Source organism: Nannobrachium achirus, assembly GCF_963921795.1.
Source record: "Nannobrachium achirus genome assembly, chromosome: 17".
Lineage (NCBI taxonomy): Eukaryota > Metazoa > Chordata > Actinopteri > Myctophiformes > Myctophidae > Nannobrachium > Nannobrachium achirus.
In genome coordinates this window covers 31,617,090-31,742,254 of record NC_137824.1, presented here as the reverse complement: position 1 = coordinate 31,742,254, position 125,165 = coordinate 31,617,090, and the positions used below count along the sequence as shown (strand labels likewise).

Genomic DNA, 125,165 nt, shown 5'->3' with positions numbered 1-125,165 from the left:
AATTGTGCAAAAAGAAAACCATTGCAAAAGTAATTGTAGAGTATTCAAATGAAAAGTTTTCAATATTGTAAAATGTCAGTATGTCTTTTTGCTCGCTACCAGTCCAGGTTTAACAGCCCAAAATACAGTATACCTCCCTGCCAAACTATACCCCTCTGGCCTCTAGCCCAGAGGCCATATCATCACTCTAGTCCAGTTTATACCTTGAGTTTTTCATCTCTCTGAACTTCTCCGTAGAGGTCCACGTTTCTGGTCTGGTTCCGCCCGAGTGTCCATTCGTAGTATTCTACGGCATCCATGGACCTATAGAATATTTTAGAGTCGAGGATAATTACAATACTCACTGTGTTGTCGGTTAATTCCCATTCAGTCTCATTTGTCTGAAAAGTTTCGCTAATGTGTAAATGTAAATCCATCCATGTTCTCATGCATTTATTCTTTATTGTAGACAGCCTAGCACACCCTGCTGGTTTTATTTGGTATCCTATAGATATTTCATCATTGAATATAGCCATAATTACATCATATTCACAGATGTGGTGAACACACTCCAGAGGTCTTACTGGCTGGTAGTTACAATACAGGTGTCTCTGTATATTACAATACAGGTGTCTCTTTTTGTGAACACACAACACGGTTAACAGTCCTGATTAAACCACCTGATTAAACTCATTGCTGGCCTAGCGGTCTGGGCACCTACTGTATAGGCTCCAACATAGCCTAGTATAGACGGTTCAAGTCCCATTCCCTACGATCTTTACTGCATCCATCTCCACTATACATATAAATACAGTCAGAAAATCCCTAAAAATATACATAAAAAAAACATACTAACATGTACACAACTCATTGTATACAGTAAGTGCTTGTAAACACCTATAAAAAGTATGTTAAGAGTATGAACACAAGCACTTCCTGTGAAACAAAAATAACATACTGTACATTTGAAGGTTTCAAAACCAGAGGAACTTATTTACAGTACTAGTCTCCCCCCTAAACCCTCAAACTTCCCCCATCAAAGTCAAACATTAAACTGGATAACTTCATCCCATTAGGTGGTTTTAACAGGATGTTGCATACCTTAAAAACTGATGATTGCAGCTATTTAACCAGACATTTTACAATGTGTAATTAGTTTGTTTATTGTTTTGAGTGTATTGTGGGTACTGCTTTAATGTGTACAGTAACTGAGTCTCCTGGCCAGAGGTCGGTACTATGAAGCAAGTTCAATAATATCTCTGCCTCATTAGTGCACTGGTACAATTACATTTATGTATTCCATTAAATTATGTATTCTTATGGCGTCTATGATCATTTTCGCCTTATTATTTAGGCTGCAAAACAGGCAGATGGAAAAATAAATATGAAAACATAATTCAAAGTGGTAAGTAGGTTTCATATCTTAAGTAGGAGGCTTCCCTGTTGTCGGATCATTATGGGTAGAGAATCACTATGAAATGTTTTGATATTCCTTAGCCAACATCTCATTTCAAGAAGCTGATACAGATAACTAACTCGCTCTGATGACAATCTATACCTCTCATATTAAGGTTTACTGTATCGAGAATACAGTAACTGTTGCATGGGAAGCCAATGGGTAACAGGAAAACTCACCCTCGAACAAACTCACCCTCATTGAGTGGAAATATCACCCTCCAGTCGTGGAAATCTCACCCTCGAAATTAAGTGAGGACTGAAATGAATAAAGTGTTGGTGTGTTATATGTCAAATGTAAACACTTTATTGCCAAGTCATGTTGAATGGCATGATGAGTTTGTTCGAGGGTGAGTTTTCTGGTATTCAGCCAAAGACTTTTGCAAAGCTCCAATTTTCAAAGAGAATGATGGTGGCCAGTAAGACGGCCAGACCGATATGTCGGTCAGGCCTAAATCTGCCTTTTTTTATAAATGGTAATTATGCAGCCGATGTGTCACGATTTGACGACTACTTTAAACCTGCATCCCTAATTGGGGAATGTCATAATAGGCAAAGCGTCTGAAACCAAGCTTGTAGATCAGCTATTTTTTTTACATCTTTGAATAGGACTTACTTGTGCAAAACAATTGGACTCCAATCAGCATCCAACCCCAAAGTGTGGCATTGGTCGGCTAGTGTTGAGCCATGTGTCCTATAGGTCAGGAACTCCTTATCTCCTGTTTCCATAGCTTGAGGCAGCTCGATGTACACGTACACCCCCTGGACACAGTGCTAGTATGTCACATGTAGAAGTACACCCCCTGGACAAGACACATATAGCATGTCACATGGCATACAAGTTACACACCGTAGACATGGTGCTACAGTATATGTCACATGATGGTACAAGCACACCCCCTGAACATCATGCTAGAATGCCACAGCTAGCATGTCATCCCGACACTTTGCAAATCACCAAAATAATTCAAACAAACTTAAATCTTAAAAGATAACATCATTCATTCATAAACCGATTGGTCCTGACATATTTCCCCAGGCAGGCCCCCTGTGGTGTTGGGTTTTAAATCTTTGTAAGCCATGTAACCAATATCAAATAAGCTAAGGTAACTACTGCCCTCTCATCAGAGGGACAAGATGGAGAACAGACAAACTTTTAGAATACAGTAATCATTTACTATAGATGCAGAACAAGATGGAGAACGGACAAACGTTAACAATATAAAATAATGTACTACTCTCCCCTCAGACGCAGGACAAGGTGGAGGCTGGATTCTTTCTAGATGTTGTAGTCAGAAAGGGTGCGGTGAAGATGAGCCTCTACTGGTCAGGGGGGAAATGAATGCCTTACTACTGCTGGAGTTTGGCCATGGATGACATTCCCAATGTTAACACCAGAGATGGACAGAGTACTCAACCCCAGTGAGCACAGATACTCCCGGTCCAGATTTACTCCACTACAGTGAAAATAGCTCAGTCAAAATGTTACTCAAGTAACAGTAAAAAGGTACATGCTTTTAAAAATCCTTAAAGTACGAATAAAAGTAAAAGTCAGAATAAGAAAACAAGGGGGTCAAGTGCCATGCCATAGATTCTAATTCGATAACCTCTTGTCATCGGAAATAGATCGAGAGCCCTGCTGCCGCTGGTGAGCGGAGGGGGAAGTCACAGACACGGTTAGTGTGAGAGCAGATGTAATGTGTGGCCAATTTTACAGCCATTTTAAGGAAGAAAAAAGAACACAGCCAACCTAAAAGTACTCAGTACTTTTCAGCCTTCCTAGATTTGTACTGGAGTAAAAGTAAAATATTTGGGCTTCGAAATAGTAAGAGTAATAAGTGAATAAGTAAGAAATGTAAAAATACAAATCCTTTGAATCTGTACTTAATTACTCAGTTACTGTCCACCACTGGTTATCACTTGGCCCAACCAACAGGGTGATGGCCTTGCAATTAAGTGTCTGCTCTACACAAAACCTGCATGTTTGAAGAATGTGAATACATTGAGTTGCTATATACTGTGAACAGCTCTAAGATATAAATGATATGTAATCAGCAGCACTCCTCAAACTGCAAGGCATTAACTCTTTATCTCTCTTATATATTGGCGGTGACGTCTTGTGACTGCATGGATAAAACTAAAGACAATGTCAATAACTCATCTCATCAGTTCTACAGCATACTGTATATGGCATTGGTTCTCAAAGTGGGGTCTGGGGACCCCAAGGGGTCCTTGAGGGAGTTGCAGGGGGTCCCCAGCTAAATCATAGTTAGGAACCAAATGGACAATTGGACATTTATGGGTATGTAACTCAGAGAGTGTACAAATGGAACCTGTACACTCAGAGTTAAATTAACATTGATTTTACAATATAAATTGGGTCCATAGCCTAATGCCACTGGGGGGTCCTTGAAAGGTTTGAGAAGCACTGCAGTACAGTAGGCTATAGAGCAAACCAAAGCTGCACCCATTTTTAGATTTAGAACTTTAGCAATGCATTCTTTATTTGTGATCCCATCATGTAGAGTAGAGTCTACTCTACCTATAGTCTACTCAGTAGACTATAGGAGATGGAGAGGAAAACAAGTAAAAGTATCAAATGGGGAGGATCCATGGCGTAAACAGGACAGGGGTCCTTGAATGAAATGAAAAGGGTTGAAAATCACTAAATAGTAAACGCACCCATAGCCTACTGTACACCTTGGGTCAGTCAGTCCTCTTTTTTTGGTCACCTGCATATGCATGGCTCACACAGTCTTTGGCAGAACGCAGCAGCAGGTGCAGGTGCAGCGCGCGTGGTGGTGGGGATGGAGAAATGCAACAATAAACCCAGTTTAATATAACAACACCACCTCGGCACCTCCATGAAGAGCAGACCACCATCATCACATCACCATCATCATCTCCTCCTCTGGATGGATGGGTGAAGAAGAAGTGCTGCTAATCGCTCTCCGATCGGGAGGATGCGCGGATGGATCATAACGATAAACCCCAGCAGGGACGCTAGTCGAGCGCAGATGTCGGCCGGGGCTAGATGGACCAACATGTCTCTGTCCAGAGGGCTGCGTTGCTGCCAGAGGGTCTTCTCCTGGATTCCCGTCATCATCATCAGTTCCGTGGTTCTTTGGTCCTACTACGCTTATGTCTTTGAGCTGTGCTTGTGTAAGTATATGATCCGATCCGCCTTTGTGTTGTGATTTTTTAACTCGACACACAGACAACAGCAGCAGCAGTGTAGACCAAAATATTACCACACACACACACACACTGGGTGGAAGTGGTTTTGCGCTGCGATCTTTCATATATCCAATCGATTGTTATTGTTACGATTGCGATTTTCGACAACATACATTTGCTGTCATGTTGTGTTATTGTTGACAGCCTAGCTACAGGGAGCTATAAGTTCACCAACTGGATTCTAGTTCCTCGTTTGACTGTCTAGCTTTAGCTAGCCTAACTGTAGCTTATTGTGCAATATGTGAGCACTCCCATAATAATGATGATGATGATGGTAACAACAACAACAACAACAAGATAATAATACTAATAATATTATATTATAAGCTTACGTTGTGTTTGGTGTTTTTCAGTCACACTCACCAACTCACTGGAAAAAGGTGAGTTGATCTCTTATCATGTCTTATGTATGAAACTGCAGCTGATTAATCACTCGACTCACTTAACCCCAATATGCATTGATGACGGGGGTCCCCCAGGGGTCTCTAGGCCTACTAGGTCTGCTAGTATTTCCAAAATCTCTTGGAAATAGCCGAGATGCTATATTTCATACATACTGACATTTTATTGATGCTATGTCTCATTGTCTACAGTATGCTATCTACTGGTATTCCATGTTTGCTTTGCAATGTTCTCATGGACTTACTGGAAGTCCATCTTCACTCCGCCTGCATCTCCTTGCAAAAAGGTTAGTGTCATGTTATGTATGTTCCACATTTATGTGGTTCTTAAAAGCAATCTGCCGGCCAGATTGGACCCTTTTGTGGGCCACATCTGGCCCGCTGAACGTCAGTTTCACACTCCAGGTGTAAACCTACCCCCCAACATAAAGTCCTTATAGTAATTATACCTGGTGAATGACCTAATTCTATCTAAAAGTCAGCGTGTTGTGTACAGTTCCAGCTGTCATATTCAGACAAAGAGCGATACGAGATGGAGGAGAGGCCAGATGCTCAGAAACAAATCCTGGTTGAGATTGCAAAGAAACTGCCCATCTTCACTCGAGCGCAATCTGGAGGTAAGGCTCTGGTTTCTCTAAAACGACTTCCCCGTGGTGTCCGTGACAAGGCTCTGCTGCCTGGCTGTGTGGCTGATCACCTGTATGCCAGTGCTGAGAGATCCTGTGAGCCTTGAAAAGGGCACAGCATCATATCTGTTCCAACCCCTGTTGTTAAACTGTTAAGAGAGATTCTGTAATTCAGCATTTAAGAGTATGTGCACAAATTACAGCTCTCAACCCCTGGCCTTTCAAGCACTGTTCCGCATCTTCTAATCCTCTTTGTGTTGAAAATATCCCAGGGTAATTAGCTGTGTCACTAGAGCGTGTGTCTGAGAATGTGTGTGGCTCTGCAGCATGCATGGACCTCCGCCACTGTAATTAGCCAATGTGTCTCTTTTCATTAGTGCTGATAGCGCTCATAGCTCAGACTAAGGTTCTAGGTTTGCAGGAAGTGAATTTGAAGGGCAAGCTCGGCTCAAGTGTCCACGCTTTCGACTGACCGTCCCTCTTGTCTTCCAGCGATCAGGTTCTGTGACCGCTGCCAGGTACTGAAGCCTGACCGATGTCATCACTGCTCTGTTTGTGAAACGTAAGCACCCCTTTCCTCCTCCAGGACACTCAACATTAGAGAGATTGCCCCCAGGCAAGAGGATATTTGTTCGCCCCGGGGAGTGTGTTGATAATTAGGAGGTGTTGCTCTCACAGGCACCCAATCTGTTTGAAAGAGAATCACCCAAAACATGTTCAATGAGAGCAATGGTTGGTGTCACCTGAACTAAGAGGGGAGGACGCAAAGGAAGACTCCATTTTCAGATCACTTTCTATTTGTAGAAAAGGACAAATCAATACCTGGAAGTTTGTCATTCACATGTAAAGTGTAAAAGTGAGCTCAGAGGCTTAGGATTTTGTGTGTAAAAAAAAAAGTATTTGTATTTGTTAATTGACCACATGAAGGTGCTTTAAAGTACTTTTTTTATTTATATAAAATCATTGTTAAATAGCACTACCTGTATATTGCCATAGTAATAATTGCTATAGAGTTTTTGTTTAGTACAGGGGTATCTCATTCTCTCCAGCTCATTAGTAAATGGAAAATACAGTTCGGGATACTATTTCATCCATTCAGGAGAAAGAACTCATACTCATCATTGGATAAACAAGTGAAATTGGAAGTGATGAAACTAATAAATGATCAGACAAAATTATCTCTGTGGGGTTCTCTCTCCTGATTGGATGACATTTGTAACCCAACTAAAATTATTATTTTTGTTTAATGAAGAGCTTTGTTTGAACTAAACTGTATCACATTTCCGCACCTTTAACATTTGGTGTGAAATTTGGACAATTGTGAGTTTGAGTGCAAAATGAAACGGCATTAAATAATTTCTATGTAAATCATTGTTGTATCTACCGTACTGGACCATAGTGTCACACCTGCATGATATATATGGAATTTAGAAAGAGCAACATTGTGCTGCACTGCAGAATTTTGAATAAGAGAAACAGTGGTTTTACCTTTAGGCCAAGGCAATAATGAATGTGCCTTATTTCAGATGTGTGTTGAAGATGGACCATCATTGCCCATGGTAAGCTCAGACCAACTTTTATGTTTTATTTTGTTTAAAAATATGTTTGTATTTTATGTTAAATGCAAGTATAAACCTATGAAAACCTATGAAAAAGAGTATCATTACATAACATAATTCAGAATTCACTCACTGCGATTATCGATGTGTGAACCACTTTCAACCTGACTTCCCTGGTTTGCACAGTTTGTCATGATGCAACGTGTTGTGAGCTTGTTGTAGATCTATTTTCACTACTTGTATGACAAAGGCTTGAGTGGATACTGGATAATCATAACCGAATATTGAACAATTATTACGTTGTAATTTCCGTGTACCAGATGCTATGCTGACTGGTGTATTTTTTTGTCTTTCAGGGTGAACAACTGCGTGGGCTTTTCCAACTACAAGTTCTTCCTGCTGTTCCTGGCGTACTCCATGTTGTACTGTGTGTACATCTCAGCCACTGTGCTGCAGTACTTCCTCAGGTTCTGGGTGGTGAGTGGCACATTATAGTTCTGGGTCTGACATCATAGCTCTACCGACTTAAAACCAAATAATCAAGAAGAAAGTTTATGTGTTTATATATACAGTATTATACACACACACACACACACACACACACACACACACACACACACACAGACACACACACACACACACACACACACACACACACACACACACACACACACACACACACACACACACACACACACACACACACACACACAGTGGAATAACTTGGTGATACATTGCAGCAGGCAAGTTCTACCAATTTCTTGCCATCATAAACAGAACAGTGTACAACAAAACAAAAGCTGATTTAGGTTACTCTGTATTAAGGTGAACGAGATGTAAAGCTCACAACAGTCACAGAAGTAGTTCACTGATCTTTGCTGCGTGTCACTCCTCAGCTCTCTCTCCCCATTTCCTGACTATCAATGAGGGCAGAAAAAGCAAAAAAAAAAAAAAGTGTGTGTGTGTGTGTGTGTGCACACGCGTGTGCGTGTGTGATCGAACCTGTGGGAGATCCCGCTTTGCAAGTCCCCCCCCCCCCCCCCCCCCCCGGTTGTCCAGAGAACAGAACATTTTATTGTGGAGCCCACCGGAGTGTCTCAGGTTTCTGCCTCTCTTGTTTCTCTCTCTCTCCCAGGGGGACCTGCCAAACGGCCCTGCGAAGTTCCACGTCCTCTTCCTGATGTTTGTGGCGCTCATGTTCTTTGTCAGTCTCATGTTCCTGTTCGGCTACCACTGCTGGTTGGTGGCCAAGAATCGCTCCACGTTAGGTAACGATTTACATATTTATCAGAATACGGAGTCTCAGACATAAGATTCCCTGCGTTGAGTTTCATTCTGTGTCCCTCTAGCGATTATCTTCTTAACGATTTATTCTGTCAATTACGCTTTCTATTAATCAAATAACCGAGAAGCATGTTTTTGGGGGATACATATGTATTTTTATATATCTACAAAATGATACACAAAATATGAATTCAATTTTATTGATAGAAATAGATAGTAGGCTTACAGGAAATGGGGGGGGGGGGGGGGGGGGGGGGGGGGAGAGATGGGGAGTGACATGCAGAAAAGGCTGTGGGGATTGGGACTTGAACCTGTGACACGCTGTCAGGCTACACTGAGCCTAGGTGCCTGGACCGCTACGCCAGCGGCCCATATTTTGTACTTCATTGTACAGTGTCTCGCAAAAATAAGCATTAGATCTGTTATTTTCTGTATTTTTAGAAAATGGGTTATCTTATTCGATTCATGTTTTGCACCTGTTGTGTTGGTGCTGTTCCAGAGGCCTTCTCAGCTCCGGTGTTTGTCGGTGGTCCAGACAGAAACGGCTTCAACGTGGGCCTTCGCAGAAACCTGCAGCAGGTGTTTGGGGAGGACAGGAGGCTGTGGTTCATCCCTGTTTTCACAAGGTCAGTTTGACATTCACATTCACACACTTAAACTTGCATCCATATCGTCAAGGTCGGGCAGAAAGCTTGTGTCTCCATATTTTATACAACGTCCACCTCATGTCCGTCACCCTAATGCACAACATTTCGTTACCTATCGACTTCACTTCCTCCCTCCCATTCCAAACATGAAGGCAGGTCACAAAAGGTTGTAAGTAACACATTTTGGTGTAACTCACTCAGTCACATGTCGCTGATTGCCTTTCACACGGGTCTCACTCACATGACTCTGTGGCGCGTCACTGATTGGCTCTCACATGAAATGCAACGTCTGTTTGTGTGTCTCTCTGTGCGGTGCCAGAAGCTCTGTTGTTTCAGCCCGACCTGACGGTCGCTTCTCGGCCTTAGGGTGTCTTAATTGAATGCCCTACTTCATCATACAAGAGTGTTGCACATAAGTAGTGAAAATAGCAGATAGAGGTGTTGGTTATTTTCACTTATATATCTGTAATGATATGATATAGTACGTTATTGTCAGCTCACACTGAAAATTGTCTTGCGACCCAGGAGCCCTGTATGCAAAACGCATATACACACATTTGACATAAATCAGAACAAAAACAAGAATACTTACCGGTACATAAAAACAAGGGCAATGTCCACTGCTTAGCCTACCCCTGGTCAAACTCCAGATTAAGCCTCAAAGTCGACTGATGGACAAAGGACCTCTTCAGTCTGACCTTATTGTATGCTGGAACACTGCATCTCCTTTTTTAATTCAGCAACCTATATTCTCCATACAACACACATTCTCCACCCGACAGCGATGATTGGGAAGGCAGGTGCCCTAATGTAAAAACTTGCTAGTCATGTCCTAAAAGCAGACTTTTAAATCAAAAGAGAGGAAAAGTGTGGGCCCACACCAACAAAAAAAACCACATCACTTTTATATTTATTGAGAGCAGGGCAGAGAGCAAAGGTATGGTTCTGTTCCACAAAGAGAAATTATGTAGGCATAAAAAAGGGCAATTTCAAGACCTGATGAAGACCATTATGGGTTGAAACGTAGTCCTCTAACTCTAGCCTGATACTTCAGTCCGCACATCACCACCCCCTGTTGGTGGGAGGTTTGTAGTGTGGACTGAAGCTGCACATATTTTATTCTATTTCGATTGCGCCTGAAGAGCGGGCGCATTGAATGGGCCAATCAGGGTTGTATGCTTGGGGCACGTGGTTTGGCTGCTCCGGTCCCAGCCCCCTCCAAACAGAGCTCTTGAGCTCACGTGAGACACGCTCGTGGACTCTGATAGGTGTCCTCTGCCCACGTGAGAGTCTAGTGGACTCTGATTGGTCCGTGAAAACTGTCATGGCGGAGTCAGACTCGACTCGTATTATTTTAATAAACGATGCAATAGTGCCGTTTCTTCACGTTTTAATACCATTTTGCATTAACGTAAACATGCAGACATATAATATGTTATGAGAAATAACGTATTTTTGCAATGTCACGCCACGTCGCCGTCGCGTGTATGTGTGTGTGTGTGTGACGTCAATAGGCTTTAGCCCGCCCACGCCGAAGTAGAATCTCCGTCCGTAATCTCAGACTCTCATCCCGAAGTGAAACGTAGTGTGAGATGTCTGGCGCTCGCAGTCAGGCAACTCTAACTCTGTCTTTATTAACTCATTTGCTGCCATTTAACAATACCTTCGTACTCTCATATGCCCGTGTCTCCATAGACTTCCATGTAATTCATAGTGCACGGATCATGCACACCCATGCCTAGATAATGCACCACGTGTGTCCACATTGCTCACAGCTTTCAAACAAAAAAATCCGAATGGAAATCCGTTCAGGCATTCATGAGATAGCAGCCATTATGTTTTCCTAAAATATAAACAAAGATGGCTGCCATGTTTGAAAGATGGGGTTGCTATGGGGGTTAAACATGCAATTTCGCGATTGCTATCATGCCTACTACATTTTTTGGGGTCAATTTTTTATTTTTTATTATTATTTATTTATTTTTTTAACGGGAAATTCTCTGGTTCCTCGGGCATGGCAGGGCCGTACATCGGGATTTTTTCGGGCTCCTCGGCCATAGCAGCAAATGAGTTAAAGATCTTTTCTGGGAGCTACAGTACAGTGACATTTCTTCTCTACCATTGTACATATGTTTGTCCAGCACCTATTCAATAGAATTTGGATGTGCGTGCTCCACCTTGGACTTGGCTCCTACATGTTCACATGATCACAAAAGCATTGTTGCTTCGGAATCCGGGTCAATCTTCTTATGGAATTTTAATCCTTCCAATCCCTTTTTGAAACATTTGGGTGAATTGCATGTGAGCCTGTGCATGTGAATGCAGCTGTAGGCAAGAGGCATACAACGCCCACGCATTACAGACGTGATGCATGAATTGAGGATAATTCGTTTGACTCTGACCGTATCGAGTCTGAATACGTTATTTTCTGGCTCTAGAAACCCAACCCTACAATGACCAGAATGTCACCAGCATCATCCTTATGATCATCATCAGCATCACATTTGGCACACACCAGGGACAGGGATGTTAATCATGTGACAGAATTATGTTGTAATATTGGAGTGAAAGATTGTTGCTTCACGTTGTTCCCTTTTAACTTGTGTTTGGTTTAACAGTCAAGGGAATGGACACTACTTCCCCTTAAAGAGTCTGAACGAATCCCAGAATCCTTTACTGGCCAATGAAGAGATGTGGGAGGAGTCTGATGAGGGGTCTGATGACGGGAGCATTGGTGAGTTCCTTTAGATCTGTAGACGCTGGGACACTGACTCTCTTCATTTCAAAACTACTGCAAAGTCAGTCAAACAAAGCTATTGGAAAATTAACGGGAATAGGAAACGGGTGTGCCACCTTCTGAAAACCAAGGCTATAATTCAGCCAGGCGGACGCCATGGGAGCCAAAACTGGAAACAGAAGTTTGGTGAAATGGCTGGACCAGCTTGTGAACAAATCATTTCTGAACAATTGGGTCCTTGGGAATTACATGATAGAAAATGACTTAGAGGACCCTACCTTCTTTTTATTTATGTTGCTGTAAACCAGGGAATATGATGCACTGAGTTCTCCTGGTCCAGTCAATGCTCTATACTGCCATCTTGTGGTCAGATGAAGCAAAACACTCATACTAAAAACAATCATACTAGCCTACTATAAAATGAACAAAACTCTCTCCGTTCATTTTTGTCCTCAGTGGTTTGACCATTCGATCTGAACTTACAAATGGAAATTAGCATTTGCAAGGAATGAGGAAGTCGAGTTTTAACTTATCCCAAAGCATTTTCACCACAGGCTATAGGATCTGTCCCATAGCCTGGACGGATGAACAGTGGGTGGAAATGCGTGTTTGGATTAGTTTGTACAAAAAGGCATTGATCCATGTTGAATGTGCTATGATCATTGTTTGTTGTTTTTTGTTGTTCATTCTAGCTGATGACCAAGACCCTTCTGTTACCATAGAGATGGAGGAGTAAGGCAGGTGTCAGCTTGGAACTTTTTAACCCTGGAACAGCGGACGTAAGTTCATTAGTCTCTTTGTACCATGAGGCAAATCGCATTCCGAATGTCCTGGACACGTTCAGACACTGAAGATTTCACACACTACAGAGAAGCCAAAACGTGTGGATGAAATCTGCATTTCTTTATCATTGCCACTTTTTATCCTGGTGTTGTATTTGCATTATTGTGAAGAAACGGAACAGGACGGACATTCATTCGTCATGAACCTTCCTCTCCGCGTCGGCCGGATTCACGGCAGCATCACGTTGATTTGACGACGGGTTGGAAAAAAATAACGTCACTCTTAAGCGTCAACTCACAAAGTCGGGAGACGAGCATTGTTTACTGTGGGACTTCAACTTCTCTCTGTGGTTCTTCATGCTGTGAGCACCAGCTTCTGTGTGGGGACTAGAGATTATTTTTGAACTGGGATAATGTCTGCTTTTCCTAATGTCTCATGTTCTACTGTAGGCCTGTGAGTGTACAGTGCATTTACAGTGTTGCACCTTGAGGTCCTCACACACCTGACCAACCTGAAGGAGTCACTTGTGCGGCGGCACAGATCACCCTCCGCGCCCCGGCTTCCCTCCCACACACACACACACACACACACACAGGGATCGTGTTCATACAGTATATGGACACTCGGCCAAGCCGGCTGCACCGTGGTGGATCTGAAGTTCTGAACCGAGTAGTATCTGCGACGGTGGGCAGGAACCATACCCCTGCATGGAGACCTCATTTTCCTAAAGGACATAACCACTTAAACCCTACTGTGTATACTTTGTTGACTGTAGTCTTCCAGGGGTTATACTGCATACCCCCCTACTTCTGTTTCCGTCTATACCAAATCTCTTTGCCGAAAATGGCAGATCCACAAGCTCACAATGAGTGGCAACACGACGCGTTGTGAGGTCTGTTCCCTTCGTATTTGATCTGCTATTTTTGCCAAAGGGTCGCCTAACAATAGGGACACTAGGGTTCAAGTGGTTAACATAGGCTATTGAGTACACTGTGTTGACTGTTGACCGTGCCCTGTCTGTTTTGTGGACCTACACTTTTAAAGAATGTATCACAGGGTTTGAGGAGTGGGCTAGTGTCTGTATTTGCTGTGATGTATTGAGTTGTAATTTCATTACAAGTGGCAGCACTAAGGCAAACTGGTTTGAAATTGACTAGCCTGCTGCTTAAAACCTGCAGTGCTGATGTTTTTTTAAGCCACGCCCAGAGGGTGCACCGGATGACCTCTGTTTGCGTGCACGATGTGGCGTGGAAATTTCAGTGGAGCGTAAATGGTATAAGGTTGTGCATCAGAAGAGAGCACCTGGGCCATATACACTCCTATAAATTATAAATTGTAGTTAAACTTAAAGCTGCAATCCGTAACTTATTTTAATGAATGAAATGTTATTTTAACCAATCTGTATGGTAGAGTATGTTAATAAAATGTAATTCTACACCTGTATGGTAGAGCATGTTAATCCAGTATAACTAGTACATCTGCAGTGGTCGGAGGTGGTCTCCCTCCTCTTCTATTGAGCCATTTAAGACCCTGGTGTTGGATTGTACACCTACTGGTTGGCAAGTAGTAATGCCTGAAGCGAATAGGTGCAATATCTCCACTGCGGGGATACCCTCTTGGTTTGGATTAGGGATGGGACGATATTGTGACCAAAGAAATTGCGATCTACGATATTATCACGAAAATATCCCCAACATCCATTATCCTGGGCGGAACATTTTGCCAAAAAATAGCAGATCTACAAGCTCACAACGCGTTGTGTTGTGAGCTTGTAAAATAAATAAAAACTCTATCAAGTACGTTATTTCCATGCAAGTCCGTTTCGCTGTTACTACGTGTCATCTTTTCAACACCCAACTCTAACCCTTACCCTAAACCTAACCTCCGTGGCATGAGTCGCTAACCCTCCGGACGCTCCTTTGTCGAAATGATGGGTCGTTCGAAAGAGCGAGATTTCCCTCGTTTTACCAAAGATCGAGTCTTTAAACGGTACCAGATATGCAGCCCGGCAAATAAAAGGTGAATTGATCCCAGTGCATGACGGAGGACAATTTCACGATACATTTAAATTTCCGCGATACGATTATTCACTGTTTTTTATCACGATAAACAATAAGGATTATCGTCCCATCCCTAGTTTGGATGAGTGGTAGAGGTGTGGTCAGTCACCCACATGGGAGACCAGGCTCCGAATCTTTATAGGACATAAAACTTATGGATTGCAGCTTTAAAAAATCTTTGGAAAATCTACCTGAAACCTCTGAGAGAACACTGCTGCCTGCCATCCTCTGTAAATTCCATTAGCATTTGTGGATGTTATTGTTTTTTATCATCACATTCCTTTGTTCTCCATAGTTTAAATTAGGAATACTTTAGTCAAAACTATTAAGGTATTGGTGACCTCATGCAATCTACATAAATTCTTGCACTGTTCGCTTTTTTTGTATCTATTTAAAATGCTCTTATTGAGACTGTTTGGTTATAATGTAGGCTTCTCAACTAATGTACGTAATGATGGTCAACTTCTTTCGTAGTAAATGAGACTATGTATACAGTATAACCTTGAAGTTCTCGTGTATCCAAACCTTGAAATACTGTATGTATTTGAGGAAAAAGACTGTCTTGTTTCATTATAGACTCACAAGTCGGTCTCTAAAAACCTCACTCAACTAGAGACTGAGGACAGTCTTTTTTTTTGTTAAAACGTCCTGGTAACGAGAGATTAAACAACTGGCATTCTAGAACCAAATCATAATCTCTAGGGTGTTCTTCATATAGGGTAAAATGAAAATTGGTAAGAAGTCGGTGTAAACTTGGTAAGCGGCCGTTCTTGCACCTACTGTACCTTGCATTTAATTAGGCTATGTTCACACTGGAAGCCAGTGTCCAGGTTGGAATCACATTGGTTTTTATCAAGGCTAAACCGTTATTCCTGTGCAGTTTGTTAGCAGTGCTAACAAAGTCTGACCCCACACGTATCATTTCTTGTTGTTCAAGCCAAATGAAACATTTAAATATTTTATCCAACTTTCATCAAAATCTTACTTTTATGTTACTCTATCTGTGGAGTTGTATGTGTTGGTATTTGAACGCATGTGTAGAGATGTGAGAGTTGTGGCTGTCGAGTGTCTTATGTGGTGTGTGTTTTTATTTATTGATGAACTCGCTGCAGATTAACTTTACTGTGTGTTGAGTGAAATGCAGCCTTGAAATAACTTGTTGAAATTAACTGGATTTATAAAATGTGGACATTTATTTAACATTAAGGGACAAGTCACACCTGTTCCATTTACAGTTCTGTACACAAGGATGTTGCTGCATTACATTACATAGGACCCCTTTCTAGCGTTCTTTGATGTACAGTAGTACTTAATGGTGGTTGGTGGTCACTGGTCACTCTTTTAAATACACTGTTAAAAACCTGAAAATACTGCTAACCGCTTCTCTTACTGTTCCGTCTGTCGACAAAGTATATCAATCTTTTATTTGATCCATCGGTGGATGTAACATGCAAAATAAAATCAACCTGCTTGAATTCTACACAATGTTTAGCATTGAGTTGTCCCTATAGTGCATAGACACGGCAGAAAAAAAATAAATACAATTCATCAAATCAAACACTTCCTGTCAGTTTAGAGACCGTTTGCGGATTAAAGAAGGCAATGAAATGTTGTGTTCTTCAGGTGGTCCGTAGGTTCAGTCCGTGCCAAAGTATCTCTGTCCAAAATGTGTTGGAGCAACGGGATGCACCTCTGTGGTCAAGATAGTTATGTCTGGGAACTCCTGGATTATGGACTTGGCTCCTAGAAGATGGCATAACAATGAGTTTAGGTTTGTCACCATAATGAAATTAGTTGGCCATTGTCAAATTGCCTATCTACAAGCTCGCGTCGTGTCGTGAGCTTGTAGATTGGATATTTTCAACAACAAAACAAATCTAATCTAATTAATTAAAAGTAACAATACAGTACCATGTGGAGTGGAGAAGAGACTAAGCAGAATGATGTGTTTGGGTTGAACTCCATGTTCTATCAGAACTCTGACAGCCTCGATCACAGTGTTCCCTGTACCTGCACACACACACGCGCGCGCGCGCACACACACAGACACAATGAAGAGATATCTAGAAACTAGAGCTGAGCAATATATCGATATAAATCGATTGTAGCTTGTGTGCTTGCAGATCGGAAAATATATATTATCATCAATATCGGAAGAGGCATTTAGTCAAAAATATTTGAATTTTAAATTGGTCCACATGGCCCAGCCCTACTACGACACTCACAGCGTGCCGTGTTGTGACATTGTAGATTTCTTGCCAAATGTCGGTACCCCCAATAGGGGCGCTAGGGTTCCTTGAACCTTGGTGTGGTATCCCTTTGTTTTTGAGCTTTGAGTTTGTTTAATGTTATAAAATAAGGGATAATGCTCAGCAGACTGCAGAGCATTTCACATCAACATAATTATTTCAATCCACATAGATGTATGCGAGAGTGAAATACAACCCCTGGAATGTTGAATCTATTAGAACAGGGTTCTTAAACATTTTCAGGCCAAGGACCCCTTAGCTGAGAGGGAGATACAGCAGGGACCCCCACTACATATTGTATACAATTGTGTTGCAGATTTTCATTGATTTCATAGATAGATTCATAGACTTGTTTGACATGTTGGATTTGTGTTAATGTGCTTTTTCAGACATTTAACTACTTAAATTGTCGATACTACATAAACTTGGTCTGCTCTTTTTTACTTCTACACCAAACATATTTGCCGAAGATAGCCGATCTACAAGCTCTCAACGCCGTTGAGAGCTTGTAGATCTGCTATTTTTGGCAAAAGTTCTCCTCAGAATAGGGTTCAAGTTGTTAATTTTAAACAATTGTCCTATCACACAAAGATTTGGCGGCCCCCCTGTAGTAACTCTGAGGACCCCCTAGGGGTCCCAGACACATTGTTGAAGACCCCTGCATTAATACTATTTCTGGAGGCTTTCATTACGGTATTGTGCTGCTAGCTGGCCATCACGCAGCAGGCAGTGTGTAATTTGCCCCTAACAGCTACTGTATGATTATCAAGGGGGGCTATTTGGCCTGGAAATGTAGAGCTGGCTGAAAGGGTCAACTGAAAGGTAATTTATAAACCAGAGGAAAACTGATTGTCACGTTTTAATCGAAACATCAGGAAAATGAATCTACAAGCTCGCAACGTTTTGTAAAACATTTTAGTAATCGAATAATCAGCTTAGTAGTGCATTTAAACATTTCTTAAATGACCTATTTACCACTTTACCAAAATATTATTGCTTTTCTTTTGTTCCATATTACATTTGGGTTTGTGAATTCAATTCAATGTCTTCTTAGGTTCAAATGATTTGTGATGAGCCATCATTTTGTACTTACATTATGTTCTGTACCTTATTTTAGGCAATATTTCAAGATGAATCAAAAATAACAAAGATTGATCCATTTTCTTAGTGATTATTCTATCATTTACTTTTCGGTTAATAGCAAAATGGACTAGCATGTTTATGTAAAACGACAGGAAAACAATATTTTTTTAAACCCCTCCCCCAAAATCAATTATTTTGTATTCAAGTTGATTATCAATAATTGTTTATAATCGATCAGTTCGATTAACTGTTGCCCCACAAGTGGGATGCTTGTGACTTACTGAGGATGGGGTACATGAGCAGCACTTTCCTCCTGTACACGTCCGGGGGGAACTTTGCATAGTAGACCTTTGCTTTCTGGGTTTCCTCGTCACTCTGGATGAGGATCTTGCCGATGCGGATGGATCGGCAGCAGTCTCTGAGGCCCTGTTCCATAGCCTCACCTGTCAGCACAATGACACACAGCAGGCTTAGAGAGCAATTCTACCGGGAAGCAACGTTCACGCAGTGGCGGAAGAGGTTCTCCATTTTCTTTACTTAAACTGGTCTATCTAGACTAGAACAGTGGTTCCCAAACCTTTTAGCTCAAGACCCAAAAGAGAAATGAGATATTTGCCCTACAGTACATCAGTGAGGAGCCCCCATCGGGAGGACATAGAGCCTTCGTCCTACTCCTCCCGCCCAACACTCCCTGTTGACGGATGCAGTCTCAGCCCGTAGGATTACGTGCAGTGCCAATTATCACCCTCTAATTGGCTAATGGTGTTCGTGTAGACCACTGGTTCTCAAACTTTATAATGTCAAGGACCCCTAAATTAATGTGCATTTGGCCGCGGACCCCCATCTGAAAAGATTTTGTGCCAAGGAACCCCATACGAGATTTATGGTATCAAAGAATGTCAAGATGTTTTGAAAATATATATAAAAGATGAAGATATATCTAGGGTCCTAAGTGTCCCTGGACCCCAATGTGAGCACATCTGTATTAGACCATGGACCACCATGACTCAGTGTACAAATGGGTACAAATTTGTACACTCTCAGAGTTACAACCACATAAGGATCCATTTGGTTCCTAAACTATCCATCATTTATCTGGGGACCCTCTGGAACATGGGGGGTCCCCGGACCCCACTTTGAGAACCAATGGTGTAGACGCTCAACAAAGTTGTCTGCGCCACGGTGGACTTGAACGCACAACCTACGTGGTGGTGGTGGGCAGCTACTTTTACAGAGCACCTATTTTCATTTATTTGTGGAAAATTAATTTATTAACGACTTTTGTGGAATTGTTTTTAACTGATGAAAAGTTGTGATTAATTTGTTTAAAAATGTTTAATCTTTTGAAATAATATATATTTTTTAAATGTAGGAAACAAAACAAAGGGGATATTTACACACGACCCATACAAACTGTTGATCTAGACCTGTGCTTGTTCTCACCAGTTTGAGAAACAGCGATCTATGCCTATCGCTTTATGTCTGGAGTCAGGACTGATTATATGCAGACTGAATTCATTTACCTTGCAGGAAAGTGAATAAAACTCACCCCAGAGTGCCATTTCCCTTTAATGGAACAACAACCACATGGGGTTTACTTTTCCTCACAGCAATTACACAATAATCACTTCCCAGGGATATAAAATTATAGTGTTGACAGCCATCTGTTTTGCTTAAGTGCCTTTGCCTTATGATACTTATTTCTAGGGATATCATAATCACATCTACTTATCTACGCATTTACGTTTGACTTACCACTCCTCATAATGCTGACTCCACAGTTGCCTCTCTCAAACTTTACTCCTTCATACTTGTACCCTGCAGTGAAACAAAACGAGGATCAATGTTTGTGTTATGAACAAAACTGGTTGCTGCTGCTTTTCTATTCTTCCAACTATCTGTTTGGCACAGTAGCGGCCCTTGCTGGTCGGCATCGGTACTTCCTATGTGCTTTCAATTAGCTTTAAATACATTTCATCATGTGATTATCGTCCGATATTTGTTTTAAAATGCTATATCGGTAAAATTGGTATCTGTAAACTAATCGGATATTTTTAGCCAATGTTTTGTATCTAAAGCCCTGTTTAGACGGAAACAGTTTCTATAGAAAACGGTAAAATAGAATGTCAGATATGCTGCCTGTTTAGACGACAAAAGCATTTTCAGGGGTTGAAAACGCAACAAAGTGAAACCTCCTTCCAGGTAGGGCTGTCACAATTATTACATAATCGTCTAATCGTGATTATTTGACATTATCGCAATTATTTTGTCATAATCGTCATAATCGTGAATGTTGAAAAATGGCCGAAATAGTGGAAATAGCAGATCTACGCTTGTGAGCTTGTAGATCGGCTACTTTTAAGTAGTAAGTTGTCAAATATGTCAGTAATTTCTTTGTAGGTGTCATATCTACCATGTACAACTTCAAAGCCTAAAAGCCAAAAAGAAATGTAATTATCAACGACAAAAACACAATTAAATCGTTAATCGCCAATTATTTGAGTGACAATTAATCGTCATGTAAAATGTCATATCGTGACAGCCCTACTTCCAGGGTGAAAATCTTTGAGAACGCTCTACCTCGCTTCTCCATCTGAACAGCAAAAACGGGGAAACCAGCAAAATGTGTCATGTCATGGATGACGTCGGCTCAGCTGTGCAGCCGAGAATGTAAACAAAGCAAGCGAGACAGCTGTGATAGGAAGTAGAGCGGACATTACGTCACTTACAGTAGCTACCTGGCATGCACACCACAGCCTTTCATTCACTCGTGTGTCTTCGTATAAATGTTAGAAAAAAGGTGACAATGCAACCTCGCCGTTTTCTCTAGAGACCGTTGTCATCTAACAGGGCCTCAATGTGAAGCTGAAAATGCTTTTATGATGGTTCAAGCACTCACCTGTGGGTGTGGTGACAGTGCACTCTGAATAGGGGAGCTGATTCAGTCCCTCTTCAACCACAAGTCTGATCTGAAGATGGAAAAACTCATCATTAACCCTAGCTTACCTATTCAGCATTAACATTAGCAAACCTATTCTGGGCATGTCATAATAGACAAACATACCAAGGTGAACATTCATTGAAAATAGCAGGTGGGTAAATATTATAGTGATCAGTTCTCTGGATTGAGCCAGCAGTGGTTTGCTCAGTGTGAGTGAACTAGGGAGCAGTTGGGCATTTAGTTTAGTGTCTTGCTCAGAGACACACATCACCCATTGTCAACCTTAGCATTAGTGAAGACCAATTAGATGATAAGATTGAAAAGTTCTCCTTAACCAGGCAACACAACACAAACCAGGGAACTTGCAATTCCCAGACAGTCTCTCCCTCCTGAGCCACTGAGAAGTTTGTGCGCCCCAGTCACAAACAGTTTAAGGTGGTGGTGAGCATAGACATAGAAAGGTAGACGCCTCTTCTGGCTTTGGGGCATCTGCATCGCGAGGCGCAAGGGCAAGCTTCCACGTTTGTTAAGCCCAGTGTCATCTAGGAAGGCCAATCAGAGGAAGGTGGGGGTGGGTCTTTTTGTAACCCAGGGTGCGTTTGGATATAGCAACTAAGTGCACTCTGGTCTTTCTGTGACGCGCGCGGAAGCTTGCCCTCCCTCGCCACAATATGGGCGATACAGGTCGCTCCAATGAACTGCAGCGGCGAATGAGGTATCTAGGTTTTTATATCTGTGGTGGTGAGTGGATGATCTTACCAGTCGATCGGCACAAAACACAAAATCTCCTCTGCTGGTTGTCCTGTGAACATGAACAAAATCGCCCATTCATTTATCAAGAATTGAGAAGAAAAACAAGTGTTGGAATTGCATTTGGGAAAGCCTCACTATAAACACAATTAACAACCAATCCAAGTAACGTAAGCCGGCGTAGTTACAATTCTCCGTGTTAACTTAATCTGAGAGCATAAATGAAACCAAATGGACCCTTACACATCTGTACTATGAATAGTGTACAAATCTAACCAAATGGACCCATAAGGTTTAAACTGAGTTAAATTAACACTCAGGATTCCACAGTATATGAAGGCAGTTCAGAAAGAGCACTCACTTGTCTCTGATTATAGTTTGTAATTCTCGTATCTGGTCGTTTAAGGGGAGCAGTTTCAGCTGAGGTCCCAGAGACTCTTGGACTATCTCCGGCTGTATGCTGAGAGTGACGACTGCTGCCTGATCGTCATTGGACACCCCAGTAGCAGCAGCATCAGCAGGCGAATTGTTACTGTTGGCGAATCGAACCTGCTTCATGGTTGGGTGTTGATCCTGGCAGCTGTTGTTGTTGACATTGTTCAGTTGTTGACTGGGACAAGGCATCCTGAGGTAGAGGTAGAGGGACCTTCATTTGATCCCAGGAGTCATCATCACAGCCCGCAGTAAGCAAGAAAGAAATCACAACAGGTACAGGTAAGAGTAGAATACTAAGATGTGAGATATAATTACAGAGATCTAAATCATAATAAAAACTAGAAGAGAAGCGTGGTTGCACTGACACAAGTCGCAAGGAATCCACTGGGAAAATAATTCCGTCTTACTATTTATATTATATATTGTGATGTCAGAAGTGAAGCATGACCAAAAGCTTCACTTTTCTGTTGTGCAAAGGTTAACAAAAAGCAGGTTCACTTTGCTGGCAAAAAAACTCTGACCTAGAATAGTGTGTTGCCTATAGCAGCAACCACAATAAGAGTAGAAATTGTTTTTAATTACTAAGCCAACAATTTAAGGAGAATAATTAGACCCTCATGTATCCGGTAGGAGAGACAAAGAGTCTGCTTTGTGTCTCTATAGGGAACCCAGATTTGAACCTGTCTCCTGCAGAAGTGCTGACATTTTTACCACTGAGCTAATGGAGCCTGCCTGCTAGCTCAGCAGAGAAATGTTCATATCAAACCAGAAACTCTGGTCCATAGCGTTAGAGCACTCCTCTAACGCTATGGACCAGAGCTAACCAGAAACATGATCGTGTCAAAGTTTGTGTCAAATAGACAGGATCTAAAAGAGAAGGGAGCCCAAATACAACCATCCCAATTGTAAAAGTTATATTGTATTAATACATACTTTATACAATAAATCTAATGCAGCTTTAAGGTCTGGTTGTGCCATCTGCACTTGGGTGGACAGTTATTGTAAAGAATATGCTTTTAGTACAATACTAGAAAGACGCCTTCTTGGCCATCTGGCCAGTGATGTATATGTCGGTCTAGTTACCCATATATGGAGACCCCTGCATGATGATAGTCAACAATGTTATGTCAAAACCTGCCCATATATGGGCATTCCCAGATATGTCCTTAATATTGATGACATTGGGACAGGGATCCAGGAAGACTAGCTGTCGCCCAGGCGTCAGCTAATGGGTATTCATTCAATAAACAATCTCCATACAGTATATGGGCATAAAACGTATGTTAATTAGTAAAGCCAAGCAAGTTAGGGCCTGGGTTTGATGCCTGGGGATCTCCATACCATGTGGGCATAAGGGGGTAGGTACCCTAACAGGGTATCATCTGGGAATTCCCATACTGTATATGGACATTTTATTTATTTTATCCTTTATTAATATATATCCATATAAATATAGGGACTTAATATTAACGTTTTCAGGGAAGGTAGGGTGTAAATCAGAGTAAAGGCCCATTCCCACTGGGGCAGATAACAGATATCTCCAGATATTTCTCCAGATATTTTTCCATGCAAAGTGGATGGTAGATACAGATAAAAAAAAAGTCTACCACAGATATTTGCCACAGATACTTTTATCTGTGGCAAATATATTTTTTATCTGTGTCTACCATCCACTTTGCATGGAAAAATATCTGGAGAAATATCTCCAGATATCTGTTATCTGGCCCAGTGGGAATGGGCCTTAAAGCAGGCTCTTCAGATTGATGACATCAGAAATCTCCATATTATATGGGCATAAAACGGATTTTGTTTCTGGGAATGCCCATATATGGAACCCTATTTTATTTTATCCTTTATTAATACTAATATGTATCCATATGCATACAATATATTGTATGCCCATACATGGAGATCCCTATCTGAACCAGCCACACAGATATGGGCCATGGCTTGGCCATCTGGCCAGTGATATATCGATGACATCAGGTATCTTCATATATGGGCATAAAAGAGATTCTCAGGAATACGCATATGGACTTTTACATAGGTGATGTCACCTGTGATGTCACAGTGACAAGGGAACCAACCAATAGATTGTAAAAAAAAAAAGAAAGAAAAAAGAAAAGTGTACTGACTGACTGACACGAAGACAAGCTGCGACATTTCTCATGGTATACTGCGATCTTCGGTCGCAATAATAGTGTATGAATATAATTTACAAACTATCACCAGTAATATGAATGATATATCTTTTTGTCAATTATTAGATTATTATTATGTGTAGAGACTATTGACACTGACAGTGGATTATATGACTCTTATACAGTATAATAATCATAATTATGACTAAGCAACTTGATACCATATTGTGCTCCTTTAAAACAACTTGCTTTGGAATAAAGGAAACATATGAAGAAATTTGGTTTTAGGGAATGTATTGACAAAGTTGTTCATATTATGACAACAGACAACAGTGAATTACACAATAAGAAAGGACTTTTCTATCTCACTGTCAATGGAAAGAATTGCGAATGAGAAGTCATGATACCCTCTGAGTCGCTTATTGCGGCCATGTACAGATGTACAGTTATTCAAACCACACATTAGCAGTAAAACATAGCAGGTGAAATCTAAATGTCAATCAAAGCCCTTGTGCTGTTCCACTGACCTGATGTCTGTGTGTGTGACAAAGAGCAGCTCAGCCCAGACAACGTGTTCTTCTTTAGCTTGGCTTGCTCAACACGACTGTGTTGAAGATTAAAGGCCAACGTACACTCATACAGTTACCTCTTATGATTGACACATTCATAAACTACTCAGAAGTCTATCTCGTCTCGTTGTTAAAGTTCAGTGCGGATCAGAATGGTCCAATAAATGAGGGATCTGCAGCAGATCTTCACCTCCTGGCTAGCTTAACTTGACACAAGTGACAGCTCTGTGTTGTGTGTGTGGGATTCGGAAGTGACTTCTTCTTCTTCTTCTTGTGAGTTTCCGGCAGACTGGATGCCTTGTGGCATATTGCTGCCCTCCACAGGTTGGGAATATATCTAATTTGTGATTCCTCAGTGCAATTTATTTACAGTGCCCACCCACTTTATCCCCTTACTGTAATCTCTTCAGTCCATCTACTACCCAGACTCAGTGGTCTGAGTAGTCGCGAACCCCTCCCTCAGGGTACTGTCAATGTCCTCTCCAGAAATGTCCTCTATGCCCAGGAATATCCTGGCCGCGTTCAGTACCATCTTAATCCTTTCAGATTTCCCTTTCATCTCAATTGCACAGTTTATCACCATCGCGATAAACGCCAGAAACTTTCGCCTGTCCACCCACATATTCTGCCCCTCTCTATTTGTTTTTTCCGCCACCTCACGCTTTGCTGCCTCTGGCATGTCATTGTTCCCCTCCACTCTCCTCACTGCTTCCGCATAAGATATTCCCTCTCTTGCTCGGGTCTTCTTAACATGATCCTCCCTTTTCCTTCTAGGACACTCAGACGCTCCTGCATAATGAGTTCCCTTGCAGTGAATGCACTTTGGTTCTTCTTCTTTAGTGCCACACGTCTCGCTACATTTCTCCTCCCCACATCTCCGACACTTTCTGCTTCCTCGACAAACCGCAGCAACATGACCGTACTCCTGACAGGAGAAACATCTGAGTGGCCCCCTGTCATATGGCCTGACCCTGTACGTGACGTAATCGACATAAATCCTTTCTGGAAGTTCTCCATGGAACGTTACCTTTATTGAGAGACTAGGCTCCTTCTTCCCTTCTTTGAATCTGCTCATTCTTTCCGCCTTTTTCACTCCTGCAACTTCAAGAAATGGATCCATTTCCATTTCTAGTGGAACCCCACTGATCACTCCCACCCTGTTTGGGGTTGCTCCCAGCTCGAAGCAAACCACCCTGTGACCGCTAAATTTCTTGATTTTTGACATAGCGTCCAACATCTGCCTCCCTGTTCGGCACTCAACTACTACAATACCACTTCTACTGATCCTGATCGCTTTGACCTCTCCTACCTTTTCCCCCACAAACTTTGACACTCTATGCTGGTCCTTGAAAATCCCGTCTACCATTAGCTCCGTTTTCATTCCCATTATGTACTTTACTCTCTGACTTTCACCACTTTTAGTTTTCTCATCCACTGATCCATTCGCTTTTCTCCTCTTTCTCTTCTCTGCTCGAGTGTACTCCTCCTCATCGGTTCTCTTGTCCAAGTCCATGTCCGACATTGCCACCGAACCACCACCTGCATCCTCCACTACCGCACTCATTCCTCCTCCTTTTGCACGCATTTCGGCTTCCTCGAGCCTGTCGCACTCAATCTCCCATGCCTCACGCTTTCGGTTCTCGTTAGCCTTCCTCCACAACTCTGCTTCTCTCTCTCCTTGTTCATCTGCTTCAATCATCCACTGCTCCCGCTGGGGTTTCGAACGGCCCGCCATCCGCTAGTAGCTCATCCCCTCTTTTCCAAAAACTAGTCTAAAGGATTTTAGTATCACAGCTGTTTGTTTACATCTACACTTCCGCATGAAGCGACGTGCCTGGGTCACGTGACCAGAGAGCTTCGGAAGTGACGCATCGGCCCGGTTTGTTTTGTTGACGGTTGACGATAAAGTTGGGAAGCCATAGCCCACAGGGTCGCCGGGCTGTCATTGGCTACTAGTTGGTTCCCATGGCACTGATGCAAGGAGGAGACAACTTCTGTAGAAACAAACAGCAACATTCCATTGATTGATTGATTGATTGATTGATTGAAGATGTGGCGCGCGCGCGTGTGTTCTCACATTAATGATGACTGAGCGAAAACTACAGAAGTTATTCGTTAACATTGAAATTAATAGCAATTTCGGAACCTCTCTCTCCTACATTTTTATTGACAATAAAATATACAATGAATACACAACACAACATCAGAGGCAAGGGGAATTAATCGTCTAAGAGAAAAGGAACACAAATATATCTTACAGGTTTATAATTGCAATATAAATAAAATATAATTGAAAAGGGGCCCATATTTAGATGTATGTAAGTTAAATGTAGCTAAACTAATCAATCAAATTATTATTATCATAATCATTATGAATGTAGTTCTTGTCTCTACTGACAACCAACCAGCCAATCACAGCGCAGTGGCGTCCCTCTGGCCTATGGGAACGTCAGACTGTGAACTCCTAGCACCGGGTTCAGAAGGACACGCCTCCTCTCAGCAACAACATGGCGCCGCTCTTGGTCCCGCTGAAATGTGGGTTTCACGTCCAAAGGCGAAAACTGGCGTTTATTCTTCGACAGACGAGTTCGTTTCACGCGTGGAACCACAGGGATGGAGATGAACGCCGCCACAGCCATCAACACAATAAAACATATCACCTGGTAAGGGTTTTAAAGAGCCGCTGAGGGGGGAGAGTTGGAAAGGACACGGCGTTTTTTTTAACGTCGTGCGTCACTTTGGGTCACAAGGACAGTGGCTGGTGTAATGAATTGAATTAATAAACTTCATGTTGTGTCATAAACATTAACATAGAAGTTACGTTATAGCTGTTATACGTCCTGTATTTCCAGTTTCAGTCGCTGCCATGCGTGTATGTACGTTAATGAATGGTTTACCCGCCGGGTTTATGATGATACAACATGTCATCATCATGATGACATGTATCGTCATAAACCCAGAGGTTGTAATAATAATATTAGGGAAATAGCAGATCTACAAGCTCACTTCAATGCCCAAAGTGATGCTACCTGTACCTGAGCTACCTGTAGATTTGCTATTTTCGGACGCGGTTGTCATTTTAATTTAATGTAAACCTTCAGCTCACTTTGTTAGTGACACTTGCCTTCTGGCAGTGGAAACTTTGATCTTGTATTATTTTCTTAATTAAGGGTGCTGAAACTTTTAGTTTTTAATGAAACTTTTAGTTTTTAATTAAGGGTGCTGTAAAAAATGTGTCTGCCCATTCTTTAGTTGCATCACTTCCAATATTACTTGTTTTTTATCCTGTATGCCTTCTCAATCCTGATTGGATTAAACTTGTATCCTGACCGTTTATTTACTGTGTTTACTAAAGAGACGGGGAAACTCCTGTTACTGAACTCTTTGTACACACAAATACCTCCTACACCACATAATAAAGCTTGCTCCCCAGGCCTGGACTGTGAGCAGCACGATGCTGATGCTAGAGTAGACAGTGGCCCCCTGTCTGTTTGTCACGTGTGGAATTGGGGAGAGTAAATAGCGTGTCCTGTGAGATAAGAGCTGTACTGTTACCCACCCTGTGTGTGTGTGTGTGTGTGTGTGTGTGTGTGTGTGTGTGTGTGTGTGTGTGTGTGTGTGTGTGTGTGTGTGTGTGTGTGTGTGTGTGCCTGTCTGTTGATGTCATTCTATGTCCCTATCCTGCTTCTTGAAGCTTTTAATCTCGCTGTGAACTTTGGACTTTAATGTTCCTCAGCTTTCATCTTTACTCTGTTGTGACAGCATGATGACAGCCTGTCATTATTTTCAGCTGACTGTATGTTGTGTTATCCTAATAATGTGCTGCAGTGCAGACTCGGGAGTGTCTGCGTTACACATTAGAGTTTAGACCATGTGAGGTCATGACAACTTGTCATGTCCTCACATGGTCTAATGTGTTCTATGATTCAAGAAGAACTTTTACTTTTCAGGTTATGAGTAACTCTAGCTCTGGTCCATAGCGTTAGAAGGAGTTCTCCTAGTTAACGCTGTTGTAAAAATAACAAATGTTAAAATATTAAATAACAAATACGGTTTCACTACTCGGCGAGTTGAAAATAATCTTATTCTATTTAGTAGACGCACTCTGGGCCCCCCACCACACGCCTAAAATACATTTCTGGGGCGAAATGAAAAATAATCCACCGGATGGAGACACTACTACTTCTAGTTTTTTAGTCGTCGCCTTCTCGGTGCCAACTCACTACTGCCACGCAGGTCAGAGGACCGCATTAACAGAGCATCAGTCTCGTTGGGTGTTATTTGGCTCTGCCTGATCTTCAAGGAAGTGTGTCTCCGTCTGGTTGATTATTTTTCATTTTGCCATAGAAATGTATTTTAGGTGTTTGTTGGGGGGCCCAGAGTGCAGTCCAGAGTCCACTAAGTAGAGTAAGCTTTCAACTCCCCAACAGCCACCTTTGTTTTGGTGAGTAGCTAAACTGTATTTGTTATTTTCACAACAGGCGAGAGGGTGTGCAGCCATTCCTGTGGGCTCACCGATGGTTACTGACATAGCGTTAAGGAGAACTCATTCTAATGCTAGGGACCAGAGCTAGAGTTACTCATGATACTGAGTATTCACACTGACATAGCGTTAAGGAGAACTCATTCTAATGCTAGGGACCAGAGCTAGAGTTACTCATGATACTGAGTATTCACTATTCAGCTTAGTGGCTAGCCAGGAATATCACTTGAATAAACATCTTTAGGACAAATAAGGGTGCTGGGGTGGCACACCATCGTGGAGTCTGTTGGTTCAAATCGGCTGCGGTTCTTCCAACTTTGTCGAGTGTCTATATTGGCCCATGTTAGGGGTAGGAAAGCCAGTGATATTTGTCACTGCTCTTAATCCTACGGGATGGGGCGGCACCTGTCACCAGGTAGTGTTGTTCAAGAGGAGTAGGACAGAGGCTCTATGTCCTGTTGTCCTTCCGGTGGGGGGCCTGGGGGCTCACTGACAGGTGTGCCAAGGAATTCATTGCCATAACAACTAAATTGGGGAGAGAAAGGGCTAATAAGTAACAAAAAAAGAAAGAAAAGAAAACAGGGATAAAGACTTTTCGTGGTATTGAATACTTGTATTTATGCACAGAAGACTGCATAAACAAACTAGTTTCATAAATCTTCTAACTTCCTCTTGTTGTTAACTTGATTACACCATTATCGATTTGTCGTCATATATTGTTAATTCATACCAAAGAAACCATTGGTATTTATTGGTAGTCAGTTAGTATGGAACGTGGAAATCTGTACACTCTACAGTGTATTGTTGCTGTCAGAGGCAGAAACCTTTGTTTTTTCTTTAATTACTGCCCTACTTAACGTCATCATACCAAGTAAGTAACAAAAATAGACGATCTACAATGCAAGCAACTTTTCAGCTTACTGAAAACCTAACTAAGGACTTTGGACCTAGAAGGTTTTGTCTAAAACAAACAATATTATTACATCACAATGCATGTTTCCACAATATCATGAATGAATTTGGCAATTGTGGAGAATTTTGTGTAACTTTAGAACAATTAAATTAAGCAACTCATATATTGCTTAGTTTTAGATTAAGCAGTCATTTCTAACAGCAGTTCTACTGCATGCATTTCATGAATAGCATGGTGGACTTTGGAGGAATAAAATAATTATTCTATTACCAAATCATCAAGACTAATAATGACGCCAATGGAAAATGTTTAGCAAAATAATCTCACCATCAATAACCAAAACAATCTGCATGTCTGTGTTGTTGTTTTTTCTTCATCAGTTGAGGTCCACAGCCAACCTGAGAACGACACCATGGAGTGTCAACAACACCGGAAACTGTCGTCGGATTTTGGAAGCGGCAAATGTAAGTAGAGTAGAAAAGCCTTTTCAAATAGTTGGAACTAAAGTCTTGGATGCCGTGTGCTGGCTTAGTAAGAAACGGATCCAAACCAATAACGTTAGGGTTCGGATCCGAACCCTAACACTAGTCACTATTCTGGGGTGAACATTCAGGTAAAATAACAGATCATCTACAAGTGCGTTGTGGACTTGTAGATCAGCTATTTCCAGCGAAGATATTTTGTTTAGAGCAAAAAGAGGAAGGGGCCTCAGGGGTTGACACCAAGGTCTCAGAGGCACTTGCCTGTCGGGCAAGTACAGGTCATGTTCTACATGCCCAAAGGTCATAATAAAACATGCCCGAAAAGTAAATCTTCCATTATAAAATGATAGGTAAGATTTTAATTACAGCTCAATTTAACACTTATTTCATTACTCTCTGAGGCTGTGCGCTGGCCACGTTCAGGTGTTTAGATAGATACTGTATCTTGTGTTGTGTTTATTTAGACAGTTGCGCAACTTGCGTCCTCTCTCAAATGAGCATCTGCCCGGTCGGGCAACCTGAAAGCAAACTTCACCTGCCTGCAAGTTTTATTCACTTGCTGGGGGAAGTTAGTCAAGTCTTAGTGTCAATGACCCGGGCCTCATATAAACCCCAGGGGGACTCTGGTCAATATAAGGCTTAGGTAGATAACAATGTGCTGAATGAAAATGCATCATGTTACAACAAACTCAATGTTGTAATTGTGTTTGTTTTCACAGTATTTGCAGGTGACGGACAAGCGGACATGTTGGCATGGAAACGCAGGTGGAGGACTGAATGCCGACCCCAAAAATGTGGTGGGTACTGAAATGATCCAATGAAATGACATTTTCACAGCAAACTATTAGTCAGGTTGATGTCAGGTTGATGCTTTTATTCACGGTGAAATGTCAACCTTGTTTAGAAAATAAATCATGTAACATTATTGCTGTGCAATATTGTAATGTGTGTGGATGTTCTCATGACACAAACAGCAGTTATTGCAAATGAATTACACTAAAAACAATTGTGTAATCAATCACGATTCAACAACATGATCAATGCAGTTTACAGAGAAACCTTTACAGAAATGCTTATTACATTGATAATGTCACATTATCAAAACAATGCTTTATATTGTAGGGCTGGGCAATATATTGAAATCATATCTTTATTGTGACATAACAAATACTGTATGTTATATGGGATTTTGGATTTGGTGATATGATATGATGTGTTGTCTTTTCCTGACTGTTCTAGCTGTTAGATTAATTGCATTTACGCAGTTATTATATAGGCATTACTGATGATTATTTATCTAAAATCTATTTATCTAAAGTGTTTTGTGAAAACACCAATGCCCACAATATTGTCTCAATAAATATCGATTTTGAGATTAGATTTTCATCCATTTTATATTCTGAATGTGATCTCAAACTGTCATAAACTAGTGTAAATGGACCGGAGGTGTCCATATGGTCCACTAACCTTCACTACAGTAGCTCATCCAACTGTTAATGTTAATTCTAACTCGACTCACTGGCAACAGTTACTGCCTGATTGCATTTGATTAAAGGCAGGTGTTGGGCACGATTCTCACTTTAATTTGCCAGTGTTGCCACCAAGCAGCAGTAGTGGCATGGCTCTGCCATATTGACTGGATTAAAGAAATTACCGCATAGTCTTCTGCCCGCTGCGTGGAGAGTCCCTGCGGCAGGTGTGTGCTGGAGCATGGGTAAACATCCATGTTGGCACCATGATGGCGGGCTGGGATGACAGGTGTGTCCTGGGACTCGTAGTGTCAGGCAGGATGCTTTGGTCCACCTGGAGAGACTGTTGCTGTTGCTGCTCCCAGACATCCGGCCGCTGGGACTTACCTTGACATTTGATGCTTTGTGTGTGTGCCCACCTTTCCCACCCAGTCCTACCTGGGCTGTCGGGGCAGTCTATTGTAAAGTGCAAAGGTTATCTTTCAATATTGGTTAACCACATGAACCCTAGCATCTGTATTCTGGGGGAGAACATTCAAGCTTGTAGATTGGCTATTTTTAGTGAAGAGTGTGGAGTGAAATACTAGTGTACTTAATATAGAGCCCTTGGTGACCCCAGTCAACTAAGCAGCACATACTGTAGGATTAGAAGTGTTTTAACTGGTATGATGATATACCGTAGTAATAGTAAAAGTGATACAAATGGATTTTCTTGTACATTCTCTGGTTGTATGTACTGTATTTACTTATGTACAACATGTAACATCAGTGAAGATTACAAGCTGGGGACCACCTTGAACCCCCCCCCCCCCTCCAAGGACCCCTAGGCATCATATTCCTTAGTCACCATATTGGGTGCCAGTGATATACAGTAAATGGTATCATTCCTACTAAGTTCAACCTATGAACTTAGTGTGTTCTGGATAACAAATGTAAAAACCTTGTTACGCAGCTTACTGTAGTATAATGTCCAGTATTTACTATAGTAAGTTGGCCTATGCCAGTGATTAGAAGACAACCCTTCACACACTGTACAAGTGCAGCAACAGTCACCAGAAGTTAACCCTTCACACACTGTCCATGTGCAACAACAGTCACCAGAGGTTAACCCTTCACACACCAACCCTAAGCAGACAGAACCTACCTCAACTCAGGTGCCACACTCAACTACACATTACAACATCGAAGATGATTGTGATGACGGTGAACTGAGTTATCATACCTTTAGCAACGTATCAATGGAGGTTAGACCTCTTCAACGACAAACACGCAGTGGGCCCTCCTCTCATCCATTTACAAGAGCAACACAGTCCTTGTATCCAACCACGAGAGCACAACCCAGTAGAGGTGTCAGCTTTCACAGGGCGAACCATGATACACATGCTGCATATAACCAGCAGGGGTACTCCTCTGACCCTCATCGTTCACAGTCTTACAGTACACCAAGTAATAACCCTCAACAAGGGTACTCTAGGCCTCAGCAGTCGCAGCTTTACAGTACACCAAGTTATAACCCTCAACAAGGGTACTCCTCTAGGCCCCAGCAGTCTCAATATTACAGTACGCCAGATCATAGCCGAGTCAGCCGACCGGCTGAAGCAGATGCATCTGACCTAGCAAAATACTTGCTGCGCCGTGAGATGGTCAGCTCTGGCCTTCTACTTTTCGATGACCAGCCAGAGAATTTCTGGTCTTGGAAGGAGTCATACCTAAGTGCAACCAACAAACTAAACCTAACAGCCAGGGAACATCTAGATCTAATGACCAAGTGGCTAGGCCCACTATCTTCGGTGTATGCAAAAAGAATTCGGTCATTGCATGTCCACAATGCTGAAACTGGACTACTCCTTCTGTGGCAAAGGCTTGAAGAATCTTATGGAGCACCGGAGATCGTAGAAAGTGCACTCATTAAGAAGTTGGAAAACATTCCAAAAATCGCAAATAGAGACAATCACAGATTAAGGGAATTGGGAGACTTACTTCTTGAAATTGAAGCAGCAAAATATGGTGGCTACCTTCAAGGCCTCGCCTATCTAGACAACTCAAGAGGCCCGATAGCTGAGAAACTACTGTATAATTTGCAGGAACGGTGGATAATGTATGGCTCTAAATACAAGAGAGATTACCTTGTTACCTACCCAACATTCTCTGAGTTTGTCAGATTTGTCTGTGAACAAGCGAAAATACGAAACGACCCCAGTTTCGCTACTTTAGCTTCAGGCAGTGACATTAGCTGCAAACCAGAGAAACCTGCAAACAAAGGTTACAGACCTGCCGTGGCGGTACGAAAGACAGATGTGGAATCAGAGTCAGAAGTGAATCCTGCTCTACAAGTAGAGTCTCAAGAGAGTCAACCAAAGAACGCAAACGATGATCCAGGTAAAGAGTGTCCTCTTAATCACCTGCCACATCCTCTCAGAAATTGATGAACTTAAGGCGTATCTTAAAGACAAAAACATAGGCTTCAGATGTTGCTCATCGACACAACATTGCACAAAGAACTGTGATTGGACAATAAATTGTCGCGAATGCAAGAGCGAAAGACACCAGTCTGCTTTACATCCTGGACCAGCCACAGTAAAGGTGACAAACGTAGCCCCGCAAGAAGATCAAGGCGGGGAGCAAAGTAATAATTCAGAGGATGAAGTGTCATCCGTCACAAATAAATGTACAGAGGTGTGTGGCGCAGAAACTACAGCGAGATCGTGCTCGAAGATATCTTTGGCAAAAGTGTACCCAGCTGGGCACAGAGAAAAGGCCATCAAAGTATACATAGTATTGGATGAACAAAGTAACAGATCTTTGGCAAGGAAGGAGTTCCTCGACATCTTCAACATTGGAGTCGAGTCTCTTCCATACACCCTAAAGACCTGTTCAGGCATCATTGAGACAGCAGGTAGAAGGGCACGAAATTACATTGTGGAATCACTTGATGCAAGACACATGTTCAGCTGCCAACCCTGATTGAATGTGACAGTATACCTGATGACAGGTCAGAAATCCCGTCCCCAGAAATCACAAGTCACTATACTTACCTCAAACCTCTTGCAAACCAAATTCCCCCCATTGATCCTGATGCAAACATCCTGCTATTGCTTGGAAGAGATGTCCTTGAAGTCCACAAGGTTAGACAGCAGTACAATAATAATAATAATAATAATAAAACTTTATTTGTATAGCACCTTTCATGACATGAAATGCAGCTCAAAGTGCTTTACAGAGCATAAAATGAAGCACACGTGCTTAACAGAGAAAAAGTAAATTAGAAATAAAAAATACATAAAAAAGAGATAAGTAAAATGATTACAATAAAGCAAGAAAAAATAAAGGCATAGAACATTGAAGAACAATTTCAGAGCCGTGCGGACGTCAATAGCAGCACAGGGATTAAAAAATTTAGCTAAAAGCAAGAGTAAAGAAATAGGTCTTGAGCTGTGCTTTAAAGCTATCCACCGAGGCTGCCTGTCTTAGGTGTAGTGGTAGTTTATTCCAAGCTGTCGGTCCATAGAAGCAGAAAGCTGCTTCACCATATTTTTTATATGTCATTGTTGGCACCTCAAGTAGGTCTGCACTAGAGGACCTGAGTGGGCGGGTTGGAACATATCTATGCAGGCAGTTATAGAGGTACGAAGGTGCCAGACCATTTAGAGCTTTATAAACAAGTAAAAGAATTTTAAAATCAATCCTAAAAACAACCGGGAGCCAGTGTAGCGACGCTAAAACTGGAGTAATATGTTCTCTTATCTTAGTTTTTGTTAAAACTCTGGCTGCTGCATTTTGAACAAGTTGTAATCTGTCAGTTGTTTTCTTTGGCAGACCAGAGAGAAGTGCGTTGCAGTAATCAAGCCGAGAGAAAACAAAAGCGTGGATCAGCGTTTTTGCATCGTTCAGCGACAGATAGGCTCTAATTCGCGCAATATTTCTAAGGTGAAAGAAGGCAATCTTCGTGACATGATTAATGTGTGTATTAAAATTTAATTCAGCATCAATGATCACCCCCAGGTTCTTAACAGAGGTGTTATTTTATTTAGCCAGGTTACCAAGTCTATTTATTATTGATTCTCTCTGGGCAGTAGAACCTATTATGAGAACTTCTGTCTTGTCCTCATTTAGCTTGAGAAAGTTCTCACTCATCCAGCATTTTATGCTGGACACGCACGTCAGCAATGGGTCTAGAGCACAGGGGTCGTCCGTAGCCACCGAAAGGTACAACTGGGTGTCATCAGCATAGAAATGGAAATTCACACCGTGAGCGGAAATAAGTTCTCCCAGCGGCAGTATATAGAGGGAGAATAATAAAGGACCAAGAATCGAGCCCTGTGGAATACCAGAGCAGATGTTGTGTTTGTTTGACTCGAAGTCAGCTAGATTAACAGAGTAGCTTCTGCCTGTCAGATAAGAGCAAAACCAGGACAGAGCTGTACCTGACAGTCCTACCCAGTGTTCGAGACGTTGTATTAGAATTGTATGGTCAATTGTGTCAAAAGCCGCCGATTGGTCCAGCAGTAGGAGAACGGACACATCTTTGTTATCAGCAGCCACCCTAAGATCATTAATAACTTTTAAAAGTGCAGTTTCTGTGCTGTGTCCTTTCCTGAAGCCGGATTGGAATTTGTTGTGCACCTTATTGTTCTGCAGAAACACATCCAATTGATGAAAGATAATTTTTTCTAGGACCTTGCCCAGAAAAGGCAAATTAGAGATGGGTCGATAATTATCCAGCACGGACGGGTCAAGGTTGGGTTTTTTGAGTAAGGGTTTAACTACAGCCGTTTTCAGTGAGTCTGGAAAGACACCTGATTGTATAGAGCTGTTTACTATTTTTAGGATATCTTCAATAACACAGTCTACAACCTCTTTAAGAAACGGCGTGGGTATTGCATCCAGCGAGCAAGAAGACGATGTCATTTGCGATATGGTTTTACGAAGTTCCTCTTCATCAATTGCACAAAATGATACTAGGCTCCCCCTAGATTTATCGATGCTTTTACACATGGCACCATTAACCGCATTTGCATTTGTGACAGTATTATTCATAATACCAGCTCGAATGTTAACAATTTTGTTGTCAAAGAAGGATGCAAACTCATTACACTTTGCTTTAGAGGCAGGGAGTGACTGCTTGTAGGACTGGGGGGGGTTTAAAAGGCGTTCAATGGTAGAGAATAAGACCCTAGCATTGTTCTTATTCTCATTAATAATTCCGGAAAAATAGGCCTGCCTAGCCAGACGCATGGTTTTATTATAGGTGGCTGTTGACGCCTTAAATATCTGTAGGTGGATAGTTAATTTATTTTTTCTCCAAGCTCGCTCTGCTCTGCGGCATTGTTTTTTGAGTGAACGTATATGATCGTTTATCCAGGGTGTTACTTTGGAATTATATTTCTTTTTAGTTTTCATAGGAGCCACTATATCCAGAGCTGACTCCAATTTAAGATTAAAACGTTGAACCATATCATTTACTGAGGGAATATCAGGAAGGCGGGGTGCACATGCATGAAGGCTGGCAAACTCTTCTGCTGCCGAGGAACCGAAAAATCTCTTTTTTATAGTATATTCTCTATTGTTTTTTTCTAGATCAGAGACAGTCATATTAAAACACAGTAAATAGTGGTCTGATAAATCAGGCTTAGCGATAATCCTGTCCATAGAAATATTTAGCCCTTTAGAGATCACAAGATCAAGGGTGTGGCCTTGATTGTGGGTTGGCCCGGTAACATGCTGATCAAAATCAAGGGAATGCAGTAACTGTAAGAAACTCATAGCTGTAAGATCAGTAACAGTGTCCACATGCAAGTTAGTATCACCAGCAATAAGGGTTCTCTCATAGTCCGTGGAACAGATAGATAGAAGTTCAGATATTTCTGTAAGAAATAAGGCTTTGCTACATTTTGGTGGGCGATATATCGTAATCATTAGAACAGAGGATTGACTCTCAAATAAGTTAGCTTGATATTCAAAGGATGAAAAACTTCCAAAGGACAGGCACTTGAATTTAAAAATGTCAGAGAAAATGTATGCCAAGCCTCCGCCTCTTTTTCCTTCGCGCACTGATTGAATAAAGTGATAGTTTGGTGGGCAGGCGACGCCAAGTGCAAAAGCTCCATCGTTGCCCAGCCATGTCTCTGTTAAAAAGATTATATCTAATTTCTCTTCACAGATTATATCATTTACAGAGGAGGACTTGTTTAAAAGTGACCTGATGTTAAAAAGTGCCAGGTTTATTTTATGACATTTTACTGTACTATAGCCCCTACAGGGAATGTAAGTTAAGTTAGCTAAATTAGCAGAGCCACTGCTTATCCTGGACTCTCTATTTGAAATTACAGTAGAAATGTTGTGAGCCTGCTTAATAAAAGCGCTTGAAGGAGCATCGGGTCCAGATACGTTAGTTGCTGGGTATAATGGACCCAGCTGACATCAACGGCTAAACGTATTGTCCAGCTGGGAGGCCTGGGTCTTCTGTCGTTGTGGTCGTGGAGGGATGGGTGGGGGCGAAAACACCCAGGCCACAGATTTCTGGGGCACGGCCGGGGCAATTTCAGGCGTTTTCAGGGATGGTGGTTGTGGTGCCGGGCGTTTGTCCTGTGGTGGTTGTGCCGCCGGGCCATTGACCGTGTGTCTGGCCGGGGTCATTTTTAACGCAGTGTTAATGAGTTCATTCATTCCATTCGTGAATTCTAGAAGAGGCATTGGAGATAGGGAGAAAGAGGAGGATTGGGGTGATGGGGCGGTTGTACCCGCCCCCTCCTCTTCCTCTGTCAACTCTCCGTTGTCAGTTGCCAGTTCACTTTGCTCACTGTTCGGGCCAGCCACGGCTGAAGCAGGGAATCCACAAAACTCTTCTTCATTACTGTCCTCTTCGAACATTTCCCTGAGTGACTCCAACTCTGCATTCATTCGTCTACTCCACTCTTCAGCGGAGATGTTGTCCATATTCAGTTCCTCGTCAGGGAGGGCAGGGACAACGGTAGCTCCTCCGTTCACCATAATCAGTTCCTCGTCAGGGAGGGCAGGGACAACGGTAGCTCCTCCGTTCACCAAGGCCGTTCCCCCCTCGGCCGAGGGGGGCAGTTCAGTAACCATACTGTCATGCTCGTCAGGGAGGGCAGGGACAACGGAAGCTCCTCCGTTCACCATAATCAGTTCCTCGTCAGGGAGGGCAGGGACAACGGTAGCTCCTCCGTTCACCAAGGCCGTTCCCCCCTCGGCCGAGGGGGGCAGTTCAGTAACCATAACACTATCTCTTGTTATGGATTCTTCGTGGGTTGCAGATAAGAGTTGTTCATCACAATCTGTTGTTTTGGATTGTTGTGTTCTGGCCAAGGCCAGAGCATGGAAAACATTCTGCAAAAATAGCTTTGCTCCTAGCTTATTTAGTTGCCGTTCATCAGCAAATAGGTGTCTTCTGTCGAAGAAAAAACTGAAGTTGTCAATAAAATGCACATTTTTGTCGGTGCATGCAGCTAAAAGCCATTTGCTCAGAGAGAACAGTCTGCTGAAATTCTCGTCTGTGCCTCTCATAGGCGGTAGGGGACCGCTGATCCATAGCTCTATGTCACTGTTCAGGAAGCTCAATGTGTTGAATAGAGCCCTGAAATTCTCCTTTAAGATTTCTGACTGTTTTTCTTCTGTGTCACATGTGCCAGTATGTAGAATCAGGGTTTTCACCGTTTGGTGTTTGTTGACAAGATCCAGAATTCTGTCTTTCATGTCAGAGACTGTGTCTTTGGGAAAACACATAACTTTTGCCTTCTTCTTTCTTATGCATGGACCTCACAACTTGCCATTCGCACAACGTCTCGACTTAAGGTGTCTCCACACCAAACAGCCTACAGGAGACTCCTTCTGACTGTACACAGACTGCAAAGAACTGCAAAAAACTAAGCACTTATTTATTTTTTCAGACGACGCCGACTGTAGTTACTGTATGGCAGTGGTGCCAGGTCTGCTCGTTATAAGCAACGTTGATCCTGTTTTCCTATAATGTTGCTAGTTGTGGGTTGCTTTTGTTTGGGCTTGTTTCTGAAGTGTAGTTGCTTATTTGGCCTTGCTTTCAACATTATTTTATAAAATAACTAATGTAATAGAGCTCAGAGGTGAAACTGGTCGCTGCTTTTGGGCTTATTTTCATAGACCTGGTCGCTTATTTCACTCACAGAATCTGGCAACCAGACCCGCGGAGGCACTCTGTTCTGTTCTCCGTGCAGAGGAGAGAAAAAACAACAACACGGGCAGCTGCTGCACTACTATCCTACTACTACTAGCTTTGCTTTGGATCAGATTGGAATAGGAACTGAGAGTTGAGATTGAGAATATGGTATTTAGTAAAAATATGTGACGGGAAAATGTCTCTGGCTTATTTTGGCTTGGTTTTGCAGTGGTAGCAAACTATTCTACAACTCCCTCAATCTTACCGACGGCCAGGGACGACTCAACAAAACTGAGCAAGTCCAGTTTTCCAGTTTTCGGTCGATATTGGTCGATAACGTTCCCGACCCGCTGCCGAAAACCTGACGATGAGCTCCCGTTCGGCAACAGACGCTATCCGCCGCCGATTCGCGGCCGAATCGGTTTGGTTAAAAGTGCCCTTTAGGTTGGGTTGTTGTGGGAGAAGTCTGCTTACAAGGAGCTCACAAGACTGCTACAGTCAATGTCCACAAAACAACCATACGCAGTAATGTCTATCCATCTGATCTTGATCCTTCCCCCAGACACCTTCTCATTAAAGAGAACTACAAGAACTCTGACACCTTCAATGAGATGGGCAACCTCAGGAGCGAGGTGTTCAAACAAACTCCAGAAATCCAACAAGCAAACAAAGTTGACACTGACCTTGCCCTGCAAGCAAAAACCACTGTCCTCAAATGTGTACAAGAGCGTTTAAAGGAAGACAAAGAGATCATGAATTTAAGTCCACTAATGAAACTCAACCCCAACCTTGATGAGGACTCTTTGCCCAGAGTTGGGGGCCGTTTGACCCACAAAGTCTTGGTCATGAACCACCAGCCTTTAGTACCTGTCTCAACAGACCCAAGTATGTCAGCAGTACTGACACCTGCAATGATCCTGAATCAAAAGACCGTAAACTTACCTGCACCTTCAGGAGACACCACAGACCTTTACTCAGAACGATGGAGGCAAGTGCCAGGTCTCGCAAATGCCCTTTGGAAGCGCAGAAAGAAATAGCACAGCAATAAACCCAACCTTCAAGTGGGAGATGCAATCCTGCTCAAAGACTCCCTGACGGGGGGAATGAATGGCCACATGGAGTGGTTTCTGAGACCATACCAAGCAAGGACAACGGAGTGCGAAAGGTCAAGGTCAAATGGAAGATCCCAAAGAACTTTTATTGCTTTTCGCAAAAGGAAATGATTAATGGCATAATCATCATTATACCAGGCGGGGAGTGTTCTGCCCCAGGGCCACCTAGCTCCTCTAGAGGGCGATATTCAACTGTCTTATAGCCTACCACCTAGCTCCTCTAGGGGGCGATCTCGTACCCAGGTATAGATACCTTTCTGTGTTTGAAACTGTCAGTCTACTTTGAGCTTCAGAGATGGCAGCAGCAGAAGTGTCCTCTTCTACTCTCCTCACACAGGACCTTGAGAGTTGTGAGACTGTAAGATTATGTTTATTATTTTCATAGAATGTGTGTACTTTGCAAACTAAAGACATGTATGACATGACTGTTCATTTATTATTTCAAGAGATGGAAAATGTGTATGCTTGTGTGAAACAGCAACATTAGAAGTGTTTGTTTGATACTATCCTAAGTTTTACTTACCTGTTTATATATTACCAATTGCTGTAGTGGGAAATATGTTTCTATGATTGTACAACATGCTAAAAGAGAACAATGTATATTTCTGTTTGTTTGGTCATGCTGGCTTCAGTGCAGCTGTTGATCCTATCTAATTAGTCCTTGCCTGCTGGAGATAGCACACCTGTTATGGATCATTCTAATTACTGCAGTAGTGACTGATCTCAATTGTAACCTATTTGACTGCCTTTTGACTGCCTTTGTGTTGAGATGATTATGTGAAAAGATATGTCCAGTGATTGTGACCCACTTATTTCTTTTTGATTGCAGTTTTAAAAATAAGAACACTTTGTGCCAATGAAGAAGGTGGTCTGTCCCTTTTATTGGAGCTGTTCCTGTTAGCTATCTGTCAAGTCACATGAATGGGCGTGTGACAAGGACAGAATAGGCCTTTTTATGCCTTTATTGGATAGGACAGTAGACTGACAGGAAATGGGGGGGGGGGGGGGGGGGATGTGGAGCGACATGCGGCAAAGGTCGTCAGGATCGGGAATCGAACCGGCGACGCCGTCAGGCATCAATGCCTATGTGGCAATGCCTATGTGGTATGCGCCTGGACCAGTAGGCCAGCGGGCACCCCCACAATCTTAATTTTATTGTCTCCGCCAGGCCGAACTTATCTGTGTGTGTGTGTGTGTGTGTGTGTGTGTGTGTGTCCGTCCGTCTGTGACAGCTAATCTCCGGCACATTTGAATACTTGTATTCAAAACACACGTTTGATATTGCTCTCAAAGATTTTGTCCAAACATCACGCAATTCGGTACACATTATCTCTATAGTGATAAAGACGGATCTATCTAACTGTACCTGTACCTGTGGCAGAGTAATGTTGTACCTGTATGTGTGTGTGTAGGGGTGGGCGATATGGTGATAATTATCGTTGAGACGATACAATCTCCACGACTCCTCCCACCCCCTCCATCTAGAGATCACCAGTTACTGGAGTAAGAGAGGAAACGACCGCTTTACCTACCCAGTACGGAGATGTGAGAGATTAGGAAAATCTTTTGTACCGGCTGCCCTTAAGCTGTACAACGAGACACATAACGGACGCTTGAAAAGGTCTCCCTTCCTAACTTAGACTTACGGAACCATTGCTGTATTGACTTTGACCTCTAAGGAACTATTGCTGTATTGACTTTGACCTCTAAGGACCTTCCAGGAAGAGTGCTCATGTGCGCCTTGCGGTGACACGCTTCCTAGTTTCTTCTTTTTTTCGCACTGATTTTTGACATTGCACTATTAGGTTGTTAGTGTTGGTAGTTTCTGAGTATTTTTGCTTTGTTTAACAATGACAGTGAGATACTTGTTTGCACTAACTAGCATTGACTGCTATGGTCTCTTTTGCAAGACACTTTATTGCGACCGTAGGTCGCATTTACTATCAAAACCTGCACAAACTGTGAGTGAGTCCGTCAGTCCGTCAGTCTGTCTGTCACACCTCACACGTCACAATTTTTCCCTGCTTATATCTCCGCAACCGTTGCCCCGATCCATGCCAAATTTTGCACACACGTTCCTTGGCTGCCAAACTACAACCTCGAAGGACCCCCGGAGCTCCAGGGACCCCCAGGTCCCTGGGGGACCCCCAGATGTAAAAAATGACCAAATGCGCAAACATGACCAAATGACCACCCCAACGGGGCTGCTCACGGGGAATTCCCGGGGACCACCGACTCCTGGTGCTCCAGAACGGATGCAAAATTGGTGGCGCCCCCAGTGGAGGACCCCCTACACTGCAGCTCACATAAAATGCCGTAACTCCGGCTAGGAGCGACCGGGACAGCCGGGGCCGGTACCTATTCGTCCGCCTTGCCGGCGCGGAGACCCCACCCCTCATTTCTCACATGGCCCTCTTCTAGCGCCACCATGAGGCCGATTCTTGCAAAACACATTTTTGGACACTGCTCCTACAATTTTCGCCCTAAAATCACGCAAATCGGTACACAGTATGTCTACACTCATCCCATCAACATGAATCTGTCCCATATAGCGCCACCTCCAGGCCGATTTTTAAAAACACATTTTTGGACACTGCTCCTACAGATTTTGCCCTAAAATCACGAAAATCACTACACAGTATGTCTACACTCATGTCATCAACATGGATCAGGAAGATTTTGGCAAAACACATTTTTGCCCTATTTGTGGAGATAAGTGACCTACGGTCGCTTATCTCCCGATTAGGGAGCCTTACTGGTGTATATATACTTATATATTATTCGCCCCCTCTAGTCTATTGATGCACCTTCTCTTTATTGGTACTGTACTGCTCTTGTCTTTGTTTTTGTTTTTTCCCCTCTTATCTATCTTTTCTTACGTCTCTGTAACTTTGTAAATAACTGTATACTGCTGTGCTACTTCTGGACAACTGAATTTCCCCCTTGGGATAATAAAGGTATCTATCTATCTATCTATCTATGCCTTTTCAGAGGTATTTTATATATCGTGATACAATTGAGGAGCCTTGTAAAAAATCCTGTTTAATCGTTAATACAGAGATTCATTGCAGAATTCAATTTAAACCTGCATTTTGGTCTAAATCAGTGCAACTTTAAAATGGCAAGGTCTCCACTTAACTTTACGGGTCCATTTGGTTTCATTTGTATACTGTCAGAGTTACATACAGGTACTTGTAAAGTTCAATTTAGACCTCCCAAAAAGAACCCAGAAAGTCTAGTTTTTGTCAAGTAACTTGAAAAATAACCATAAAAACCAATGTGAAAAAGAATCGTGATGAAATCGTATATCGTGATACAGCTTGGGAAAATATCGTGATATTGAATTTGTCCATATCGCCCACCCCATGTGTGTGTCCCTTTTAAGCCCAATGAATGGAGATTTCTGTATCTCTCTCTCTCTCACTCTCTGTGTCCCTTTTAGAGTTCTCAACGGGCCTGGAAATTAAGGCCCGGCCCTAACTGGGCCCGAGTGGGCCGGCCCGGAGCCCGGCCCGACCCTAACAATTATCATCATTTTCGGCCCGAAGGCCCGAGTGAGGAAAAAAAAAAAAAAAAAACGTCGCCAGTAGGCAGCACCAGTGTCTCAAATTACAACAGTGAGAGAACGGACATAATAGTTGGCGAAATGGCAACTTCACGTGTTAAATTGCTCATGAAACATGCAAGGTTCTGCACAAAATGTGCTAACGTTAAATCCCTGTTGTCAACAGTCAATCTCAATCATACATCTCTCATCCTCTCTTTCCCTTCCGTTATCGCTGCCTGCGTGATTTATGTTTCGTCCTTTCAACGGTCACGCATCAAACACAGGCAGCAGGCTCGGCAGATCTATAAACCCAAAACGTGTTCATCTGGCTTGCATTCTGGGCTTGCAGATCTGTTCTTTAGTGCGCGACACCCCCTGACCACCATGCTTAAACATACACAACTCAGGCACATAATAAGCTGCGCGCTACGGCTGAAAACCCTTTAACTCATTTTGCGCCGATCCCGAGAATACTCGTGAAAAATACTCGAAAAGTACATGGTGCCGATCCCGAGTATACTCGTGAAAAGTAATATATTACTGTAACGGCGGGTATCCTACCGAGTACAATGGTGGAAGGTCCCGAGTCCATCTCCGTCGCTGATTTATCCTCATCACGGCTCCACGGGCACAAAATAGTAATCCCATAACATTGAGGTGGACGGGGGATCTCATCTTTAATGTCCATTATCTCAAAACTACACTTTAGAAGCGAAGATGGAGGCAGATGCTCGCTTATAAAGCACATGTTGGAAAGCACCGATCCGATCCAGCATGGCACCACGTAAACATGATCGCTTCCTGTGAATGACGCGAAGACGTCAGACCGGAAGTGTTTACGCTATGGACTTCTGGCCTTCAAAATAAGACAACGGTAGTGAATGGGGCCGGGGGGAGGCACGCTGGACATTTTAACCCGTTAATGTCAGGAGCACTAAATGGGTTAATATAAATGCACACAGCAGCAGCAAAGGACACTTGATTAACCACAAAGCATAATGGAATTAATAATATCTTACCAGCCGAGATGATCGTCTCTATAAGGTAAGGCTGTCAACGTATGGTGCTTTTAGGTTGATCATGTTGATGTTGTTGTAATACAATCCTTTTAAGTCCTTGTCAATATATCCAGGTTGGTTCTGCTTTGAAAGTAGGCTAGTTTTCTTGGATTTATACTTATTACAAACTTGTGAAACTGCCTGCTGCCTTTTAATTTAACATGCAGCTCGAAACTTTCATCGTAGCCGCTCCACACAGAGCTAACGCTGACTCGCTGCTGTAGCAGAATTTCCGTATATCCAAAGGTTTCGATTGTGACGTCACGTCATCACAACAACCAGACTGCTCTATGAGACTGATAGACTATACTTCCGTATGCGTCACTGATTATCCTTGGATCATTGGTTAGGAACTTAGACAGGCTTCAGAGCTGCGCTAAAGACAGGCAGACAGCGATATGCGCCTGTTATCTGTTGCTTGAGTGACGGAGCCCGGGGCCCGGCCCGGCCCGACTAATTATTATAATTTTTGGGCCCGGCTCGGCCCGATTACGTCGGGTCGGGCTCGGGCCGAATTTGAGAACTCTAGTCCCTTTTATGCCCATAACTCTTTAGAAAAATTACTTTAAACCAACAAATCCACATGAAGATTCTTGATGGCCTCCAAGTACTGTGATAATGGGTACCTCATTATGTACTCTGACAATGGGTACAAGGGATATTACATAACTGAAGGGCACTGTGTTCCGACAGGCATTGCACGGTATTCTTGATACTAGTATACTCGAGATCGAAAACACATTTTTCTCATAACAGTTTATTTTCTATGAACCCAGAGGGAATGGTAAGGTCTTGTGGATAAAACAAGATTATCCAATATTGTCTAAAGTACCTTGCCTTTTGTTGTCCTCTTCTACACAGCTGAAGGAGGTCAATTCTACCCAGATTCTGTCTGCAATGCTTTCGTATGTGTGGCCCAAGGACAGGCCAGATCTACGGATGCGTGTGGCTATCTCTCTGGGGCTGCTGGCTGGTGCTAAGGTATGATGATGATGGAGAGACACCGCACTGAATGTTCTTACTAATGTTCTTCTTTATGTCACTTATGGCTAGTTGTTTCAGAAGGCTGAATATTTCTGTTAGAAACCACTCAAGCCCTACTCCATATGAGGAGAGCAAAAGGTGAATATAACGTCTAGTGATGCCAGGTTCAAAGTAGAGGGTAGCATGGGTCCAAAAAATGGGAGCTGAGCCTAAATAGAACCGAAGAAATTTGGACCGAACCGAATGGCCCCTCATACTAAACAAATCTACAACTACAATCAGATTAATAATGACTGCGTCATTTCTAGTTTTATCACACCAGTTACTGTGGTGCGGTATGAGAGCGCTGGACTGTGACTGTCATGTAATTCTTATTGAGTCCATACTTCCTTCCTACTACTTGTAAACTAGACTTAAAAATAAAATCAGTTCACGTGACTTGAAAGTTGCCTTGATCATATGACAGGGAGCTCTTATTTTGAAGTTAACCGCTTCGAGAGGAAATGCGTCAACGTGTTGTTATTCTACTTGCAGCTAGAGCTGGCCAAGAAGCAGCAGCGCGACGCGCTTTCACTTTCACTGCCGTGGTTGTGTGGTGGTCTCAGGCTGAGGAATAGCGATGGGCGAACTGTTTTCTTTTTATTATCTCGCACCAGATCGGCAACATGGCTCTTTTGATACAGTATTGCTGTGCTCTGAGAAAATACAACTTGTGGAAATAATAAACAACATGCTGTCAAAGAGATGCATTATTCTCTCCATTGTTCTACTCTGCTCCACAATTCACAATTACGCACGGCTGGACGCAATCTTATAGTCATTAATGTCCAGTGTCCACCGCTACCATGTCTCAATATGCACGGTAGTTCATGGATCTAATTCACTTTAAAGGCTTAAAACAATGTTCATATTACTGTTTTATTGTATTATGTTGACATGGTTTAAAAGCTTAAAGCACCACTTCTTTTTTTTACATAAATGATTCGTCGACGCGTCGGATTAACCCCCGCGACTCGAGTCGACTTGATAAATCCTGAGTCGAGGACAGCCCTAGACCCGAGGGACAAGTCAATATTTTAGACCCGAACCGGCTCGGTTCTCGGTTTGGGTCTTGGGTAATAGGGTCGGTCCTGTAAGACCCGCGCTACCCTCTAGTTCAAAGTGGTTAACCACTTAAAGGGATAGTTCACCTTTTGTTTTTGTCGTATTCCTAAGCCAATAGTTTGACCAGCAGTGGTTCCCTATGGAGACACAAAGAGTCTCCTCAAATTATTGGCTTAAGAATGCAGCAAAACCCCAAAAAATATCCATGAATTCAAGTCTGCATGGGGTGATTAATCGATAGAAAAATATTTTGGGGGTGAACTATCCCTTTAAGCCCTATTTTATACTTCATCGCTTGATGGCGTTGTACTGTGAAAATATGCTGTTTTTGCTATTTTTGATAGAAAGTGTTTAATGGGTATTTAAGTTGATGCTAGATACTGACTGTTATATGTTGTATTTTGTGTGTTTGTGAACCAAAATCATATTTATGTATACCTACCGTCTATAGCCTATACTCAGACAGTCAGGTTGAAATCATGGATGCCTCATTCAGGCAATGTGTCTACACAGTTGGAATGCAAACATGGATCCTGTACATGGAACAGGGTGACTGAGGTTTTCGGTGTTGGGTAATGTATCAAACACAGTGTGGACCCAAACCAGTTGCTCAAGCTAAACAAACGGTATCAGCAATCCGTTAGGAACCAGCAGAGAGAAGGATTAAGGTTCATATTGGGCCATGTCAGTGATGATGTTAGTTTTCCATGTAATGGGTATTTTTTATTATTTATTTTTTTATTTCTGTGTTAAACTTGTCTAGTATTATATGGCTATGATGTTCATGTACATTTTATGATTATAATTATTATATTTATGTATGTTGATAATGTATCTGAAAGAAATTTAACAAAATCCTGATTCCTGAATCTGCTCAATTTATTTGCGAAAGAGAACGATATTACTGAACGTAAGTAGGCTAAATAGTAACAAATGATAAAATAAAACACACACACACACACACACACACACACACACACACACACACACACACACACACAGCCTGTTTGTGTGTGTGTCTCTCTCTCACATACACATCCCCACCTCCTTCCATCGAGACAATTGTGCGTTGTCAAGTTGATACCACGGGTGTTTTCTGAGGTAACCAGTTTAATGACGATGTCCCACATATAATTAATGCTACTCTGTTGTATCGTAAGACGGCATAAAAGAACTTGGTCTGTGTTCAACCTTCCGCAGCCGCACACACATATGTGTACTACACACACACACACACACACACACACACACACACACACACACACACACACACACACACACACACACACACACGCACACAGACGAGACATGCATGTCGGATCCACCTGTCTGACCGACAGACTTGTTTTGAATTGGAGGTTAATGGTAGCCTACATGCGTAACAGTATAACAACTATTTCATCGGTTCAGACCACAGATGTGCAGCAGATGCTAATTCTTCTGTAGATTTGTTTTATTGAAGAAAATACTATGAACCAAAAACACATATTAATTCATTATTAATTGATGAAGAAAGACACTGATGCATACGTCAAGACACAACGCGCACGGAAGCATGGAGCGTCTGTGCTCCATTGATTCCTATTCTATGCTGTAACATAAAAATGGCTGTATCTCTGAATAAGGTGCAAATAACGCAGAAAAGGCAGAGAGACGCTCTTTTTCACAGCTACACTCAGTTGTGATGGTCGGCCCCGGTTAGGATTTTAGTTTCACAACCGTTTGTAAACAAAATGATCTCCTTCCTGTATTCGTCAAATTACAAACATGTGCACACACGCGGCGTCCGGGATTCTTAAAAATAAAACAACAGGCTATGGCGGCAGGCAACCAACCAATGCAGATACAGTAGGTCTGAAAATACACATATGTGATCAGATCACTTGCAAATAACAGTGTGGTCAGAATTTGATAAACAAATCATATTTACCCGCAGTCTGAACAAAGCCCTAGTAATGTGTTTCAAATCTGAATAGCAAAAACTGTTTCCATGTGTTTTTCAGCAGTTAAGACTTGATCAAATTAATCTGATTCAATCTGGTTAGGCCAGAAATTGGATTTCTACCTTATTCACAGTTTTCTGATTTCGGTCCTAGAGAGAATGCTAGTATGATTTTCATACTGGATCTGAGCAGAGGCCACGCCCAACGCAGAAGTGCCTCTCTCGCTGTCTTGGCCAATAAAGTATAGTTATTGACCGTGACGGAGGCGCGCCGTCCCAAGCGACCTTGAGCCACGAGAGGCACCACTGAGCGAGCTAAAGAGAATGAGTTGCCGCGTTGAACGTTGTGAAGGTCGCGTGAGCCGGCTCAGCGATGTTCAAGTTACGTCCCGATAGGGACAGAATAGTAAGTAATGTTTAGGCGAGAGCATTTGGCTACTGGCCAATCACAGCGCGATTTGCACAAGCTCCTCCCCCTTCTCTCCTCAGATCCGGTAGGAATAGCGCACTCGCAGATGGAATCGTCAGATAAGGATATACATAGCCTGTGCTCCCAGAAAATAATTCCCTCTTAAAACAGGGCTGTCATACCGGTAGGGCCTACCCATAAACCTCTGAAATCGTATGAATCCAGAATGTTTCTTCCAAGTGTTACTTGGTATACTTATTTGGTACTGTATATCCATATTAGCAACTGCCGATGCTAGGCTACTTGATAAGGTATTCATGCAGGGGGACAATAACATTGCCAACATATCCCAACAAACGGATACCGATATTAGTAGGGCAATTCCTGTCCTAGACCTTCACCGGATCACACTCGTCAGTTTGGAACAAAAACAAGGCTTTCTGCCGTGTGGAAAGCCTGGTGACGCAAGGTTAGCTTGGCCATATCATGAGTGTCACACTTTAAACATACTAGTCTTGATTCCATGTTAGCCTAAAGGCTTTCTGTCCTCCACCACTGAATCTCCATCTCTCCATTACACCAGATGTCACATCTCCAGGTGCAGAGTGACACACGGTGGAGATAAATCCCTCAGTGTGGCTTGTTGTAGTGGATAAAATGCTGCACATTTGTCCTTATCACATACTGTATTGGCGGTAGAATTGAGGACTGGTGATAATAGTCTATTTTTGTGTTGTGTTCTGTTGTCTTGGTTGCAAAGTGGCTGATTTTTGTTTTCTCTATGGGGGGAGTCTGAGCACTGCTTTTGTCTGAGGCACGATGTGGAAGGGTGAGAGTGGGAACCCTGGAGCTGTGGCTTTTACAGCATTACATTGTTGCTGTCGGGCGGAAACCTTGGATGTTCCCTTTTTATTATCATTTTAACAACATTTTAAAATGGTGAAAACAGCAGCATTGTGTGCTCGTAGATTTGCTATTTTCACTACTGCTGTGCGACGCTCTTGTATGAAGTAAGACATTTATTGACGTAAAACCTTAAAATATAATGTGGAGAAGAGATTCGAGGTTTCTGCCCGACAGCAACGAAATGGAGTTCCATTTAGTGGAGTTGGACTTACTCCAATAGCTCCATATTAGGAGCGTTTCTTCTTTTTAATCAAAACTAAAACATCCTTCATGTGACGCAAAAGGAGAAGAACACAAGAGTCACAAGGAACTGAAGAAGCGGCGTGTTCCAGTGCGTTACGGGTTGAAAGGTTCAGCTGAAAAGTGGCTTCCAAATGAAAATGCTTTCCAGCAGCAGCGGTGGCGGCGGCGTGCTGCAGTGTTCTCTGGCTGTCCTAATGTGCAGCACAACCTCCCAGCCCTCGTCACACAGCTGTCCCTGCTCTTTTAATTAGCCCTAATAACCATCTCACTTCCATTAGCAGGATGCATCAGCCACCTCTACACGGCGCCAGCACAGCCCCGGCACGCATGCACACATGCGCACACTGAACACACACACACACACACTTCTGAATATGTCAAACATTCGATTTAATGCGAAGCAACAGCAGAGGGCCACTGATTCCAGCTTTAGAGCATAGATTTTTTTTATTGGGTTTTTGTAGAAGATGGTGTGACATACCGTATATGACACAGGTTTTCAAAGTCGGGGCTGCCAGTAAACTTTAAGAAAATAAATCATTTTACTTACTTTCTTTTTTTAAACATTTCAAAAACAAATCTACAAGCTCACAATGTGTCGCATCACCATTGTGTGAGCTTGTATTTTAATTATTTCTGTCTATATATATATATATATATATATATATATATACTGTATACTGTATACAGTATATATATATATATATATATATATATATATATATATATATATATATTTTTTTATGAGCCATTTTGCAACAGGGGGCTGCAGCCATGAGGGGTCCTTGGCATGGAAAAGTTTGGGAACCCCTGCTATTACAGTATGACACAGAAGACAGGACTGAGCTGAAATAAGCATGCTGAGATCTGGCATTTGAAACGGTTAAACAGTGCTGTGTCTTTATTTCCCTGTTCCCCTCTCTCTCTCTCCCTCCCTAGATGACCAATGTGGTGGTACCCTTCATGTTTAAGTATGCGGTGGACGAGCTCAACCAGATGTCGGGACACATGCTGAACCTGAGTGACGCGCCAAGCACCGTGGCTACCATGGCAACAGCCCTGCTGATTGGCTGTGAGTGTGAGACCGGGCGTTAGGGGCTGGCAGGTGCCGTGCTCATCAGTGGGGAGACCGTGGGACTGCCTATTATCTACAGGCTGACCTTTTTTTTCCAACACATTCATATCGACGCCACTCCTCGAACGGACTGTTCTTCCCTCGTGGTTATTTGCATGACGTCCCCCTCCCCCCTTCCTTCTGCGCCTCCAGATGGTCCCCTGGTGTATCGTGATAACTTGTGACTGGCCTCACCTGTGCGCTCCGGGGCGAGAGCCCGAGCCGCTGGATGCATCTGTTTGGCTGCTGGGCAGACATCTTTAATGTACTTTTAAGTGTCTTCTAGTTGTGAGGGATTCAGTCACACACACACGTGCACGCTCTGGAATTAACCACGTTAGCCAAACACCGTCATACAGCGGAAATAGCTGTGTGAAGCAGCATTGTAAACTTGTAGATTGGCTTTTTTTCGCCCTGCAACACCGGCATACGACTTGCATTATATTAGTATATAGGCAGAGGCTATTTCTTGAGAACCTTTGCCTACAAACGCGGCACGCACCAGGATTAATGAGGGGAATTGGCAGCCATTTTTTTTAAGCTTTGTTTATTTGGTATCTCCTCTCTGGTCCTCGCTCTTCTTGCCCATATCCCTCCTTCCCTCCCGTACTAGAGGACTGTGGGGACACAAGGCTGGTCAGGGGTCAGCTGTAGCACATCCCTGATCAGAGCGTTTCCACCGAGGCGCTGATGAGGGAGAGCAGAAATCATTCAAATAACACGAACGCGACGCTCGATGTGCGAGTCACTCTGGCCTTGAGTGCGATCAGCTTCAGATGCTCTGTACACTTGGCCCTGTAGCCACTTATTTTAATGAGTCCACTTAGGTCCTGCACGCTAATGCTGTCTGTGGTGGAATAATTGGGGCACAGGAATGGAACTGCAGACTGGGTAGAATTTGAATTAGGAGTATAGGAATGAAACGAGGTCTCTTCCCTATTTCTGAGACGCTTGCAACTTTCATAGCGCAGGATCTGTTGTGTCGAATGTAAATCAGCCTAAAAGGTAGTTCAGTGCTCATCCTACCTTGTCAGATGTGGACACGTTGTTTCATTAGACGAACGCTTCTTATTTAACGCCACATTACAGGCCCACGAGGGCCGCCGAGGACGGTGCTATTATTATTACCCCGCCTTTGGCTGAACAGCGGACAGCCGTGCACTCTCTGCAAAGCCGCAGGACAGCTATGTCTCATTCAAACACTCCGCTGTTATTCATTCGTAACAGTCATGCCGGCCATCTGTTTGGATGTCGCTTCATGAGAAGGAGTCTTTTTTAGAACGAGATGATGACTGACTTATGGATCACGTCGAGCTGAAGTTCTCACGGTTGTTGAATTGGCTCATTAAACAGGCACATTTTAAGGAGAAGGTGGGTGATGTAGTGTGTATTGTTTACATCCGCCCTCTTCAAAGCATACCTAATTACATGCACATCGGCAGTGGGTGCTAGGCCAAAAAACTGAACATTTAGAGAGGTAGAGCACGCACTCTTGACTTTTTGGTAACAAATCTCTGTATTTGAAGAATTTACGTTTCCATCCTCACAGGATCTTCTTCATTTCAGTTTGGAAACTATACATCCTCTCTCTTACCATACCAGTCAGGGAAAGTCTAATGCTTGATCGATATCAACAAATGCCGCGGTGAAATGAGGCTGGTTCATTGACAACTGGACTCATTTCTGTCTCCCCAGCACTCTTATTAAAACCCCCTCCTCCCCCTCGTCTTGTATTCAGCTCACACACACATACACACACACAGGTCTGTATTAATATATTTGTGAGGACACATTTTTAGACATTTAGGAATGCCCTAAAAAAACACTTTGTGGGCTTGTAGATCAGCCATTTTTAGGTGCACACACCAGCGTGCAACTAAGTGTAAATCAGCCATAACTCTATCCCTAATCCCTAAACCTAACTTCTAAATGTCTAACCCTAAACCTAACCCCAACCTGAAACCTTTTTCTAATTGTATCCCTAAACACCTTTCCAACCATGAAACTATTAGTATTTCTCTTGTGAGGATGGCCTTCACCATGTCCATTTCTCAAATTCTAGGGGACATTTTGGTCCTCACAAATCTAGTAATACAAACATGCGTTCACACACACACACACGCACGCACGCACGCACGCACGCACACACACACACACACACACACACACACACACACACACACACACACACACACACACACACACACACACACACACACACACACACACACACACACACACACACACACACACACACACACCTCCCCCCACCCGGCCTGCCTGAACAGCGAGGCTTCACACAGCATCCTGCTCTGTAATTAGCGCGGCCTGGGGAACTGCTTGCTGCTCCCGCTCTGCTGCTGCTGCTGCCGCTGCAGGGCTCGGTCGGAGCACACAGAGGGGAGGATGTGAACGATCCGTCCCGCCGCCATCTTTTTACTAGCCTTCAATTAAGAGCGCTTGACTGGCCTCCTCGACCCCTGTTCCGGGTCCTATCTCTCTCCCCGCTCCCTCGATGCTCGATTACATCTTAAAAAACACACGACATGCCACAGGTTGGGCTGTCTTGTCTTCCCTCGTTCCCCGATGTGTCTTTAAAAAAAACAGGCTTGAGATGAAAATAAATAACGGTCCCCTCCTCAGCTTCCAGTCTTGCTCTTTTGAAACCTTATTGCTTTTTGCAGCAGATGTCTTCTTAAACCATCTCTCTCTTTCTCCATGTCTGTCAATCGCTTTCTCTCTCTCAATCTTTCTCTCTCTCTCTGTTTGCCTCTTTCTCTCGGTCTCTATCTCTCTCTCAGATGGTGTGTCACGGTTGGGCGCAGCCCTCTTCAATGAGCTGAGGAACGCTGTGTTCGGCAAGGTGGCACAGAGCTCCATCCGTAGGATCGCCAAGAATGTGTTCCTCCACCTGCACAACCTGGACCTGGGCTTCCACCTGAGCCGGCAGACGGGCGCGCTGTCCAAGGCCATCGACCGCGGGACGCGAGGCATCTCCTTCGTCCTCAGCGCCCTGGTCTTCAACCTGGGGCCCACTATCTTTGAGATGGGCCTTGTCAGTGCCATCCTGGTGAGCAAACCCTAAGAATGATATATACTGTATGTACTGTAGAACAGGAGTCTTCAACGTTTTCAGGCTAAGGACCCCTTAGTTGAGAGAGAGATGAAGCAGGGACCCCCACAACCTTGTCATAGATTCCATATAGTTTCATCGTTTGACAGTGCAATCATCAGTGTATTTTGGATTCATGACAATTTGACCACTTGAGCATTCATTACCTAAAAACTTGACCTTTTACTCTGTACTTAGACTGCTCTTTTTGCCGTCTACACCAAACCACTTTGCCGAAAATAGCCAATCTACAAGCCTACAACGCCTCGCAGCGCGAGGCATTGTGAGCTTGTAGATCTGCTATTTTTGGCTAACAGTTCTCAGAATATGGACACTAGGGTCAAGTTGTTAATGTAAAAAGGATTGGAAGATTTGGAGGACCCCCTGTAGTAACTCTGAGGACCCGCTAGGGGTCCCGGACCCCCCTGTTGAAGACCCCTTTTACCCCCCGTTTAAGGTAATAGAATTATTACCTTAAACATTTAGATTGGTTTGGTAGTTGTGTTTGGTGAATCTCTTATTTAACTTTATTTTGCAAACGTGTACATTCGTAATTTTTTATTTGTTTTTGGAAAATGTTCACCTATGACATGCTCAATATAGGGACTCCAGTGTGAAAGTGTGTAAAGGAATGCTATTGGAATAATTATGATGTCTATCTATGGGAGTCAATTTACGTTGTCACTAAATCATTTCAACGCTTTGTGTTTGCCGTGGCGACCGATTGAACGCACCACACATCAAATACTACAGCCATTCTCTCCTAAGCCACTAGGGGCCAATAGGGTTAATGACCAATGAATTCTGGCTATTGTAGGATCAGACTCCCATGTTCAGATGGTACCGGTATTGCATTACACTGGAACGATTTGCCATCAATCAGCACAGTTCAGTTTCTCAAATTGACTAAAACATTCACAGATTTGCCAGCCGAGTACCAATCCTGTTTGTAGCCCTCCCGTTGGCTCATGTTCCCTCTCCATGATGCGTTTTGTTTTCAGAGCAGATTGTGTGGAAAACGAGTAGTGCGACGTGGTCTCATTTGCATCCTAAATAGAAAGCCAATGCCAGAGAAGTTTTGGTGGCAGCGTGGAACCCATTAGCGTCAGTGATGAATCCCACAGCTTGGTAGCAGCTTAATGTATTCCTGTATACTGGTGGTGGTACTGGTTTGCCCTGAACAGATGCCCTCCTCCTTGGCGGGCACCAGGAGCGTGGATCCTATATGGCTTGCTGCTATTATCCTACTTAGGACCATAATAATGTCAGCTTCCCCGTAATGAGGTCGGAGCCCATTGCCCAAATAGCTAAAGCATTAGCGCGATTAGTTCTTGTATTTTCCCCTCCATTTGTAACACTCAATTTGATAGTGAAATGGGTGAAAGGACAGAATGTGCTGTTGTAATACCGTGTGACGCTGATCTCAGGTGCCTGATCAGATTTTAATGGCTTGACGTTTCTCCTAAAAAAAAAAACGTCCCTAAAGGAGATTTACAGTACCCTTTTCTTTGTTCCATCTCTGCCCTCATTTAGTATTCCATATCCTATGAATTATGCATACGTTTGATCGTCCAGAATTTGAGTATCCACAGAGAACATCCACCAAATGAACCGTGACCAAAACAAACAAGCCAGTCACTTCCTCATTATGGGACCCATGGCAGTGTCAAGGTTTATGGGGTGGTTTGTTTTGTTTCACTCAAAGTCCCTTCACACTTTGTCATTCATTTATTGAGCTCTGAGTGACAGTGACATGACAACACAAAGTATTAAACACTAGTCTGAAGACCAGATTTGAGTTATGAAAGTGTATATTCATTGTTTGAAGAAATGCAGAGCACAAGAAGATATCAGAATTTTCATTGGTAGTGCAAGTCTCAAAAACACTGGCTAAATAGTGTCTCTTTAAGTCTTTTTTTTAAACACTTTGTCAAGCAACAGTGTCATTCACAAGTAGCTTGTACAGTAGATCTGATATTTTTGTAATTTTTAAAATATTTGGAACCATTTAGATTAGTTAATGGCAGACCCAAAATAGGGACACGATGCAGTTTGAAAGTGGTTAAAGCAAGCTGTATACTTATTTTAATCATTGTTTTCTATCTCTCTCTACAGTATTATAAATGTGGTGGACAGTATGCGGCCGTGGCTGTGGGAACGTTATCGGCGTATACAGCCTTCACCATCCTAGTCACTCAATGGAGGTAAGAGAATTGACTCACTTATCGCCTGTTTCCAAGGGTTAGCAGGTTTAGCTTCTAAACCGGCGGGTAGTGGCTACATTGTCATGTGACCGGCCTCCGTCTTACACAGGACCGCTTTCCGGGTGGAGATGAACAAAGCAGACAACGAGGCGGGAAACGCAGCCATCGACTCCCTCCTCAACTACGAGACCGTTAAGGTGAGAACACCCTACCCCACCCCCGCTACCTCTCATCGCTCCTCCCGCACCTCCTCTCACCCTCTGCAACCCCCCACCCCCCCGGCCACAGCAAAGCACGTAGAAGTGTGAGCAAATATTTGTTCTTGTGTGATTATGCCATGTTTCATTAGCATGATTACCTCTGGCACGATTTGTCTTTTAATTAATTTGCTCAGAGAAGGCCTATCTCTCTCTCTCTCTCTCTCTCTCTCTCTCTCTCTCTCTCTCTGTCCCTCTTTTCTCACTCTAAAACAGTCACTGTTGTTCTTGTTATACCTAAATGTCATTGGGTCATGGTCTGGTTTACTTGTGGTCAAATTCACAGTTTTGGACTACAGGTATTCATCAGTGAGAGTTTTTATCTTCGTCTGAAGATCGACGTGGCTGATTTGTGTGAAACCTGTCCTCACATGAGGACAGGAACATAAGCAATGAGGCCTACTCTACCTATTGGACTGTTTTCTTAAATGTTTTAAATATAAATCCAATCCCCAAGGTTACCTGTTGCACACGGCCAGTTAAACCAATAATGCTGCAATCCAGAACTAATTTGAACGTATAAAACATATTTGAATCAATCTGTAATAGAGTATGATAATAATACAATATAACTTGTAAATCTGCAGTGGTTGGAGGTTGTTTCCATACTCTTCCATATTGAAGCGTGATCAATATCACCCCTCCCCATGGGGGTCTTCTGTCTTACACCTCCAGTCCAGATTTGAATCCTGCATAGGCCTTAAATGGATTGCAGCTTTAAGTAGCTTTTTTTCTGCTGTCCCAGATCTATGTTTTGTTACACAAGTGTTGTTTTCTTGCGCCACAGTGTTCAATGGTCCCACGTCTTCCCTTCATGTTTTTGTTATGTGTGTTATTTTGTGTCATCTGTGTCAGGCTCAGCGGTGGCTGGATTTAGCATCACTGTGAGACCGAGTGTGCATATGTAATTAGCCACTCCGCCCACTCAGAAATCCGTTCCACTTTTACAAAGGGCTGGATGAGAAACCTGAACAGTGCTCTGCTCCGTCTGTCTGTCTGTCCTCCTCTCCGCGTGCCACTTCCCTCTGTCTCTTCTTCCCTGCATCTCCCATCCCCGTATGTAAATCAAATCTACAGCTGCAGATGTAGCAGAAACGTTTGCCTTTTGGCTACAGTAGTGAATCGCCCACTTAACCAGAGCGTAGGAATAATTGTAGACAGTACACTAAACAAACAGGGCTATTAGGTAATGCTGCTTGTTTTAGTTTAGGAGGGGTCATGTACGTCCAGGTGATATGGATAACATCTACAGTATTTGTTTTCTTTACCTTTATCGATATTGATTTTGATTGATTATAATTCATGTATTGTGGCAGTTATTTTTAACCCTTCTAGTGCCGATCCCGAACAAGTTCGGCTTTTTTTCAATACAATACAATATTTCTTTTGCTATTTTACTTACCCTGAGCTGCTTGTAGAGACGTGGGTGGTCCTGGCTCGTCCTACGCTTTCCAACGAGCCATTCTACGTGGTCCGACGATTTATTCCATTGAAAATGGCCAGATGCCAAGTTTAGAGCCCCCCAATTTTTACTCAATCTATGCTGTCGGCGGCGCGAAGTATTCCGGAGTGCCGATCCCGAACAATATCGGCTTTTTTAATAAAATGAATTAAATAATCGGAGGCCTCACCGAAGCCTCCGTCTAAATTTTCATCCAGGCCGCCAGACCGTGCTCTGTTTACACGGCCCGCGAGAGGGTAACGCCGCCGAATCGCGCCGCCGAATCCAATACATTCTCACATCTTTAGAGCTCATTTTCTCTGAACTGTGTTCTTATGGAAGCGGAAAAGGTTTATTTACGGCTAAATCGCCGAAAATCAGGCTTCTAAAATGAGTGCTAGCCTATAGCTATCTTGTATCTTGTCTCTTCATCCGGGTCATTTTCATCACACGCACCAACGTGAAAACGCACGTCACTGCTGCGTGGGTCCCCGTATGTTACAGCGGTGGTCTATGGGAGTGAGTCTGGCACTATGGCGCCCTCTTGTGGCCTTGGCACGAAACTAGTTAAAACATCCAAATGTAAAATAAATAAATAACATAAAATATCTATAAGCTCACTCCTTGTAGACTAGAAGAGCTATTTTCGAAAAACTTTGTAAGTGTAAAATAAAGTGATTAAAACCAAGAAAAGACAACACTCACAGACGATGTCAAGTCTCGTATCACGATATCGATATAACACTGAATATATTGCCCCCATGTCCCCATGGGCTGAATTGAAACACGACACATTACATCCAGTGAAGCATCTGTGTCATTTTAGAATTTTGCGTTATTAAAAAAATACCGGATCTACAGGTTCTGCTGCTATTTTTGAAGAATCTTGAAAGAGTGAGAACTACTGATTTAGAAGGCATTAGTAGAATCAGGTCTTAATGGCTTAAACATATATAATCTTTAGAGCTGCTTCCCAACCCCTGATACCCCTGATTGCTATATATTTATCCTAAGAGCAACCACCTGATATCCTTTTAACTCATTCTGTGCCTATCCCGAACATGTTCGGCTTTATTTCAATCCAATACAATTTTTTTTTTTTATTAATTGACTTACCCTGAGCTGCTTGTAGAGTCGTGGGTGGTCCTGGCTCGTCCTACGCTAGCCAGCTAGCCATTTTACATGGTCCGACGATATATTCCATTAAAAATGGTTTAAAATACATTTTTGAGCCCCCCAATGTTCACCAAATGTTCAGCGCCGCTTCCGGAACGTAGTCCAGTGTGCCTATCCCGAACATGTTCGGCTTTTTTAATGAAATGAATAAAATGATCCGAGGCCTTCTGAAGCCTGAGCCTAAATTTAAAATCCAGTGGTCCAAATCCTGGGGAAGCCATGCCGGCCGTTAGCCGCGAACGTAGCCGCGAATCGCCGCCGAATCCAATGAAAAACCACATCTTTGGAGGCCCATATCTCTGGATTGTGTTTTTAGGGATGTGGCGCGAGGTTTATTTACGGCGAAATCGCCGAAAAATGATCTTTAAAATGACAAAATGGGAATAGCTATTCTGTTAGCATTATCATCCGGGACCTTTCCATGACGTGCACGAACGTGAGCACGCGCGTCACTGCAACGTGAGCCCCCGGATGCTAATGCAGTCCCCTATAGGAGAAAGTCTGGCATTCTTTGGTGCCCTCTAGGGGCTGGCACTGGAAGCGTTAATTAAAGCAGTTCTACCTGGGAGAATGGAGAATCAGCACTCTTTCTTTCTCTCCATTTTCTTTTCAATCCTCTCCTACACGTTGGCAACAGATTCTATATTCAGGACATGTCCTGTAGAATTACTGTATATGACACTTGGACTAATTTGTAGATTAAACGCAGGCCCATCTGTGGGCGTTAATGCTAAAAGTACATATTATGATTGTTGCATGATCATTCCTGTGAACTGCCCCATGTTCATTGTGTCACTGTTTGAGCAGACTGCTACAGGCAGAGGAGAGTGCACGTGAGATGCATAACTGCATAACGTGAGCTAGTAAGGTACTGTCCTTGACTGCTGTTGACAGAGGCGTTCCTGTGTTTATACAAGGATACTGTACAAAATGATGTTTTGTATTGACTCCCTTTGCAGAGATAACAATGTGAAAGAAACCCAGACAACATTGATCACTGAGAACAAACTGCACGTTGTCTGGATAGGTCTTGAAGCATAATTAAACTTTTAAAGAGTGAGTTCGGCTTGTGTTGTGTTTCCTGGCCATAATGTAAGATTGGCAAGATATCTTCAGTAGTTGCTCCATTGATTAAAAAAAATCACACAACACAAAATTGACTTTTTAATAGCAAAATCAACTTTATTAATATTACGAAAGTAGATCTGGACCGTAGGTATACTTATTTGTTATTACAAACGTAACAAATTAGTACCTAAATCAATCAAAAATAAAAGGATTACTTTGTTTGCATTCATTGTGTAAGAAAAGTGACTTTGAGACTTGTTTTCAATGCAATGTTAGTCAATTTAATCAACGGAGCAACTAATATTGTAACTCCAATATTTGGAGTCAGGCATCATGGCAAGGTAACTACACAACCAAAATCATTACCAAATTTTAAATGTGCTTCAATAATGGTTTGTTCAGCCTTGACCCTGCTGTCTCTCTGCTTCCCATTTCCCTAATTTGTAATCTTTGCATCTTTCTTTCTCTGTCTCAGTATTTCAACAACGAGAGGTATGAAGCGGAGCGGTACGATGGTTACCTGCAGACGTACGAAAGTGCTTCTCTGAAGACCACAACAACGCTGGCCATGCTGAACTTTGGACAGAACGCCATCTTCTCTGTGGGCCTCGCAACCATCATGGTGATGGCCAGCCAGGGCATCATGGCAGGTACATGACATGACAGCAGGCCGTGAGGCCTCCAACTAACTGAACTAATAGACTACAATGGAAACAAGCCTCTGGGGCTTTTTGTGTTATGCTTTTATTATAACTTTTCTGTAACATTTTTGTTGATAAAGTATTCAATCAGTCAGTCAGTCACTGAGATTGTAATGATAATGGAACATTAATAGAAAAAAAAATCATTGTGATATCGATATCTTAATGTAAGATCCATTGATCAAAGAAAATGATAAATATTTGCAGCGCTAATGGAGACATGGAAGGTGGAACTGTGCGTTGAGAAGGTGTTTACCGTGTGCTGCGTTTAGGCACCATGACGGTAGGAGACCTGGTGATGGTGAACGGCCTGCTGTTTCAGCTCTCGCTTCCCCTCAACTTCCTGGGCACCGTGTACAGGGAGACCAGACAGGCGCTCATCGACATGAACACACTCTTCACCCTGCTCAGTGTGGACACCAAGATCAAGGTAACCTGATGGCCTGAAGGCACTCTGATTCCACAAAACAAGCGTCAATGGTGGCTCACACCTATGTTGGTGTGAGCCACCAACACATGCATTTATTATATTTTTACGGTGCACAGGACACATAGTGAGCTTGTTGATTAGCTATTTTTGGTATTCGTTGTACAATGGCTAAGTGTTTAAGGGTTCAAATCATGGCATAGTTACAGCAGGGGTGCGAGCACAACTCAAACTCATTTCAACATTGTTTAACTTCTTACCGGGTGCACGGTCGTACACATAACTATACAAGACATCTCAAAGAGAACACCAGCACTCACGGACAAGTCCATTTAAAGCACTTTTTATTTTAAGTTTAGTTGGTCAAGGTAAGCTGCAGAGCAGCAGAAACAAACGGACGCGTTTCAGCGTGAAGCCTTCTTCAGCGTTGTATATTGTGGGGAAAGACTGTCACATTTTATAATGTCTGTAGGAGCGACACCTTCCTATGTCCGTGTAGCAACAACTCCTCTTATCAACTACTCTTCAAATCATGGCATGGCACCCAAAAGCTCGCAAGCATGTTATAAACATTAAATAAATTAATTAATGAATTAATTGATTCCAAACCCTGTAATTTCTTCAGCCTTTGGTCAGTTCATTTGTCACTAAAATACGTTTCCTTTTAATGTTGTAATAACTGGGTTGTCATCAGTGAGGCCTCCTGCCAGCGTTTTGTTTTTTTATTCACTTTTTAACGGACGAAGGCCGCCCCTTTTGCGTCACGCAAAGTATGCTTAAGTGCAAACGTCTAACCAGTATGAATTCCATCCCCGTCTCCAACCTGTAATTTCTATAGGAGACATGAATCCACCCGCTTATTTCATCAGTAAAGCCTCGTGTCGTTGTGTTTCCCAGCAGGAAACCATTAACCCATTTAGGCCTAAGATTATTGAATGCTTTAACTATTGAAAAATAGCAGATATACAAGCTCACTGCGAGCTTGTAGATCTGCTATTTTTGAAAAATCGTGAACATCTGAATTTTTACCCGATTCTATAAGTGTCTTTTGAATCCTTCTAATGGGGGTCCTTCACTTTTTCATGTGAAGGTCCCCCAAACTGATATTTATTTGGCCACGGACCCCCATCTCAAAATATCTAGTTCCAGGGACCACCCAGAAGCAAAAATTTGAGAAAAATAGCAGATCTACAAGCTCGCAGCGCGGCACTCGGTGCCGCGCTGTGAGCTTGTATATCTGCTATTTTTCACTGGTTAAAGCATTCAATAATTCTAGGCCTAAATGGGTTAATACCCCCCCCCCCCCCCCCCCCCCCCCCCAATGTCTCTAAACACGTTGGCCTATTATGTGGATCTGAAATCATTCACAGCTCTCCTGTCTTCATTTCTGCTCAGCAAAAATTATAATAAAATGTTATTTTGGCCTCGTGGTCTTCCAACCAACCACCTCCCTGTCCATTTTAGGGGCTTGTAAAATTAGCATCTGTTTATACTAATGGACCATGTGTTCTGGTCTCTATTCAGTGGCCGGGGGAGGGGGGGCGGGATCGTGGGTGATTATGGTGCTATTAGTTAGTCTAGAAGCAAAGCAGGATAGAAGCTTTTACTCTGCTGGCCTTTCTTCTTTGTATTCACAGTTATCGATTTCTTCCACGTCCATGAAAGACAGTATGTCATCACTGGCGGGTGGAAACCTTGTTTGTCCAAAACTGTTTACTTTTCAAGAAATGTGATTTTATGCGTCCAATATATTGGATGTTATTATTTAGTTCGAATCAAATCAGTTCAACAAAATATTGTTGAACTGAAGTCTTCACTGGGTGAGTAATCAATAGAAATAGTCATTTTGGGGGGGGGGGGGGGAACTATTCTTTTAAAGAGAGCAAAAATAGCTGATCTACAAGCTTTTTTAATTTTTGCTTTCGTGTGACAATGTATTATGATGAAGTATAGGTTATTCATTTACAAAAAAAGTTAAAAAATAAAAAAAATAAATATGGAGTGGAGATACAAGGTTTCAGCCCGACAGCAACTGTATGTAGGGCGGCATAGCTCAGGGGAAGAGAAACCGTTATTAGAGCACGAAGGGTTCCCGAAGGGTTCCCAGTTCGAATCCGGGATCCCCCTGAGTTAATGTCGAAGAGTCCTTGAGCAAGACTCTGAACCCCTAATTGCTCCCGGTGAGTAGGCCTTGCTTGGTTTCCTCCACCACCGGTGTATGAATGTGTGCGTGTATGGGTGAATGTAATGCACAATCTATGTAAAGCGCCTTGGATAAAAGCGCTATATAAATGCACCTTTTACCATTTACCATATGTAGGATAGAACACCAGCCTCATTCACAACAATGAATAGCCGTGATATGAGACTAGACATCGTCTGGGAGTTTGGATACCATGACGTGAGACTTGAGACAGTGACAGAGACGGTCGCATAGCACTATAGCTCCTACAAGCTCAAGGCCACTTGTGGTGAAAACTCACTGCAGGGCCAAATCGAACAACTAAAGGACAAAATGACGAAAAAGGATATCGAAGAAATAAAGACCTCACTCAGCCTTCAGACTGAGGAGATGACTAAATTGACGACTACTTTGACGAATTTGATGACCCAACATCAGGCTGACCTGATGAAGGAGGTCTTGGCTTTGAAGGCGACGGTCAAGGAAAGAGATCAAAAGATTGAAGAATTGGAGAAAAGATTGGATGAAATGGAACAATATTCAAGGTTGGATGACATAATTATTTCGGGGCTGAAAGTTAAACCATTCTCCTATACCAGGGCTGCTGCCAATAGCCCCAGCACCAAGCCAGAAGAACAAGCAACCATTGAAAGGCAAGTCATTGATTTCTTTAAATCTAAGGAGATTGTGTTGGACCAGGATCATATCGCTGCTTGCTACACACTCCCAAGCAAGGATCGTAAAGCAAACCCTGTTATACTCTTGAGATTCGCAAACAGAAAACACAAGAATCAACTCCTGATACAAGGAATGAAGCTTAAAGGTTCGGATGTTTATGTCAACGAACATCTAACAAAAAAGAATGCTGAAATTGCCAGGGAGGCACGCATCCTTAAGAAACAGGAAAAAATTCAAGGTGTTTGGAGCAGAAATTGCAAAGTGATGATAAAACCAAATGGAGATACAGCCAAGGTAACAGTGGTACGTGATTTGAAGGAACTGGATGATTACAAATGAAAGATGCTGAAATGGACACAAACACTGCTGTTTGACTACCCTGGCAAAACGTCAAGATAGCTGCTTCTGTACGAGACACTGAAACTCTGACATTTTTATTAGTGAAGCAAAATTACCAAGACAAGAAAGAACGGGACAAATACAAATGAATTGTGCTTAATTCTTCATGTGTGCCCAAGACAGCTGCTTCTGTATAACAGACAGTAAATCCCTTGTCTCAAGGACATGCCGCTTGATAACCCTGTAGCCAAAACACTGCGCCAACTCTACTACAGAAAAATGTCAAACTGACTCAGATAAAAAATGCAAAACACAGGCTGCCTAGCCAAAGTGGATGTGCACGTACTGTAACCAGATTTGAACTGAAGCGTAACAAAAGGGAGGCCACAACTGAATTAACCTGGAAAATATCATGGACAATGCGTAATCATGGACACAAACCTAGAAAAAAAAAAAAAAACTACATTCACTCTATCATGTTTCTCTACCTCCATTTATTATTACACTTATTATTATTATTATGATTATAATTATTACCCATATTATTAGTCTGTTTGTTTCTCTTTTCTTTTTATTAGGCTGATGTATGCTTAAATCCTAAACACTTTAAATTATTATGTAAGTAAAAAAAGAAAAAAGAAAAAAAAAGTACATTCATTCTATCATGTTTCCTTTTCAGTTATTATTATTATTATTATTGTTGCACTTATCCTTTTATCATGTTTACTTTATCTCCATTTATGTAATTACATTTTTTTGAGAAAAAAAGTAGATTATTCATCTATTCATTTATTTCATTATCACCAGAAGGTAAAATCGTATACTCTTATAACATATTCTGATTCCTGAATTGCTAGTGTTGATGTATATGGAAATTCTTCCAACATGTTTTTTCCCTTTTCTTAATTTTCCATTTATTTTTTTAATTTTTTATTTTCCATTCTCTCATATCTGCTATGAGGCCGATGTATCCTTGAATTTCAAACATTCCTATAACTAATCACTGTATTTTACTTATTGAATAAGTAGGATAGGCTTCTACAAGCTTTCAGCTTCAGCCTATTCCTTTTGACCACATGTAACAATGACTAAGTGGATGTATGACTTGTAAAAATGTGAGTGATCAAATAAACTAAACTAAACTAAAAAATGAGTATTGTCTTTGTCTTTTCCTGTTTTGAATCCTTGAACCTTATTTTATATTTTCAAAATATAAATGTGGATATTGTGAAAAAGATTTTTTTCTTACAGTAACGTAATTGAAAAAGTGAAACTTTAATTTATTCTTGATTCATTATATAAAGTGAAATATTTCAAGCCTTTTTTTGCTTTAATCTTGATGATTATGGCATACAGCTCATGAAATGCTTAAATGACCTTCTGTTCTTGGTTGGGGCTCCTTTTACACAAGGAACCCGAAACGTTTCAGATGAAAGTTGAATTGTATTTGGAAATCAAGGTTCAGAGTATTGACTGCATAAATGATGATACTTAAAGGGGAGAACCACCCATTTCAGCATTGACATTGATGTCATTAACACACTGGTGTTGGTTGGTTGCAGGATAAGGATCTGGCTCCAGCACTGAACGTCATGCCGCAGGACGCCACAATCCGCTTCGAGGACGTCTACTTCGAGTACCTGGAGGGCCAGAAGGTCCTGAACGGGGTGTCCTTCGAGGTGCCCGCCGGGAAAAAGGTGGCGATCGTCGGAGGGAGTGGGTCAGGGTAGGTGTCAGACGAGCGCAATGTCGACCCGGCCGTTATAATAATCATGAGAGCTTTCAGGTGTGTGTGGCCGTGTTAGAGCATAAACGATATTTGGGTTTGGCAGATATAGTACATCAGCCATGTTTTACGAGATCAGGATTGTCATTTGTGCTGCCAATTTGTCCCAAATTAATATAGATATCTTACAATAGTATTCATGTAGTTCAAGTTGAATATTCTTTTCATAGTCGTTAAATGTAATGTAATCTCTTAAAAAAGAACTCTATGAAGAATTAATTTTGTTAATTTTCTTTATTTTATTTGTTTGCTTATACCGCAAGTTAGATGTGGTTTTCATTGACTGATGGTCGGTGTTGTGGTGTGGTTGCAGGAAGAGCACCATCGTGCGCATGTTGTTCCGCTTCTATGAACCCCAGCAGGGGAACATCTACATCAATGGTCAGAACATCAAGGATGTCAGCCTGGACAGCCTGAGGAAGTCTGTGGGCGTCATCCCTCAGGTCTGAACACACTTGATTGATTGATTGAAGAATTTATTAGAACCCTATTAGAAAAAAAGTACAGTTTCATGACAGTACAAATCACTGGTACAAGGTCAACTAAAAGGAGATCCTAGAAAGCCGAGGCTTATTTCCACAGGAACCACACTTTAAGTATCTCATATAACATTGAAAGACAGACGGATAGAACATAGTACTTTATCTAGGATAATATCAGTTTCAAAAGCATAACATCAAATACAAAGGCAGAAAAAAGAATAATAAAAAAGGGGGGGGGGGGCATGGGGGCTTGGTCTATTTACAAGTCACGGGTAGCAGCTGTCTGAAGGTGACTTTTCATACCAATTTTGAAGGAGGCTAGGGATTTAACAACATCACACACTGCTGGAGCGGCATTTGGGGGTTCAGGGGATGGGAATTGCCACCCCCTAGCTTTTGCATTTTAACCTCAAAATTCCGGTCTTTATAACTGGTCCGATATACATCACTGGCCAGATAGCCAAGAATTGGCGCGCCCTGAGGCGTCTTACTAGTAAATATTTTTACCACAGATGTCACCTTTAAAACTGGCCTTCCTATTTAGAATAAAATAGGAGATACAAGCTCAGCAGATACAGCAGCTTTTTATCCACAAAGCTAGAACTTACAGTAGCTTTGCATTTGTCATATTTATACACAAATAGTGAAAATAGCACAATGTGGTAACTTGGTGTGCTTGTACAGTAGATCAGCTATTTTCACTATTTGTGGAAACCAAAAGACATTGCCCAAAATTGTGAGGCCAGGTATAATTTGGCAGTAATTGTATACAATGAGGGGGCAGCATAGAACAATGAGAAGGTATAAGAACTAAAGTGAATTCAGCCAAGCTTTGATTACAGTGAGCTTCCAATTTGATCAAAACAGATGGTGAATTATGTTATGGTGGATTTTCCTCCCTGTTCTCCTTGTTTCTGCAGTCCTCTCTATATGCGTATTTGTCAATACGAAACGATATATACTGTATATCAGGTAGAAACCTTGTATCTCCATATTTAAACTTTTCATGTTTTTTTGTGAATTAAGGTTGTTGCACACTGCTGCTTTTTTTCGGCCGAATATAGGAGTGAATTTTAGAGCAAGTTAATAAAGAAATCAACCTCACGTTATGTCAATCACGTTTGCACACTGCCGTTTCGTATTTATTGTCAGACCACTGGGTCCCTTGCTCTCTCTCTCTCTGAAAAACGCATTTCGCAAAAAAAAAAAAACAGCAGTGCAACCAGCTTTATTGACCAACTTCATTGTTCAAGAGTGTCATGCCAGATTAGTGCTATTTTTGCTACTTTCACTTCATAAATTGTCTGATTTTATAAATAATGAACCACTGAAAAGGATTAACAAGAGCTTGTGAATAAATAATAACTACAATGGATCCATTGGAACATAGGTTCTTTTTTCTATTTCTTAAAAAAAGTAATGGTTTTGGACATAAAAGGTTTCCACCTCTCAGGGAAGATGCATAAATATATTGTTATTATATGCAAGTAAGTGTGTGGTTTCCGCAGCTAATCTCTCCACTAGGCTGATCAGCCTCATATTTCTAACGCACACTAACAGCAGGCCAAGACCTCATTTATCTTTTTTTTTTATATATCTATCTGATTCCACTGATTAAATATCTATCTGATTCCACTGATTAAATATCTATCTGATTCCACTGATTAATGTCATGAACTTACGGGGCGAGGCCTCTGAAACAAGAATATTGTTTCAGAGTGTTATAGTTACACGTTTATTTTTAAATGTATCCACATCTGAACATTCTTACGCAGTGATTGGCAGAATGCAGCCGTCTGATAAAAACGTGAGCCCTGTTGTGAGATGATTCCTGCGGTCGGATCTGCGCTGGTTTCTACTTGATTGACCTTAGATGGGTCACTCACTCACTCACTCACTCACACACACACACACACACACACACACACACACACACACACACACACACACACACACACACACATCACTGTTATTTAGAGCCGTGGTTCTCAACCTTTTCAGGCCGCGACCCCCAAATAGGGATGTTACTATACCGATACTGGTATTGGGGAAAGTGCCCGATACGGCCTTATTTGGTCATATCGGAATCAGCGAGTATGCCAGTCTATCCACCGGGCCAATACAGGGGGTAAGGGGTTGACACTGGCAATAAAATGTTGGGCATGTAGTGTTTGCTTTATAGTGGCTCAACCGTACAAGTACATGTTTTTGTGAGCAGTATGGACGCAGCAGTCTTTAGTTAGCTGTATAAACAACACAAGATATCTGTCTAATAAACACCAACAGCAGTGTCGCCGTCTCTCTATCGGTATCGGTTGATAAGCTGATTTTGGTATCGGATATCCTATCGGCAAGGGAAAAATGGTATCGTAACAACCCTACCCTCAAAATAATCATATTTTAACTGGGGACCCCTCTACCCTGACGAGCACTAAGAGTTGAAGCATTACATGTTGTATTACACTGTTCTATTGTGAAAATAGCCGATCTACATGCTCACAACACCTTGGTGTGTTTACTGTTGAGTGAGAAAACAATGTTGCACATTAAGTTAATCATCTGGGGACCCCCCAAAATAATGTGGGGTCCCGACCCACAGGTTGAGAACCACTGATCTAGAGGACATGTGTTCTCTTGTAATGTTGTTGATTGGAGCCCTTATTTATTATTATTTTTTTTTTGTTTGTCCAGCAATTGTGTCCAAGTCTGAATTGAGCAGTGCACACCCATGCAAAGAGCCCCCCCCCCATCCACACACACACAAAGAGAGGAACATAAATACTTTATATGCTCTTTGTTATTATGTGGAGCACATATTTTTGCTTGCTTTTGTTGCCAAATTGGTTTCAGCCAGAGCAGTGAGAGCAGAGAACACGGCATTTAATACACAATTGAACTGAACAGTTGCCTGCCTGCCTGTCTGTCTGACTGACAGCTTTATTGATCACTAAGAGAACACTGACTTGGAATGAAGTTGGTTCAATGTTGGAAATAATGTCTTTGATGTATTATCTACTACTTTTGCCATGTTGTTGTAGCTCAGCTTGCAACATTACTGGTCTGGGGGGGCATTCAGTGTAGATGTTTGAGGTTTGAGCTGGGTCAAGTCAGACGAGTCAAGTTGGAGTCAAAGATGGACAGAGGTATTACTGCCTTACGGCATGTTGCTTCACTGAGTGAGCGCATAATTCTAGTTTATTATATATTTTTCTGAGCTCTCATGTTCCCTGTTAACTGTACTGTTCTATTCACGCCGTTACTTGCCGGACAGTGTGTCGACCACATAATGTGCTCGTCGCCGGATCGATTCCGGACGGATACCTGTGTTGCATCCTTTTTGTTCCCTAATTCACTTCCTACTATACGGAAGCAAATTGTGGTTAGTGTCCTCCTTGAGATCGGGAGGTTTGGGGTCATATCAAAGACTATAAAAATGTGACCCCAAATTGTGCCTCCCTGCTTGACACTCAGCATCAAGGGTTGGATTGGAGTTGAGTCCCTGCCACATGCTAGCATCATGTCCAGGGGTTGTACTTTTACATCAAGCCACCTCTCTCTACAGAACCCATATGGGCCCACATGGCTACTTAATCCTGAATATAACAAAAAAGAAAAAAAAGAAATGCCTAATAATAATAATTATTATCATTAATGTAAATGTTGTTTGCCCCCAGGATAGTGTTCTGTTCCACAACACCATCTTCTACAACCTGCAGTATGGGGACATCAATTCCACTGCAGAGGATGTGTACCGCGTGGCGCGGCTGGCTGGCATCCATGATGCCATCCTCAAGATGCCTCATGGCTACGACACCCAGGTCGGCGAGAGAGGCCTCAAACTGTCAGGTAGGCCACACCTCCTCACCGATGCCAGATTTTTGGGAACGACGCCGATACAGATTTTGGAGAGCCCTAGATCAGTGTTTCTCAAACTTTCAAATTTCGAGGTCTCCCCTTAACTCTGTCAGAGTTACAGACTTGTATGGGTCAATTTAGACCCCCTGAAGGAACCCACAGAGTCCCTGGAATCCACTTTGAGAACCATTGCTCTAGACTTCCGATTATCTGTGTTTTGACTGTTTGTGAAAAAGTGCAATATTTTAAAATCAATTTGGAGAAATTTGATTAACCACTTAACCTTTCATTCACATTTCTAAAGTGCTTAAAAATTGGGACATATTGGCTGCATAATTGCAGGTGTCGTCAATGAATTCACAAGAATTCATTTGCTTTAAGAGCTTAGAATTAAATTGGTATACTGACCTGAAAATGTTTGTTTACTAAAATGCTGGAGAGATGGCGCAGCCAAAGCTATTTAACACTACGTTATTTGAACAGAATAATATAATTTACACCTTTTACACTCTCCCTGGGATGATTGACTTATTGAAGACTTTATTAGAAGTTTGCATAGGAAAAGGTACAGTTTCATGACGGTACAGTTCACTGGTACTAAGTCAACAAAAGAGATTTACACCTCAAGAAAGATTTTGGGCTTGTTTCAATTGGGGTCATTATTGTTTTACTCGTATAACATTGAATGACAGACAAATAAAACTATGCAGGAAAAAATAAAATAAAAGTATTTACAATAGAAAGGTCAGGGCGAGGTAAGGATAGGCTTTGCTCCCCTCCTTTTCTCCATGTACTCCAATTCAGTATCTCACATTAGAATTCTGGAACGAGGGTCAAGTTGTATTGATACAAATATATACTACTCCTGTGTAAATTTCCTGCCAACATTTACTTTATGTGAAGCAGAAAGAATCACTCACTCTTTATTTTGCTCAGAACAGGTGGTCCAACAACATTTTGTGGGAAGGTGAATGTGATATATTGCTGGATTAACTGCTGATACAGATATTTAGTTTCAACACTAGCATCCCTATTCTGGGGTGAACGTTGAATGAAAATAGATGATCTACAAGCTTGTTGCAGCTATTAGCTATTTTCCGTGAAGAGATTCAGGGTGTATAGGGAATTACTATGCATCTAGGGTAGACCCCCCCCCCCCCCCCTGCCTGACGGACCCGAGTCAACTTTAAGAAGCAAAATTTGAGTTACAATCGTTCGCTTTGAAAATACATATATTCAAAGATTTGCACACATTTTCACGACTTTTTCAAAAATAGCAGATCTACAAGCTCGCAGCGCGGCACTCGGTGCCGCGCTGTGAGCTTATATATCTGCTATTTTTCACTGGTTAAAGCAGTCAATACTTCTAGGCCTAAATGGGTTAATGTCCTATAAGACTAATTCAGCGTGCAGCTGAATACCTGATGCTGCGGACTCAAAAGTTGTTTTCCTAAGACTCCGTTATTATCATCTTATTAGCACTGAGCCCAGAATTAGCTCCGATCCCCCACACAGCTCCTCCGCTGTACGTAAGTTTATACACCTACGTGGTGACTGCGGTAAAACTCTGTGACACCAAAACTTTTCTGACGGCTTTGAGAGACAGAACATTATTATTATTTTTGTATTTATTTAATCATGCAGTGTTTTATTGTCAATTTCTATGTTGGTTTGTGGGCTATTCTTAGCAACATGTTGCCTGGCAGGCTTATTTAGCAATTTGGCTCCCAGCATTCCTGCATTACTCATTTATCGGCCTTGTAAACACGCTACGGCGAGCACTTTGACTCAACATCCTAGACACAATTACCGACGGTAGAGGTTTTCTCCCTGTGAGTGATGAGATGAGAGGAAGAGGTATAATATTTAGAGATGACTGACTTCTCATTAATTTGTCTGCGGCGGTACGTGACTGCCGCTCGAGCGTTTGGCGCTGGAGGGTCAGCGCAGGGCCGTGCGAGCGTTTCACCCCCTGCACCACTCTCCGCTGTCAGTGGTATTTATATCTGTGTGCCAAACACCAGTTGCTTTCAAAAGCCTTCGCTCAGCTCGCATGTAATGAAGGCCATGTCGAGCACAGTGGGAGAAATCTTTGTGCTCTGCTTCTTTTTCGCTCACAATTAAGTGAGGTCCCTAGCTAAGGAGTGTTGTTAGGCGAGCAGGGACCCCTCTGTTTTGATTGAGCTAATTATGTTCTGAGGCAACGGGAGGGAGCTTCTGGATCTCCTTGTATGTACAGTATATTCGGATAACTTGAATGATTTTATATACTTCATCACATACATACATGTATTCAACATTCACCCATTCACACACCAATGGCGGAAGAGACCATGCAAGGCTCATGGGGAGTAGTTGGGGGGTTCGGTGTCTTGCTCAAGGACACTTCGGCACACAGCCAGGTGGAGCCAGGGATCAAACCGGAAACATTCGATTCTAAGACGGCCACAGTGCTGCCCATCTTGTATCTCTATATTTACACTTACGTATTTTTTTTTTCCTTGTGTAAATGAATGCCCTACTACTTGATCGTACAACAAGCCTGCAACATGTTGCATTATGGAACTGCTGTTTTTGAAAGTGAAAGTGGTTAAGTCTGTTTTTTAAATAAATATTTAACAAATGAATATCGCTTCCTAAGCTTGTTTAATTGTGCTGTTGGTTTCGTTTCCAGGAGGGGAGAAGCAGCGCGTGGCCATTGCTCGTGCCGTACTGAAGGACACACCCATTCTACTGTATGATGAGGCCACTTCCTCACTGGACTCTATTACAGAAGAGGTGAGTGTAACAGTGAACACACGCACACAAACTGTAGATGCATACAACCCAAACCATAAACCATACCTCTGAATGCCTAACCCTAACCCTAACTCCAACCTGAAACTTTTCCTAATAGGAATCTTGACGCTAAAGAAAAACATGTTTTAACCAAGGAAAAAAAAAAGGACCAGGAAAATGGTCATCACAATGTCTTTTCAGTATAGTATTACAGGTACAGTACACACTGACAGCATGCTGTTCATTTAGGCTGCCAGCTCATAAGAACGCAGACGTATACATTCTCTCATTCAAGTAAATCCACAAATCTCTTTGTTTCTCTCTCACAGCATGATATAGCGCTTGGTGATTGGCTCAGGAATGAGCTCGTTTGTGTGGGCGTGTGGGTGCGCACACGCGCGCGCACGTACCCCACCCCCTGCCACCTGCCACCATTTCTCCCTTACCAAATCCCTAGTTGAGCGTAAAGCCCACAGTCTTTGTAAATGTTAACATTAACTAGAAAAAAGCAGCTCCTGGGGAAAACTGCGTGGGCTCGCTGAAAACAACTGTAAAGAAATGTGTTTATTTTGAGTAGAAAAGCATTTAGAGGAATGTACCCTCTTAAATGCAGAAGATTAACAACTTGAACCCTGATGTTCCTGTTCTGGGGGCAAAAATAGCTACTGTGTCTTAAGTTCACAACGCTTCGCAACTATGAATGTAGGGCTCCCAAGCACCCTCATCTACCAAGTATACAGTATAGTGGTTAAGTGTTTCAATCGAATCAACTTTTAAGCAGAATGTTAAGACTATAAGACATGACTAGAATTAATACGTACCAATTTGTGTGATGTTTGGACAAAATTTGTAGGAGTCATCCTACAGTATATAAAAATTGCCTAGATTGCGGGCGGATGGGCATAACAAATGTAACATGCAGACCTGCACGGTGCACCGTCGTTCCGATCCACACCAAACTTGGCACCAACACTGCTATCAGAATTGCCACCCCAAGGCCAGGGGCCACGTGTGGCCCCCAGGGGATCCACCCAGGGGCACGACAGTGACACAGGCACTAATCAGGGATCTGCCATCAGAATGGGCACACCAGGGGCCCCCGTGAGGCCCAAAGGGGCAAACCTCCTTAGAATCATTTACATTAGAATCTCAATAGAGTCAATGAGGTTTTGGGCAGACTTTACACTTGATTTTATTACCTTAGTAAACCTTTTCATAAACACTATGTTTAACATTAAAATCTCAATAGAGTCAATGAGGTTTTGGGCAGACTTTACACTTGATTTTATTACCTTAGTAAACCTTTTCATAAACACTATGTATTCATTTGCTAGTTTAAGTGTCCCACAGGGGCCTCTGGACCAAACTTGCCAAAACACTGTTCAGGGGTCTGCTATCAGAATAGCTATACCCCATGTGAGTTGCGCAACATAGTACTAGGTTTGAGCCACATAATGGCCTCAAAATGTGTTAAGCAAAAATCAGCCTCCTGATGACACTATAACAGGCCGATGTGAAAAATCTGGGTCTGGGGTTCTGACCTGAACTCCATGCCTTTGGCATCGCAGAATAAAGAATATCCGGCTTATTGTGTAAAAAAGTGCCACGCCCACCAGTTAAAAATAGCGGAAACGATAGAAACCAATAAGGCAAAAAGGTTGCACGGTGACAGTTTTTGTTGGACAGTAAAGTCCCGAAAAGTCTTATTTTCCTTATTTCTCCGCCTTCAAGTCGAGACCTATCCACCTTAAATTCTGCCCAAAAAGTAATAGTGAAAATAGCAGATCTACAAGCACACAACGCCTCGTGATGCAAGGCGTGGGGTGCTTGTTGATCGGCTATATAGTTTTGTGTGACAGTCTTGTATGATGAAGCAGGGCTTTACTTTACAAAAAAAACATACACATTTGAAACTTGGAGATACAAGGTTTCTGCCCCGACAGTGACGGTAGGGTTAGGGTTAAACACAATTGGCTCGACATACCTATTCTTGGGGAAACATTCGACAAAGATAGGCTATACAATCTGACAACGCGCCGCGATCTTGTAGACAGACAATTTTTTGTGTAGAGTGAATAAAGAGCGTACCAAGTACAAGTATAGAGGGTTTAAGTCGGTGTTTCTCAACCTTTTTTCTGCATGGGCACACTTTTCATGTCCCAAGAATCCATGGGCACACCAACATAATATGGGGGTGGAAATATCGTCGCTGTCGGGAAGAAACCTCGTATCTCCCAAGTTTCAAATTTGTTCGTTTCTTCGCAAAGTAAAGCTCTGCTTCATCACACAAGGCCGTCGCACAACAGTAGTGAAAACAGCCGATCTACAAGCACACAACGCCTCGCACCGCGAGGCGTTGTGTACTTGTATATCGGATGTTTTCACTAGTTTAAATCATTTTTAGAATGATAAATACAATACTGGCTTTCGAGCAGTTTCGAGGGGCACACTTGACCCTTCTCAGGGGCACACCAAAGGTCCCCAGGCACAGTGGTTGAGAAACACTGGTTTAAGTGGTTAGTGGGACTGGGAGGGTCACAGAGTTCTATTACATCCTCCCGGGGAAAGTCCTTTACTGTCAGGTGAAAAAGAAGCAAATATAAAATAAAAACAAGTTCAGAGTCTTCATTTGCAATTTAAAATGAGCAGATCTGTGATTTGCCATTTTCATATTGCCTTATTGTTGTCGTAGCTTTTCTTTTTTCTTCTCCCAACCATATGCACACATTGGAAAGGAGAGCAAACAACTTCATGAACGCACATAGCCATATTTTTCATGCGCACTGTTTATTTAACCTTAGTTAATGTTCAAGGGCTGATTTCATATATATTCTGTCATTCATATTTTCTGCAGATGAGTGTTTTTGTTTTTAAAGTATGCAATATATATATAAATATTTCATTGTTATGAGACCTTTATGATTTTTATGAATTTGTATTTGCCTGCGTGGTATTACAGTGTTATTCCCTAATAAAGTTTAATGGTCACCTTAAATCATGGCTTGGCTTAAATACAAGTCTGAGCTGTCCAGCTCCTTGTCTCACTCACTCACTTTGTTGCTTTTAATGGTCTGCCATATAAAGCAGGGGTTTTCAAAGTGGGTGACGGAGCACCCTGGGGTGCCGCGACGGCAGTCCAGGGGTGCCGCGAGATAATTTGATAATATTTGGAATTTATTTGGACACTTTAAAAAATATTTAGTATCATTTTAAACTTCAGTCAGTTCTAACCAAAATGGCTATTATCTCAACGTTTTCCTCGCAACATAATCACTAAAATATCGTCACTGTTGGGCAGAAACCTCGTATCTCCAAGTTTCAAATGTACATATTTTGCCCTGCTTCATCATACAAGACCGTCGCACAAAACTAGTGAAAACAGCCGATCTACAAGCACACAACGCCTCGCATCTCGAGGCGGCGTGTGCTTGTAGATCTGCTGTTTTCACTAGTTTAGTACATTTTATAGATGATAAATACAAAATGGTTTTGGACATAGAAGGTTTCCACCCAACAACGACGATATGCTATAAATATAAGGTGCTGGGAGTGAAAATTATAATGTAGGGGTGGTGCCTTGGATTAAAAGAAATATTCATGGGGTGCCCTGAGACGAAAAAGTTTGGGAACCCCTGATATAAAGTATTCTATTCTATTCTATTCAGGTCATTCTGAGGTCGATGAAGGAGATGGTCAAAGACAGAACGTCAGTGTTCATCGCCCACAGACTGTCCACCATCGTCGACGCTGACGAGATCATCGTCCTCAATCAGGTAAGGACCGTTTCGTCTCATCAGTCGTCTCTCTCTTAGCGGGGAGTGTTGGGCGGAAGGAGTAGGACGAAGGTTCCACGTCCTCCCGGTAGGTGCTCCTCACTGGCAGGCGAGCCAGTGGGATACAGCAGCAGTGATAACGTACAGAAATGTGTGCGGGGAGGAATCAATTGGCGTAACAACTAAATTGGAGGGAGAGAGGGGGGGGGGGGGGGGGAGGAAGCAAGTGGTGGAAGAAGTACTACGATTTTTTTGTAGTAAAAGTAAAAGTATCAATGCCACAATATAATATAGAAATGCTGTGTTTCAAGTAAAAAAAAAAAAGTCCTGCATTCAAATATCACTTGATTACAAAAGTATTAACTTCAAAATATACTTGAGGTAGTAAAAGTATTCATTTCAGAATCATGTATATTTTATATATCATGTTATTTACAAAAGCCTTATTTTATACTTTGCTAAACTATGCTATTTAAAATGAGCAGAACTGTGATTTGCCATTTTCGAAACATTTAGAAGATAGTAAGTAACTAGTAACTAAAGCTGTCAGATACATATAGTGTAGTAAACAAGTACAATCTTTGCCCTGAGATGTATTGGAATATAGAAGTATAATGTATGGAATTACTCAAGTGAAGAAAAAGCTACTTCAAAATTGTACAGTACTTGAATGCACTCCCAGTTACTCCCACCTCTGGTTCCAGTATTAGCGGTGGCTTCATAAATGGCCAATTAAATGGTGGGTCAGGTTTGTCTGCCACAGAAGTATGCTGTGTTAATTACCATTCCAGTTAGGTGGCTGGGTATTGATAGGAGTAATGGCCAGGGAACTTAGCAGGCAGGCTCAATTTCTGCCACTTGTCAGTCACCTTTCTTCAACATGCTGTACGTGATGAAAACGCATTGTTGGCCACATCTCATTAAGTCCAGAGAACAACAGGCCACAGTCAGTCAGCGAGGGCCAACTTAATGTTTCTCTTCATAAGAACTCATTAGAGCAGTCAGACGCGACCGCTCGCTGCAGTCAGATGGTGCGATGGTTGGAAGGACGGTCTTGTTTGTCTCACTGACTAATAACTGTGTGCTGGGCCCGCTGCCCAGACACCCATGAAGGCCTCGCCCTGGACTGAAAACCAAACGCCTCGCCCCTTCAATAGACGCTTCTATTCAACGGCTGTGTGAAAGAAACACCTCTCTACTGTATGGGCCGTTCAAATGTGCAAGAATTATAGCTAAAATACACAGCCAGGCAAGTGCCGTCATGTTTTATTTTGACACCTTCTCTGTGTGTCGAATGTACATCGACATCGGTGCCAGAAGCATCTGTGACACCAGCGCCCCGTCGTTCTGAGAAGAAACAACGCGTGCAGGTGACCTCCACACAACACTCCGCGATGCAGCGTTGATAATGCGACCTGTAAGGAAAGGTGGCGCGACTTCATCCATCCGTTGCAGAGTTGGATGCGTGACAGAGTCATAGGTTGTTAAGGGCGATTTATGTGCGTCGGTACGTTACACACGGAAAACAGTGGATCTACTACAAGCTGACAAGCGTTGGGTTCCTTTAGAAGTGCTGTTTTCGGTGCGACTAAGTGTGAATCCAGCCTCGGTGGAGTGAGTGTCGCGCATCAGATTGCAGGGATCAGAGGGGTCGTGGCGAGGAGGCATGTTTAGCGTGTGATGCGGCACAGCGTTTGCCGGTGTCATGAGCGGAGGAATGCCTGTGGGGGGAGGGGGTGCTCATTAAAATAACGAGTGGAAGCGGTCACGTGCATGACTCGTGCAAGCTGAAGATGACGCCGACACCTCTGCATGCGCTCCTGGGAGGTGGGGGAGGGGGTTGCCATTATTTGTGTTTGACTGTGTGGGAGGGAGGCGCGTGCGTGCACATGAATATGCGTGTGTCTCTGCCTGTGCAGTCTGCATGTGTCCCATGTTTCTTTGCGGCAGAGAGGAGGGAACAGTTGTTGGGGAGGCGGCAGGGCCTCCATGACTCCACAGAGACTCAGACACACTGATCTGTGGTCAGAAAGGCACCACATAATTATAAACGGTGGTTCTCAAAAAATATTACCATGTCAAGGACCCCCAAATTGTGTTATGCATTTGGCCACAGACCCACATCTGAAATGATTTTGTGCCAGGGAGAAGTTGAGAGAAGATTAGTCAGTTATTTAATCAGTTATCCAAAATGGCTGCTGTGACACGTTATGAGCTTGTAGATCTGATAGTTTTGAATAATAGTATAAAATAGGGTTAAGGTGGTTAAACTGGTTTGGATGCTATATCACTCTCTGTGGATGCTATGAAATTTTCTGGGGCTCCCCTGGAATCCCCTAAACGACCCCTGGGACCTCAAGAACACGTTCATTATATTCTTTCAAAGTCTCCATTCCCTACTATTATTATACAAGTCTGGATAGATGCATGTAAACGGCAACTGGTTGGTGGAGGCATACAACCTTAGTGTGGAATTCCTAGATTTCTGAAGTGAATGTAGTGAAGTCTATGCATCATACTGATATATAGTTGCGGTTAATCTTTACCTTTTGTGTGACAGGCAATTTATAAATTATTATTTTAAGTAGCCTTCTCTGAGGAGACCCTTTTACTACAAATATAATAATCAAAAGCATACAATTTAGGTGAATGATACCAGAGACCGTTATTGACGTTTTTATTATAAAATATACATGTATTGCATATCATGATATTTTTTTACATATCTGTCAAAAAAAAATCAAACACAAATCAATAGTGGTCCTTTGACTATAAATGTGTGTAAACTGAGTGCCATGTGTTGGAGTGAGAGGAGAGGAGATACAGAAAAATAGCCCTATTCTGGGGGCTAATTTACCTGAGGGGCTCCTTTTTTAATAACCTGTTTAAATGTTCAGTGGGTAATTATTTTACATTTTCTAAGCAGAACAATCTAACGGGATTAAAAAACCTCATTCAAATTACCAGAGGAAATATTGACCCTGTCCCAGATGTGATTTTTGGAGATGTTGCTCTCCTGATAGCTTTTTAATGGCGTCCATGCAGACCTCTATGCTAGGGTAGGGGTGGGGGGGGGGGTTGTTGTTGATACAATATCCATTTTTACATGTGGATTAGTTTTTCCAAATATACATTTATACTTTTGAAATATTTAACTTGATTTTCATAATAGAAGTCAATCTCAGTCAGATCAGCCTGAAATAAGAAGTCATACGTCATAGATACTGTATAGACGGTGGCCGTCACAGATTAGCAACATGACGTCCAAGATCCTCATGGGGGAGAAAGAGTAACAAAAAAACAGAACACGCTTTCCAAATGTAAATAAACAGTTTGCTGGACAAAAGAACAGTCTAAAAAGGAAAAACGTCCGCACACTGGATCAAGCTCCAGATGGTTATTTTTCTAACCATCAAAGTGACATTTTCCAAGGTGATGTTTTGAGCTTCCTAGCTCTGCCCTACACAGATGTAAATAGGTAATAAGTTCAATTCTAGGAACTCCTCCAGCCTCTCTCTTTCTCACAGCCTCGACCCTAACCTCTTGCTCTTCCTCTGCAGGGTAAAGTAGCGGAGCGCGGAGACCACGCCACGCTCCTGAGCATGCCCGGCAGCCTGTACGCCGACCTGTGGAACACCCAGAACAGCAAGATCCTCAACAGCATCGGCACGGCTGAGCCGCCCGCCGAAAAGCCTCTGTCCGCCAAAGAGGAGGAGAGGAAGAAACTGCAGGAGGAGATCATGAACGGTGTGAAGGGCTGCGGAAACTGCTCCTGCTGAGAGGACGGAGGAGGAGCAGTTAGGAGGTACCCCCCCCTGTCCCGCTGTCGTTCTCCTCCTCCTCCGTCAGAGGCCGGCGCTGGTCGGATTGCTCTGCGACGTTCATGAACACAGATGAACTCCTCCTCCTGAAGAGAGAGGTTACAGGAGCGAAGAGAGAGGTTACAGGAGCGAGACTGGTATCCCTCAAACCACCGGTGCTCACGCAAGGGAATAATGTTCAGGAAAAAGGAAAAGTTGTAACCACAAGGGCATAAAGAATGGTCCAGGCACCCAAAGTAGGTTTTAAGAGTAAAAGGCCTTTAATTAAATAGACTTGATAAATTAAATACTGTATTTAAATATCGTATTTATATTTTGGATCAAGCCCATTGTTTTAAAGGCCTTTTTAATTTTCAGGCCCAGTGTTGAGTGGCTGGACCTGGATTATTTTGTATTACGTATGTCCTTGCAGTCAGAACTTTCACTTTTTCCTAAGTCCTCCTCCACCTGGGAGCGGAGACCGGAGAGATGCCATTGGTCTCCAAGCGGGAAGAGGAGGGGTGAAAGCAGTCAGAGCCAGTGTGCCATTGGATGACGTCCAGGGGGTGGTGCTTGTATGTGACGCACAAACTACACAAACACATCGTCTGTTAGCCTACGTTTTTCTGATGTTGCACATGGACACGCCTTTACCCACTTGAACCCTGTTGTGGGGACGAACGTTCGGCGGAAATATTTAGCGTAGAGCGAGAACAGCAGGTCCCCTAGTATAGAGCCCAGGGGGACTCCGGTCAAGTATACAGGGTTTAGGTGGTTAATTGGCTTTGGCAACAGATGAGGCCGCACGCACGTAATGAACCAGACACATGCCTTGGCGTTAACCTATGTTGATTTGAATTTATTTTTAAATTATTTTTCCATGTAATTTGAATCTGTAGTTAGTTGCATTTTTTTAAGGATGTATAAATGTTTATAACTATTTCAACATAAAACCAGCCTGTGTTTATTATTATAGATGCACTGTTTGCATTTGTTCCAGTTATGCTGTTTGTCACCAAGCTGCTGTGTCAGTGTTATCGAGTCAGTCTGTGCTTCCGATGCTCATAATATCCCCTGATGAAGATCACACTTGGCTGAGGAGCATTCAGTTCATAAGGTCTTACAGTACCTAGAGATTTGCCAGAAAAAGTGTGAATATTTAGCTTTAGATTCAAAATGGCTTCCTGTGAGCCTGTCTAATAAACCATGACGGTCTAGTCCTCCCTGACAGTGACTTGAAGCTTTTAGTGCATTGTGCAGTTCATATCATTTATCTTTTAATACTGGACTATTCTCGTGGAAACTTGCAGTATGATGTTAGAAATTGTAACAGCATGGTCATTTTGATGAAACTGGTCAAAATGAATGAAGACTCTACACATTGGGAAATGACTTGCTCCCGGTCAGTTTATTAATGTTTTCAACCAACATACTTTTGGGTCTTCATCAGGGAGCAAGTGACTTTCCAGTGTGTGTGGACTCTTAATCGTTTTGTACCTGTTATTGACCAGTTTGTCCTGCACCCGGGCTTTTCTAGAGGATGTACAAGCTTGTTTCCATTATTGTTTTGATATAAAACAACCTTCTATGACCTGAATTCTCAGACTTAAGGTTGGATGTTATTACTGACAGTTGGGGGTTATAATATACACCCTCGTTTGTTTGAGGACTTATAACTTGGCTGGAGATTGTAGTCGTTCTTCTGATCCGTACTCTCACTATGGGGTTTGTATTTGTATATGAAGAGAATCCATAGTAGATCAGCTGCTTGTACAAAATGTAAAACCTGTCATAGCACTGTGTTCTGAGTGGGAAAGGGTATAACCTGTATGTATGAGTGGCCTGCAGACAGAGTTTTAAAATGAATAAAGATCAGTTCAATATTTCCAGATGTTCGTCAACTGCTCAAGTTTAATGTGTTGACAGATTGCTTCCGAATTACCTTTTTAGTTCAGTTTATACAGTTCTCTCTCTCTCTCTCTCTCTCTCTTAGGTTAATACATTTTTAAATACGCGTTAACAGTTAAATTGTGCAAAAATAAAAACTGAACTAATTGGATGCATATTCATCAGAGCATCGGCGCCCCAGGCTGGGAGCAGGGTGGCAGTTTGGTGCAGCAGGAGAACCCTGGTCTCTAACCGCTCCTGCCTGTTGTCATGATAGAAATAATTTAGTGCACCTCATCAACAGGCCATGGGAGTCTCTTTGGGGCTTTGGTGTGTGCGTGTGCATGCGCACGCATGCATCCAAAATCCCTCTTATCACCTGTCCACTTTGCATAAGCTCCAGGCGACCGCATAGTTGAAGCACCGGGAGAGCGTTTCTGAGGATTCCACATATTTATATAAAATCCGCCACACATGCAGTGTCATGCAGCTATGGTGTGATGTGTCACAGATGAACACGTGCTGTATCCTCTGGTTCTCAAACTGGGGTCCGGGGACACCCAGGGGTTCCTTGAAGGGGTTCTAGGGTAGCGTGACGTCACAATACTTTTAACCACGTTGTTAACCCTATTCTGTACTTATTTTAAGCTATTAAAAATAGCCCATCTACAATCGCACAGCATTGTTAGTTAGTAGATGAGCTATTTTAAGAAAAAGTTAATAATTAAGAAATGTTTTAACACAATCTTCTCCTCTGGAGGTCCCCATGGCACAAACTCTTTTTCAGTTGTGGGTCCATGGCCAAATATGCAAATGATCAATTTGGGGGTCCTTGACATGAAAAGCTTCGAGAAGCAATGCTGTATGTATGTATGGCATGCGATAGCAAGAACATGCCATGACCACGCCAGTAGTCTTTCCCTTAACGGGCTCACATTAAAGCTGTGAGATGTAAAGAGAGGGTTTGTATTGGGGGGCCATGCAGCTCTCCTGCTGTTGTCCATATTAAAGGATGCTATTAGAGGCCTTTGTGTGGCGCTCTGCTGCCTGCCGTTGCCTCTGCATTATGCTGCATGGAAAACAGGGAGACTGATTCCTCATTACCACCCTGTGCAAACCCGGGCACAAACCTGCACCATATAAAACATCATTTTCATTTTACTGATTCGTGAATCAACTGGCTAACTAGAGAACATGGGCTATGTCGGATTGTCTGTGTTGATTTTGACGGGACATTTTGAACACATTTATATTTTGTTTTAGTCATATTTTATATATCTGAAATGTTTTCGTTTTAGTCTAGTTTCAGTCGACTAAAATATCCAGATTTTAGTTGTCTAAATCTACAGTTGATTTTGTCGACAAAAAATATTTTGGCACGCCCGTGGGTGCGAGCTTGGAACAGGATTCTACTATTGAGATGTTAAATGGTGAATTTATAGCCTATAGCAATTTTTTATCCAAAAAAGCGCTTTACATATGCATTACATACACCCATTCACACATTCATACACCGATGGTGGAGGAAAGCATGCAAGGCACCATCCTGCTCATCGGGAGCAACTAGATTTCAGCTTCTTGCTCAAGGACACTTGGACACTAACTCTGGGGGAGCCCGGGATCGAACCTTGCGGTTTCCATCCGGACACTCTACCCCTGAGCCACTGCTGCCCCTATGTTGTTCAAGGAGTTAAACTGGTCACTTGTATTTTGAGTCATCGCAGTATATAATTAACCGTGCAATTTCCTTGGCATCCACTTTCTTTGGCATCCAAGACATACTGCCACGGACAGGCTCCAGTCTGGGGTTGAAACGTGAAAACCGTGTCCTGTACCGCAGTCACTGGTGCCAAACATATCACCGTGATTTTTATGTCCTACGAATAATTAGCGGCAAACCTGTGAAGAGAGAGCGACCGAATATGATTGGGAGTCGCTAATGAATAGGCTCATAATCCGCTCCAAGGTTTAGATTAAAGGGATGACATTAACATGGAGTCATCAGCCCAGACATCTGACGCATGGCGAGAGAACCCAATCCAAGCAGCAATCATCTAGTTGGCTTCCTTTTAAGCAGAGCATTATCAAAGTACACTTTAATCTATAATGTGCGCCTTCTGAGGTGCTGGTGGGGGTCTTGGGGAGCTTGTTCTCTCCTTATATAAATCCTTTTGTTGTGGTCTGTTTCAATTATAATAATGCAAGGCTTTAAACAAAATATATACGTTTTTTTTTGTTTTTTTTTTCAAATGTTCAGTGTACCCTTTAGCATTACTGTGGAACATTTTGAGTGCATGCAGTCATTGCAGTGACACATTCTGGAACAAGGTAGATGAAATAGGTTTCATATGTTTGCTCTAATATATGCCAAGCTCTATTATGCAGAACTTATGTTTTATAAGAACAATTATTTGAAATTCTCACCGATTGAAAGCCCACTTTCAACCTTGCTACCCTCTCAAGAAGTCAAGAAGAACCAAAATGTTGTAGGCTACACATGCATGTTGATGTGCTGCTTAGAAATAAAAATGACCAAGGAGAGGCACAAAAACCAGTGAGCTTATTTGAAGCCTCCGCCTAAATAATGTTACAATTCCACGTCATAGAGAACACAAAACAATCTACACAAAATAATGTGACTGCACGGAAGTGATTTTAAACTGATAGTAAAAAACTAGAAAGGTGCAATTCTGGGAAATTGCAAATTGCAAGTGTGGTTGCGAGTCGTGGGGCATCGCATTGCGACTCCTTTTTTTCCATTTCCTGAAAAAAAAAAAGTCAAAGTTTCGGACATTACAAGATTTCCACCATATCCAAATTCTGGCCCCAAAGAGAACAAACATAAAGGATAAAAGGAAGGTTGGTCACACTCTGCAGCTCCTTAAGTGTCATTTTACGAGTTCATCCAACCATGGCGCTTGGAGCCCAAGCTCCTCTTTAAACCAAACCTAGAGACCGCATTTTAACCACATGAAGAATATTCATGTCCATATTTTGAGTGCGAACACTCGCTGAAAATGGCTGGTCTAGAAGCTCACAATTTTCCACAAAGAAATCTAGTGTAGCCAAACCATGTGTTGACTTTGTCGACTAAAACTATGAAGTAAAAATGTCTGTCGACTACCTTTAAAAAAAAAAAGAAAACAAAGTATGATGACTAAAATTATGACTAAATATATTATACATTTTGACAATAAATAAAAACTAGACTAAAATGTTAAAGGGGTAGACTACTGGAGAAGAGATCCAGTAGAACTAAGACAAGTTGTTTTATACTTGGTTGCGCTCCGAAATTTCAGCTTATTAGCCCTGCTATTTCGGCATGCAGCTAAGTACATGCAGCTAAGTACAAATCAGGCATTACGACGCCATCACAGCCTGCTAAGATACATTTTAGTCGACTAAATTAACTGTAGATTTAGTCAACTAAAATCTTATGATATGTAATGATATGAATAGGCAATCAGCAAGCTCACAACGCGTCGCAGGATGCTGGGGTTCAAATGGTTAAATGTTGTTTTTTAAATGAACGCATCAACCTATTACGGGGTTATTACGAGTTATAGGAGAGAGAACTGCGTTTTCGAGTTCCAGCATGGGCGCAACTACCAGTAGCTTTGTAAAATGATGAGACAGGGAATCACGTCAAACAGGTGACTCAAGGTCAGATGCCGCCCCAACTCATCACTATAGGGCATCACAGTTTAAGCTTTGTAATTAATAGTTGCATGCAAAAAATAATGTTTATTGTCATGATTCCTCACAAGCCAGGGTAGCTTTGTCAGAGGCTTAAAAGATGTTTAAATAAATACTTTATGAAATGTCTATGGATGAAATGAATGGGGAAAACGCTTCCGGGTCCACACAGTGAGGACGGGCGGGGCTTAAACTGCAATGCCCTATAGAACGACTACGAGAGTGAGGATATGTGTAGTGCAGTAACTGCTGTACACGCAAATAATCAAACTGATAAAATAGGCTTTGGCATCAGGCATGTTTCAATTGGCCATCCAAATGACTTGTTGGTATTTAAATCATGCACTAAATGGCTTATATAACTGGTTTTGCACACTTTGTAGGGCAGTGGGACTCCATCCAGTCAACTAGTATAACAGGGTTTAAGTGGTTAAATGCATCTGTGCTGGTCGCATCACTGTGTGAACCTTCCTGTTATCCTTTAGCAACTATCGGACATGCTCATAATTCTTTATGTTAAAGGAGCTATAGTCAACTTTTTCTTGAAAAACGGATGCTAAAATAAAAATAATGTTTCGAAAATATTTTATAAAAAAATAAGCTTCATATATGTGTTTCAATTAAAAAATGACCACAAAAAGCGTAAAATAATGATAAAATAATCATTTTGGCCCTTTGTTTACATTTACAGGGCCCGTACTTTGTTTACATCCTAGTCTGTAGACTAGGATGTACACCTACAATGAAAAAGTTGACTATAGCTCCTTTAAGCTCTTTATTCAAGACTTCAGAAATATGGGGAAATGACCCAGCAAGTCTATATAAAAGACGCCAGATTTCGAGAGAGGGCGAGATCATTTAGCGACCTACAACTGGGTTGCAACCTGGTCGGTAGTTTTCAGCAACCGGGTCGCTAAAGCTACCGACCGGGCCGGTAAATCACCAACTGGGTCGCTAAAGCTACCGACCGGGTCGCTAAATCTACCGACCGGGTCGCTAAATCTACCGACCGGGTCGCTAAATCTACCGACCGGGTCGCTAAATCTAACGACCGGGTCGTTAAATCTACCGACAGGGTCGCTAAATCTACCGACCGGGTCGCTAAATCGACCGGCTGGTCGCTTATCCACCGACCGGGCTGCTCACCCTAACCCTAACCCAAAATCACCGACCGGGTCGCTAACGCTAAATCTATCCCGGATGGTAGATTTAGCAACCTTGGTCGGTGAAAACTACCGACCAGGTTGCAACCCAGTTGTAGGTCACTAAATGATCTCGCTCCTACTGCAGATTTCATTCCTTCACTCAAAGATACTTAATATCAGTCAAAGTTGCCGAATTTTCTTTAGGGTGGATCTCATGTGTATTTATGAATAAGCCAGGGTAAAGTAGCTAGAATAAAGAATATTCGTATTTGTAAAATCGGAGGATTTTCTCAATCTAGTGTGTTTTATGTAAAACGTATATTTAAATCTAAACTGTATGCTAATTCTTTATCATGTCAAGAAAATTGGATACACTTTCATTAGAATGTTTGTTAACAGGCAGGTGGGCGATAAATAAAACCAATAGCATTCTTTCCACCAGATACACCAGAGAGGTCTAAAACAAACGGATTCCACCTCACCCCTCTCTGACTTCAGAGAGAGAGATCATTTAAAATGAATAACCATCATGAATAAACAAAGACACTCCACCTCCACATCTATTCTCTCTTACTGCACTTCACACACATGAAAATGTTTGGGAAGTAGCCTACTGATGTACAACAATTTTTCAAGATCTTTTTGGGAAGTAACAGATCTACAAGCTCTGAGCTTCTTGATAGGCAATTTTTGAACATCCAAAGTATAAAATAGGGTTATTAAACTGATTATGGGGCTATATTAACACATTTTGCTGAGAACCACTGTTGTACATTGAGGTAAAGTTGAAAGCTTTATCTTCCATGTTTATTATACGGCCGTAACAGAAAAATAGTGTTTGGGCGAATATAAATAATAAATGAATTGCTGCAGTGCAAAGACTTCTTATTTTCAGATGCGAAGTAGAGAGGCATAGAGAGTTTAAACACATTGTGACCCACACCACTGGCCTAGACATTAAATTGAGTTGAATTATACAAACTACAAAAGGCATCCAAATGATGACATGTTGGTATGGGTCAAAAGTCCATTACAGCCAATATACAATGGCTAAAATATCTTTACTATGAAAACCTGCTGCTCATGTGCGTCAGTCAGTCAGTCAGTCAGTCAGTCACTGACTGAGTGACTGTCGCACTCTATATACTGTATGGCCTTCCATATGTAAAGTATGTAAACAATTAATGTGCTTGTACTGTATGGTTACAAGTGTTGTTACAAAATCAAAGTACAGTATAAATATCTAATAGTGGATATACTAAAGTATTGTTCCTTAAAGTGAGGTTGGAGGACCCCCAGGGGTCCCCAGCTAGCAAGTAGGTAATACAGCATCGGGTGGGGTTGTAGGGTTCGATCAAGCTTTGAAGGTATGGGGAGTTGACATATCTTTGGCTGCTTTGAAGGCCAGCATCAGTGTTTTGTACTCTGTGCGGGCTGCAACTGGGAGCCAGTGGAGGGAGCGGAGAAGGGGGGAGACATGTGACAATTTGGGCTGGTTGAAAACTAATCTTCAGGTCCCTGGCACAAAACATTTTCAGATGGGGGTCCATGGCCAAATAAACATCAATTTGGGGCTCCTTGGCACAGAAAGGTTTGAGAACCACTGTAGTAAAGAACCAGACACGGGGCATTGGCCTTGCCTTGGCGAGGCTTTTGGATGCATGGACAGCACATTTGTCGTATCTCAAAATGTGCAATGTCACCTCTCTCTCTCTCTCTCTCTCTCCAGCTGCCTTCATTGCACTACAATAGAGCCAGTGTTTGGCCAAGGGCGTCTACGACGCCATGAATATGCATCAGCGCCTCAGAGAAGATGTAGTTATTTCCACCGTTTTGTGTGGGAGTGTAAATTTATGTGCGTAATCCCTGTGTACAGTATTCGTGCTCCTGGTCAAAACTGGAATGAATATTCACATAATGCATGCACTCTCACATTCACACACACACACACACACACACACACACACACACACACTGCAGAGGCTTTTTTCCCTTAAAAGTCAATAAATGCATCTATGGCGGTATTATAATTTCCAGACATCTGGAATGTGTGTGTGTTAGAGTGACGCAACTGCTGAGCAGGGCCTGCAGGCTGCGGAACAAACTGCTGCAGTTGTTTGTGCCTTGGCTTCAGGTGGATTTCTGATATTTTCTCTAATTGTAGTTTATGATTTACACACAAACACTAAGTCATCTGTTCCCCATTTAAGCTCCAGGAGCAATTGATGCTTTTGAACGTGTAAAATAATGATGTTATGAATTATTTGAAGGTGCTGTGATTTTCTTTTTCTTTTTTTCTTTTTTTTTGGATTAAAATAAAAGGATTTTTTTAACAGCTTAAGGCTTTGTTATTGTGTGTCCTATAACAGGAAGCTCGATGTCTTTACAGCTATTTATTAAACAGGAAATGCATTTTCAGGTGGGACACCAATTTCATCCAATCAGGAGGACGCAGGGACGTGCAGAGAATGTTAGAGAGGCAGGGGTTGAAATTTCTAAAAGGGCACTTGGTGAAAATATACAAAATAGCAGACCTCCAAGCTCACAACACGTCGCGCTGCGAACGAGTTGTGAGCTTGGAGGTCGGCTATTTTCGGTGAGTGTCATGAGAGTTTGGACAAGGCAATTCTCTTGAATGCTGCCTTCATGTATGGCATGGCAAGGAGGCATTTGCATTTCTTTCACCATAGTAAAAACTGCATTCAAGGTCTGGAGAGGGCACTTTTTACAGACGGATAAAAGGGCAGAGGCTCAAGCCCCCTTTGATGTCTATGTGTGCGCGTGCCTGGGAGGAGGAAGGAGGAACTAATCTATCAGCTTCAATTCAACAGTGTTCCAGTTCCAATGTTTCTGCTTGTTTGTTTTTGTTTCAACTCCAAATTTCACTTGTTTATTTATCCTGTATGAGTTCTCTCTCCTGATTGGATGACATTGGTATCCCGACCTGAAAATCTCATTTCTCTTTACTAAAAAAGCTGGAGAGACGGGGAGGTAACCAGAATAGTTGGCCCCTGAGCACTCTGGGCACTTAATAGCATTTACATTTATTGTATGAATGCGGGACCAAATAAATATAAATGACATTTAAGGCCTAATATTTCTACCGTTTATACAGTCAATAGCCAGTCATTTTGGTCATAAACAATAAGTTGTACCAAAAGATATCACAGCAATTAAAACATTCTCAGCTGAAAGTGGGATTGTATGGTGTCTGCTCTCGTAACTCTTGTTGGTTAATAGCTATCTGCTATCCTGCTCTGGTCTGAAACGCAACTGTCATTTTTTCTGTTGCTTTGTTCTCTTTCTGTTGTTTGCCTGGTTTTATAACCATTCCAGCCAAGGTTGCTACTGTACTGTATGAACTTGTTCTGGACAAACACAGAAATAAGGTGCTTGTGTACATACAGTAATACAGCCATTCCCAACCTGTCGGCCAGGGCTTGCTGATGGGCAGAGAGGATATTGCAAGTGGGCCTCTTGATGATAAAACACAATTGTGTCTTTAAAATCTGGACAGATTTGTTTTCTGATGAAGGACAAGGGTTCATATTTTAGATTGTAATTAGAGAAAAGATTTTTTTTTTTTTTACTGCTTTCTATCATTTTAGTGATTTTAACGATTTGGATTTCAGTGGGTGGGGCAAGTGTACAAGTGGCTAAATATGTATTTTCATGGCCCATTCCCAAAATGGACCACAATCTTTCATGGGCAGATGTGTGACTTATGGGGGCTAAAAGTGGTACTGTAAATAGTAATAAAGAAATCACCGGCTTATTGTGTCTAAAAAGACATATTTAGCCACTTCTACGCCCCCACCCACTGAAATCAAAATCGCTAAAACGATTGAAAGCACTAAATGAAAACATTTTAACAGTCATCTTTTCTTTTCTCTAATTACAATCTGAAATATGAACCCTTGTTGTAAAAACGAAAAACAAAGTTGTCCTTTGAAGTATACTATGTCCGTTCCATCTATCCAATTCGGAACATAGTCGATTGATTGATCATAAAAACTTAACATGCTCTGTAAATGCATGTTGCCCACCAATCTGACCCCTTAATATGACAGCTATGTCATATTGTGTGACTGCATAATAAGACATGACTGCTGTGTAAGTGGCCAGATATATGCACAGAGATTATGTGCATACCGTATATAGGGGGCATGGTTAGAAGAGATACTTCTGGAAGACTAGACATTGTAGAAGTTTTAGCCTCACTCTAGACTCATTTGACTTGGTGTCAATAGTTTCTCCAAAGTGGCCTTAAAAAAGACAAAAAGGAGTGGAACTTTCCTTTGTCACTGTCTAAATTGGGAGATGAATCACATTTTGTAGCAGAGGTGTCGTATAACACCCACTGTCTGCCATGATTAAAGGTCAAAGTGAGAAACTTTAAAATGCCATGTCTTACAAATTAACCCTATAGCCATGGAACTGCATATTTATCCTACATTCTTACCTTCGCAATAATAAGCTATTTCAACTTGTGCCAACCAGTGGGTGCACGTACTGTAACCACTAAACCAGTGATATTCAACAGGGCCAAATCCAGCTCCAGCGGAGCTTTCTTAAAGCTCCCGGAACACATTCTATATTCCAATGTACCAGTAAGACTCCCTAATCGGGAGATAAGCAACCGTCAGGTCGCATACACAAACTTTAGAAGGCAATCGTAGCCAATCAGGAGGGAATATAGGAAATGGGACAGATCCACCACTTTGCGTGATTTTAGGCCAAAATATGTAGGAGCAGTGTCCAAAAATGTGTTTTGCAAAAATCACACTGATGTTTGCGCTAGAAGAGGGCCATGTGAGAAATGGGGGTGGAGGTTGTGAGTGGCCATCCAACGAGTGTGTGTGCAAAGTTTGGCATGGATAGTAGGCAACGGTGCTGGAGATAAGAGTAGGGCAAAAGTGTGACGTGACGTGACAGACGGGCAGAGGGACAGACGGACAGCTGGTGGAGCTTTTCATAGTAACACATTATCATTGGATGTTGGTTGTACAGAAAGCCCATTTTGAATGTTTTTCATAACCGTTAACTGAATAACATGTAGGCTACTGTTTAGAATGGAGGAATGTTTGTGACTCACTCAGGGTCCTAAATGAACACCCGCCAATACTGCATTTACAGTCAAGACACTGCAACGATAGTATATGTATTTTCTAATGTACTACTGTAGACCCGCTGTGCTGCCTGTTGTCGTAGCACGTCTAGTCTAGATTAGGTAGTGGGCCGCGGCCCGCGGTTATTATGAACTGTGGCCCAGTTTAACCGGAAACCGTTAAGAAATGTGTAACTGGTTGGTTAAAGCGTTTGTTCTCAAAGTGGGGTCTGGGGAGCCCCAGGGGTCCTTGAGGGAGTTCCAGGGGGTCCCCAGCAAAGTGATAGATAGATAGCCCTGCCATATCTTTTCAAATGGGGGTCTGCGGGCTAATAAGTGTCATTTTGAAAAGCCAGTGGGTTAAAGGGTTCATTTATTATGCTATTATTATTATTATTTATTATTATTATTTTTTTGTCGTTTAGTTCGTTTTGTCGCATTCCTCAGACAATAATTTTATGACCGGTGAAGTCATTACATTCGAGGACTTCAACTCTCCTACCTATAAACAGTGGTGTATAAAGTACTTGAAAGCCATACTTGAGAAAGGTACAGATATCTCGAGTAAAAGTCACACAAGAAAATCACTTGTTTCAAAGTGTTAAAGTAGCTCATATCATATGTATTTCAGAAAGGTATCTGAGGTTAAGTTGTATTTAAAAATCAAGAGTGTAAGTACAAGTTTCAAAAGTAGACCTTTTCATAGTACAAAGAAACAAAGCGGCTACAAATGTTGTCTACTTCTCACTACTGTCAGAATAATGTTGTTCTCGAGTAGGGATGCACGATATGGACAAAATGTCATATCTCTGTATTCATGCCACATATTTCAATATCGATACAATATAAGATATTACCGTAGAAATGTCATATTCAATATTTTAAGTGTTGCAACAGTGAAAACTAAGCATTATTCAAAAAAACTTCATAACAAGTCAATATCACTCTTGCTTTTAAGTGCTATTGGGTTCCCACTTAATCCCACAATTGTTATTTGATATTCTAAGTGTAGCAGAGGTGAAAACTAAGCATTCTTCAAATAAATAAATAAATGAAAATAGCAAGTCAGTTTCACTTTTATTTTGAATTTCTCTGACCGAAACTAAACCGCTTACTTTCCTCAGACGCACTCTCTTATTTTGAAGTGTTTATACTCTCTTTTGACTTAACACGAACATGTTAAATCACGGCAAATCATTGAGTTCAATTTCGCCCATATTATTTAGTTATGGGCGAAATTGAACTCGGTGATCGCAAAAGGCAACTATATGGGCGATATATCGCCCATATATAAGAGCATATAAGAGCACAGCAGATGAGTTTTGAGAGCATTTCCTCCATCATGCCATCCATTTGTAGCTACCTTATTTCAGTGGCTGTTGTCCATTACACCAAAGAAAGAATTGTCCTTCTGCATCCATTAGCTAGTTCTGAGTGGATTTTGTACATCTTCTACATCTGCATCCACTTTGCGTCGCGGACCCATTTTTATGAGTCACAGTTAAATATCGCCCTTCTGATGATTTATAATATTTGTCTGAATTTGAAGCCTTTTGTGATGATGAAAGCTGAGTGCAGATTCAACCAGTGCTGCCACTCAAAAGGGTCAAGTTGGAAAATCTCAATTTCTTACATCTCTAGTTTTGGAATAGATTCAAGGTTTTTCTGGATGGACAATATTTGAACTCATTTTTATACAGATAATATCAACATTAGTAAATATCAGTTATCGACCATAACAGCATGGGTGCATCGCTAGTTTAGTGAAATTTGTCTTCCTCTGCTGAGAAAATGTCAGTTTGTAAACAACATCTGTAATGATGAATGTTGTTGTTGAAAAGGTATTTCAAGAGCTGTACGTACAGTACATATAATTTCTGTTACTATGGAGATCTTAGCACCTACAGTGCTTGTGGTTAAAGTGAAAAGAGGCATCAGGCTAATAAGATAAACTAATCTAATCTAATCTCAAGGTAATGTGCAGTAGGGGTGTGTGTGTGTGTGTGTGTGTGTGTGTGTGTGTGTGTGTGTCGCGCACGTGTGCATGATTGCGTGTTTCTGCGTGAATGACTATGTGCATTTATGTAATATGCCACAATTTGTTATACAATTATGTGTGTGTGAGAAGTTAGTGCTCAGTCCTTCCATATATACTATACGTATATAATACTGTAATTAGATACGTAAGCCTTACAGTCTATACCGTTTCTGTTTTGGCACAGGATCTTCTAGTTTAATCAAGTACTTGAGTTCATTGGCCGATTATTAACACGTACCCTATCTTACTTAGCTTTTCATACTGAGTGTCGTCCCATCTCGCAACTTAAAGGAGAATTTCGGCCTAGAAGGTTATTTTACCTTTAGTTTGTGTTTTTCTCTCCCAAAAATAGCAGTCCAGATGTTGTTGTTGTTTTGTTGTTTTTGCTTTTTTTTCCATAACTGTAGGCTGCTTATTTCTCTCGCTCATTTTTTGTCTGCTGTACATATCCCTTCCACACTGTAATATTAACAGGGCACAGCTATTAAAAGGCAGATCTTTGACCTCAAGTTTGAAATCTTGTCTCACGAGAAATCTAAATCCTATTGGAGTCAATGCGACGTAATGCGCATCCACATCTGCGCAGCTTCTCGTATAAACAAATAATGGCAGCTCCTTGTACGAAACAAGATCATCATTTCAAGCGAGAGAAATAAGCACATTAACAATATAACCAATCGCTCCTGTTTGAAGCCGTGATCGGCTTCAAACAGCACGCGAAGCTTGGCCAATGTGAACCTGGGCGTAAAACTAACTTTGAGCACTTTGTGCCAAGATCTAGGCCAGATGTAGGCCACACTTCAGAGTCCGGACAGTTTTTTGGGGCCTGGACATTTTTGAGACCGCTCAAAAAAAAAAAACGGGACCAGTCTTTTGAGGAGAGAATAAGTACATCTAAAGGTATGGGTGGGCCTATGTCTTATAGGGAGGCATGTAGAAATGTACAGGTGCAGAGGCCGCTTGAATCCACAACAATATTCCGGTTTGCTCGTACTGTTTAAAGGCTTGTAAATATTGTAGCTATGCTTTATTAACTATAATTCCTCCTCAGTGAGTATAATGCTCATTATAAGATGCCACCATTTCTGTCCACTCACTCTGCGTCTCTGAGGATGGCTGTGCACTGTTCAGATTCAGAAACCTACCAATCACATCATCTATTAGCCAGGTTTCAGGTAGACAGGTTTCTACGTGTCCACAGAGTGAGTAGACAGTATTAGATTAGCCATGTAACAGGGCTGGTGGCGTGTTTACTAACTGTGACCGCATTTTGCCATGATCCGCCCTGTGGGGACGCTGTTGTCAAAAATAGCCGATCTACATGCTTGTAGTTCGGCTATTTTCACTACTTCTTAAATATTTGATTTCTAATTTCTTAGATTCTTAGATTTTTCTTTCATTTATTCATGAAATTAGTTTGAATGATGAAAAAGTTAGCTTTTTTGGGATTTTTTTTTAAATGTTTTGAAATAATAATGAAAAAAAGAAAAGTGTAGGAACCAACAAACAAAAATACTTCATAACACTACTATAAGTATATAATTATGTAACATAATACGCCATATTCAAACTATAGCAATATAAAAAATATATAAAGCTGAATGGAAAAGAGGCTAGTTTCCAAGGGCGGGTCTTGGCAAAATGCGGTTGCGGTTTAGTAAACACTAGCTCTTACCCGTTCAAAGATATGAGCTCCGAAATGATGTGCAGTGTGTGTGGGTTATGGGGTGTGCACTGTGCACACAGTATATGAGGGATGGAAAGTAACTTTAACTGGTGCTTGCATGATAATATGTAGGAGCATCAATGTAAGAAATACCCGTTTCGTTTAATGGCTACAGAGATACTGTGTACCGATCTGCATGATTTCTGGACAACATCATTCTGTGACAGGGCCAGACAACCACCACCCCCCCGCCCGCCCACCCACCTGCACACACACACACACACACACACACACACACACACACACACACACACACACACACACACACACACACACACACACACACACACACACACAGCTGGTTAAACATGTTGCCTCATGCTAGATGCAGAATAGATATAGATACACCATAAAAATGCTAATATACAGCATATGATTTGTGAAAGTGACAAACGGGCTTCACAGTTATGTCAGGTGTGTTCATATGCTAATGGTGATGCGATTTCAGATCAATTGCTCCAGCCACTGAGGAGAAACGCTGTTTCAGACAGACACTCAGACATTCCGAAAATTATATGTTTGATGTGGGCCGGTGGGGCCAGGGCCCTTGGCTCTCAGGGGTCCCTTGGGGGAACTGGGCCACGCGTTCATCGACAATTTGCTGTATGTTAATCATATCTCAAATTGTGGGCCCTTCCTCTGTAGTCTACAGGTGCTTTCTTGACACACCTTAAAATCCAAGCAGGGTGGTGTGCCGGGAGGGAGGAGGGGTTACTAAGGTGGGGGTGGGGGCCCTAAAAAAAACATCAGCCCCATGGCCCTCGCTGGGGTTAATCCGTCCCTGTAGTGAGAACTACCGGTAGGCCTATTTATAGAAAATGGTTGAAGTGCTCCTTTGACAATATTTATTTTCTATAGGAATGTAATTTTTGCTCTCTGACCTCTCCGCTGTGAGTAAACAGGCATATACCGTATTCATTATTAATAAAATACATCTCATTATAAGCAATAAAATGTGTGAAATTATGACGCACACAGAGTGGCAAGAGTGAGTTTTCACTTTTATTGTATCTTTACATGTGCGACCCATTACCTTTATAAATGTTGTTGATCTAAGTGGAGGATATGGCACCAGAGGAGTCAGAGCACGATGGTAACAAAAAATTGTACCCCTGGTGGGTTATGGAACCAAATTGGTTCCATAACTTCCATTTGTACACAGAATTAGCATTTAGCACTGAGATATGTTACATCATAGATGAATTGGGGCCCCATGAGATACAAAAAATAAATACACTAAAAAATTGATCTAATGCGTGGGTCCATGAAATTCAGAAGGTTGAGGATGGATCTCTGTCCTATCACATGCATTGACCTTGCGAGATCACCGATTTATCAACTGACTTCATTCAGCATTTGAAAGAAGAAAAAAAAAGTCTCATATTAGAAGAAGAGAAAGTCTGCGGCCATTCAGGAATGCTTCCATTTTGATAAATGCATTATGATGAGTGTAGCTATCATCCAGCCTAGGCATACATGAGTAGATATTCATTATTCATGTCATTGCAGTTGCCCTGTTATGATACAGTCCTATTTGGAGTGTGTGTGTGTGTGTGTGTGTGTGTGTGTGTGTGTGTGTGTGTGTGTGTGTGTGTGTGTGTGTATGCGCGCGCACGCGCTTGTGTGTGTGACACCTGATTTGCTCAGTGCGCGGCGTGCGTGGCCCTGGCTGCGTCGACTGCTTGTGCGCGTTCACAGGCCGAAGCGAAGAATCGGAGAGAGGGGATCGAGCGAGGGCGCGCCTACGAGACCGCGCGCGGAGAGAGAGAGAGAGAGAGAGAGAGAGAGAGAAAGGGAGGGAGGGAGGGGGAGAGAGAGAGAGAGAGAGAGAGAGAGAGAAAGGGAGGGAGAGAGAGAGAGAGAGAGAGAGAGAGAGAGAGAAACGGGGGAGAGGTCCAGCTGCAAAAAAAAAAAAAGGAAAGGAAGGAAGAAAAAAAAAAAAGCCGCCGTGACAATGGCAACACAAGCATCTTCTAAAAGGTAGATAACAGGCGACGGGGCGCCACGACGCAGGACTTTGAAAGGCGACAGTCCCGTTTATATCCACTAGAACGCCTGCCTGGGACACACACATTATATATACATTATAACATTATTATCATAAATTGTTACGCTTTATTATTAGCATTATTATTATGACACGCTGACTGGCCGCCACGGCGCGTTGCTTTGCTTGTTTCCTTCCTGGAATACGAACCTTTTTTTCCTTCCGTGGTTGAAAATGGAGCAGCAGAGCAGGAGGAGAGCCGAGCCTCAGCCGACGACGACGCGCTGCCGCCGCCGCTGCTGCTGCCGTCTCCATCACTGAGGCGCGTTCACCTGCTGTTTGCACCGGACGGACGGAGGAGGGAAGAGGGAGGGGAGGCCCGGGCTCTGCTCTGCTCTGCTCTGCTCTCTGCTCTCTGCTCTCTGCTCAGCGTTGGGGGGAAACATGGAGGGGAAGGAGAGGTGTTGTTCGCTTCGTTTCGGGGAAAGGAAGACGCCTCTGAGATTCTGTCGAAAGCAGCAGCAGTGAAGAGGATCCCCGTTTGCGTCGGAGAGGAGAGAGAGAGAGACAGGGCCGGAGTGGGACTCAAAAAGAGGAGGAGGGAGGGAAAAAAGCAACGCAGTTTTGGGTGCAGACGCTCTGGACTGGGAGGTAAGACACTATCCTCCTTTGCTCTGATGCTTTTACGCTGCTGTCTCTCTCTCTGTGTTTGAATGTGTGGATACTAGCAAATAGCAATGTGTTTGGTGTCTCTCTCTGTGTGTTTGAATGTGTGGATACTAGCAAATAGCAATGTGTTTGGTGTTTTAGCATGTCCCACAATGACACCTTGATGTTAAACACACATAAACACCTGCGTGTAGTCGTGTTTAATTGGACCAAAACGGTGCATTTAAAAGGCGGAATGGCTCCAAAAGCATGCGGCGGTTGTAGAAGAAGAAGAAGAAGCCTCCCTTCCTGGGACAGCTGTCGTAGCCCTACATCCATTCGTCACCGCTCCATCGATTACCATATTCTCTCTCTCAGAGAGAGAGATGGAGAGAGAGGGAGAAAATAATAATACCCCCACTTATTCAAGCACAGCTTCTGACCCAGCTCGCTTTGGACTGGGAAATGTCAAGCAAACAGAAATGCCACGTGTGGTCCGATTGGCATTGTTGGAGCGGGTTTTCTTTTTTGGGAATCCATCACCTGCTACGTTGAGTGTGTGTTTTTGTAGTGGCCTGGCCTGTGTGGTGGTCGGCATTTTGAATCAACGCTGTGCACCCCCCCCCCCCCCCCCCCCCCCCCCAAATAATAAGGGGGGGAATAAGGGAAGGAATGAAGCAGAATAATCTAGTATAGCCTAAACTAATGAATGATTCATGGATGGTTATTGAAACCCAATGGGACGACACACATCATCTTACGGCAAGGCCAGCGGACCTCCCCTCTCTCCACCGTGATATGGCGTAAATGATTTATCAGAAACGTTTTGAAACACCGAGTGTATCCAGTCGGGGCCAAACATCGCGATATGCAGGGTGCACGCACGCACACACACACACACACACACACACACACACACACACACACACACACACACACACACACACACACACACACACACACACACACACACACACACACACACATCATCTTACACAGACAGGTGTGTGTGTGTGTGCGTGCGTGTGTGTGCATCACGGTGGGGGGTCAGTAGACCAGTGTGTCTGGTCCTTTAAAGGAGGTCTGTGCTCTTGACAGATGTTGACTGGATGAATGTCCCAGGCTGCCACACTAACCATGCTACACCATAATGAGCTGCAGTCCTCACCACAGTCTAGAATAATGTCCTGCTAACTTTATCTTCAATAGGTGTTTATTAGGTGTTTATTTGTAAATACATTTTTCCGTTCACATCTCTGTGTGGTTTAGGGGTTTGAGTAATATTTTCTTTGGCTAAAATAAGTGTATAATAGCTGTTAATATTCTGATGATAGTAATTGTATAGACTGAGTGAGACCCCATTAACAGGGGTCTCCCCCATCTCTCCGGATCTCTAGTCGTGATACCATTTTATCCAATCAGGTGAGAGAACGTACAGGCCTACGGGACGCAGGCTAAACAAGTGGAATTGGATGTAATGACACACACACACACACACACACACACACACACACACACACACACACACACACACACACAAACAGTGGCACACATAATTGGAACTGGAACACTATACATTTGAAGCTGATGAATTATCTTTGTGGAGTTCTCTCTCCCGATTGGATAACATCGGTATCCCTCCCTGAAGATGTATTTTCTGTACACTTAAGAGCGGGAGAGATGTAGAGAGGCCCCTGTTATTGAACACTCTAGCTAGCTAGCTAGCATATCAAAATATAGAATAGAGTTGTTCCGATAGCACAGTGGTTTTCACCCCTTTTCATATCAGGGCCCATTATATATTGGGCCACAGACCACCATTTTATTAGATTTAGCCTCTCAGACCCAAAAGTTAGAATAATTTGTTGTCGGATAAAGATTTTGTCCTCGATTCCATCCGTGCTGTATAGATGTGGTGCCAAAGCAGAGATGAAAGGCAAACGTTGACCAAAATAAATTCTCTAATTGTGTAGCCTTCTTGTACTTTTTAGTAATGCAGGTGTTTAACAATAATTTTACTCTTGAGAATGTAAAATGAAACCATCATTTAGCAGGGGACCACCTGGAACCCTCTCAAGGACCACTGGTGGTCCCCAGTGCAAAAGCTGCCGATATACTGCCTAAAATGCTGGTATCGGTATCGGCGAGTATACCAGTCTATGCCATTCTCATACTGTACCACGTAATTTATTATCATTTGTAGTCATATTTTGATTGCATCAGTTGATGTTGCACGTCTGTTTTATACATGTGCTGTACTATTTACATAATTATCTTACTAACTTGTAGCTGCACATTAAAACTTAATGAGTGGTTCTCAATCGTTTTAATTTCAAGGACCCTATAACTCTGAGAGTGTACGAATAAGTTACATTTGTACACTCTCAGAGTTACAGACCTGTAAAGGCCCTATCAGAGTAAAGTCTGCGGTGATAAGTCATATCATAAGTCAAGTCAAATCATAGGCTTTGTAATACATTTCTAGTTGATAGCTAGAAAACTACACCGCGGTGATGACTTATCACCGCAGACTGTACTCTGATAGGGCCTTCAGGGTCCATTTGGAACCCCCTCAAGGAACCCAGATGGTTCCTGCCTGGACCCCACTTTGAGAACCACTGTACTAGATGTGTTACTCACTGGTATCAGATCAGTACTCGGTATCGAACGATACGCAAGTTATGGGTATCTGAATCTGTATTGTGAAAGAAAAAAAATATCAGTACATCTCTACCATAGAGTTTTAACTTTTTTAACCAAAGAACATCACTTAAACTCCCTTTAAAATCAACACTTGTGTTTTGACATGTTTGTTTATTCATCCCAGTAAGGATGTTGCCACATTGTGCTCTGTATGCATGTTGCTTGTACAACGATTTGGTCTAATAACTTTAATTAGAGCTTCGAAAAATGTAACATTAAAACTCGTTAAGGGCCAGAAGCCAACGACACCTGCACCAGTAAAAATCCTTTGTGTTCATTTAACTCCGAAGTGTGTACGAATGGAACCAAAAAGACCCCTTTGGGTACCATCGGGTTCCATTCGTATCCTCTTCAGAGCATCTAGCGAGTGTCTGTCACCTCCCTTCCCAAATCCCTCCTCATCTGCGCGCTGTAACGTGACGACAGGCCAGATGGAGGACCATGCATTGATTGAGTCAAGGAGAGACCGTAAGAGGGGGAAATTGAGTTGACACGTTGACGCGGGTTTCATTATCATGTGTGACGGCACACAGCGTGCCGTTGGGCCCGGGGCTAGGTGACGCGTGGAAGAAGAGAGAGAGAGAGAGAGAGAGAGGCAGAGAGGGTCTTCTTGGTCCAGGCGCCCGCCCGGCCCCCGTTTGAAGATCAAAGATGTAGAGAAGTGACTGGAGCTATCATATCAAACCACATCTTCACTCTGTGACGCGCCGACACTGGGCTTACAACTGGAGTTACTGCGTTCATTCACATCCAGCCCTGTTGGGCCTTGTCGTATCTCGTTAATGTTTTTTTTCTTTTTTTTCCTTTGCATGTTTAAATCAGTGGGGTAACTTGCACCCCCCAGGGGTATGCAGAGGTTCTACGGGGAGAAAGTGGAAAATGGAAAATTATGTTAATTGATGTTAATTGATATTAAACAAATGGAAAACAATGCTTATTTGCCGCTAAACTGTTTTATTTAGAACGTATTGACATCAGAACTGGACTCACTGATTATAATATTACATTTCTTCTAAACCTTGGTTATCATTCATCCGTAGCATAGCAAGCAAAATGCTGTGGTCGGGTGAAGGGGCCTACAGCCTACTTGGAAGTAAAGGAAACTGAAGCCAAAAAAAAAAGGTTGAGAAGCGAACCACTGGGTTTAAATGGTGTGAGACATGGAGCCCCAGTGAAACATCTCTCGACGTCTCGACTCCACAGAAAGGGAGAATGTGGTTCAGAAGTAGGGATGGGATGATATGAAAATTTCATATCCCGATTATTGTGACAAAAGAAATTGCGATTTACGATAGTATCGCGATAACCAAAATCCATTATCCTGGGCGGAACATTTGCCAAAAAATTGCCGATCTACAAGCTCACAACGCGTCGCATTGCGACGCGTTGGGAGCTTGTAGATCTGCCAAGACATTTGATAGAGTGGAAAAAAAGACTGTCAAGTATATTATAAGTACCTTTTTACCAATTATAGAGGGTTTAAGTGGTACCGGATATGCAGCTCGGCAAATAAAAGGTGAATTGAACCCAGTGCATGACGGAGGACGATATCACGATAAACCAAAAATCTCCACGATACGATTATCGCGAGTGTTTTTTATCACGATAAACGATAATATCGCTTATCGTCCCATCCCTATTCAGGAGCTGTGGCGGGGACACGTTGCAGCCATAAAGCCAGCAGCTTGTGTACACATTCTGTTATCTCCTCTCGGCCATGTGGGCTCGGTGCCTCGGCCCTCTGCCGCCCCAGCCTCTGTTCTAATCATATATAGAGTGAACTAATCCTCATCAATCACTCCTCTTTTCTTAACCCCTGTTCGTGCTAATTATGTTTAACGATCTCGTTTGTGATTATTATTTTTTTTCTTCCCCAGCTTGTACATTGTAATCGCTAACGGATAAGAGACTAGTAATGCAGTAGCGACAACCTTCCTTATCGGCTGGTTCCCTTGGTCAAGCACGGCAGCGTGTACAGTAGTTTTAACACGGATGTAGCTGTGTTATTTTTAAAGCCATAATCATTTGGGATTCACGCTGTGAGTGGCTGGTTAATCACGACCGTTTTGTTCTCATTGTAGCCAATGTACTGTACAGTATGCTGTTTGTTGTTCCCTCTTTGTATTATTATTTATTTCTTTACTCATTTCAAATCGGAGGCTGACACCTACATGAGTCTCATTAAGCGCACAGGAACGGGCGTCCTTAACGATATGGAGCCCTGCTGTGCGGGCCAGTACTTCTGTACAGTGTGGAGCCATCTTGGCTCCGTTCCAATCCGTGCAGAAGCATTCTGAACGTGTGTGTACTTGCACTGCTACACTTATGATGAGCAAATGTCCTCACGTGTGTAGTTAAATAGTAGAATTATGAGAATTAGACATTCACAGTTCTCCCTGGTCTTCACAAGAGAAAAAATGGTTGTTCCTTTTACTTTTATACTGCAGTTAAGCTTACATCTATCTAAACATAGAGTAGATGCCTGATTTATATGTAGCCGCGTGACAGTGTCGTACTCGTACACCAAAAATATAGCCGATCTGCAAGCTCACAGTGCGCTGCAGTGCGACGCAGTGTCCAGCTTGTAGACTGGATATTCTAGGTGCACATCTAGGCCTATGTACAACTCAGGCTTCGGGGGTAAGGGGTAGAAATGGCAAACAATTGTAAAATGTTAATGGCATTAATAAATTGCCCTCCTAAGATGTTTTGGTCCTCACAAGAATAGTAATACCAAAGTGTATGTGGGTGTGTGTGTGTGTCTGTCTGTCTGTGTGTGTGTGTGTGTGTGTGTGTGTGTGTGTGTGTGTGTGTGTGTGTGTGTGTGTGTGTGTGTGTGCGTGCGTGACTGTGTGTGTGCGTGACTGTGTGTGTGTGTGTGTGTGTCTGTGTGCGTGACTGCGTGCATGCGTGTGTGTGACAACGGAGGCAGTCTCTCAGTGCTGTAGCTGAGTGGTGTAATTAAAGGCGGAGGTAAGTCCAGAGAGGGAGGCAGGGCTCTGATTGCTTTTCATGGCCCAGAGCAGAGAGCTGCAGCGCCACCCCAGGGACCCCCAGTGCTCTACTCAGCTCTTTACTGCCTGTGCTCTGCCCCCCCACCCCCAGACACACACACACACACGCACGCACACGCACACACACACACACACACACACACACACACACACACACACACACACACACACGTGCACAGCTTACTATACTGGTGAGGACAAAAACATCAGCATTTTAGGACTGCAATTTAATGAAGGCATTTTTAACCCTAAGCCTAAAGCCAAAAACTAGACGATCTGTTGTGCATCGAAGACAGATCAGAAAATAGACACACTGGCACTCATACATACCTATACATTCACACACACACACACACACACACACACACACACACACACACACACACACACACACACACACACAGAAGAGGCACAAACCCCACCTGCAACCAGCAGTAACAGTGCGCTAATCTACTTTAAAAGAATGCCCCGTTTTAGAAGATATGTGTCAGCAGCACGAGGTGTGAGGCGCCGAGGCGGAACTGTTACAGCACAGTCTTGTAATGAAGGAAAAAAAAAAGAAACAAAACAGCAGCCCAATCAGAGAGACATTAAGGAAGTCTCAGTCGATTGGCTGCCGGTCAGCGTTGACGGAGAAGTCGATGTGCGATTGGGCCGGCTGCGGATATGGAGTGGAGCAGAGGCTGGCTGTGATTGGCTGGGAGGAGCACAACCCTGTGCAGGGAGTGGGAGGGGGGAGAGGGGGGCTGGGTGTGAGACCTAATGACTACAGACCCTTTATTCTTCCCTTTCATATGGCTTCATCGATGACAGCCGGCTGGGTTTAACCACTTAAACCCTATGTACTTCATTGACCGGCATTCCCCAGGGGCCTGGGGTCCCTAGTACTTCTAAGCCTCCTCCTCCTTTCCCTCTACACCAAATCTATTTCACGGAAATAGCCGATCTACGTCAGCTTGTTGAAAGGCAATTTTGGCAGGTTTTTGCTATAGGGTTCATGTGGTTAAAACCGTTGTGACAGGATTACAGTAGACAATTAGGGACATTACAGTGTTAATTGATTTCACCACTTAAGCCCTATATGTACATCGCTGTGTATTCTGAGCTTGCAGATCTGCTATTCTAGAAATGACATGCCCAAAATAGGGACGCCAGGTTGAAAAGTGGTCAAATGAATTCTCTGGATTTTACGGTGTAGTCGTTTTTCCTTTTTTTGTGTGTGTGTGTGCAAAGGAATGGGGATGAGAGGGATTTTGGAGACTGTTTTGGATGCCAACTCAGGCCGCATGTTTCCAATGTGTTGGTGGATCAGTCCAGCAAGGATAATTAAAGCAATGCATCAGGATTTCTGCCATTAGCAAAAAAATAAAAGTCCAATTAAACTGTAGCCGATTAAGCCACGTTCTGGATGGCCTGATTTATCTCAATATGTTGGTCGGCGGCCACTGGGACCGGCGAGGATGCACGCCCAACATTCAGAGCTCATTTCCTGACTTCACATTAAGGGTGATTTACACCCCGTTAGGCGGCGATGTCGTGTGCCGAAAATAGACAGATATGCAAGCTCACAACGTGTCACGGCGCGACACGTTGTGAGCTTGTAGATCTGCTGTTTTCAGTGCGCGACACGACGTGCAACCAAGCACAGTGCAAATCAGGCATTAGACTCTTATATTGCAGATGGATAGATACTAATTTCCCCAGGCTTCTCTCTCTCTCTCTCTCTCTCTCTCTCTCTCTCTCTCTCTCTCTCCTCTCCTGGGTCCTCTGCAATTTAGCTCCTGGGCTTCTTGAAACAGATCTGAGATCATCCCGGTGGTTGAGTCTAAGTAAGATGGGGGGGGGGGGGGTTAATGCGACGGACACAGGTGCACCCACATGAATGGTGTGAAGGCGACATATTCACACAACATGACTCGGGGAGACAGGAAAACCTATATGACTGGGCTACATTTTAATTGGTCTCACACGGTGCGCCTCTACCCTTGCATTGTTCCCTTTGTAATGGCGCACGCAGTGGCGGCAACACACAAGCTCTAGTTTTGCTTATATAATAACTCTAATAGATTCATCGCCCCTTGTCTAATTTGAGCGTGTTTCTCTTTGAATTCCTCGTGGTGCGGCTCGAGGAAGACGCGTGTCGCCGCCACGAGCCCCAATGCCGGAATAATAAGCCACCTTCGTTAGCCTTACCCAGTGATTCGTCGGTTGGAGAGGGGGGGGTTGGGGGGGGTGTTTGCAGAAAGGAAGGGAGAGGATGAAAAGGGGGTGGGGGTTGGGGGGGCGTGTAGTGAGGTTGATGATGAAAAAAAAGGAGAACACAAGACCAGGAAACGATGTACGGGTGGGGGAGAGGGGTTAAAAATAGGAGAGAACTCCTGGAGAGATGGAGATAGAGGTAGAGAGAAGATTAGAAGAAGAGAGAATGAGAAAGGGACGGATTGGACGGAGGGGGTGGATGACAGAGGGGTGGGTGGGGTGCCTGGGTTCAGGGTGTGCTCTCTCGCTCTCTCTCTTCTCTCCCCTACTTGGAACAAACAGTGTTGTTTCTAATGGGATGGGACGATATGAACATTTCATATCATGATTATTGTAACAAAAGAAATCACGATTTACGATATTATCGCGATAATCAGAATCCATTATGCTGGGGTGGAACATTTGCCAAAAAAATAGACGATCTACAAGCTCACAACAACGCGTTGTGAGCTTGTCCATTGGCAATTTTTTTTGCAAAGATATTTGTTAGAGAGTGAAAAATACGTATTAAGTACGTATATTATAAGTACCTTTTACCAATTATAGAGGGTTTAAGTGGTACCGCACCGGATATGCAGCTCGGCAAATAAAAGGTGAATTGATCCCAGTGCATGACGGAGGACGATATCACGATGAATTAAATCACCACGATACGATTATCGTGAGTGCTTTTAAGTCACGATAAACGATAATATCGCTTATCGTCCCATCCCTATCGCTGTAGCTCGCTGCGCCCTGGATGTTGCCCCTGCACCTTTTTATTTTTCCAAGCTCTCTGTTTTTGTCTGTACACCACTTAACAAGCCACCAGCCGCCTCAGAAAGGAGGAAGCGCGCTTTATTTGCTGCCGCACATAATTACCAGCCATTCAAGACGAGGCTTGTTTTCTGCTCTAAACGATGTTGTGAATTTATGTACAAATAACAGACAGGCTACATCGGGGCTGTGTGCACGTCTGCCGCAGCATGCCGATTGAGTGTTTTGTGAAAAATATATATATTATCTGTGGCCGTTGTCCGTTGATGCGGCATTCTGTTGAAGCTTCATTATCTTTTCGCTTCAATTTGATTCCCGCCGCAGCTTCTTTTTTGTGGGGTCTACACCAATGTGGCGCCGTAATTAAGCTAGCATTAGTGATAATTGAACCGGATTGTTTTTTAGCGTTGGCTGGACTTGAACCACGCCTGATTCAGAGAGGATTGAGTGACAGTCAGAGCCGCTGGAGCAGACACATTAGTCTCTGTGCCAGATACTGTCTGCTGATGAATAGAGCTTTAATTTATGCTTCATCGCGTGACAGTGTTGCACGGCATAAATAGCAGATCTATAAGCTCGCAACGCGATGTGGATGAGGATATGCAAGCCTCGTGTGGGCTTATATATCTGCTATTTAATGATGAATTGTGAAGGCTATTTGCTCTCCATTCACCACTGCAAGACAGAGAGAGACAAACGTCTTGTAAGGACATTTGAAATGAGAAATGGTTTTGGAATGTTTTGTGGAACAGGGAGAGGTGAGCATTGAATTGCAGAGATGGAGAATGTGTGCCTGATCTGTGTGTGTGTGTGTGTGGGGGGGGGGGGGGGGATTACACAGGATAATAATTATAATCATTCACAGCCAGGGACCCTTGTCTCCACAGTGGGACACTATTTACCACATGTTACTACTGAGAAAAGTAGTTTGTGCATTTTTGGTTACAGTATATTGTCCAGTGGGTGTCGTACTCGTAGCCTACTGTACAGTTCATCTACTGTACGTAACCGACTTACCGTTGAATGTTTTTACTTTACCATCTTTGCATAGCCTAGTCCAGGGTTTCTTAAAATGGGTGCTGTGGCACCTTAGGGTGCCGTGATGCCAGTCCAGGGGTGCCTCAGAATAATCTGATAACATTTGGAGTGTATGGGGCACCCGCTGGCCTACTGGTCCAGGCGCATACCACTTAGGCATTGCCCGGCGTCGCCGGTTCGATTCCCAAACATGCCCAAAAAACAAATAAACATTTGGAATTTATCAATATCACTAAATCAATATCACTTCACTATGCTTAGTAAAACAAACCTGATTAGCACTCTTTTTCCATCTACAGCCAACTCTCTTCCATCTACATAACCTTCCTCACCAGAAAAGGGATGCTAGAGTTCAAGTAGCTAAACGTCAAGTATAAAGTTATTTTCTGATATTTCTCCGTGACATTGCCTACCGTATCTCAGGTGGAAAAATGTGCATATTTACGTCGCATAATATGATGTAGATTCTAAAAATGTAATTCAGGAGGTACCGTGGATGAAAACGCCCATAACATTGTACTCATTTGATTGATGGATGTAGGCAAAAATAAAATCAAGAATGCACTGCTGGCGTTGCCACAGTGTTAGGGAGCAGGGCTTGGCCTGGAGATGCTATAGAGCAGGGGTCTTCAATATTTTCAGGCCAAGGACCCCTTAGTTGAGAGAGAGATGAAGCAGGGAGGGACCCCACAACCTTTTCATAGATTCCATATAGTTTCATCGTTTGACAGCACGATCATCAGTGTACTTTGGATTTGTGTCAATTTGTGTTTTCATAACCACTTGAACCGTCAATACTTAATACACTTGACTTTTCACTCTGTACTTGGTCTGCTCTTTTTCCCCACTCGTTGCCAAAAATATCCGATCTACAAGCTCACAACGCCTCGCGCTGCGAGGCGTTGTGAGCTTGTAGAGTTACTACCCTCTGTGGTAACTCTGAGGACCCCCTAGGGGTCCCAAACCCACTGTTGAAGACCCCTGCTATAGAGCTCTGTGAAGCTGACAGACACTCGTCACCCAGGCACAATTAGCATTTCACTGTTATGTTCACCTGCAAATTCAAAATAATGCCAATACTTCCACCACGTATAGGCTGACCTCTGTACCTGCTGCCATGTCGCTCGCTGACTGAGATGCAGATGTGCACAATGACACACCCACCTGGAACTTCCACCATATGTTCAACAAGTAAATAATCTGTCATTTGTGGCAACAGAAGGAACGAGGAAATCATGGAAATAATTAATACGTGACTGAAATGAATACGGTATTTTAACGCATTACCCTGGCGAAGAGTGAGAGAGTGTGTGTGTGTGTGTGTGTGTGTGTGTGTTTGCGTGTGTGTGCGCGTGCGTACGCGCACACGTGCGTGTGTATGTCGGTAGAGTAGCCTAATTGTCTCCACCAGCCAAAGGCATGGTGAGAGTATGTTTTCCCCTCCGTCCGGCGTCCGTCCGTCCGTGCGTGCGTTGTCTGTGTGTGTGTGCGTCCGTCCGTCTGTTACCACCTAATCTCAGTCGCCGTTGGCCGGTCGCGGCCAAAATGAGCACACATACTCCCTGGATGCCAATTCAGAACCTCTGCCCCACATTTTTCAAATGGGCCTCTTCTAGCGCCACCATGAGGCCGATGTTCGCAAAACACATTTCTGTACACTACTCTTACAGATTTTGTCCAAAAATCCTACAAATCGGTAGGCAGTATCTCGACAGTCATGTGATCGACACGGATCTGTCCGATTTTGCATATTCCATCCTGATTGGCTAAGATTGGCTTCCAAAGTTTGTAGGATTGAGTCGTTTTGAACAAAATGCCAAGTGCAATTATCATGAAATCTCACACACACGTTCCCACTAGGCCGAGGAAGAAATGCCACTTAATTTATTTAAAATCAGCCTCATGGTGGCGCTATAACAGGCCGATTTGTGGTTTTACCTATAACTCCACCGATCAGTTTCAAACTTTGTAAGCGCACTCCCTAGATGCCAAGGAAAAACCCTTTCCCTGCATTTTTCACATCAGCCTTTTATAGCGCCACCTTTGGGCCGACTTATGTAAAACACATTTCTGGATATTACTCCTTCAGATTTTCTCCAAAAATAACACAAATCAGTACACAGTATCTCTATAGTCATGTGATCAAGTCTGATCCGTCTGATATTTCATATTCCATCCTGATTGGCTAATATTCGCTTCCAAAGTTTGCAGGATTGCTCTGTTTTTGAACAAAATGCCTCAAATCATCAACGCAGCTTGCGATTACCGTGAAGTTTGCCACACATATTCCCACTATGTCAAGGAACAAATGCTACCCTTTTCACATTGGCCTGTTATAGCGCCACCAGCAGGTAGACTTTAGCAAAACACATTTTTGGAACACAATGCTTCAAATCATGCATGCAGTGTCCGATTGCCATGAAAGGTCTAAGGTGAAGAACATATGCCACCCTATTATACAGTAGCACCACCAGGACGCCTGGCCTGGTGGAGACCTGTGCTCAGAAGAGCAATGCTTCTAGTTTGTGCTGTGTTTCCCTGCAGCTCCTCCTGTCGTGCACGTGTGCACACATGCAATCATCAACATTTGTGAGGCACTCACACACATGCACAGTATGCAGCCACTCACACAAATGTACACCCACAAGCACACACGCACACACGCACACACACGCACTGCACACAGTGCACACAGTATCTTACATTTTGAGGGTGACCCAGTCTCGGGCCGCCTTTAAAAGCGAGCGGCTGATTGCAGCTGGAGGGAGACATGAAGGAACCAGAATGCGTACGAGGCGTTTATTCAGATCAGCACCGCCGCGACAGCAACATTCCGGGACGCAGCAAAAAGCACTGTCATGAGCGAGAGAGGAGATATTTAACTCTCCTTGGCTCCGCGCTCCCCTCCACAGCCCGTTTCCCCAAGTCATCATTCACTGCCGCACCGCCAGAACACAACCCGCATGCATATACATCACAGAACCGACGGCGTCAACGTGGAACCAAGTCGTGAAATCCTGTTTACTCTGAGAACGTTCAAAATGTAACCAAATGGACCCGTACAGGTCCATTTGGTTACATTCTGCACGCTCTCAGAGTTTCAAAGCGATGAATTTAACACTTAGGATTTCATTGTGTAGCAGCCAGTGGCACAAAAGGGAAAAAAAATAATTGATTATTCAGTCGTATTAAACCCTTGGAGATGTGAAGGGATAATGGGGGGCTATTTTTGTGATGCGGGATACCTGGGTTTCTGAATGTATCTCTCATATCCCTCTGGGGGTTTTAGCCGAGCGTGCTACGAGAGCAATGGAAATAATTGTTTGTCACTCGTCGATGGCGTACATTAATCTTCAAAAGGGCCCTTCCCTTTAAATTCAACTTGCTTCCCCGAATATTGGAGCCGCGGTGGTTCTTCCCTCGACGGGGGTCTTTCCTGCGCGAGTGTTTCCCACCGCAGACGGATTGGTACTGAGAGACTATGGGCTTAAATACTCTGGGAGCTTCCACACAGTTGCGGCCATTTTCCTTTTATATTCAAATGATGTTCCGCCACATACCCCTGTTCCTCTGAGACATGTCTCTGAGGCGTGTGTGTGTGTGTGTGTGTGTGTGTGTGTGTGTGTGTGTGTGTGTGTGTGTGTGTGTGTGTACGTACGTACGTACGTGTATTACTATACTTGTGGGGGACATTTGGCCCCCACAAGCATGGACATTGTGAGGACAATTATCCTGGTCCAAGAGGAATGGTTGTTTTAGAAAATTGCTAAAATGACATTTAGAAAATTGCTGTCCTAAAATGTTGATGCGTCCGCAGAAGTAATACCAGTGTGTGTGTGTGTGTGTGTGTGTGTGTGTGTGTGTGTGTGTGTGTGTGTGTGTGTGCGCGTGCGTGCGTGTGTGCGTGTGTGTGTGTGTGTGTGTGTGTGTGTGTGTGTGTGTGTGTGTGTGTGTGTGTGTGTGTGTGTGTGTGTGTGTGCGTGTGCTCACAGATTGGTACTTTGGGATTTTTTTCTTTTTCTTTTTCCGTACCTGCCCACCACTTATGAGTCTAGGTTAGAATGCACCACAATGCATCCTGCTTTCCGAGCGTATAGTAAAGTGTAAACCATTGGTACTCAAATGTTTTAATTTCAAGGACCCCCATAACTCTGACAGTGTACATATGGAACCGAATGGACCCGTATAGTTGGGGCGAATCCGATACTTCCGTGACCACGAGAGCAAAGGTCCGTTTCTCAGTGGTTTTGTCAACTATGTATGAAGGTTAAATAACAAATTGAGCTCCCATGTCCCTCGCAAAAATGCGGGCAAAATGTTTGACAGCTAGGGTAATTAGAAAAGAAATTATTCACTTACTCATTCACCATACTATAAAGTAAAAAATGAATCCCAAAAGATCTGCTTTAAGTTGGATGTGAGGGGTCAAACTAAGGGTTTTTAATTATTCTGAATCCATTGCAAGCATTTGTTTTGCATGAAAAACATTCCTTGGGCTAAAAACGGACCCCAAAAGACTGTGAAAAGTGATGACTCATCACTAAACCATAGTTTTGTTGGCCGGACGGAGGACGGAGGTGCTACGTCCTCCCAGTGGGGGCTCCTCACTGGCAGGTGAGCCAGCCAGTAGAATAAGTAAGGATGGCAAGCAGTGTGATGAATTAATTGGCATAGCAACCAAGTTGGGAGCAAAATGGTTACAAATAATTGACTACTCTTAAACTAAAAAAAAAGTAGATTGACGTATATTTCCCAGGCTTTTCAGTTCGAGACCCAAAAGAGAGAGTTGTAGCAGGCTATACAGAGCCAGTGTGTAGTAGGGATGGGACGATACGCGATATTATCGTTTATCGTGATAAAAAAACACTCACGATAATCGTATCGTGGAGATTTAACATATCGTGATATCGTCCTCCGTCATGCACTGGGATCAATTCACCTTTTATTTGCCAAGCTGCATACCTGGCACCACTTAAATCCTCTACTGGTAAAAGGTACTTATAATATACATATGTCTTTTTTCACTCTATCAAATGTCTTTGCCAAAAAATAGCCGATCTACAAGCACCCAGTCACAATAATCGTGAAATGAAATTTTCATATCGTCCCATCCCTAGTGTCGACTGGTCCCTGATCACACTGGTGCAGGAGTCTTACCCAGTCTTTGGGTAGTGGCCTCTCTCTTTTCTTCCTTTCTTCTTCTTATAATATTCTCACATGCAGGAATTAACATTTGCTTAGACACACATGCAAACTTGCAAGTACACAAACGCACGCAGACATACACGCACACACGCAATCACGCATACACGTTATTTTTTGCAAACATTTGGTTACAGAGAGTATTTGATTAGTTGTTGTTTTTTCCATGCCCATCTGTTGTAAACTGTATATAGAACCCTTTAATTAAATCCAACTGCAGTATCCAGTAGTCATTATAAAATCAACATCATAGCACTATTCAGTTCTCAACCTCAACCTTTGAAAAGGATGCTGTCTGCCTGACTCTATGCACCAAACTATTTCAACAGTTTCATATCACTTATTTATCATTTATCATGGGAAGAAACAGATTTTTTTATTTTTCGTGAAATTAAATAAACTGATTTGTTTGCTTTTGCCGAGCTGCATATCTGGTACCACTCACTCCTCTAAACAGACCTCTAAACAGTGCACTTGGTACACTCTTTTTTTTTTTTTTTTTACTCTACACCAAATCTCACCAAAAATAGCCGATCTACCCCCGTTACCCCCCCTTTCCCCCTTGTAGCCCCTTAATGTTCCCCAGGGATGCTGGGGGTGAAAGTGGTGACATCAAATGTTCATATCGTCCCATCCCTTTACAGGGGTCATAAAGAAATGATCCCAACCAATTAAAATCGAATAAATTCGTTCTGGCATTCTGTCAGCATTGTTTATGATATTTAGTTTTATTAGATAGAGTAATTTGTTGGCAGGCTTTTGTTTTCGGCCTCTTTGGATACATTTATATTTTTCTGGCGTCAATTTATATTCTTAATTTGATTAAAATAAAGTATTAAGTTAAACGGCCGAAAACAAATGCCCGCCCACAAATCACTGATTGTATCTAAATGTAACTAAATATCATAAACAATACAGAGCGCAGCCACCTCCCTGACAAAATGCCAGGACATTTTTCATTTAGTTTTTTGGAACGCATTTCTTATATTAAATGATTTAAAAAAATGTGGATCGACTCAGACTTAATTTGACCAGTCTGTGACATCGTTTCAGTTCAATCTTTATTTCAGACCCAAGGGAGATCCATATCACAATAAAAACACAATATGATAAAATGTCAAATAAAAATCAGAAAAGGAATCATCACTCATCAGTCGAGCAGTTTGCAAGATCAGCTCCAGAGACACAGACACACAGACACACAGACCGACCCTCATGGGCTTCCCACAGACAGACAGGCACTAAGTTGAGTGAGAGTTGTGTGGGGGAGGCGGGGGGCAGAGACGGCACAATGCATTGCGGATGGAAGTCTAGTGGTTTGAAGTCTAGTGAGAGTCCTATGGTTGCACAGAGCACCATCCAACAAGCACACAACACGCACTAGACTTCAAACCATGTGACTTCCATCCGGAATGCATTGTGCTGTCTCTGCCCCCCGCCTCCCCCCCACAACTCTCACACAACTTAGTGCGTTCCAGTGTGAATGCAGCCTAATAGAGGGAAAGGATCAGTGCAGATCCACACCGTAAACATGTCATTGGATGGGAATTGAATGGGTGATTGTCTTTATGACCAGGGGGCGTGGCTTTGACGTCAGACTTTCAGTACTCTATTGCATTGATTTACATCTCCTAACCCCCCCCCCCACACACACACAGAGCTCACCTTATGAAGTCACATCTAATTGGGACACCAATTTTGTCCCCAGTTTGACATGCTGTCCCCAGTGAACTGCTTTCATTTGGTCCCCAAATTAGGCCTATGTTAGGAATACACGCACGGGCATGCATGCACAATGCACATGCACATGCATATGTACATGTATTACTATACTTCTGAGGACATCTGTGTTTTAGGATTGCAATTTTTATAAGCTGAAAATAACAGATCTACAAGCTCACAATGTGCTGCGTAGTAATACAAGCAGGCACATGCACACACACACATGCACGCTCACACACATGCACGCTCACACACATGCACGCTCACACACACACACACACACACACACACACACACACACACACACACACACACACATGCACACTAACGCACACACGCACACCAATAAGCCAAAGGAGGGTGAGATACAGTGTGTGCACTGATTTGTGCTATTTGTACATGCGGAGAATGTGAATCAGGGTTTTATTTATGCGAGTCAGTCTGCATTTCACTGCAGAGAAATAATTAATCTTTGTTTATCTCTCACAATGTACAGTGATGCGAGTTGAGCAACGACGTGTTTGTTATGTAGATTATTATTACGTAGCGAAGCACGCCAGCCAACATTCCCGCAGAATTGGAGGGCAAACGGGAGAATAAAAGGAAACGACGCCGGTGAACACATTTAACACTTTGACTTTCTCTCCGGGGATTTCAGCAACCGTTAATTCAAGACTCCCTTTTTTTTTTTTTTTTTTCCCCCCCACCATTTTATTAAATGTACTTAAACGTGAACTAAGAATTAATTCCATTATTCTCGGTGTCAAACGGAGAAGGTTTGCAGCTCTCTCCAGAGACCGCCGGGTTTTCCCAGAGCTTTTTAAAATCAATTATCTTTTCTACTGTACCTCCCTGGGCTCTCCACCTCCTCACCAAGCATAGTCTCCTCATAGTCTTCATTAGAACGGCCTGCACTCAGTGCTGGAAAGTAACTAAGTACATGTTTTACTTAAGTATTGTACTTAAGTACAATTTTGAGTTGTTTGTACTTTACTCGAGTATTTCCAATTTCCAATACTTTTACTTCTACTCCACTATACATCTCGGATCCAAATATTGTACTTTTACTCCACTACTTTTATTTGAAAACTTTGCGGGTATAAATTATAATATTATAAAACATACATGAGCCACTTTAGTCCTATTTTATACCGTGGCTATTTGAAAGTAGCCGATCTACAAGCTCACAGCGTGTTGCATCGCAATTTCAAACTTTTTGTACTTTTACTTTTGGTACTGTGTGCATTTTGATGCCAACATTTTCATACTTTTACTCAAGTACATTTTGAATTCCGGACTTTTACTTGTAAGGGTGCCCTCACACCAAAATACCTATGAGAGTGGAATCCGCGTTCGGCCAATGCATTTCAATGAGAGTGAAACGGTTTCATGCCAGCAGAGAATTTCTGCAAAAAACGCTCCCTTCTCATTGAAATGCATTGGCAGAACGCAGATTCCACTCTCATAGGTATTTTGGTGTGTGGGCACCCTTAGGGTGCCCTCACACCAAAGTAATGGAATCCGCCAAACTCATTTCAATGAGAATGGAGCGTTTTTTTTGCCAGTGGAGGATTTCTGCAAAAAATGCTCCATTCTCATTGAAATGCATTGGCGGATGTTTTACTTAACAAAACATTTTAGTACTACTTTTCCCACCACTGTTAGAAGAGTGGCCTGCACTCCCCCCGGAAAACACACCATTCACACACTTTACGCCTGTGCTTCTCAAACACTGAGTCAGGAGGACCCAATTTTTTGGGGTTGCAGGGCCTATATGTTTATGGGTCGCGTCCTCACGGACAAGAATCTCTCTTTTTGTCTCCACCAGCCGAAGGCATGGGGGAGAGTATGTTTTCCCCTTCGTCCGTCCGTGTGTCCGTCCGTCCGTGCGTGCGTCCGTCCGTCCGTCCGTCCGTGCGTGCGTGCGTCCGTCCGTGTGTCCTCGCAGTTTGTGTGCACCTAATCTCAGTCGCCGTTGGCCCGGTCGCTGCCAAAGTGAGCACACACATTCCCTGGATGCCATTCTAGAACCTCTGCCCTAAATTTTTCAAATGGGCCTTTTCTAGCGCCACCTAGTGGCCGATGTCCGCAAAACACATTTCTGTGCACTACTCTTACAGATTTTGTCCAAAAATCCTACAAATCGGTAGGCATTATCTCGACAGTCATGTGATCGACACGGATGTGTCCGATTTTGCATATTCCATCCTGATTGGCTAAGATTGGCTTCCAAAGTTTGTAGGATTGAGCCGGTTTGAACAAAATGCCTCAAATTCCAAACGCATAGTGCAATTATCATGAAATCGCGCACACACGTTCCCACTAGGTCGAGGAAGAAATGCCACTTCAAATTTTTGAAATCAGCCTCATGGCCGATTTGTGGTTTTACCTATAACTCCACCGATCAGTTTCAAACTTTGTAAGCGCACTCCCTAGAGGCCAAGGATAAACCTTTGCCCTGGATTTTTCACATCAGCCTTTTATAGCGCCACCTTTGGGCCGACTTATGTAAAACACATTTTTGGATATTACTCCTTCAGATTTTCTCCAAAAATAACACAAATCAGTACACAGTATCTCTATAGTCATGTGATCGAGTCTGATCCGTCTGATATTTCATATTCCATCCTGATTGGCTAATATTAGCTTCCAAAGTTGGCAGGATTACTCCGTTTTTGAACAAAATGCCTCAAATCATCAACGCAGCTTGCAATTACCGTGAAATTTGCCACACATATTCCCGCTATGTCAAGGAACAAATGCTACCCTTTTCACATTGGCCTGTTATAGCGCCACCAGCAGGTAGACTTTAGCAAAATACATTTTTTGGAACACAATGCTTCAAATCATGCATGCAGCGTCCGATTGCCATGAAAGGTCTCTAAGGTGAAGAACATATGCCACCCTTTTTACATTGGCCTATTATACAGTAGCACCACCAGGATGCACGGCCTGGTGGAGACCTGTGCTCGGAAGAGCACTGCTTCTAGTTTGTTATGTTTTATTATTAAGATAAAACAGAAAATCTGTGATTTTTCAAATCAATGACCCCCCCTCCTCCAAATTAATTAATATGTATTTGGCCTTAGATCCCCAATCTGACATTATTTTGGTGACATTATTTTGGTGCCTTCATACAAGATTTGCGTTGTTGAAATGTTTTCAAAAACATAAAAGTCACATTTTGTCTTTTTTTACAAGTTCGCAACCCTGTAGCTCGTCTATTAATGGCACACGACACACACACACACACACACACACACACACACACACACACACACACACACACACACACACACACACACACACACACACACACACAACTAAGTATAACTCAGGCAGGCTGTAAGTGTTCATGACAGCATCGAGTGCCTCTCTGGTCCTCTCGTTTGCTGTTTTTTCTTTTTCCTTTTCTTTCTTTTTCCCGCCAGGGTTTCAGAGCCTGCCCGGCCAGTGGCGTCAGTTCAGCAAAAGCTAGGGTATGGCAAAGATGGGAGTCCTCATGGAAAATAGGCATTACATTTTGGATAACACGGTTCTATTGTGAAAATAGCAGATCTACATGATCACAACGCCTCGTGCTGCGAGGAGCATGTAGATCGTCTATTTTCACAATGTCTGAACCCCCCCCCCCCCCCCCCCCCCCCGACTTTTGTCAGTTTTTTACACAGGTTTCTACGGTTTCTTGGGCTGGATATGGCAGCCTGGAGTGGTTTTTCAAGTGCAGCTAAACTTAGCATGTTAGTAAACGTGGCACAATTTACAATAATGCATTGCACCTGGGAATATACCATTTTGTCAAGCTGGGGAGAATACAAGTGTGGAGAATATAATTATAATGCCTTGTTAAAGTGACCTATATGTTAAATTTTGCATTTGTAGTTATTTTACTGCATGTAATTTAACAACATAATAACCAGCGCAGATAGACAAAGAGACATTCATGGATTTATATTTAAAAGTAACCTTTATTTCCCCCCCCTGGACCCAGGGTATGGCAGCTGCATACCCCTGCCATACCCAATTGACGCCCCTGTGCCCGGCGCTCATTCAGGTTGTTCCGTGCAAGAGGCTGCTGTGGACAAGCAGCAGCCTTCCGTGCGGTCTGGTGATCGTTGGTTATAAACAGTGGTGGGAAAAGTACTCACGTTTCCTACTTAACTAAAAGTAACAATACTGCAATGTAGAAATACTCTGTTACAAGTAAACTTCCGGAATTCAAGATTTACTTGAGTAAAAGTACAAAAGTATTGGTATGAAAATGTACTTACAGTACGAAAAGTAAAAGTATTCATTATGCAGAATGTCCCATTTCAAGTTTTCAAATGTATGCAAATCTTTTGACGCATTGTGAGCTTGTAGATCTGCTATTTTCAAATGGCCGAAAATCGAAATATACAGGGCTGAAGTTGTTAATGTATGTTTTGTAATAATAATCAAGATCTACAAAGTAACTCAAGTTTTCAAATAATTGTAGTGGAGTAAAAGTACAATATTTGAAAATTGGAACTACTCAAGTCAAGTACAAATAACTCAAAAGTGTGCTTAAGTACAATACCTAAGTAAATCTACAGTACTTAGTTACACCACACTGGTTATAAATAGGTTAGACAGGCTTGGTGGCTGCCTGGCGGTTTAGACCCCGCTTGGAGTCCAGTGTGTCACCACAGCAGCAGCGGCTGCCGAGGCGGCGTGAGAGAGACGCCTAGAGGGAGATAATGTTATTCTTTCATATTGTCGCTGTCAGGCGGAAACCTTGTATTCTACTGTATGTAGAACACATACAGACAGTAGAAAACATACCCTAGAAAACATACAGTAGAAAACATACATTAGAAAACATACCTTAGAAAACATACAGTAGAAAACTGTAGAAACATACTGTACAACTCCACAATTCCAAACTTCCCTCTTCTGTGGGAAACATTCGCCAGAAATAGCAGATCAAATCAAATCACTTCATTTAGAGCACAGTTAAAACAACTGACCAAAGTGCGGAACAGAGCAGGAGCAAAACAATAAAAGCAAAAGCATATACGTGAGCACATAACACATACTGTATATGCATACTAAAAAACTAACATTTTCAGATCTACAAGTTATTTTTGCCAAAGGTATTTAGTATAACCCATAAGAATAAGCATATGTACAAGCTTATAGAACAGAGAGTTTTGGCGATTTTTTTGCGGCGTTAAGTGGCTAATTTAGCCACTTTTGCTCAACGCCGTCGTGCGGCGAGTTAGGGGCATTAACTTATGAAAACAAAAAACATGGGAAAAAGGTATAAATGGAGATACGAGGTTTCCGGCCGACTGCGACAATATGCACCATCTCACAAACATCTCGCACGACTGAAGGGAGAATTAGCATAGACGGAGCTTGACGGCTGCGGCTGCCTATTTCGGTCCTGGGCAGGTAGGCGGACGAGTTGAACTGCGGAGGATCTCTGTGCAGCGACGTCTTCATCTAATTAGTTTGTCTAATTATGTCTTTGTGCTGGAAATTTCTCAAATTAGTGGTATCGCGCAGAATGTGAGCGCGCTCATTAAGGTTGTCATGAGGATTGTTACGGTGGTTGGAAGGAGAGAACGGGGGGGGCGAAGGGAGAGTGTCGTCGGAAGCCAAGAGAACACGTCTTCTTCTTCTTCTTCGGTCCAAAAGCCTCTTTTATCTAGAGCGTGACCGATGCCAGATGTACAATGTGTGTCTCTGATGCTGAGGACAGTCCTGGATCCACCAATTGCTGATGTTTTGACCCATATTTTGTCCAAAAGTGCAAGAAGTAAGCCCTATAAAAATGTTTAACTTGAAAATCTTCACCTATAATGACATGCCCAAAATACAGAGTAGACACTATAGGTTGAAAGTGGTTAAAAATCAGGACACGGCGGCCACATGATTGTCAATACCGATTAGGGGTGCCACGGTTCACGGTATAAAACCGAACCGTACGGTACGCCCTGCACGGTTCAATACGCCTTTATGAACCGCGGACTTTCGGTTTTGCAATTAATTAATTTCTTACAGCTGGACAGACACTGTGCATCGTGCACAAGACAATCTCCACTAAACCCCGCTCCGCGAGTAAACACGCACTAATGTCCAATCACCGTAGCCCTCACCCCCACCTACTCACAAGAGCGACATTCACACTCGCAGCAGAGCAGAGCAGTTGAGAGTCCTCACAGAGATGGGAAAACAAAACGAAGCCAGTCTTGTTAGTTGCTAAGCTGTGCAGTGCGGAGCGCACGCACTGTAGGCTAGTTGTTGTAACATGGAGAACAAGTCCAGGAGAAATCTGCTTGTTGTTGTTAGTCCCATACATCATTACAGATTGTTTTTAGACTGGCCATAGCAGGCAGCGTTTGCAAGCAACAAACCCAAACGTAGCGTAGCCCCCAGCCAGTGTCAGACACCCGCTTGTCTCAGTGGCTGCATAGTGGAGGGACAACGCATGGTGTGCTGCCATGTCTGATTATTATAAGCCACGTTGAGCTTGTTTTTATGTAAAGTTGCTTGTATGCTAAATAATGGTGGATGCGGTGGTGAGCTTGTAGATCGGCTCGGCCACTTTCAAATAGCCGACGTATATAGGTTTAAAGACCTCACGTGGCCTATATTCACTTATTTAAGCCTTGTTTTCATAGACCTGGTTGCTTATTCCTCTCGCAAAATTTGGCAACACAGTGAACACACTCACACCCGTCTATTTATAGTAATGACTGAAAACTTACAGAGGCTATTTGCTCAAGCTTGAAGCCTACTATAGTATCTCTTGTTGTGTGCAAAACAATTTGTTCATAAATAAAGCACCTTGTAACTGAAGACGATGGCCAATATTGATGATAATGATAATAGAAAAGAAAATCTTTTTCCCCCCTTTTTATTTTTATTTTATATTGTTATTTTTTTTAACCCACGTTAAGGCTAAGAGGCACTGTCATAATTCAATTTGCTTAGCAAAATAAAAAGAGATTTTTGGAAAGTCAAACTTCTTGTTTTTTTTATGGAAAACACGTACCGAACCGTACCGAAACCGTGACCCCAAAACCGAGGTACGAACCGAACCGTGGACTACACGAACCGTGGCACCCCTAATACCGATGTTGTAAAAAATGAGTATATCGCCACCCAAACTGATCCATTATATCGGTCTGGCTCTATGTTGAGGCAAACACCAAACTATGTTGTAACATGAACGCTTAAGCCAGTGGTTCTCAAACCTTTTCATGTCAGGGGACCCCCAAATTGACACCTATTAGCCCCTGCGGACCCCCTTTTGAAAAGATATGCCAGGGACCCACATTAGAGAAGGTTTTTACAG

General features: G+C 42.6%; 3 protein-coding genes across 4 annotated transcripts; 2 read left to right on the top strand and 1 right to left on the bottom strand.

Moving 5' to 3' along the window:
* The first annotated feature begins 4,463 nt into the window (after positions 1 to 4,463).
* Positions 4,464 to 15,611, top strand: zdhhc15b (zDHHC palmitoyltransferase 15b). The gene is made up of 11 exons (XM_080746353.1): positions 4,464 to 4,596; positions 5,025 to 5,051; positions 5,265 to 5,359; positions 5,569 to 5,689; positions 6,191 to 6,260; positions 7,225 to 7,257; positions 7,614 to 7,734; positions 8,393 to 8,525; positions 9,041 to 9,167; positions 11,807 to 11,922; positions 12,618 to 15,611. The coding sequence occupies exons 1-11, from the start codon at positions 4,479 to 4,481 to the stop codon at positions 12,659 to 12,661; spliced, it is 1,005 nt and encodes a 334-aa protein (XP_080602479.1). The 5' UTR covers positions 4,464 to 4,478; the 3' UTR covers positions 12,662 to 15,611.
* An 86-nt stretch (positions 15,612 to 15,697) lies between these two features.
* On the bottom strand, positions 15,698 to 25,223 carry LOC308302140 (uracil phosphoribosyltransferase homolog). Of its 2 annotated transcripts, none has more exons than XM_080746355.1 (8): positions 25,014 to 25,223; positions 22,153 to 22,437; positions 21,801 to 21,843; positions 21,000 to 21,069; positions 19,856 to 19,918; positions 18,382 to 18,543; positions 16,680 to 16,778; positions 15,698 to 16,511 (listed from the first exon to the last, which is right to left on the bottom strand). In XM_080746355.1, the coding sequence occupies exons 2-8, from the start codon at positions 22,413 to 22,415 to the stop codon at positions 16,405 to 16,407; spliced, it is 807 nt and encodes a 268-aa protein (XP_080602481.1). In that variant the 5' UTR covers positions 22,416 to 22,437; positions 25,014 to 25,223; the 3' UTR covers positions 15,698 to 16,404. The 2 variants fall into 2 exon arrangements, with proteins under 2 accessions (XP_080602481.1, XP_080602480.1); XM_080746354.1 differs by having other exon boundaries at positions 15,706 to 16,511; positions 24,895 to 25,223.
* A 2,208-nt stretch (positions 25,224 to 27,431) lies between these two features.
* abcb7 (ATP-binding cassette, sub-family B (MDR/TAP), member 7) lies at positions 27,432 to 84,802 on the top strand. The gene is made up of 16 exons (XM_080746351.1): positions 27,432 to 27,599; positions 30,713 to 30,796; positions 31,534 to 31,611; positions 47,014 to 47,133; positions 52,680 to 52,812; positions 55,656 to 55,924; positions 58,082 to 58,170; positions 58,280 to 58,367; positions 62,588 to 62,762; positions 63,086 to 63,243; positions 68,002 to 68,165; positions 68,539 to 68,668; positions 72,382 to 72,553; positions 75,237 to 75,340; positions 79,006 to 79,113; positions 82,674 to 84,802. Exons 1-16 carry the CDS (start codon positions 27,444 to 27,446, stop codon positions 82,890 to 82,892), a joined length of 2,247 nt encoding a protein of 748 aa, XP_080602477.1. The 5' UTR covers positions 27,432 to 27,443; the 3' UTR covers positions 82,893 to 84,802.
* Positions 84,803 to 125,165: the final 40,363 nt, after the last annotated feature.

Bases quoted from the DNA above. Each gene is read 5' to 3' on its own strand.
- zdhhc15b (XM_080746353.1), top strand. From the start codon at position 4,479: ATGTCTCTGTCCAGAGGGCTGCGTTGCTGCCAGAGGGTCTTCTCCTGG. The intron at 6,261-7,224 runs GTAAGCACCCCT...GCCTTATTTCAG, and splicing joins CACTGCTCTGTTTGTGAAAC to ATGTGTGTTGAAGATGGACC. The intron at 8,526-9,040 runs GTAACGATTTAC...GTGCTGTTCCAG, and splicing joins CAAGAATCGCTCCACGTTAG to AGGCCTTCTCAGCTCCGGTG.
- LOC308302140 (XM_080746355.1), bottom strand. From the start codon at position 22,415: ATGCCTTGTCCCAGTCAACAACTGAACAATGTCAACAACAACAGCTGC. The intron at 21,070-21,800 runs GTAAGATCATCC...TTCCATCTTCAG, and splicing joins TGTTTTGTGCCGATCGACTG to ATCAGACTTGTGGTTGAAGA. The intron at 16,779-18,381 runs GTAAGTCACAAG...GTGTGTGTGCAG, and splicing joins GCTCATGTACCCCATCCTCA to GTACAGGGAACACTGTGATC.
- abcb7 (XM_080746351.1), top strand. From the start codon at position 27,444: ATGGCGCCGCTCTTGGTCCCGCTGAAATGTGGGTTTCACGTCCAAAGG. The intron at 55,925-58,081 runs GTGAGCAAACCC...CTCTCTCTACAG, and splicing joins GCCTTGTCAGTGCCATCCTG to TATTATAAATGTGGTGGACA. The intron at 58,171-58,279 runs GTAAGAGAATTG...CGTCTTACACAG, and splicing joins ATCCTAGTCACTCAATGGAG to GACCGCTTTCCGGGTGGAGA.